Raw genomic sequence first — 144,179 nt, 5'->3', positions numbered from 1 at the left:
CTGAAGAAACACACAAAGATCAGCGTGTACAGAGCCGTTGTCATACCCACGCTCCTGTTCGGCTCTGAATCATGGGTCCTCTACCGGCATCACCTACGGCTCCTAGAATGCTTCCATCAGCGCTGTCTCCGCTCCATCCTCAACATTCATTGGAGTGACTTCATCACCAACATCAAAGTATTCGAGCTGGCATAATCCGCAAGCATCGAATCCACGCTGCTGAAGACCCAACTGCGCTGGGTGGGTCACGTCTCCAGAATGGAGGACCATCGCCTTCCCAAGATCGTGTTATATGGCGAGCTCTCCACTGGCCACCGTGACAGAGGTGCATCAAAGAAGAGGTACAAGGACTGCTTAAAGAAATCTCTTGGTGCCTGCCACATTGACCACTGTCAGTGGGCTGATATCACCTCCAACCATGCATCTTGGCGCCTCACAGTTCGGCGGGCAGCAACCTCCTTTGAAGAAGACCGCAGAGCCCACCTCACTGACAAAAGACAAAGGAGGAAAAACCCAACACCCAACCCCAACCAACCAATTTTCCCTTGCAACCACTGCAACTGTGCCTGCCTGTCCCGCATCGGACTTGTCAGTCACCAACGAGCCTGCAGCAGACGTGGACATACCCCTCCATAAATCTTCGTCCGCGCAGCCAAGCCAAAGAAGATCTTTGTGTGTGTCTGATTCTGGCTAACAGTGTACCACACCACCCTCCCCCTCCTCTTTTCCCAAATCTGTCCCCAGAGTGCAAACCTATTGCTACCAAGAGCAGGAGGTACAGTACAGCAGACCGAGATTTCATAAAGTCTGAGACACAATGTCTGTTCGACGAAGGTATCATCGAACCTAGCACCAGCCCGTGGAGAGCACAATGGTAGTGGTAAAAGGGGAAAACAAGTCCAGGCTAGTCATTGACTATAGTCAAACTATTAATCGATGCACACTCCTGGGCACATACCCCCTATCTTGTATTTCAGACATGGTGAACGATATTGCGCAGTATCCAGTCTATTCAACCATCGAACTGTAAGCGGCTTATCACCAGCTGCCAATCCATCCTGAGGACCATCCATATATGGCATTTGAGGCTAATGTCATCTCTATCAATTCAGGAAGGTCCCTTTTGGTATTACTAACAGGGTTTTTATCTTCCCGAGGCAGATGGACAGAATGGTGGATGAGTATGGGTTGAAGGCTACCTTCCCCTACATCGATAACATCACCATCTGTGACCATACCCTGGAGGACCATGACACTAACCTTCAGAGTTTTCTTCATGCTGCAAAAGCCCTGAATTTCTGACAAATGCATGTTCAGGACTAAACGGTTGGCTATCCTTGCTACGTGATGGAGAATGGTATCATTGTCCCCAAGCCAGGTAGGATGCGCCCCCTGTTAGAGCTCCCCATTCCCAGGACCACAAAGGCTTTGAGGAGATGCCTGGGGTTTTTCCCTCATATTACACCCAGTGGATCCCTCAATACACTGATAAGGTTCAACCTCTCTTAAAAGCTACTTCTTTACCCCTCTCAGCTGAAGCCCAAACGGCTTTTAACTACCTCTGAAACCTCATTGTGAAAGCCGCCATGCACGTGGTGGATGAAAATGTACCTTTCCAGGTGCAAAGAGACGCTTCAAACAGACAGGCCAGTTGCATTTTTTTCTTGGACATTGCAAGGCCACGAGTTCCGACACCCTAGAAATTTACGCTCCTCTCTGACCAGCACTCTGTTGCAATTATGTTTAATAACATCAAGAGGGGCACAATCAAGAATGACAAAATTGCTAGGTGGAGGATCGAGCTCCTATCGGCCAGGAGTACTTAATGACCCTCCAGATGCCTTAATCAGAGGAAGCTGAGCGTCTGTACACACCGATCAACTGTGGTCTCTACATAATGACACATTTTTTCAAGACGTGCTATTTTCCCTACTCCATGGAAGACGTCAGGGAAATGACTAGATCTTGCCAGGTTTGCGTGGAGTGCAAGCTGCACTTCTACCGCCCCGCAAAGGTGTACCTGATCAAGTCATCCAGGCCCTTTGAATGGCTCAGTGTCAATTTTAAGGGACCCCTCCCCATCATTAACGGGAACACTTACTTCCTCTCTATCATTGATGAGTACTCCGGCTTCCCGTTCACCATTCCATGTCCAGACACATCCACTTCATCAGTCATAAAGGCCCTAAACTCCATTTTCGCCCTGTTTGGGTACATAGTATCTGGGGCTTATCTTTTATGAGCAGAAAGCTACGTTAGTCCCTGCTGGCGAAGGGCATCGCATCCAGCAGGATTACTAGCTGCAACCCCGGGGGAACAGGCAGGTTGAAAATGAGAACACCACAGTCTGGAAGGCTGTCGAATTGGCCCTCAAGTCAAGAGGCCTTTCAGACTCACGCTGGCAGTATGTTCTTCCTATGGCACTCTATTCCATCCAGTCGCTACTATGCACTGTGACCAACGCTACTCCTCAAAGATTCCTATTCAATTTCAAAAGGTCAGCATCGGGAACTACGCTCCCAACCTGGCTCACCACTCCTGGTTCGGTCCTTCTCAGGAAGCACATAAGGAGAAGCAACACTAACTCCCTGGTGGAAAGGGTGAAACTGTTCCACGCCAATCCCACGTACACCTATGTGGAATATCCGGATGGCAGGGAGGACACCTTCTCCATCAGGGACCTAACACCCACTGGAACAGAGGGTCCATTGCCTCAAGTGCCCTACAAGCCACGAAGCTCATTCTCGCCACTCCCAGTCAGGGCCTCAGGGGATGTGGTTCAGGAGGAAAGTGCATCTGCCTCCAAAGACCAAAGGCCCTCCTGTACTTAGGCGCTCCACCAGATCTCCAGACCCCAGACCGCTTAAATTTGTAAATAACTATATTTTTCAAATTTTTTTCTGAATCAGTGTTCTCTTTCTTCATCCACAGACCCTAAATTCTGCAGGAAGAGGTGAATACAGTGAATTGAGATTCACTGGGGGCTGTGTTATGCTGATGACTGGCTCCGCCTCCTGGCTCTGCTCCCATCTACCCATATATAACCTTGGTTTCCATCCTAAACCCTGAACCCTTCTGAAGACCACTGTAAGACCCTACCCTCAGTTATAAGCTAATAAAAGCTTATGTTTTCCTTCCAGTCGTGAGAGCTTTTATTCACGCCACGTAGTTATAGTTTGAATCTCCTGACATATGTGCCTCACGTTGCCAGTGTCACACAGGTGTCTGTGGATTCTCAGTGAGTACCCAGGCTTTCCCCTCCTGATTGCACAGGAGAGTTCAGCACTTGGCTAACCTTATGTTCTCTTGTCAGCCGAACTGAAGGCATAATCAAGAGCTCTAAGCAATGCACAGCCATGTAACATTCTCAATGCACTTGCCTATGTAGCCAGTCACTGAGCTCACATATTCACCATTGATGATGTGTTCATACACGTAACTACTTAATTTTGTTCGAGAATATTCTCTCTAATCAAAGCAGGGCAACAGCTACTCTTTGGAAACAATGAGAAATTGGAGGATTCCAGTTGACCCAAAAAAATTGACTGGCTAGTTTTCTCCATGGATGCTGCCTGGCCTCCAGCAGTTCTTGTGTTTCAATCTGTCTCCTTAGGCTTTTATATGCTTGAATAAGATCATTCTTCTTCTAAACTACAAAGGAAAATGTACACCATAACTTCAGGCTGAATGCAGAGATGATCTCTTGCCCAATTCTGCTGCATAACTTGAGTTGATAAGAAATTGGACAAAAGAGTGTTCTAGTTTGCCCAAGACTGATGAAAATCTGCGTTGGGTGTAAACCATAAATAACTCGAATCAAGATGGAGTTTCTGTCCCTCTGTCTCCGTTCACCCAGCTCTGCACCCCTTCCCCTTCCTTCTCCTGTCAGAAAATTACTTTGCTTACTCCTCTGGCCTCCTACACTCTCCGCTTCTTTCTCTTCTACCCTCCCAACTGGTCCCACCTATTAACTCTTACCTGTTAGCATGAGCTCTTCCACCTTCCCCTTACACTCTCCTCTCCTTTCGGTCACCTCTCCCCGCCCCCCCCCCCCCCATCTCTTTATTCAGACAAGTCCGCCTGCTTTTCCACATGCCTGACAAAGAGCTCAGGCCCAATCATTTGACAGCCTTTCACTTCCAATGGATGCTGCTTGACCAGCTGACCTTCTGCATCATTGTGTATTACACTAATCTCCAGATTTTCTTTTTAACCTCCTACAAGATACACAACCAACTTTGTAAGATTTGTAGATTTAACAGGTATTAACGAAGTGTGACCTCTCCCATGCTTGTCGTGTTGAAAGTTAACAATGATTGCAGTGGCCATTTTGGCTCCTTACAACGGTGAAATCCCCAACCCACCACATTGTATCCACCATGGGGAAACTCAATGCCCCCCCCCCCTTCACTGCCTAAGTCCTGTTTTGATTATTCCTCCCAAAATGAAGCACTTCACACTTATTGGTATTAAACTCCATCTGCCATCTTTCAGCCCACTCTTCTAAGCAGTTCAAATCCTTCTGCCGTCCCTGAAAACCATCTTCACTATCCACAACTTCCCCTCTTTTTGTATCATCTGCATATTTACTAACCCAATTTACCACTCTATCATCCAAATCATTAATGTAAACGACAAACAACAAAGGACCCAACACCGATCCCTGAGGCACACCACTTGTCACTGGCCTCCATCCTGACAGACAGTTATCCACCATGACCCTCTGGCATCTACCTTCTAGCCACTGTTGAACCCATCTGAATATCTCAACATTAATACCTAGTGCCTGAACCTTCCTTACCAACCTTCTATATGGAACCTTATCGAAGGCCTTACTGAAATCCATAGAGACTGCATCTACTGCTCTACCCTCATCAACCTTCCTAGTCACCTCCTCAAAAATTTCAACAAGATTTGTCAAACCCATGTTGGGTGTCCCTGCTCAGTCCCTGGCCCTCTAGATACTTATCCATATTATCCCTAAGAATACTTTCCATTAGTTTACCAATGTGGAAATAGATAGAACTGTAGAAGTTCCCTGAGGTCGAGAAAGCTGGTTCTAACAAAGAGAAACTGAAAGCAACATGGAACAGCAACCAAAAGAAATTCCATGGAAAGGACAAGCCATATTTTTTCGAAGAGCTGTAGAAGTGGGAAATAATTAAGCACTAATACAGAAGCAGAGAAATCGGAAATAATAGCAGATCATGATAGAAATACGGCTACAGAGAGAAATTGTATTGATTTCTAATCTTTTTTCAATTATTACAAACTTCTTGACAGTATAATCCAGAAACCATAAAAAGATTTCCGCCTTCCAGTGACTTGGTGGACACCCGCCCCCAGTTGGGATTGGCAGATCAGCAAGCCTGGTACGTTTGAGGCTTTCTTGGAAAGGACCTCACTATTGGGATGGAATCAACCACGATTGACTACCCGTTATTCCAAACACTTCATATTGGTGGAGCGGGACTTTTCCAGCACTTGCCAAGCCAGCCTCTTTCGTGGCCGGCTAGTATAGTCCCAGTTCCAGTCACTCTCCACTAAACCGTTAGAGGCCACCTCTCCCCTTTCCCCCATCTCCACTAGGGTGGGTCTCTGGTATAAGGGAAAAAAAGGGTTGCTGCGAATTGTAGTTCCGAGGTTGTCATTTCCTGTAATAAGGGAGGAGGATTTTTTTTAAAGCCCTGTTGGACTACCAGTTTCCGAAATGCAATGGAAGACCTATGCCCACAATCCCTCCGACGCCACTAGCTTGTGGTTATGCAATTGTAGATGAAATGAACTAGAATTGTAGAGTGCAGAAAGTGGTGTGAGGAAAACCTATGCAAGGCGCATTAAGAGTGAGTTACCTGGCGTTCAGAAAGTAATTGGAACCGGTAAAAGTGAAAGGAATAACATTCTGGAGCTGAATTAACTTAGAATTAAATATTCTGCGGGCTTGTCACCTGGTTCTCTCGTAGTTGAGTTCAATTTCCCCTGCCAAAGTTACTCTGCTTTCCCAGCCTTTCTCAAATAATATGATCGTGAAATCAACTACAATTTTGCCTTATCATTTGTGAAATCAAACTTTTCTCTTCCAACAATCAAAAACTTAGGGATGTCTGTAATTATTAAGGATGCCTCGTGGCTCAATCCCCCTTACTTTGAAACCTGGCTACACCCCTGCCCACACAAGGCATAATGACAAGACAACATACCTGGTTGGTACTGAAGGATTGTGTAGACCAACTGATGGAGGTCTTCATGGACATCTTGAGCACCTCACTGCAGCAATCCATCGTTCCTGCAGGGTTCATAACAGCCACCATCATTTTGATACCCAAGAGAGCGACAATGACAGGCCTCAATTATGATCACCCTGTGGCTCTGACCTCCACCATTATGAAATGCTTCGAGCATCTGGTGATGGAACACATCAAAGCACACCTCCCAGAGACGCTGATCCATTTAAATTCATCTATAGAAGAAACCATTCCATAAATCATAGCCTTGTTGATTCATTCCATCCTGGCCACCTGGGGAATTATGCATCATATGCCAGGCTGCTGGTCATTGACTTCAGCTTGGTGTTTAATACAATCATTCCCCTGAGGCTGACCTTGCTGGGACTCAACACCCCTCTCTATAACTGGATCTTAGACTTCCTAATGGAAAAAACCACAGTCTGTCCAGGTTGGTAGTAGAATATTGAACACTGTCACGCTGATCACTGGAGCACTGTGCTAAGCCCGTTCCTGTTAAGATACTGGGTCCACCATTGCATCGCCAGATCCAGCTCCAACAGTGTCATCAAGTTTGCAGATGACACAACAGTGGATGGCCTCAACAGCAACAACGATGAATTGCACTCTGGAGATTAGATGGAAAACCTTATGAAATGGTGCAAGAGTAACGACCTGAGTCTCAACATGGAGAAGATGAAGGAGATGATTATGGACTTCAAGAGGACCAAGAATGACCACCCTCTACTACACATCAACATCTCTGTATTAGAGAGTGCGGAGGGTGCCATGTTCCTTGGAGTTCACTTAACTAGTGACTTATCATTGAGATTCAACATCACCTCTCTTGTCAGGAAGCTGCAACAGTGACTGCACTTTCTGAGAAGACTGAAGAGGGCAGGCTACCAGCCACCATTATGTCAACCTTTTATAGGAACTCTTTCGAGCACGTCCTGGCTAGTTGCAGCAGAGTGTGGTATGGTTGATGCAGAGAAATAAAACAGAGGTCAATCCACAGGACCATAAGAGTGGCAGAGAGGATCACTGGAGTCTCCCTCCCACCCATTGACATGATCTACCAGGATTGTTGTCTGAAGAGTGCACATAAAATCATGAAGGACCCATTCGACCCTGAACACAGCACCTTTCAGCTGCTCCAGTCAGGGAAGAGATGCATGAGAATAAGAGCCAGTATCACCAGGCTGAGAAACAGCTTCTTCCCATTGGCAGTGAAAATGCTGAACAACCAAAGGAAATGATCACACTCATTTGTACAAAACAATATGTCTTTATTTATTTTTTTATAGATATAATACTTGTCCTGCGTGTGTGTTCTGTCTAGTTGTGTGCCCGTTTGTTTTTGCTCCAAGGACTGGAGAACGCTGTTTTGTCGGATTGTACTTGTACAATCATATGACAATAAACAATAAACTTGACTTGACTTGAAACTTGATGGGTCAGCATTACTTCACCAGCAACATGTTAAATCATGGTTGTCCTTTGAAGACAATTCTTTGCTCAACTTTCTCCAGGCGACAATTGATCGCATATTAAAAGTCATGTAATGAAGATAATATGTTGAAGAAGAAACTTTTAGTGAAGGTGTTCAGAAGATGAGAGGAACACTATGTCAAGGTGAGGGGAAGTGTTTTTGCAATATGTACTGTTTGAAGGCTCATGGCAAAATAGAGGCCATCGCTAATGTGCTTAAGGCTGAAAATGTAGTATGACTAAAGTCTCTTCTAAAGATGATCCAGTATTATAAATGATTCATGGTGACAAACCTGGCCCACAAAGTCATGCCAACAATCGAGCATCCATTGCACTGTCTATACATCCTATTTTATTCTTCCCACACACTCATCAGCTCCCCTCAGTTTCTACCATTCGTTTGCACTCTAGATGCCAATTAACCAACTGACCCACATGCCTTGGAGGAAGGCTACACGTCACAGGGAGAATGTACAAGCGTCACACAGGCAGCATCCAAGTCAGCAATAAACCAAAGTTGGAGTTGTGAAGTGTTCCACTAGCTGTATTTCTGTATCTAAATGTGGCAGTGGTGCTCAGAAAAGGATGTGAAACAGTGGAGCAGAGAGCCACAAATGACATCTAATGAATGCAAGAATAGCTGAAACTTTCCATGTTCCTCCACATTATTTTGCGTGAATTAAAGTTGGCACATGATGCATCGAGTTTGAGCCACAGGATGCAGAACAAGCAAAAGAAAATTTATCACTTTCACTTCTCCCTCATTGACAATTCTGCATCAAGTTCTGATAAGCAGTCAGAGCAAATACCAGGGATTTTAGGAGTGCTGATACACACTGAGGTATCGGGGTGAAAATCCATAGCACCCTAAAAGTTGCAAAACAGGTAGTCAGGTTTGAGGAAAATACCTTTAATTTGCTTGCCTTCATAGGCCAAGGCATGAATATAAAAGTTGGGATGTCACTTTGCAGCTATACAAAACTTTGTTCTGACTGCACTTTGAGTAATGTGGGCAGTTCTGGTGGCCATGCTGCAGGAATGATGTGCTAGCAATAGAGAGAGTGCAAAAGAGACTCACCAGAACATTGCCTGGAATGGAGGCTTTTGTTATGGAGAGATTGAGTGGGCTGGGTTTATTTTCACTTGAATATTAAAGGCTGAGTGTGACCATACATACAGTAATTTATAAAATTATGAGAAATATAGATAGTCTGAATCTTTCTCCCAACATAAAAGAGTCTTGGACTACAGGGCTAAAGTGAGAGGAGATCTGAGGAATGGGTTTTTCACACAGAGGATGGTAAATATCAGGAAAGAGTTGCCATAAAAGTTTGTGGAGGAGATGCAGTTCCAATTTTAAGAAGTGCATGGGCAAGTGCTTGGATATGAAAGGCATAGAGCGACATGGACTGAATGCAGACAAATGGGATGGTGGAGATTCTGGTTTTATTAGGCTGCTCTTTTGTCCAAGAAGTATGTCATAATTCATAATGTGAGACATTGAGTTCCAAATCTGCAAAGCCTACTTCCATGCCATTAGAAATACAAAGATGGATAATACTCTGTCACAGTTTAGCTGTGTAAGAGAGAAAAGGATTCCAGAAAGAATACCCTTTGCAGACAGGAGACACACAGGAAATTGCAGATGCTGGAATCTGAAACTAAATACAATTTTCTGGAGGAACGTTAGCAAGTCCAACAGAACCAATGGGAGAAAAAGAATGTTGAAGTTTCAAGCTAAAATCCATTATTGAGAATGGAGAAATGTAGAGAAGAAGCGAATGTAAAGAGGACAAGGTGAGAGGGGTGGGATAGGTGCCCTGTGTGGGTTTGGTGAGCCAGATAGTGGTGAAAGACAACTGACAGAAGCAGTGGATTGGCTGATGCAAGACAAAGGGAGAGAGACCTTTACAACAGTCACTGTACTCTCAGGGTACAGACCTCCAAGACATTCAAGAAAAGCATGTAGAGGAAGATGGATCATGCAGGGTGGGGTGGGTGACGAGAAGATAAAGGCTGCCAGAGCTAGAATTTGATGTGAGAACAACGGAATAAAGAGAAACCAGATGGAACTGAAGAGGGAAAGAGTGGAAGAATTCAGTTGGGAGATGAAGTGGAGTGCAACAGAAGATTTCCTGTGGATATTCCTGTTTCCTCCCATGTTCCAAAGATTTACAAGGTAAGGAGGTTAATTGGCCACATGGGTGTATTTGGGTAGCATGGGCTCATGGGTGGAAGGACCAGTTACTGCTATCTTTAAATTAAATTTGAAATTAAATGGAATTGAATTTTGGGAGCCCATATATTACTACAATTGACATTTGCTCTATGTACTGTAAAGCAAAGTTCTATCCCATCACCAGACCCATCCTAAAAGCTTGATAATCATGGATACCTGGGTGGCTGCGGAGGCTGCAGAAGTGCTGGAAGCAAATCCACGGACACTCGGTAACTCTGGGGGGACTCTCTTTTGCTTCTCTTTCTCTGACTGTAACCAGAGGTGGAGTGCTCATTCTTTAGGTGCCAGAGCTTATCAAAAACGGTGACAAGGAGTTCTCGCGAGACCTGGCCTTGGTGTCGCCATCTTGCATTTGGCGTTGTATAATTGAGAGTGAATGGTAAGACGAGGAAGGAGAATCACCTGTCGGGGAAGAAACAGGTTCCTTGTGTGTCCAGAATAGCACTTAGTGGTTGGTGGGGGCACCCTCTCGGAGCAACCCTGGAGTGGTCCCATGAGGTGCCGAAGCTACGCTCCAGGGGGCTTCGGCACCACTGCACCCCTGACTGTAAGTCTGTCTGTAAGTATGACTGCAAGAAATGTACGCGACACTCCGACAGTTTCTGCTGGTGGCGAATCTATTTGCCTTGCAGAAAGTAAAAAAATTTCATGTAATAGGACACTGTTTTATTACTATGACAATAAATAGCATCTTGAATCTTGAATATCTTGATCCATCCTTCAAAAAAGAGAACACTCTCAGTTTCTTCAGCCTTACCTAATATCAAAGTCTGACAATTTGAGAATCACTGCCTTTGTACATTCTCATGAATATTGGTGAGCCCTTTCAATGTACCGCGATCAGTGGAGTTAGGTGTTGCCTCAGCCTTCTTGAACTGTGCTGAAGCTGTTTGTGAAGGTCAGCTGTAGTGAATCACGGGCAGTGGGCGGATCATGTCGTCACTGCATCAAGAGCTGTGTGAGAACAGGGCCAATCTGTAGGTGGGTGGGTGTCTGCTCAGTCCACACATGTCCAAAACACTGTTATCAAGGCATCGGGCTGAGATCATTTCAGCCTGTTTGCATAGATTTCAAATCTGATTCATTCGAAACCCATTCAGCCTATTCTGTGACTCACGCCTGCTGTGTGCTTGGCATACTCAGCAGATGGGCCTGACAGCTGACAGGGCCATTGAAAGTAGACACCTAATACACCAGTTTCACTCTTAGAAAATGAAAAAAGTTTGTGTAATCTATTTTTAGAGTTCAATAGAAAACACTGCAGAAGGGACTGAAAGGTGAGTCTATGGTTTGCTCAGAAACAGTCAGCTTAAGTGAGCTGGTGAAGTCTATTAAAATGTGCTTATAGTATGTTGCTTTCCAAATGCCAGGGTCAGGGAAATCTCAGATTAGGTCCACGGCATTCTCACATGGAGTGAGAGTTGACAGATTGATACTAATTACATAGATAGGAGAAGGAATGAGGTCCTGAAGAGGACATTATGGAGAGTGAGGAAGGATGCTAAAAAGCAGGACCTCAAGGGTGGTAATCTCTGGATTGAAGCCTATGGCACGGGCCAGTGACGGTAGGAATAAGAAGTTATGGCAGATGAATGGGTGGCTGAAGAGTGGGTTCAATTTTGTGGATCATTGAGATCTCTTCTGGGGAAGGTATAATGTGCACAAAAAGGACAGGTTGCATCTCAACCAGCGGAGGACTATATCCTGGAGACCAGGTTTGCTAGAGCTCTTGGGGAGGGGGTTTAAAATAGTTTGGCAGGGGGTGTAGGAACCAGAATGAGAGGGCATAGAATAGAGCAAAGGTGAAAAGGTTGATGCAATGTTTTGTGAGCGTCTGAGGAATGGCAGGCAATGGAGGGAGCATAAACGCAGTCAATTGGAGGGTTTGAAATGTGTTTATTTCACTTCACAAAGTATGAGCAATAAGGTAGATAAACTTGGAGCATGGATCAGTTCATGGAATTAGGATGTTTTGGCCGCTACAAAGACTAGCCTGGCACAAGGACAGGATTGGCTGATGCAGCTACCAGGGTTTTAGATGTTTTAAGATGTATAGGATAGGATAGGAAGTAACCCTTGGGACACTGAGGAGCAGATACGTGGGCAGAAATAGAACAGTTGTTGTTAAGGGAGACTTCAATTTCCCAAATATGGACTAGCACCTCATTACAGCAAGAGGGATACATGGGGCAGAATTTGCCAGGTGTGTCCAAGAAGAATTCCTGTCACTGTATGTGGACCAGCCAACTGGAGGAGAGGCCATACTGGATCTAGTGCTAGGTAATGAAGCTGGGCAGCTGACAGTGACCGCATCTCCCTGATTTTAGCATAGCTATGGGCAATGTTAAGATGAGACAAAATGGTAGTGTTTAAATGGGGAAAGGCTAATTACGATGGGATGAGGCTGATACTACGGAGAGTTAATTGGGAATAGAATACTGACCGCTTGCGATTGGGGATGACTGTAGAGATACTCCACCCTACTGGTATAACAGATGGAGATGCTTTCCCGCTAGCCAGTTAATGGTGGTCATAGTCTGTTAATAAAATTGATATACCATAGACATGGACCAGACAAGTTTTGTACTGGCTTTTATTAACAGACTATAGCCACCACTAAACTGGCCAGTGGAAAAGCATCTCCATCTGTTATACCAGTAGGGTGGAGCATCTCTACAGCCATAGCCAATAGAAAGTGGTCAGTATAATGTGTGCTCTCCAACCCCCTCCATCCCCCCCCCCCCCACCCATTACATCATCACACACAGGATCTGCCGATGCAAGGAATTCTCAACATTTCGGATTGAGAACCTGCATCAGGACTGAGAATAGAGAGAAATAAAGTCAGTATGTAGCAAAAAAGATAAGGGGCCAGGAGGTGATAGGTGGACTGAGAAGGAGTGAAGGATAATGGGCAGATAGAGACAGATTGGGATGGTGGAATTGGGAGACAAGAGGCAGGTGAGTGATGGGTGGAAGAGGACGAGGCAAAAGAAAGACAGACAATGTCGGGTAAGAGAGAAGGTGAAGGTGGAGATGCCATCTGGAGGAGATAAGTAGGGATATATAAGGTTCTGGACCTGGAATCTGATAATGAAAATCATTATAGGAGAGATGAGGGGAAGCTGGTACCAGAATGGGGAGGGGATTCAGTAGATGAAATAAGTGGCTGGTTGCTCGATGGTATCGATGGTACCAGGATGGGGAGAAAGTACTGGAGGAGGATATAAATTTAAATTTAGACAGGCCATTTCAGCCCACAAATCCATGTTGTCCAATTTACAACCTATTAACCTAAACCTCCAACATAATTTGAAGGGTGGAAGGAAACTGGAGCCCCTGGAGAAAACCCACGCAGACATGAGGAGAACATTCAAACTCCTTGCAGACAGTGTGACATTCAAATCCTGGTCCTGATCGCTGTCGTTGTAAATGTGTTGGAATAAACACGATGCTCACTGTACAGTGGAAAGGGAAACTAAAATAGGAGGACTGGAGATGGATGGGAAGGAGAGAGAGGGGAGCTACCTGAAATGATCACACCATTGGATTGTGGACTACCTAGATGGAATGTGAAATGTTAATCTTCCATTACACCTTGCTTGGCTCACTCACTACCTGCCATTTAGCAGCCCTTTACTTCCCTTTATTGACCACAACCCTAACTTTCAATCTATTTTCAATCAGGAACTGAATAGTAGTGTTCTAAAATTAGAATGTAGAACTTGGTGTTCCATTCCCACCTACTGTCTGCCTTGATCGTTCATTTTCTAAGTAAATAAGGCAATGAGACGATTTTCATGTATTCTCTCTCCATTGCCAAGATGCCTGCCAACACATAATCACAAACTTCTTGCTGCCAATATTGAATTGGATTCCATTATTGAAGTGTTTGGAACTCTCCCAAATGGCATGAGGTAAAGGTTCCATTCACCCATCACATACCTGATAGGCACCAGTTATCAATCCAAATTGTATTTTCCACTGCAACTGTATCCAGCTTCTTTTGTGATTTTACGTGTAAATCAGAGCACAGAGAAAGGGCAATTGATCACCACCAGTATGTATTCTTTAATTATCCAGCATGCCAGTCCATCTAAACCAATTAATTCTCAGAGAAAGGAACAAGCTGGTTCAGACCTGCGAGAGGTTGTTGGGATTGGGAAAGAAACCAGCCCTCCATCTACACTAATCCTATTGTTGCCTTCTGTTTTCCATTAAATTATATCCTATTCTGGGGACAATTCACAGCAGCCAATTAATTTGCCAACCTATCACCCCATCAACTGCAAGGCTTGTACCTAATCATCCATATCTATTCACTATGCTTGAATCTGAATTCATGTCCCTCGATTTCATGTCGTCAGCTTGTAGCCAGTGTGATCAATTACAAGTTTTCAGACCACACTCTACCACTATGTGCTTGATATATTTAGTAACTTAAAACTTGGAATATTTGCAAATTTTCCCCATCTCTTTCTCATTGTCAATATAATATGTCCCTTTGGGTTCTTGGTCTGTGGTGTAGAAATCTGCAGGGCAGATAGCAAAACCTATGAGCTGTTATTGTTTCTTAAGGTTCTTCAAAGACTACATACATGTCTTGTCTTTGGCTTGGCTTCGCGGATGAAGATTTATGGAGGGGGTAAATGTCCACGTCAGCTGCAGGCTCGTTTGTGGCTGACAAGTCCGATGCGGGACAGGCAGACACGGTTGCAGCGGTTGCAGGGGAAAATTGGTTGGTTGGGGTTGGGTGTTGGGTTTTTCCTCCTTTGCCTTTTGTCAGTGAGGTGGGCTCTGCGGTCTTCTTCAAAGGAGGTTGCTGCCCGCCGAACTGTGAGGCACAGTTTGAGGCGATATCAGCCCACTGGCGGTGGTCAATGCGGCAGGCACCAAGAGATTTCTTTAGGCAGTCCTTGTACCTTTTCTTTGGTGCACCTCTGTCATGGTGGCCAGTGGAGAGCTCGCCATATAACACGATCTTGGGAAGGCGATGGTCCTCCATTCTGGAGACGTGACCCACCCAACGCAGCTGGATCTTCAGCAGCGTGGACTCGATGCTGTCGACCTCTGCCATCTCGAGTACTTCGACGTTAAGGATGAAAGCGCTCCAATGAATGTTGAGGATGGAGCGGAGACAATGCTGGTGGAAGCATTCTAGGAGCCGTAGGTGATGCCGGTAGAGGACCCATGATTCGGAGCTGAACAGGAGTGTGGGTATGACAACGGCTCTGTATACGCTTATCTTTGTGAGGTTTTTCATTTGGTTGTTTTTCCAGACTCTTTTGTGTAGTCCTCCAAAGGAGCTATTTGCCTTGGCGAGTCTGTTGTCTATCTCGTTGTCGATCATTGCATCTGATGATATGGTGCAGCCGAGATAGGTAAACTGGTTGACCGTTTTGAGTTTTGTGTGCCCGATGGAGATGTGGGGGGGCTGGTAGTCATGGTGGGGAGCTGGCTGATGGAGGACCTCAGTTTTCTTCAGGCTGACTTCCAGGCCAAACATTTTGGCAGTTTCCGCAAAACAGGACGTCAAGCGCTGAAGAGCTGGCTCTGAATGGGCAACTAAAGCGGCATCGTCTGCAAAGAGTAGTTCACGGACAAGTTTCTCTTGTGTCTTGGTGTGAGCTTGCAGGCACCTCAGATTGAAGAGACTGCCATCCGTGCGGTACCGGATGTAAACAGCGTCTTCATTGTTGAGGTATTTCATGGCTTGGTTCAGCATCATGCTGAAGAAGATTGAAAAAAGGGTTGGTGCGAGAACACAGCCTTGCTTCACGCCATTGTTAATGGAGAAGGGTTCAGAGAGCTCATTGCTGTATCTGACCTGACCTTGTTGGTTTTCGTGCAGTTGGATAACCATGTTGAGGAACTTTGGGGGGCATCCGATGCGCTCTAGTATTTGCCAAAGCCCTTTCCTGCTCACGGTGTCGAAGGCTTTGGTGAGGTCAACAAAGGTGATGTAGAGTCCTTTGTTTTGTTCTCTGCATTTTTCTTGGAGCTGTCTGAGGGCAAAGACCATGTCAGTAATTCCTCTGTTTGCGCGAAAGCCGCACTGTGATTCTGGGAGAATATTCTCGGCGACACTAGGTATTATTCTATTTAGGAGAATCCTAGCAAAGATTTTGCCTGCAATGGAGAGCAGCGTGATTCCCCTGTAGTTTGAGCAGTCTGATTTCTCGCCTTTGTTTTTGTACAGGGTGATGATGGTGGCATCACGAAGGTCCTGAGGCAGTTTTCCTTGGTCCCAACAAAGCTTGAAAAACTCATGCAGTTTGACATGCAGAGTTTTGCCGCCAGCCTTCCAGACCTCTGGGGGGATTCCATCCATACCTGCTGCTTTGCCACTTTTCAGTTGTTCGATTGCCTTATATGTCTCATCCTGGGTGAGGACCTCATCCAGCTCTAGCCTTAGGGGCTGTTGAGGGTGCTGGAGCAGGTCGGAATCTTGGACTGAGCGGTTGGCACTGAAAGGAGATTGGAAGTGTTCTGACCATCGGTTGAGGATGGAGATCTTGTCGCTGAGGAGGACTTTGCCGTCTGAGCTCCGCAGCGGGCTTTGGACTTGGGGTGAGGGGCCGTACACAGCCTTTAGAGCCTTGTAGAAATCCCTGAAGTCGCCAATGTCCACGCTGAGCTGGGTTCGCTTGGCGAGGCTAGTCCACCACTCATTTTGGATCTCCCGGAGTTTGCGCTGAAGATGGCTGCATGCGCGATGGAAGGCTTGTTTCTTCTCTGCACATGATGGCTTTGTAAGGTGAGCCTGGTGGGCAGCTCGCTTCTTTGCCAGCAGCTCCTGGATTTCCTGGCTATTTTCGTCAAACCAGTCCTTGTTTTTCCTGGAGGAAACACACAATCAAATGCATCAGGAGTACATCACACATATCTTGCTTAGTTATATATTAGCCAGTTCTCTGAGAATTTTATTGCACAAGCTCTTAGATTAAGCAATTGACTTTTTTTTCTGGGGCGTGATTTCCACTTGAGTTCTGCCAGTGTTCATTGAAAGTGCCAAAATATCCTCTTTCATTTTTGAATTCACATAGCTACCAATAAAATAATTGGATGAGAAGTACTGGCCTTGTAATAGGTGGAGTTGAATTGCAAGTATTGATAATGAAAGACTACAAAAGTTAGGAGAAATCTCCTTAGCACACAAAGTAATTGAAATATTCAATTATTGTCTTCAAAATGCCAAGAATCTTTGAGATACGATTGGAACTAGTTGGTTCACTGGCAAATTTGTTGACCACGTAATCCACAGCCTGAGTGAGTGACCGATGTAGGGTTCATTAGCAACATTCAAACAGTAACCGAATATATATTTAAAGGGGAAGGGGAAGATAGTTGGTACCATTGCAATTGACCTTTCATTGAACTAGCACCAATATGAGCAGGCACATGTCTTGATTTTATATGATGTATATTGTAAATGATGAATATACTTCATATTTTTGCAGTATGGACCAAGATTACACAATTCCTTGGAGCGCAAGGAGCTAACAATCAGGAGGTGTTAACATGATGTGTTAAAGGTGTGCTCCTACTAAAATTGTTTCATGGCTGGAGAAAAGGAAAAAAAAATAGATTGGATTTTGTAAAAATTCAGGAGCTGAGTTCCAGGGAGTGTAAGACCACAAAACATAGGATCAAAAGGAGGCTATTCAGCCCATCAAGTCTAAATCACTATTAACTAGTGCCTCGCAGTGATGAAGTGTTTTGAAAGGCTGATGTTGAAGCATATCAGCTCCTGTCTGAGCAGCCACATGGATCCGTTCCAATTCACCTATTGTAGCAACAGGTCTATGTCAGATGCCATCTCATTGGCTCTACACAAAGCCCTGGAACAGGGCTACAGTTCGGCATTTAACACCAACATCTTTTCAGAATTGATCAGCAAACTCCAAGACCTGGGACTCAACACTCCACTGTGTATTTGGATCTGTAATGGCACTGATTTGCCACAGCGTACAAACAAATAAAGAATACATTCACTCATTTCTTTAGCTGTTACTCTCCCCAGCAGCAATTGAGAAACACTTAAATGAATGGGTTAAATTTAACCCAAAATTTATTAACAAAATAACAATAATAGAATTAACCCAATAAACTTTACGTCCGAACATCAGCCTTAATGGGAACTCTATATGAACAACAGAATATTATATGGCACATATGGAAAAAAAAAACTCAACCACTACAGTCCAAGTTCAAATGCCCCGAAAAATCAATAAAATTCCCAAAACAAAACCCTCACATCAGTCACCTCAAGTCTGTCAAGAAGAATCAGCTCTACCTTCTCCCTCACTGTTTGCTTTAACAATAGAACCATTGGCAGAAATGATAAGAACAGAAAATAAAATAAAAGGGATAAAAATAAAGGAGAAGGAGTATAAAATGAGGTTATTTGCAGATGACATCATAGTATACTTAACAGAACCAGAAATATCAATAAAAGAACTACATAAGAAATTGAAGGAATATGGAGAAATATCGGGGTACAAGATCAACGCAAACAAAAGTGAAGCGATGCCAATGAATAATGCGGATTATACAGAGTTTAAAAAAGAATCACCATTTTAATGGCAAACACAAGCAATCTGATACCTAGGTATTAGATTAGATAATAATTTAGGCCACCTATACAAATTAAATTATCAGCCATTAATGAAGAAATATCAGGATGACTTCGAACATTGGAAAGAATTGCCACTAACATTGATAGGGAGGGTAAATTACATTAAAATGAATGTCTTCCCAAGGATACAATACCTATTTCAATTGTTACCAATTCCCTTAACAGAGAAAATCTTCAATGAACTAAAGAGAATAATAAGGAAATTCTTATGGAAAGTGGGGGGGGGGGGGGGGGAACTGAGGATAGCGCTAGATAAATTAACAGAATGGTACAAACAAGGTGGTTTGCAGCTACCAAACTTTAAAAATTATTATACAGCAGCACACAATTAACGTATCTATCAGATTTTTAACAAACAAGGCTAAACCAGATTGGACCAAGATAGAGCTAGTTAAAATAGGGGAGAAGATACCAGAACATATACTTTATAAGTGGGATGAAAAACTGGTACAATATAAAAGTTCACCAGTACTGCACCATTTACTCACCATATGGAAGAAGATTCATGTAGAAAGGAAAAAAAACAAATTAACAACTACCAAAATTATTATTGATGCAAAATCAACTAATCTCTTTCACAATAGATAACCTTTCCTTTAAAGAATGGGAGAGAAAAGGAATTAAAAGAATAGAAAATTGTTTTTTGGGAAATAATTTATTGACATTTGAACAAATAAAGTACAAATATGGAATAACTCACGGTACAATGTTTGCATACCACCAACTGAAAGCCTACTTAAAGGACAAATTGGGAAGCAGACTGAAATTACCAGAAGGAAGCAGCTTTGAATATGTGATTACAGAAACAACGACAATAAAAAGATTTATAACAAACATGTATATCAAGCTGCAAGAGAAGGAAGATGATGAAATAAGCTATAAACCCAAACAAAAGTGGGAAAAAGATTTAAACATAAAGATAAAAAATGAAACATGGGAAAAGCTATGCTCCGGAACTATGAGAAATAGAATAAACACAAGGTTACACATGATACAGTATAATTGGTTACACAGGCTATATATCTCGCCACAAAAGTTAAATAAATGGGATCCAACATTATCAGATAGATGTTTTCACTGTAAGAAGGAAATTTGGGCATGTGAGAAAGTGAAAAGTTTTGGAAAGATCTAAATCAGGTATTAAATAAAATCACAAAAAATCCAGAGATCTTTCTCCTAAGTAATATAAGAAGTAAAGAATTAGGCCTCAAACTGGATGAAGCGCAAAAAAGATTGATTATGATAGCTTTAGCTGAAGCAAAAAAATGTACAATGTCAACTTGGAAATCAGAAGAGAGCCTGAGAGTACAGCAATGGTACATGGAAATGAATAAATGTATTCCATTGGAAAAAATAACATATAATTTAAAAAATAAAGTCACATTATTTGAACAAATTTGGGAACCGTATATGGAACACAACAGAGAGGGCCTACCGCAGACCTCCACCCCTTAAAATGATAGAATGAGAAGAAGACAAAATCACCTGATCTAGTGTGTAAAAGTAGATGACACAATTTTCTTGTTTATTTTCATTGTGTGATGATATTGTTTAATGGTTTTATTGTATTGTATATGTTGAACGTTTAATGGGTTTGGAGGGGGGTGGGAAGGAGGGAGGGAAGGTAGGTGGTAAAAAAGGGGAGAAAATGCCACTGTGCATATTTAAGAGGGAAATGTTTGTGTGTATCTTGATTGATATGGTTCATAGTGTGAAAAATAAATAAAAATTTTAAAAAAGAAGGATTAGGTCACAGATCTGGTGTCCAGGCTTGGGATTACTTGTTTCTTTGCCCACTGGTCTTTTACTTTGAGGCTGTATCCAGATGACTATGGTCCCTACATACTTTCAACCCTGTCAGGGGAATATGAGACTTCCTTGAGTTTCGAATGTGGCAACCACCACATTTACTTCCTTCACTTGGGAATTTTCACAGTGACCTCCTGGTCACCCCATGAGGTTCATGTCTCTGAAGCCCTCCTTTGGGTTACCAAGTGACATTCTGTCATACGATTCTTTCAAAACCCTCTTTAGGATTAACAAGTGACTTTCTGTCATGCACGTCCTCTCTTTTGGACACCCTGGCCTGGGTGGTCTCATGACTCCTGTCACACACAGTCCTCCTCTTGAAAGGTGACTGGAGAGGCACTGGTTAATCCCACACATTCTCTGGGTATCAGTGTTTCCCAAACTGCTATCAGAAAACAGTGCTGGAACCCATGGACAAAGTAGCTCAGTCTTCCTTTTTCCACTGAAACTACTGGGTGAGCACATTGACATAGAGCTCCAGATGGCAGTGCTAGCACCTGTGCAAAAGCAACTCAGCGTGTGGCTTGCTGAAGCTGTAAGATGAGAATGCAAACTCAGACCGACTCTCTGACTGCCTGCACTCCAATCCACCAACTAACCACTTCAAAACTAGTGCTCTGAGCTTTTTAAATTGCCCAGCGCGTGTCTCCAGCTCTCCGTATTGGTGGAGAAAGTTTAACAGCTGCAGGCTTACTCTCCTACAAGCCCACAGTCTTCCAGCCTGTGGTTCCAGGGCTTTGACAGCTGTCAAAGTTCCCTAGTGGTAGCCCAGAGCTATTACAGCTCCTAGCAGCTGTCCAATCCCCCGCAGTAGATTCAGTCCTGTCCTCAGTCAAAAATGAAATTGTCCATGGTCCATAACACAGCACACCATGCAGTCGACTTTGTTTTATTATTCACTAGACTCAACATTGCATTCTTCAACTCCCCAAACATCACCCAGCTAAACTCCTCTGACCTTCCCACTGGCTCACTGCCTCATGGGTGATCCTGACACTCTCACTCTCGCCCCAATATAGTAACATAGAAACATAGAAGATAGGAGCAGGAGTAGGTCATTCGACCCTTCAAGCCTGCTCCGCCATTCAACGAGATCATGGCTGATCTTAAAGTTCAGTACCCCTTCCCCGCCTTCTCTCTGTAACCTTTAATACCCTTATACTGAAGAAATAGATCTAATTCCCTCTTAAATATATTTAGTGAACCTGCCTCCACTGCCCTCTGTGGCAATGAATTCCACAGATTCACCACCCTCTGGGTATAGAAATTCCTCCTCATCTCAGTCCTAAATGGTTTGCCTATTATCCTCAAACCATGGCCCCGGGTTCTGGATTTTCCCATCATTGGAAACATCCCATCTGCATCCACTCTGTCCAGTCCTGCCAGAATTTTATATGTCTCTATGAGATCCCCTCTCAATCTTCTAAACTCCAGCAAGTACAATCCCAATTTGCGCAATCTTTCCTCATAAGTCATTCCTGCCATTCCAGGTATCAGCCTGGTGAATCGCCTCTGCACTCCCTCCATTGCAAGAACATCCTTCCTTAGATCAGGTGACCAAAACTGCACACAATACTCCAGGTGGAGTCTCACCAAGGCCCTGTACAGCTGCAGTAAGGTATCCTTGTTCCTATACTCAAACCCTCTTGATATGAAGGCCAACATACCATTTGCCTTTTTAACCACCTGCTGTACCTGCATGCTCGCCTTCAGAGACTGATGTACAAGTACCCCTAGGTCTCTCTGCACTTCCCCATCTCTTAATCTGTTGCCATTCAAATAGTAATCTGCCCTGTGGTTTGTATTACCAAAGTGGATAACCTCATATTTATTCACATTGTAGTGCATTTGCCATGGATCTGCCCAGTCCCTCAATTTATTCAAATCACATGAAGGTAAGTGCGCGACTGCAACAGATCCTTGATTTCCTCAGCTCCACATCACAATCAGTGAAGACTGGTAAGAACTCCTTCACAATCTCCATTAGTACCAGAGCACCACAGGGCTGCATTCTTAGCCCCCTGCTGTGATCACTTTACAGCTATGATTGTGTAACCAGGTGAGGCAACAACACCACCTATGAATTTGCTGACGATACCCACTGTAGTGGGTTATATAAAAATGGGTAATGAGTCAGCATACAGGATGGGGATTGAAAACTTGGCTGAATGCCGCATCTGCGACAACCTCACACTCAATGTAACCAAAACCAAGTAGCTGATTGTTGACTTCAGGAAGGGAAAGCCAGAGGTGGACAATCCAGTGATCATTGGGGGATCAGAGGTAGAGGGGGTGAGCAATTTAAGTTCCTGGGAGTCCTATTGGAGGATCTTTCCTGGATCCAACACACGAATAGCACCGTGAAGCAAGCACGTCAGCACCTCGACTTCCTCAGGAGTTTGCAAAGGTTTGCTATGACATCGAAAACCCTGGCAAATTTCTACAGATGTGTAGTGGAAAGTGTGCTGTCCTGTTATATTACAATCTGGTATTGGGACAACAAGACCCCTGAAAGAAAACCCCTGCAAAAAGTTGTGAACATAGCCAAGAACATCATAGGCAAAGCCCTCCCCACCATCAAGAACATGTGCAGAGAACACTGCCATCACCAAGCATCCACACCACCCAGCACATGCTCTGTTCTTCCTGCTACCATTAGGAAAAAGGTGTAGGCACCACAAGACTCACACCACCAGGTTCAGGAACAGCTGCTACCCCTCCACCATCAGACTCCTCAACAATAAACTCATGAGGAACTCATTTAAGGCTTCTTATTTTTGCACATTATTTATTTTTTACCCACTCTGCATTGCAGTCAGTTTGTTTACATTTCTTTATTTGTTTACATGTGCATATTGTGTACAGTTTTTTTGCACTATCAATAATTAGTCATTCGGCCTCGCCCACAGGAAAAGGTATCTCAGGTTTATATGTGATGTCATGTATGCACTCTGACAATAAATCTGAAATCTCGCTCTGCCCCGCCATTTAATCATGAGTTGATCCAATTTGCCACTCAGCTCCACTGCCTGGCCTTTTCCCCACAACCTTTGATGCCCTGGCTAATCAAGGATCTATTGGCCAGATGGGTAGTAGTGAGGAATTTACTTTGTGTAGGAAGTTGATGGCAAGAATTAGTAAAAAGAATCAATTCTATGTAAGGTAAAAGTTGATGTTCAAATAATTTATATGCATCCTGAGGGTTACCACGTTCCATTTATCACAGTTGCCAAAACTACACATTGAAACTTGATGGAGAGCATCACTGTAATTCTGGAAGTGTATTGAGGAAGGCACACCTTTTCCCAATGAACAACAATTCCAACACTCTTACTGATCTCCCACCACCTTATGCACTGGCTATAGTGGGTATCAACTACAAAATGCATTGCAGTTATTCACTCTCCTCAAGAAAGAGAAGGGTTTTGACTTTCTTCAGGTTGCACACCCTTCTGATCTAGAAATAGGTCATCACTCATTCACCTCTGTGGGACCCTGAAATTCCTTTCTAAAGAGCACAATGGAAATATCTTCAACATAGGACTGCAGCAAGTCAAGAAAGCTGCTCAATTCCACCTTCTCAATAGCAATAAGAATAGACAATAGATGCTGGTATTGGCAGTGTTGCCTAGATCTGACAAACTTAATAAATAAAAGAATTGCCAAGACATTGTGCAAGTCCTGGACACAGAAAGTTGTGGACTAGTGCAGGGAATGAAGATAAGATCAGTGCAAAACACGTGCATATTGATTGTGCAGGTTCCCGTGAGGTGAAGAAACATAAAAAACTGCAGATGCTGAAGCAATCAAGCAATTGCAGGAAGAATTTAGCAAGTTGGACAGCATCCATGGCTAAAAATGGTCAGTCATCATTTTGGATCAGTTAGGGTCCAAACCTGAAATGTTGACTGACCATTTGGATCCATGGATGCTGTCTGACCTTTTGAGTTCCTCCAGCAATCCTTAGTTTTCTCATGTCAGGTAAAAGCTGGGTTCCATTCCAGGGATCTTCAGATACTCTCAACTTTCATTGTCCTGTCTACATGTGTAACACTGAGTGAAGTGAAGGAACCAGAATGAGGTTAAATAAGATCCATGATCCACTCAGCAGCCTTTCATGAATGAACTGTGCATATTGTGGCTTTGGATACATGGCAAAACAAAGGGTTCACAGAAGTCTTTTCTATCCCACTTTGGGTTAAATAACATGCAGTGTTTTTTTGACCTTATCTTTCCCCACAGATCCTACTGCCCATACTGGGCATTAAGAAAGGAAACTGGATTTTTTGGTATGTTGCTTGAAGTAAAGAATTAGACCTTAAACTGGATGAAGCGCAAAAAAGATTTATGATTATACCCTTGCAGTAGCAAAAAAATGTATAATGTCAACTTGGAAATCAGAAGAGAGCCTGAGAGTACAGCAATGGTACATGGAAATGAATAAATGTATTCCATTGGAAAAAATAACATATAATTTAAAAAATAAAGTCACATTATTTGAACAAATTTGGGAACCGTACATGGAACACAACAGAGAGGGCTTGCCTCGGACCTCCACCCCCTAAAATGATAGAATGAGAAGAAGACAAAATGAACTGACCCAGTGTGTAAAAGTAGATGACACAATTTTCTTGTTTATTTTCATTGTGTGATGACATTGTTAAATGGGTTTATTGTATTGTATGTGTTGAACATTTAATGGGTTTGGAGGGGGTGGGAAGGAGGGAGGGAAGGGATGGGGAAAAAGGGGAGAAAATGACACTATGTATATTCAAGAGGGAAATGTTTGTGTGTATTTTGATTAATATGGTTCATAGTGTGAAAAATTTTTAAAAATTTAAAAAAAAGAAAGGAAACTGGTCTGCAATGATCACAGGCATACCTGTCAGGGCGAATGCTTTTTGAAGACACCACTTCCTATGTGGTATCTGTACATTGCATGATGTAATTCAGTTGCAAAAATGTCCAGAACAAAAGAACTTTGACGATCTGCCAAGCCCAGCTCCCAACTCTGCTGTCCGTCAATGTCATAAAATTTTATTCAGTTCCTGCCATTCACAAGATTTTAAAGACCATTGGAGATCAAATCAACATTTCTTTCAAATTAACATTTTTAGAAAAATCTGTGACATAATCAAAAGCACTGGAGCATGAGTGTCCAAACTTGCTTAAGGAAAGAGCTATATACAATAAATGTCATATGCTTGAGAGTCCCAAGGCCTGAAATAATATTACATAAATGTTTTTACTATTACATGAGCAATTTGATACAAAATTCTTATTAAGAAATACATGTGTGTAATAATATTTATTCATATATGTAGTTTTTAAACTGCTAATCTGTATTAGTTTCAATAATCAAAATGTACACATCATAGACTTGTGGAATAGACAAATTTTGTGGATCAATTTTAATGTAAAATTTAGTGGGTCGATTATTAAAGACATAGAAATTTTAACTGCAGTAAGTACCTGAGTTTTTCGAGGCTTCAGGAGCTCAGATAGGTGACTGGTCAGGACTGAGTTATGTCTGTGTTCAAGACGTCGGTAGCTCTGATGGATGGGCAGGAGGCAGGTGAGAGCTTGGGAGCTTGGATGGGCAGGCATATGGGTGGGCAGCCAGCGTGCTGTGAGCTAGGATGGGAGGGCAGATGGGGCATCGGGTGCTTGGATGGGAGTGCAGCCCGGACATCAGGAGTTCTGGAGTGCGGGCAGCTGGGGCATTCAGAGCTTGAACAGGAAGGCTACCTCGATCACACTTACACTTTGCTAATTCCACTGGATGCATCACAGCCATACATGCCATAATCATGTGATCACAACTCACATCCATTAACACTGCACAGCCAAAATACCTCTCCGAGCCTCACATTTATGTCTAAGAGCCGTATGTGGCTAGCGAGTTGCGGTTTGGCCACCCGTGCACTAGAGAAAACACAAATAAGTTTTAAAATGCAATTAATTCTTCCTTATGCAACTATAATCTCTCCTCTGAAAATGAATAGGTTCGTATATCCTGTATGGCCTCAATTTCCACAGGATCCAGAAGCAGATTGTCCTGTGTAAATCCTAGGGCTTGTCTCTATCTCCCATGCTGCAGTGTAGTAACAGATTTGCAAATGAGATTTGCCCATTCAAGTACATTGGTTCTGAATTTGACAGCTTTTTTGGAGATAAATGTCAACAGTTGGCTTGGAACTGTTGATGTTCACACCCAAACTGGAGGTCATTTATCAAATACACAGGAGAGCTTTGGCCTCAAGAAATCTTCTGAACAGTACAACACAAGTATCCCAATCTATTAACCATCACAAGGAGCATGGTGGAGGAAGAGTGGCTCTTACCTTGTTCTTCCACCATATGCGGAACTGTTAGCGTAGCAGTTACTGTAACATTGTTACTGCACCAGCAATCGGGACTGGGGTTCAAATCCCACATTGTAGGTAAGATGTTTGTACGTTCTCCCCGTGTCTGCGTGGGTTTCCTCTGGGTGCCCTGGTTTCTTTCCATCTTTCAAAAAAGATACTAGGGGATGTAGGTCAATTGGGTGTAATTGGTTGGCACATGCTCATGGGCTGAAATGGCCTGTTATCATGCTATATATCAAAGAAAAAATTTAAAAAAATTTTTTAAATTCCCTCACCTCCAACCATGATATGGCTCAAGTACGTTTATGTCCATTGTCTTGAAAATGTGGTGAAAAAAATCTATTTTGCAAGCAGACCAGTAACTATCTCATACAGAGTACAAGAGGTAAGCAAGAATACAAAAGTGCAGTTACAGAGAGATAAGTTGGGACAGAGAAAAGGCAGCATAATTTTGCTAGTTTGGGTTTCATTCAGGGGACTGATAATGGTGGAAAAGAAACTTCCTTGAATTTGGTGGCACATGATCTCACACTTATGAGTCTTTTTCCAGACAGGAGGGAAGTGAAAAGAGTGTGGCCAAGATGGAATGCCATAGGTATAGTCAGTGTATGGGAGGGGAATGTATAATGGAGTGAGCTATGTTAACGACCCTCTGCAGCTTCTTGTAGTCCTGGGATGAGCAGTTTCTACACCATGCATTGATGCACCCCGACAGAATGCTTCCAATGCTGCACCTGGTGAGGATATTAATGGGTGCTGGTGGCACGTCAAATTTCCTCGGGCATCTGAGGAATTAGAGGTGCTGAAGTAAAACACAGGATTCTGTTAACACCGTGGTTAAGTTTCGGACATCTCTCATGTTCCTCCACACCTTGATGAAGGGCTCAAGCCCAAAGCCTTGGTGATGTATCTTTACCTTTGCTTACATATAAATGTACTGTTTGACCTGCCGAGTTTCTCCAGCATTTGTGTGGTTTTTTTTCAATTAGAGATGCTGATGTGCCTTCTGATATGAGTGCACTGGAGAGCTTTACAGTTAATGATGGTTGAAGTCTTAAGCTCATTAGTAATTTAACATATGCAATGGCTGGAGCCCCTTGTCTTTGGAATCGTAGTGTTGAGAAATGAGGTCAGCAGAGAGGGTTCCTACCCTGAACCCAGTCATTTGAGAACCCAATGGATTATGGTTTGAGATTAATAAATAAATGTCAACAGGCAAAAGAGTTCAATTTTCCAGTATGATGGGTGTGAGATTTCCTCATTTTATTCCAAGAAACTAATTTGGGTGGTGTTTTTTTTTACATCGTTAGTCACAGCTGCACAAGTCAAAGTTGAAATAACTTGAGGACTAGATCGAAACTTTGCTTTGTATAGGAGTTTCCAGCACTGAATGAGAGGCCCACCCTCCAAAGCACAACAGTCATCATTTGTGTTCTTTGCTATTTTCCCCACTCACAATTAACCAAGCTGCTGTTTTGTTGTGTTCTTTACGCAGTCTGTGCTCACATTATCATGGCAGAATGGTTGTTGAATAGCTGCCACACCGAGGAAGCTAAAAGTAAAGGATAAGGTCCTCAGGAAGAAGTGAATCCTTTCACTGAAACTTAAATAGGGGAAGTTCAAATGAGTAGGCCATCTGAGAAGTGGTTGTTTTTTTCAACTCTTGTTGCACGTCAGTGATAATGTAACCTGATTCCTGCCAACTTATGTATAAAAATACTAAATTGTGTTTGGCTGATTCTGAAACCTCCTTTTCCACATCTTGGTCAAAATAACATTGAACAAGCCTAAAGCACTCCACATATCCCATCTGAATGAATGTTTCTCCAGATCCAAAATATTTAATTTGTCTATTCTTTATTATTACAGATGCTGAAATACAGCGTAAAGCTTTGTTTGAATTTTTGATATGTTTTTCTGCAAATAGTGTAATTTGATTTTGGAGGCTGTTTTTCATGTGCCCTTCTGACTTGCTAGTAGTGCTCTCTCACTCTCTCTCTCTCTCTTCCTCTCTCTCTCTCTCTCTCTTTCTCTTCCTCTTTCTCTCTCTCTCTCTCTCTCACTCTCTCTCTCTCTCTCCCTCTCTCTCTCTCTACCTGATAATAACCCTTTCTCACCAAATAAATTCCACAGGTACAGGGGATTTCCATGGGAAATCTGTTATTATAATGCGTGCCAAGACATAAGTGGCAATGGGCCAGTAGTTAGCATAAAAGAACCATCACTGCAAAGCAAGAATCTAAAGTTCCTCAAATGAGCGAAATCCTGAGATAAATCTCTTGAAAAACATTTTTGTCAACACCTCAGTCTTTGGGCCTCCAGGCAGAAGAAGCTTGCTGTTAAATATTTGAGAAAACAATCCCAAGGGTTGCCACAGAGGTCACAGAAAATGAATACACTTTGCAAAAAGATTTTAAAAAATGAGGAGCCAATAATGAAAAGCTTAATCAGGGAGGATGGTTTTCACATTTTCCTAGAGGAGGGAAAAAGAAGATTAGAGATTAAAGGAGAAATTTCGAGAAAGTCGACACCAAGTATTTGAAGGCATGGATAATGACCATGGGAGCAGAATTGGGAAGAGGGAATAAAGCTGGTAACTTGAAGGGTTGCAGTCAGTCTGGAAGGTGCTAAAGAGACAGGCCAAAGTGATTCCATGAAAGGACTAACCTTAATCGGGATGTGTTGGTGAAGCAGGATGTTGGACGATGAGGAGTGAATGATGTGGGTGTCATATTTGTTGTTGCCTATATTCTTTATACTGTATGTACTGATGTTTCAAGGGGTTTAAGAATGACAACATCAAAGCGTAATGGAGAAAAATGCAAGTGCAGGATTTTCAATAGCAGATGATTGGATAGGGATAGCGGTGGATACCAAACAAAATATTAGTAGGAATCGATGTCATGGAAATGAGAAGCTTTACAATTTTGCACATGTGAACTGCTAAACCAGCAATATCGAAATAACACCTTCTACAAATTACCTGGAGTATTTCAAGAAATAGCACCAGTTGCAAATGAACAAACAAGTGCAACAGCAGTAAACAATGCAACCTGAGATCAAAGAATCATAAAAATATTCAGCGGTGATGGAGACCATTTGGCCCATCATATTTATGCTGGTCAGCTCGACTTTAGGTTACAGTAATCCCATTTCTTAGCTCTTTAGGCACTCATTCAGATACATTTGGAATGTGAATTCCTGAACTCAGCCAGTCAGCAAGAGAAATAATCTTTTTCTCACATGAACTCTAATCCTTCTGCCAGTTGACTTAAACCTATGCTTCCGCATTACTGACCTCTCGGTGAAAGGAAATATATCTTTTTGTCCACTGTCTCTCAACTCCTTATAATTTTATACATCTCATTAGAAAATAAAATAAATAGAGGCAGAAGCAGGCTACTTGGCCCATCGAGCATGCTCCATCATCCAACATGATCAGGGCTGATTTGACTCAGCTTCACTTCCTCACCTTTTTCCCATCACTCTTAATTCCCCAATTATTCAAAATCTATCTGTGTCTTAAATATATTTAATGTGGCCGTCTCTACTCTGGGCAGAGAATTCAACAGATTCACCACTCTCTGGGAAAAGCAGTTCCTTCTCATCTCCATCTTAAATTTACTTCCCCGAATCTTGAGACTATTTCCCCTAGTTCTACTTTTATTCCTTTTATAATTTTAATTTTCCATAGGATATTTCCCCATCTAAACTCCAATAGTTAGAAGTAATTTCCGGAATCAATCAAGTGAACCTTCTCTCCATCGCTTCTAATATCTTTTCTCCAATAAGGAGGCCAACTTGCACACAGTGCTCCAGGTGCGACCTCACCATTTGCAATGGAACCTCCCTGCTCTTAAATTCAATCACTCTGGCAATGAAGCCCTTCATTCCATTCACTTTCTTGATTAACTGTTACACCTCCAAACTAACCTTCTGAGTCTTATGCACAAGCACTCCCAAGTTATTTATGATATCCATCTCTGCACACAGGATGTGCAATTTTTCACTGATAACTGCTTTATGATTTTCCTTCCAAAGTGAATTACTTCACATTAACTATGTTGTATTCCATATACCACATCCTCGCCCACTTACTTAACCTAAGATCTTGACAAGACCCCATTTGTGGGGCAGCACGGTTGGCATAGCGGTTAGCACAATGCCTTTACAGTGGCAGCGATTGGGACCAGGGTTTAAGTCCCATGCTGTCTGTAAGGAGTTTGTACCTTCTCTCCATGTCTGTCTGGGTTTTCCCCAGGGGCTCCAGTTTCCTCTCATCATTCAAAACTTATCAGGTTAAATGAGTGTAAAATGGCCTGTTACTGTGCTGTATGTCTAAATTTAAATTTAACATTTAAATATTGTGTTCATTTTTGGACACCGTGTTGCAGGAAAGATGTCAGGGTGGAGAGGGTGCAGGGAAGATTTACAAGGATGTGGCCAGGCCCAGGAGGCCTGATCTATAGTGAGAAATTGAGCAGGCTAGGGTTTTATTTCTTGTAGAGCAGAACAATGAGGGATGATCTCATAGAAGTGTACAAAGTCATGGGAGGAATAGATCAGGTGAACAGGGAGAGATTTAACAGGGACTTGAGGGGTAACTTTTTTTACATACAGTGTGGTGGGAAGGGCTGCCATAGGAGGTGATTGAAGCAGGTACTATTTGGGTTCAGAGGGATATGGACCAAATGCAGGCATATGGGTGGGACATTTTGTTTGGCGTGGACAAGTTCAAATGATAGACCAGTTTCCACAGTGTATGACTCTATGATAATATCCATAGCTCTCTGCAGCCTGTCCGTTCCCTGTCCATTTGTCATCAGAAAACATCGAAATGCCACCTTGGTCTCATCCTCCAAAGCATTGATGTTTGTTTTTCATGGTTGCAGGCCCAGCACTAATCCTTGCATCTCTCCTCTAGCCACTGATTGTTGATCATCACATTTTATCCCAATCCCCTGCCTTCTATTATTTAACCAATCCTCTATCCATGCTAATACATCACTCCCAATTCCATGCATCCTTCTGCAGAAATCCTTTGAGCGGAACCTTATTCAATGTTCCCTTCTATTTCCTACATTTTTTATATCCTCAAAGAACCTCAGTAAGTTAGTTAAACATGATCTCCCTTCCTGAATCCATGCTGCACCTGTCTGATGGAATCATTTCTGCCTAGATATTTTGCTATTTTTTTCTTAATGATAAGTTCAAGCATTTTCCTGACTACAGACATTAAGCTAACTGGCCTATCATTGCCTGCCTATTATAAGAAGTGGTATCACATTTGCTGGTTTCCAATCCACCCAGAATCCAGAGAATTTGGATAAATTACCAAAATGCGCCTGTCTTCACTTGTACCATTTCTTTCAGTGGCCTGGGATTCTTTACGACCAGGGTAGTATCTACCTTTGGGTCCAATATTTTCCTCAGCGCAACCTCTTTAGTGATAACCATTGGATTGAGGTCCTCATCTCCTATCACTTCCTTAGCATCACTCTTTGACATGGTGTTTGCATCTTCCACTGTGAAGACTTGACAGTTGATCAAGGCAATGGCCATTTGTGTATTACCCATTATTTATTGACCCACAGGATCTCTAACAATGACAAGGCAGAGTACAGAAGAGAAATCAGGAAACTTGTGACTTGGTGCCAAGACAGCCATTCCTTCAATGTCAGCAATAACAAAGAGATGGTTATACATTTTTGAAAGAGGAAAACTTACAACAAGGTCCACATCAATGGCGCTGAGGTGGAAATAGCAATTAGCATCAAGTACTTTCGGGATAAACATCTCCAGTGGCTTGTCTTGGTTCACCCATGATGGCCAAAAAGCACCCCAATGCCACGACTTCCTCCGAAGCTCGAGGAAATTTCACCTGCATCCCTCAATTACTTCTACAGGTGCATCTGGTGTGGATCTGGTCCATTCAAGACTGCAAGAAATTGAAGAGCGTTGTGAATATGGCCCAGGACATTTCATGTACACCATCCCCCCCCCACCCCCCAACCCCTCCCTCCTTTGACTCTCTTTGCAACTCCTGCTGGCTTGGGAAAACAGACAACATATTAAAAGTCAATCCTAGTTCCGCCATACTTACTTCACCCTCCTTCTTTCAGGAAGAAGATTGAGAATTATGAGATAAAATATCACCAGATTTAAGGACAAGTTCTTTGCAAATGTGAAGTGTTATGACAACTGGTTAACATTGGAATGAAATGACTTATTCATCCTCTGCAACATGAAGAGTGTGATGGGTGAACAGTTCTGGTTTATCACAGACTTGGGTTTCCTTATGGAAACTCTTTGCATGCCATGAACAAAAAATTCTGGGAGAAAACAACTGTTTTCTATTAAGTTATCATTAGGACAGTGATTCTGCTCTACAGGTTTCTCTGCACTAAAAAGGATGTGGTTGTGGCAGAAATATATGTCACTAGAAACAACCTGTAGGTGCTGAAACAGTTGTGGCCAAACAAGATAGGACAGTGGCCACATTCACTCTTTGGAGAAACTCATTATTTGGGAGCTTTGCTCCTTCTTCGCTGCTAATTCAGCTGGGATTTATCATCTGATAAAATTAATAAAGTCTAGCAATATGAATTGGCTCATCATGAATAATTTTCAGATCTGGTATTTGACCTTTAGACGACTCAGTCCATCCACTGACACCTTTATCTTAATTTCTCAGTTCACTTTAGCTAGCTCTGGTACCAAACCTTTGGATAATCAGAATCCAATGATAAAGGAGATTCATGTAATGCAGTGGTTCCCAATATTTTTCTTTCCACTCATATAGCTCTTCAAGTATCCCCTTTGCTATAGGTGCTCTGTGATTAGTAAGGGATTGCTTAAGGTGGTATGTGGGTGGAAAGAAAAAGTGTGAAAACCACTGTTTTAATCGTACCTAATTGCAAGATTTCATAACTCCAAAGGAAATGGACCAATGACAATTTTTCTCAAGCAAAATATTTCAGTTGCAATTGGGTCTAGAGCAGTGATTCTCAACCTTCCCTTCCCACTCACATACCACCTTAAGCAATCCCTTACTAATCACAGAGGACCGATGGTATAAGGACTACTTAAAGTGGTATGTGATGGGAAGAAAAATGTTGAGAATCACTGATGTAAAGAGTTAGATCTTCCCTGACAGGGACTTGCGAGTTAAGGCATATGCCTTTCATTTAAAGGCATGTTAACATTTCTCATGGGGATCCAAACATCAGTGGCCATCTGCATGAGGTGAATCGGTCATTTAGATCATTGCATTATATAGTCTGGTAAAGCTTAATACCTACACATATATGAAGGCTTGTTATACGTGAAAGTAATGTAGAACTAGTTAAGGTGAGTCTTGATCCCTGTAGCACTAAGAAATAAAAATTTAGCTAAAAATATTGAAATTCAGCATTTGCACCTTGCATATTGACAGTAAAATGCAGGTCTCTTATCAGAAAAGATCCCTTGTCATGACTTGTTTCTTTCACTGAAATCTGATTGTCTGATATCAACTGCTAGAATTTCTTATCTACATGATTTTTGGATTGCTCGTTTACCGAAATTGTAAGTTAGATGCTTGCCCATCACAGAGTATGTGAAGGTTGTCATTTCAGGAAACAAATGGATGAATTCTTCTCACCAGCAGAAACCACTTCCTCTGTTATTTTGTAGTTCAAGTCTTCCAAGAGATAAGGGGATTGAGTGTTTTCCACCTATGCAAGCAAATTGGGTGTAGCTTCCTGAATTCCTCCATTGTGCTTTCTAGAAAATTTTATAGATCACCTTTCAGGTGGTTAACACAGAACAGCTAACAGTTTCTGTTTTAGTATGTGAATCACAACTTGCAAATTTACACACTACAAGCTTCCATTTACAGCATTTTAAAAATAACCAGACATCCCATCTTAAGGGTGTTAAGTGAAGCATAATTGGCCTGGACACTGGTATGACTTATTTTCTCAATAGGTTTTTATATTCCTCAAAACTAGACTGAAATAGCACTCTAAATCTTTGTGGCATGGATTGAGAGCCAAAGTTCAGGGTCAATGATCCAGAGGCAGGAGTTCAAATCCCATCATGGCAGGCAGGCTTTTTTTAAAATTTAAGTACCGGTAATTAAATAAATCTAGAAAGCAATTAAAAAAAAAATAGTCTCTGTTACGTTAATCATTAAAGTTCATCTGGTTAAGCAAAACCTTTCAGGGACCATCCAAAATTTGCCATCCTTTCCTGATAGGCCTTTAAGTGATCCTAAATCCATCAATGCATCTGAGACTGAACATAATCTCTACTTCAGGGGCATTTAGAGATGTATAATAAATTGCTGGAATTTCCAGTGATGTCAATGTTTGAGAGCAAATAAATATAATGATGCTTACAACATGGAACGGTAGCCAATTTTCATGCAATAATGCTTCACAAATATAACATTTTGACGCAGGCACAAATCAGAAAGCTCATCGTGAGCTCCATGCACACTCAATGACTCTGAAGGGATTCTGTTTTGCTTCTCCCTCCTATTGATAGCAATGCTCATGGCGACTCTTTGTTTGTTTTGTGGCAGCCAAAAGTTACAGTACATCACGTATATTACATTTTTTAGGTATTATTATGTGAACCTTGAACCTTCTGAGTGCATGCTCTGCTTTTCAATAAAATCATAACTGCAGCAATTCCAACTTAAGGCCCCACAGCCTTAGATTACCTTAGCATCTAAAATTGTCTTGATTATATCAACAATTGAGCCTCTGCAGTCCTTTGGGGTGGTGAATTCCAAAGATTCCCTGCCCTCTGGTTGCAGATATTTCTTCTCGTCACTGTCTTTAATGTCCAATGCTTTATTATGAGACTGTGGCCCCTGGTTTGAGACACCCCAGCCAAGGTAAGTGTCCTCCTTGCATCTATCCTTTAATTATTTAATATGTCTCATAGGATAAGCTTTACTTCTTCCCATCTCAAAAGAGTACAGGCCCAGTCTTCTGTCCATCTGAGGAATGATAAAACAATGAACACAGAAGTATACAACACAGAAGCAGGCCCTTCAACCCATGATCCCTCCACTAAACATGATGACCAAATTAAGTTGAAACTTTGCTCCTTGCACAAGATACATATCCTTCTGTTCCATGTATATTCATGTGTCTGTCAGGAACCATAGTAACCCCATTATTGTATCTGCTTCTGCCAGTACTCCTGGTAGCCTGTTGCAGGCATTAATGATCTCGGTGTAAAAAAACTTGCCACACAACACATCCTTTAAAGTTTCACGCCTCGCCTTAAACATGGGTTCTCTAATATGTGACATTTTGTTCTCTGGGAAAATTAATCTACTCTACTAATGGCTCCCATAGTTTTATGTCTCCCCTTAACCTCCAACACTCAAGAAAAAAAGAACTCAAGTTTGTCAAAGTTTGTAGGATTGTCTGCCCAAGGAAGCAGTAGAAAGAAACTGCCTTCTTAAATATATTGAAGACTTTTACATTGGAAGGAAATAAAAGTTATGGGGCTTGGTGCACTCTTGTTCCTGCTTCTTAAGTTCTTATGTTCAGTAAGCTCCCATAGTGCTAAATATCACCCAGCTTTGAATCAACAAACTTGGATATGTTAGATTAGGTACTAGATTTTTCTCATCAAAATCATTGATCCCATATAGTGAACTGTTGCTGCTTCAGCAACTATCCCTGTGGCACTGCACTAGTACTGGCCTCTCTGCTAGATAAAGACCCATTTACTTTTCAGTTTTCTCTTAATTAACCAGCTCCCAAATCCATGCCAACATAAAGTGTCAAGTATGGTGCCCCTTAAATTGGTTTACTGATCTTTTATGTGACCCCTTATTCATGGCCTTCAGAAATTCCAAGTAGACTACACCAATTAGTTAGCTATTCTGTTAAATCAGACCACAGGCCAGGCACAAAACATACGGCCTATATCTGAGACCTGTGGCAGGCACCTCAAGGCATGGACATAGTCTCTGCCAAATCCTCCAAATGCCTGGGTGCACTTAGTGCCGCTGGCTCACAGCTCCTGTGATTCAGGTTCAAACCTGAGCTCCGGGGCTGTTGTGCAGTGTGGGTTTTCCCTGTGTTTCACCTCTAAGTTACTCCTGGGATACGTGAGTGGCAAAATAAACCAAAATGGTGAAGCAATGAATATGCAAGAGATGGTGGGTCTGTTGCAAGGTTACAAGAAAATAGGGGAAATAACATTGATGAGAATGCTTAGCTAGGAGTTGGCATGGATCTGATAGGCTAAATGGCCTCCTTTCATACCATAGAAATTATAGAATCATATAATTGTACAACATGGAAACAGGTCATTGAGCCTAACTCATCCATGCTGACTTTCCAAATGAATCCCATCCCACCCAGCACTTTGTCTGTATGCCTAGAGGATTGCCATGCTCACTTGGATATTTCTTAAATGCTGCCGATGACCCAGCTTCAACCACTTTCTCAACCACTCTGTCATTATATCATTATATAGTGGGCTGTATGGTCATCATAGTGGGTAACACAATGCTCTTACAGTGCCAGCAACCTGGATTCTGGAAGGAGTCCGTACATTCTCCCCATATCCATGCGAGTTACCTCTAAGTGGTCCGATTTCCTCCAACATCCCAAAGTCATACAATCACATGAACGTATTTGAGCAGCATGGGCTTGTGGGCTGGAGGGACTGTTATAGTGCTGTATTTCTAAATTAAAATTACAAATCTTCATTTTCCATACTTCTGATTTCAGATTAATGGGGATATAATTCTCTGGTTTCATTCTGATTTATTTCTCAAATGAAAATGATCATACACAGGTTTAGTCAACAAAAGATCACATAATCTGTGTTTTTAAATAAAAGCAAATAGTAATTGAAAGATAAGTACTGCCCAAAGGTGAGATCCTTCTGGGAGGGATCTGGGAGACCTGAAAAAAATTACAAAAGTGGATTTTCCACAGGATCTGGAATTGTACCTTCTGAGAAACATGATGGATATGAGTTTTAAACTGTCCAGATACCAAATTCAGTTTGTGAAGGTCGCCTTGTCAGTAGTCAGGAAATATATAGCGGTCACGTGGAAGTCCGACCCCTACTAAATATTACACAATGGAATATGGAAATACAGAGTGTATTCCCCTGCAGAAAATTACGTACAATTTAAGGAGGAAATATGACACATTTGTTAGGGTGTGGCAACCCTATCTGCAGCACATTGGTGCGCAAATGTAATTATACCCCTTTTAGATAAAGTGAACGCAACAACCATGCCAGGAATGTTTGCGATCAGTGAAGTGGGTCACAGTGCAGGTGACGTGCTCTTGTATTTTGTTCCTTTGTTATGGGCCGAGCGGGGGCAGCTCGCTGAGCAGATGTGTAGAGCCGTGGGCCAGGTTGTTGCTCACTCACCGAGGCAAGTAACCAAGTACATGGGGCGCTGTGCGCTGAGTAGCATTTGCTGGACCGTAATGCCTCTTTCTAAAGGGTGCAGGGCTCCCATTGTGTTTACTTTAAACATGCCAGCCCCACAAATTAGTAGCAAGCACATGGTGATGTAACTCCTGGTCTCATGGAGCCTGAAGCGGGAGAGATACAAAAGAAGGAAGCAAACTCTAATGAACAGTCTTCATTTAGTATTCCTTTAGTAGCTCTACCGGAGTAGTTGCTGCTACACCTTACCTTTTATTTTACGTTTCTTTGGGTTCTTCTTAAGTTCCCTTAAAGGTTTTTGACTTTAACAATATTTTGTTCTTTGTATTTGTTTAATTTATATAGTGTTTTGCTTTTTTGTATTAGAGTATGTGAGGGAGGAGAGAGGGGTAAGGGATAAAATAGACTCTATATGATATGCATTTCTTTCTTTCTTCTTTCTTTGGCTTGGCTGGCTAGTTGGTGACTGACAAGTCCGATGCGGGACAGGCAGACACGGTTGCAGCGGTTGCAAGGGAAAATTGGTGGGTTGGGGTTGGGTGTTGGGTTTTTCCTCCTTTGTCTTTTGTCAGTGAGGTGGGCTCTGTGGTCTTCTTCAAAGGAGGTTGCTGCGCGCCGAACTGTGAGGCGCCAAGATGCACGGTTGGAGGCAATATCAGCCACTGGCGGTGGTCTGCATTATTGCATTATTGTTGGAAAAAATGTATTGTTTATTTGGATTCATATGAGTCCTTGAAAATTGAAAAAAAAAATGTTTTTGAAAGATCGATGTTGCCCTGAAAATGAGGCAGTATTGTGCAATATTTTATTCACCATTTGATAGAACAGATGAAGTTTCATTAAACACTTAAACTGGTACTGATATTTTAACCATCTCTCTCTTTCTCTCTCTCAGTTGCAGTGAAGTTCCATCTTGGCGTTGAATTTGCCATCTCTGAAGTGGGTCTGAATCCACAGTCTTCTCCCTTACTGGCAATAATGCCTAGATGGACAGCAATTTAGAATGCTCTTGATAATTTTATTTTCGATATCCTGCCATAGTCACAAAACAAACAGTGGTTATGGATAGGTGTAAGAGAGAGGTGTTTATTGCATGAGCTGACAGTTCCTATGAAGCAGTACTTTCCAAGTGGTTTACTGATCTAGTTACAGTTCAGGCTACCACAACTTCCTTTCATTGAGCTGGGGAGCTGGATGCCACTTCCGTCTACATTGTCTGATTTGTGAGAATGGGACATGTTCATCAGTTTTGTTTTCGCAACAGCCCGAAACAAAGAAAGAAAAGCCATACCAATGTGAAATTTTGCGGAAAGTGAAAATCGTGAAGTTTCACAGTTCAATAGAGATGAAGTAGGCACATGCTTAAATGTACGAGCTATAGTTCCAAATGTCGTAGTTGTCCACAAAATGTAACAGAAATACTAAAGTATTGACAAGAGTCCATATAGAAAACAGCTGATCCAAAAATAACATGAACAACAGCCTCTTCATTCCCATAATCTGATCTCATTGTTTGTGCTTTGGACTTTTTGTTCCCTGCTTTCCAGCTTCACTTCACCAGTCTCTGCTCTGAGGGAGCTGTCAATGCACCAGTGACTCAGGGAACCATTGGCCGCCAAGTGTTGCATGCAAGATGGGTAAAAAGCAGTAGTAAATGAGATGGAGTGGTATCTCAGCCTTCCAAATCATGTCCCAACCTTGTTCGCTGTAATATCCAGTTTAGCCCTCTTCAGCAGGAACATGGCTCTTTAAATATACCAAATGGTACATTTCGCCTGCTAAGCACACGAAATCAATTGACATTTTCAGGGGCAAATAGGTGTAAAGTTCATTGCACAGCTCTGCTCATTTCTACAAGCTGGTTCCCAGCAAAACAAGTTCCCTGTTCACTGCAATAAAGAGGACCTTGCTAACCATTTAATTGCATGTACCATTTGCACGACGACATGTGTATCCATGGCCTCATGCACTGCCAAACTGAGACTGCCTGCAAATTGGAGAAACAACGCCTAATATTCTGTTTTACATTAAGTTATGTTATGAATTACTGCTGCCGGCGACAGAGCTGATTACACTGGACAATAAATTTTCAAAAGGTTTGCTTCCTGAACAAAAAGAAAATTGGGGATAGTGTCAGATTTGCTGTATCACATTGGAAGTTGGACAAAAATTAAATGAACTTTTATTGAATTTAGCATGTTTAATCACATAATGATGCTGACACGTTGCATTAGTTGCATATGGATCATTTGTACTCAACACCTGATGCCTCTCATGTTTGTGTCTAACAATAGTTGGCCAGCATTGAAGGATTGTTTAATAAGGAAGCAACATCATGAATAATGAAAGTGAGAGAGCAAGTTTCACACCGAAAAAAATTATGAACTCTTTTTTAAATGTTAAGTCCTACACAAGCTTCATGTGATGCCAAAAGTCACAGCACACAGCATTGGGTAGAAAAGCAGGTCACTGTCCAATATCAACAATTTTCACATGCAAGAGGGTTCAATTTTACTTTTAAATTCAGACATACTGCACAGTAACATGCTATTTCTGCCCAGGAGTCCATACCACCCAATTTACACCCCATTAACCAAACCCCCAGTACATTTTGAACGGTGGGAGGAAACTGGAGCCTCTGGGGAAAACCCAAACAGACACAGGAAGAACATACAAACTTTTTACAGGCAGCACAGGATTCAACCCCATGTCCGGTCCTGATTGCTGGCACTGTAAAGGCGTTGTGCTAACCGAGAGATATACATCACCGTTAGCATCCAGAATGTCCAATGACCTGACCTGGGACAAGGACATTGACACAACAGTCAAGAAAGCACAACAGCACCTCTTGGAAGACTCAGGATTTGGCATGTCCATCCTGTCCCTCAACAAATTTAACAGGTGCACCATCAAAAGTATACTTGTTGGATACATCATAGTGTTGTAAGGGAGCTGCTTTGCCCAAGATTAGAAGAAACTACAGAAGATAGTGACTGCAGCTCATAACGTACTATATATTTTGGTGTGTATGTCAACCAGTGTACAAGTCTACCCCTCTTTTTCAGCCTAATTTTAAGGGTTTTATGGTATATCCAGCATATGTCAGCCCTCATTTTCCTTCTGCCTGAGGTGCCCCATTGACCAGAATATAAGTCGACCCCCAAAGCTCGCAATGCTTGAGATGGGCTGTTGACACCCCCCCCCCCCCATCTCCACAATTGAGGTGTTGGCTGGAGGTGATTGCTATAATGGAGGGTCCATCAACACAACACAGCATGCAACAAAAATATGAAGCAAACTTTAAGTTGAAAGTGATAGAAATGGCCAAGAAAACCAACAATTTCTGCTGCAAGAAAATTAGACATTCATGAGAAGTTAGTAAGAGATTGGAGGAAGAAAGAAGAGACTTTAAGAAAAAGATCTGAAGGTAGTTTTCTTTGAGAAATCACCCATTGGCTGGAGTTGGAAAATCACGTTGCAGAATGGGTACATGAACAGAGGCAAGATTGCAACATAATCACCCAAAATAAAATAAGAACATTTGCACTGAAGTGGGCCAAGTCGCACCCAGACATCAGTGATGATTTTGAGGCTAGAGTCGGCTGGTGCAATCATTTCTTGAACAGGAAAAAGCTGATATTATGCCAAGAAGCAAAAATTGCACAGAAATTACCAAAAGATCTTGATCTTGTACATTTTCAACAGCAGAAACACCAGTTGCACTGGCAAATATCGGAAATATGGATGAAACTCCCATGAATTTTGACATGATAGGCAATAGAACAGTGGATGGAAAGGTGTTAAAACTGTGCAAAACAGAAGTACAGGCCACGAAAGGACCATGGTATTATCGTGCATGGCTAATGGGACAAAGTTAAGACCCATGGTAATCATCAAATGCAAAATTAAGCAAAAATGAAATTCCTTGCAGGTATTTTTGTAGATTTTTATGAAAAAGGATGGATGGATGAAAATGGTGTAAAACTATGGATAGACAAGGTGTGGAATAGGTGGCCAGGTGATTTAAACAAAGAAATGTTTCGTAGCCACTTAACTAAAAATAGATTAACACTACATAATATTTACAGGATTATAAGTCGACCCCCAAAGCTTGTAAGGCTTGAGATGGGCCGTTGACCATGTCGATTACCCCCCCCCCCCCACCATAGATCGTGCAGATTAAGGTGGTTATCCCAGGTAGTTTGACGCCTGTATTGCAACCTCTCAATGTCTGCTTGAACAAGCCATTCAAAGACCATTTGTGCGAGGAATGGAATTAATGGATGTTGGGTGCAGAAAAGTTGTTTACAAAAGGCGGGGCAATGTGTGCTGCATCATTTGATGTGCAGGGCTCAAGGCATGGGACAAAGTTAAAGTAGAGACTGTGATAAGAACATTTAATAAGTGTGGTTTCTCTTGTGAAATTGATGGTTTGGAAGATGATTTATTGTGGGACACTGACGATGAAGCTGAAACCACTTCATCAGATACAGACTGGGACCTGTATGATGACTGTTTAAATAGTGAGAATATGGATGTGCTTGCCGCCATCTTTGCCTCAGACTATGAAGCGAGGGTGATATTGAAGAGTTCTTAATGTGTTGTTGTTTTCAGACAATGATAGCAATTTTGAAGGGTGCTGATTGTGTTGTATTCAATAAAAATCTGTCACAGTCTGGATTTTGTTTGGTTTTTCAAGGGTCGAATTTAAGGTCTCAAAAGTATATCTGGCGTCTTAAGTCGACCCCCATTATTTTGAGAAATACTTTTGGGTTCACAACTCGACTTATACACCAAAATATGCAGTAACACAAACTTTCCTCCAGGACTCCATCTCCCTCTCCCGCTGGCTGCAAAAGGCAGCTAACATCCTGAAGGACTTATTGTATGCCTATCATACCTTCTTCTCCTCCCTCTCATTGGAGAAAAGGTTTAAGAGTACAAAAAGGTACACCAACAGGCTTAAAGACAGATTCTTCTCCGCAGACATCAGGCTCCTAAATTAAGCCCATAACAGTGCTATTATACACACTTGCTTGGGGCTAATTAATCTTTATTTTCATTGTAACCTTTAACACTATAATTGAGGTCTTCACACAGCTGTATGAATGCTAGAAATAACCTGTTAGTCTGCAAGCAGAAGATTCTTTCTCACTGTTCTACATACTTTGTGACAAATGCACTTAAATCTCAGCAAGTTATATCTCAGCATTTCTTGAATCTCAGGTTCCACACATGGAATTATCAATCTGAATGCCAATTACATTTACTGAACTACTTTGCAGAACCATTTCAAGATGAGTTTAATAACTGCCAGCATGCTCTTGAAAATTAAAAAATAGATACAGGTATTGAAAATCTGAAATAAAATGAGAAAAAGCTGGAGGTGCTCTATGAGTTAGGCAGCATTTGGAGAAAAAGAAATAGGGTTAACATTGCTGGCCTGAGGCACTTTGCCAAAAATGGGAAATAAATATTTTCCAGAGACAGAGATGGTGGAGAGAGGATGGAATATCTCTGTTAGGGTGAGACCAAATGTGTCAATTAGCAGGCAAGGCTATACTAATGGTGAGAGAAAAACTGACCCAAAATCACCAATGAATGACGGACAGAAGTGGTCAAGTTCTTATGAAATATAAAAGGAAGTGTGTTGAAACAATTGATATTGAGTCCAGAAAACCATGGATGATGTGATTGCTTTGCAGAGAACCTGCAAACTATCTTTTGGGGCAATCCTGATCTTCTCTTTGCCATGGACTATCTGAGAAGAAAATAATGTGTGTGACTGTATCAAGATGTGTAGAAATCCTGGGAATGTAAATTTTTAGTGTTGATTTATGCTGAGGTGCTGTCCATTCTGGAGATTTGGAGGATAGGCCTTTTATTATTGCCGTGAATATTTCATTCATTTGCACTATTCCATGTCACTTGTGACTTGTAGAAATGTTAGTGCTGAAGAAGATCTTTGACCAGCAGTTAGTCAGGCAATGCTCTGCATAGAATTTCCCTGAGATTCTGAATTAATTGTCAGTCAGCTTAGCATATTGCTCGCTCACTTCAAGCATGAATTCTTTGCTTAGCTGGTGGTGAGAGGGTGAGAGGGGCCACCCCATCAGATTCATCATCAGATTCATAGCACATAGTTCATCTCAGTGCACTCCTGCTGAGTTGTTGGGACTGTGTCCATCTAATTCTGAAGTGTGCAATGCAAAGAAGACCCGAAAGGTGTCGTAGTGATAAATAATATAGTTCAGTTATCGACTATAATGCCTTGCAGGATAATTATAGATTGGTTATCGATTGTAATGACTGGCAGGTTGCACAGGACCATGAAGGAGTAAAAAACGGTATTGATGGAATAAAAATGAGCATATTTGAATTCAGCCTAAGAGTGTTGACTTTATTTGACCTCAGAATTCGACAGAAGGTGATACACTGATCATTGTCAAAGTTGCTTCCAACCAACTACATGATGCAAAACTCAGTCTTCTACATTTTGGGGTCCACGCTGGGATAAACATCAGATACTGCACAAAGATATTAACTTGGTGAAAGATTTACTTTACTGTGGCTGAAATTTTCTGGTTTACCAGTGTAGAGCACGTCGAAAGAACCAAAGACTTGTTGATCCAAACCAAGGCTTTTATTAACTAAAAGATTGGAGCATATCACAAGTAGGTCGACCAGTCCAGAATGACCTGGTCTGGCTAGGAGCAATCCTTTAAGACCTGCCAGTAGGTGTGGCTACGCTCTCAACCAATCACAGTCATCCTACACTACCATCTGTACATATACTCATTGGTGATTGAATCTGTACTATTACAATCAGTTCAAGGAGCTGTCTACGACGATGTTGCAGCTGGCTATTACAGGGTCCAGGACTATACACTGTGAGATGCACTGGGGCTTCTATGGGGAAAGTTGAAGGTTTTTCCACCTCTGCACATTGAGGGCTGATGCATTTAGAAACCTATTATAGTCTTACTCATAATAAAAATGAATGTCATGGTGTTATAAAGTAAACCTTGTAGTCAAATGGATTGGCATGTCTTGTACTGAAAATGGCAACATTCAAATCTATTCTATTACTTGTTTGCAAAGTTTAGCAATAAAGTCTATTTTTGGGACCTGGCACATCTCTTCGACCTCACACACATTACTCTTCCTTAATCTTTCTGGGTCTAAACTAAATGTTGGTCATCCCATATGTGGATATGTAGAGGACATGTCCTGTATTTAATGATTTTTGTCCTGTGTCCTGTATTAACGCTATCAAGATGCCTTAAATGTCCTGCATTAAGATTTTATTAAAATAAATTGCCATGTTCAGCAGTTTAGAGCTGTACGATTTGGAATTTTCAATATTTTTATTTCTACTACTTGAATTTAACTTCATAAAACTAAAACATTAAATAATTCCACTATTACATTGAAGGAAGTCACCCGAAGACAGCGAGTATTTGCGACAAGTAATGAATTTCTTTGAAACTGCAGTCAACGAATGCAAGCAAGACACGCTTCATTGAAACATGTCACGTGTGCATTGATTGGCTGGGTCAGATATAAACCAGCACATACAAACAACGAAGCACGAGAGATATATGCTTTCCTCAGCTACAAAAGAAATTTCTTGATGAAGAGAAATATAGAAGAACAAGATAAAATAATAGCTGCAGAAGTTGTAATGTCCTTCAACACTGTTCATCATCATCAGTTATTCACCTCAAATAATTTTATTGCTTAAAGGAACTCATTCACAGCATAAAAGAAAGAATTGATGAATAGTTTATCCCATTAAGTGTCATGGTTTGCCTTAAAAGTGAAACAGAAATTGAACAGAAACAGAAATTCCATCTTGAAGTGGATAATTATTATAGCACTTGCCCTGACTATGTAGTGAAATGGATTTAATCCCTTGAGGAATTCAATACTTTTACATGGATATTACTAAATACTCTTTTAGAATAGGAACAAATGGAATCATCATGTGTAGTGTTAAAAAAGAAGGGAATAAAAATTGATGACTATGTTCTTTTTTGTCAGGGGACAATATTTAAAAAACTTATTGATCAAGAGATGCAACATAATCCCAAAGAATGGAAAAGCAAGTTAGGCCTTGAAAGATGTTAATTCTGGGCTTCAACAAATTAAATTTGAAGATCATTTCTCAGAGTTGTTCAATTATGCCAGTACATGTTCAACATACTGGCTCATAATGCTAATGTTGAGCATGCTTTCATGTTAACGAATGTTCAAATGACAAAAGAACTGTGATGTTTCTTTTATTAAAATAAAGAAACGTGGGTTCTTTTTAAACAACTAGATTTATTAACAAACCAAACAGCACTAAGAACAGAACACACAGAAGCAGGTCCTCATGTGGAGGCATCTATCTTGAATCTACCCAAGATGCAACATTCCTCAGATGCCACACACTCCATCTCTGACTCCTCCTGGTGGTAGCATTCTACCACTGCATCCCCTTTCCTTGAGGTGTTTAATCAAATATGACACATTAATACAGTATTCTTTCAATTTAAAGTTCAACACAAACATAACATGAACATCAGCAGCACCAACTTTTAAGTGTGCAGTTATTTTTCTTTAATAGATTCAGATACTTTGACAACTCTTGTGGATCTTCTTAACACATGTACAGGTGCTTGTATCACCTTGGTCCACTACTGTCTAACACGGGTGGTGTTTCCTCTGTTTCTGTGCAGGCTGAATCCTTTGTATTTATCTGTTCCTGCATTATCACTGGCTTTTTCAGCAGGCTCCTTCGATTCATTTTCCTCTGTTCTTAGATGTACTTCTCCCAGAGCAGTAACCTTTTTGTCCCAATTGTTGGAATCTCTGAGTCTCACTGTGTCGTGTTGTGCCAGTGGCCCTAAGCTTTCCGCTGTCACAGTTTGCCTTTTGTTTCCCTTGCAGACTCTTTTGTTTCTGTTCAACATCTCAGTTCTAGTTTGGGTCTACAGAGGAGGGAAGTGTGGTGTGTAGTCTATGTCCCATCAGAGGTTCAGCAGGTGACATGCATGTTCACGTGGTGAAGGTCTGTAACACAATAGAGCTAGGTGTGGATCTGAGCCACTGTCTAGTGCTTTCTTGAGCAACTGTTTAACGATGTAAACTCCTTTCTCTGCTTTGCCAATTTACTGTGTAAGTAAAGGACTTGAAGTCACATGTCAGAAATCATACTCTTCTGCAATGTTCTAGAATTCTCTACAACTGTAAAATGGTCCATTGTGACTGTAGACAATTTGAGGAATTCCGTGCCTTGCAAAGATCGATTTCATATATTTAATCACACACACAGCAGACATTTTAGGATGAAGCACAATCTCTGGATAGTTCGATAGATTATCAATAACCAGCAAGTAATTCTTTGCATCCATGTGGAACAGATTAGACCCAACGTTCTGCCATGGTTATGCTGGTACGTCAGTTATCATCATGGGTTCCTTTGTCTGCTTTGTGTAATGTTTCAAACAGGTCTCACAGCTTGAATCAATCCTGTCAATGTCAGCATTTATCTCTGGCCAATAAACAGCAGCTCTGGCCCTGCTCTTGCATTTTTCAATTCCAAGGTGCCCCTCATGCACCCTTTTCAGCATCTCTTGAAGCAGTGATTGAGGAATAACAATTCTGCTCTGTCTGAGTAAAAGCCCATTGACAAAACTAAGCTCAGCACAGCTCTGATGTTGTATGGCTAGATTATCCTTTATTCAGATTCTTGATGACCTTCTGTAGAACTGTATCCCTTTCTGTTTCAGCTACGATCTGCTTGGATTTCATGAAAGACACGGGAAAAGATTCCGTGATCAGATTCAAGTGAAGATTCACATCTGTCTTGGTGGAAATCTCATCGTGTGGTTCACTCTGTGTCATTGCCCTGGATAATGCATCAGTTAACACAATATGTTTCCCTGGTGCGTTCACCAGTTCAAAGTCATAATGTTGTAGCTCTATCACCAGTTTTTGGTTTCTTGGTGACATTTCACAGAGTTTTCCTGATTATCGCTATTAATGGTTTGTGGTTTGTCTCTGCCACAGATGTTGGTAGACCTACACATAACTGTGGAATGTCTTGAGTGCAGAGACACTCTTTCTCAATCTGTTCATCTTGACATTCAGATGTTGACATTGTCCTTGATGCATATGCTACTGGCCTTCAATCTTCTCCCATAGGCGGAAGTAGTACGGCACCTATTCCATCTTTTAAAGCATCCATAGATATTTTCGTCCATCTGGATGCGTCAAAGAACATCAAAAGTACTGGTCTGTAGTTAGAATGGTCTTCAGTCATCACCATTTTTCTGTCTGGTTGTCTGTCCACATAATTCACATTTTTCCTGTAACAACTTCCTTCGGTACATTGTTTTGGAAGACATATTTGATATGAATTTACCAAGATTGATCATTCCCAGCACTCTCAATATGCCTTTTTTGTCAATGGGTCTGAGCATCTCTAATATTGCTTTCACCTTGATCTTGTCAGACTCCACACCTGCCTCTGATAGCTTATCTCCCAGAAAGATGATTTCCTTCAAACCAAACTGATATTTTTCTCTGATTAACTTTAATCCATACTTATGGATTGTTGTTCTTGTGTGGACCTCCATAGGATCATGTCATCAGGGTACACATGCCTTCTATGTTGTGCTCCATTGTCCTATGGATCGCTTCCAGAGCTGAGGAAATTGCAAAAGGCATCCTAGACAAGAGTATTGGCCAAATGATGTATTAAATGTACAGTATTTTGCGCGATCATTGTGAAGTTTTATATGCCAGAATTCCTGGGATGCATCCAATTTAGTGAAAAACTTAGCACCAGCCATCTCACTTGTAATTTCATTCCTGGTTAGAATCTGATAATGTTCCCTCTTCATATTGGCATTCGGGTCTTTTGGGTCCATGCACATGCATAGGTCAACGCTCTTCTTTTTGACACACACTACTGAATCACCCATTCTGTGAGGTCCTCCACCTTCTTTATGATGCCAGTGGTATTATTTGGTCGAGTTCCTGCTTGAGTTTTTCTTTTAGTGGTGCTGGAATCTGGTGTGAATAATGTCCATTTGGGACTACTGTGAACCTGAGGTGGTGCTCTTTATCTTTAACTTTCACCTTGAATTTACATTTACTTTTGTGTCGATGCTCTGTCCATTGTAAGCTTTGAGCAGTACAGGAATTGCATGGATGTATGGCTTTATCTTCATTGCCTTAATGTCTTGCTCACAGATCAAATTGACCTTTCCCCCTGTGATCAGCTTAAAAGGAATATTCGTTTCATTTAATAGCAATGACACAGTCCATTTATCCTGTTTGACACTGATCACATCATGCACTACAATGCCCACACAAAGTGTATAATTGAGAGAAATTTCTTCTCTATTGTGTACAGTTTATTCTATCATGTGTGCACTTTTACTTCTGTCCTGTTTCCCTTCGGAAAAACATTGCTTTGCCTTTCACATTATTTATTTTCCCATAAGATGGGCATTGCTTTGGCACATCTTTAGTGCCACATCTATTCCAATTGAATGTCTCTTCATCTTTTTGTTGTTTCCTGTATCTCATTTTTTTGTTTAGATGTCGCTATGACTATGCCTTCATTTTCATTGGTTTTTGCACTATCAGTGAATTTTTTTGCATGCTGCAGGGTTAATTCACTGGCATGGCTTATTTTCACAGCCCCAGATAAGGTAAGCTCTGTCTCTCACAGAAACCTCTCTCTCACTTTCTTATCTTTAATTCCGAACACTATTTGATCATGGATCATTGAATCTTGCAGCGATCCAAAATTGCATGTTCTTGCTTTTAATTTTAAGTCTGTTAAAAGTATCAAAGCTCTTTCCCTGCAACTGCATGTGTGAATGAAACATGTATCTCTCAAAGGTTTCATTTTCCTTTGGTGAACAGTGTTCATCAAACATCTTGATAACTTTGTTGAATTTGATCTGTTCTTCTGCCTCAGCAAAAATAAATGTGTTAAAAATGTCTAGAGCTTTAGGTCCAGCCATGGTAAGTAGCATTGTAATCTTCCTTGTATCCAGTTTGCTATTGATTCCAATGGCTTGCAGGTACAGAATGAATCTTTGTTTAAACAGCCGCCACTCGTGGTCAAAATTTCCAGTCCATTTAACAGTGTTAGCACCTTTTAAACTCTCCATATTTTCTCTACTGTTATCAACTGTCACTCACTATGCACACTATGTTGTTTCTTTCACTCCTGTGCACAGCAGCACATTCCTGGTGTTTCTTCCACTCTTGGCTGTTTACCTCACTCTTGGTACCATGTGCTGTTTCTTTTATTACAATAAAGAAACTTGGGTTCTTTTTAAACAAATAAGTTGATTAACTAACCAAACAACACTAAGAACAGAACACACAGGTAGGTTCTCATGAGGAGGCATCCATCTTGAATCTGCCCAAGATGCAACATTCTCCAGATGCCACACACTCCATAGCACTCTATCACTACAAGATCAAGTTGGATGTGACCACAGCAGAAGCTATGTTACAATGTAAATGGAACATAGACTGTCAGTGCAAGGAATTTTATAAGCAAGTTCTGCAAAACAAAGACCTATTAAGGAGAGCCAGGTCATCAGTGAAATATAATTAAAGGTATGTAATTTAAATCCAATTAACCGTGTTACCAATAATTTTTAGCATTTAAGTTTTTCCCTTCTAGTAATATTATTTAATCTCAATGTACGTATGTATATACAAATTAGAAATCATTGGAATTTTAATTTAAACAGGCTGTCCCGTATTTCTATTTAGCAAATCTGGAAACCCTACTTGGAACAGAAGATCCAATGTTGGCAATGCAACTGATGAAACTTACACAAATTCAATATGAGCAACCTTAACCAGACTGGAAATCCCCAGAAGAAAGCCAACTCTTGCTGGTCAGCATGTACAACAGACCAGCAAGAGTCAGCTGTGCTACTGCACACCTTCATTCAGGAAATGGTGACCACAAGTGTAAATCCAGAAACCTGAACACAGAAAGTTCGGCAACAACTCAATTGCAATAGAACGTTGAACCTAGAGCAGTAACACACAGGAACAGGCTCTCAGCCCACCATGTCTGCACCAGCCATGATGTCAATCCAACAAATCCAGCTGCCTGCATATGGTTTGAAGTTTAGATCTGTCAAAGGTTCCTAATTATGTCGCAGGTTGGGATCTGGAGCTCAGGTTTGGACTGGAGTCTGTGGCTGTGGAGGCTGCGGGAGTACTGGAGCCAAATCTACGGACACTCGGTGACTCTGGGGGAGCTCTCTTTTGCTTCTCTTTGTCTGACTGTAAAAGACACCCATACATTTCTGTTTATGGTGAATCTGTCTGTCTTATGCATAATATTACACTTTTTTATTACATGACCATAAAAGAATTTTGAATCTTGAATCGATTCTCTGCCTGTTTCTCTGTCTAAAACGTTGCTATATGGAATGAGCTTTTGGATGAGCTGTTAACAGATGATGGCAACAGAACCATTTAGAAAAAGAGCAGATCCCTCATTGTTCATTACTGAATTACTGGATTTGTTTCATTTTCAAACTACGAGATATCTGTTTCCACTGAGGCTTTTGTGTAGCGTACATGACAACAACACTTCAGAAGTATTTCATTGGTTGTAGTTTCGCATGAAAGGAACTTTATAAATGTAAAAATGCTGGAGAAACTCAGCAGATCACGTAGCATCTATAGGAAGTAAAGGATAACCAATATTTTGTCCTGAGCACTTCATCAAGGTATGATCAAGAACAGACAAGCACCTGAATAAAATCTCCACTGAACTTTGAACAGAATGAGTTGCTTCAAAATAAATAAGTCAATTTAAATAATTGTTTATTTGACAGTTATTTTCTGTACAGTGTTACAAAGTTAATCAGATGGCCATGGAATCATACTTGAGAAAGCAGTCAAAACCTTCAGAAGAAATTTGGAAAGGACAACACTCAGGAAGAGAAAGTACATGAAGTTCAAATGAGTTCTAAAATTGTTTCCATAACCTCATCTCCAAAAGATTATAAACTGGAAATAGCCATCAATCAGTACTTCGAAGCACTGAATGAACTATGGTGAATTTTTTTTAGAGGTGTGCCAATGTTCTCCATCAGTATAGAGGATAGAGTGACACAAGTGTCATAAATACAGCATAGGGGTGGCATAGTTTGTTTAGAGGTTAACACAGTACTATCATGCCATCAGTGACCCGAATTCTGAATCTGCTTCTATCTGTAAGGAGTTGATATGATCTCCCTGTCATCGCGTGGGCTTCCTCTGGGTGCTCCAGTTTCCTCCCATGTTCCAAAGATATACGGGGTTTGTAGGTTAATTGGACACGGGTCTATTGGACCAGCACGATTTTGTGGGCTGGAAGGGTCTATTACTCTGTTGTATTTCTAAATTAAATTAAAATATTAAATAAACAAATGATGGATACTAAGAGTTATTCGATGAACTATTAGTTCGCATTTGACAACTATTATTGATACCTTACAGCAAGAGATATTGATCTGACACGCTTCATACAGCCAAGAGTTGCCATTAATGGTGTGTTGCAGCAGTGGTTGGGTAGCAGCTGGTATCCTTCCTCAGGTGTCAGCCACCATCCTGTTGCAAGCAAAGGGAGTAGGTAGGATAATGCTCAGCCCTAAGGGCACAGAATTGAAGAGAAGGAGGGTGATAGGTTTGCCCTTCCTCTTACGCCTTGGCTGTGGAAAATGTGACTCCACACTTACACCAACTCAATGCCAACAAAACATCCCAGATCCTGCCCACTGATCCTGTGCTGCGGCCCCCAAACCTCAATGGATATATTGTCCTTTCTCCTTTGCTCTGATGGCGACTGACCCCTGACTAGATTCTGCACTTCACATGGTGCACAGCGTTAATGCACCATCTCTAATTTTTTTTTTCTTTTCCGGACCATAAAGCTTAAACAGAGTGAGTCAGTGTGTGAGGGGGAGAAGGTCAGTGAGTGAAGGGAGAGTGGGTCAATGTGTGAGGTTGAGAGAGGGTTAGTGTGTGAGGGTGGGAGAACAGTGTATGAGGGTGGGAGAGTCAGTAGGTGAGAGAGAGTGGGTCACTGTGTGAGGGTGGGAAATGGTCAGTTTGTGAGGGGGAGATGATCAGTAGGTGAAGATGGGAGGGTCAGTGTGTGAGGGTGGGAAAAGGTCAGTGTGTGAGGGGGAGAGGGTTAATGAGTGAGGGGGAGAGGGTCACTGTGTGAAGAGGGCATTGCACTTGGTTCAGTTGACCGGCTCCAAATAGTTATTGTAGAGAATCTTCAATTTCTGCAATATCATAATTTATGTTGACCTTGGAAATAAAACCAGATGATCGAGCTGGCAGACAGAATAATTTGAATGGTCCAAAGTTTATTTCTAAGATGAAAGAATAGTCTATATCTAGTTCTGACTCTTTGATGAGTTAGTGAGTTCTGAGTTGGTGTTGCAGCAAATGTGCAGCCAGATGGGACACAGCTGTGATGCAATTTGGCCAGGGGTATACTACTTCCTATGTTTATGCAGCTCTCTTCTTGCGGCTTCCTGTGCACAGATGATGGACCCATTGCCTTCCTGAATGCTCCTTCTCACTTAGAGCAAGGATTTCCAGAACCAATTTTTCCAAGCAGGATTTGAGATTGTCCTCAATTTAATGGGAATGCAGTTTATACCCCTCTTGTTGCCAAGCCTCTTCAATAATATTCTTTTGGTCTGTTCCCAACCATTCAGGTATGCCATGAGGTATGTAACGAGGACTGTGCCCAGGATGGCAGTGCCCATGGCCGGCAGTGGCCATGAGAGATTACAGACTCTGAGGGAGCAGTGGCCCTGCACAGGGCACCAGAAATGGGAGTAACACTCATTGTTGAGGAGAAACAGAGGAGACGACCCTACAGGATGGTGACCATGGCGGCAGACTAGTAAGGGACAGCGGCTGAGGGACCTATACAGGCTGCAGGCTGTTGGTGACTTGCAGTCAGGGGACCCAAATGGGCTGCAGGCTGCTGGACACTGGATCATGGGAACCAGATATCAGAGCCCAGATCTGAGAGGGTGCTGAGGGCAAGAGGGGCTGAAGGCTTTCTAATCGTGTTGGAGGTTTGTGATCTGGAGCTTGGATGGCCAATGAATCAACCAGGTGTCTGTGCAGCTGCAGAGGCTGCGGGAGCGCTGGGGGTGTCACTGAAGGGACATTTTGGCTTCTCGTCCTCTCAGACTGTAAGGAGCGCAGGACAATACTAATGGCAATTCTTTGACTGCTTTATGGCAGGGAAATGTTAATCATCTGTGTTACATTTTTAATGTAATATTGCATCACAATAAAAGGAATCTTGAACCTTGAAGAAGAAACAGGTTGGAGTGAATCTTCTTTGATCTACCCTCCCTCTTCAGGCCAGGCATATTTGTCTCTGTCCATGGGTTATTGATATTGACTCATCGGGGGAAGTCCATTGTATAGCAAAGTGGTGCACTCCATTGGCATTGCATAAGAAAGCAGATGATTTCTCAAACACCCATTACTGGACGTTGTACCATTGGTATAAAATCTCAAATATGCGAGAGCTTGAAATGATAAAAGTATTCATTGTGATAGTAATTTTGAGAATATTCACAACTTTGACAACAAACTTTCAATATCAAATGAAATTCTGGACTGGAGTCTTAAGTTATTTTTTATTTGACTGTTAAACAGAGATACAAGGATTAAGAACAAGAAAATTGAAACACAAGTTTCAAACACAAGTTTCATTAGAGAAATACATTATGGGCACCAGTTTCAGTGAGGCGCAGTGAACTTAATCAGACCTAGGTCAACAATTCTGATGTAAAAAGAATATGATATATGTCTATAAAAGTTCTATACCTTGAAATTATTCTCAGTGTACTGGACTTTCTACTGAGGCAAACATTGATTGCCCAAAAATGTGATGGGGGGGGTCTTTTTTTAAAAACTATTAGATCAGAGCAATTCGTTCAGCACATATGTCATTTCAATAAAACTTGAATCATCTATGGGATCAACTGAGTCTGGATAACAGGCTAAGAAATTGGATCCATTAATGCACATTTATTTTTGTGCAGGAGTGATTTTACTCAAATTTCACCAAAGTCTTTAAGTGCTCGGAGTAGATGTTGGCTCTGCGTGCGTAGTACATAGAAAGAAGGTGAAATCTGATCTCGATGCATTTGTTCTCTAAAGAACTGGCTGGTTTTTGCAGCAGTCTTACAACTTGCACGTTCATTCATTACCATCGGCTCCTTACCGCCCTTTTAATAATATTTGATCTTGTATGATCTTTGGTTAATGTATAACTGGGCAAAAATCATAAACAGGAAAATATGATAGTTATCCTTTATATTTGATAATTTAATTTCTACTATTGGAGTTGCTTTTTTTCCCCCACAAAGTACCTGTTTGGCTCCAGTAAGAACTTCAGTGCATATGTACCTTGTGTTTATGTTTATGACAATGAACTCATTAACATTATCTGTACACACACTGGTTTTAATATTTCAGACATCAGTACAGTACATAATGTTGACTTAGTTCAGCTGCACAAATTCTCTGAGCTTTCCTCTGCATTAAATTAATATGCCATTAAGCTGCACACATCATAAAAGTAAACAAATAATAACATAGTAGAAATAACACAAGAATACACTGCTTTTGTTTCAGAGAGAACGGTCAAACTGTTTCACTTATTTTCATTTCCAGCAGCTGATGAAGTAATAGGACTATAAAACATAGGATGTTAACACATGGTTGCTTGCACTATTCCTTAATGAATTGCAGAACAAAGCAGAGGCTGACCCTTCCCATAGGGTATACTACAACTATCAGCTCACAACATTTACAGAGCTACTGGGTTACTGGGAACCCACAGCACACTTTGTGTGCAATTCAGTTGGCTGCATAGCATTCATTATATACATGCGCTTGTTTCCATAGGAACATTGCATTTTGACAAGTCTAACTCATCACGTTGAGCAATCTTTCATTAGAGAAATACATTAATCAGCGATCATCACCGAAAACAAAGAGAGTGAGCGGAAAGTTTGATTCATCATTCAAGCTTCTAGCTGCAACAGAGGAAAACAAAGCTGTTGCAGAAAACTTTGCAAAATTTGTCTTCCTTGCTGCGGTCTCCAATACTATTCACAGTAAGAACTCAGTACCATGGATGTTAACTGGATAATACACGTGATCATTTTTTTAAAAACTAAGTTTTATTTTCTTAATAATGCTTTCACAATGATGAAAAATAAATCTGAGCCTCTACACATCATCCCAACTTTCCCTCCCACCCTGTCCATTCTCCAAATGAATCCTCTGAATCTACACAACTATAGCTGCTTGCCAATTCCTCTTGTTGTTTACCGTGTTTTTCTTTTAAGGCCTGACAGACCAAGGGGAATCTTGGAGCTTTAGAACAGAAGTCAGCCATATTCTAATCCTGGGGGACCCCTAATGATGTTAAAATATCCAGCCAAGGCACCAAAGTCAATATAAAGAGAGCGGTTTCGTTTCCCCACCATTGATTCTTCAGTGCTGCACATGGAGTTATCTAGAATGAAAGTGAAAATAAGTTAGGATAATCAAGTTTTACCGATCTCTTTTAAACTTCAAAAGAGTAAAATCCAATGTTATGGACTTTGAAAGAAAATAAGAATATATATATCTCCCATTTCAGCCTGGCAGTTTTTGCACTTTCTCTGGCTCGTAAGTCATGGTTGCAGTTTAATGGATTAATAGCCAGGAATTACATATTCACACCATTTCTCTATCTAACCTCAGAAGGGCAAAAATGAGCTGGACAAAGTGACTCTGAAATCCCGGAGTCTGTGTTCTGTCAGGAGAAGTTTGGGGAAATAGGAATGAGTCAATGAACAGGCTAAGCTCAGGCCATTGTATCTGCAGTAAGGACCCAGTTCTGCATTGTCATCAGAGAGTTAACTGGCCAAATGCAGTAGTGACCTTCAGCAGGATGGCAGAGCAGCATGTCCAAAGCAGAAGCAAGCCCAAACACAACCTGTGGTAGCCCTACAGGTATGAATTATATGGATAAAATTAGTAGAATATGTCAGATAAACAGGGAAAACCCCAAGAACTCACCCTGGAATAATGTACTCAGGAATCTACTCTTTTGTATGGAGTAGAAACCATAGTTGCCCCAATTGAGCCTCCCATGTACCAGAATCAAGTTAGTGCTGGGCTCAACAAACACAACGTTGATGGATGACATTCACTGTGGCTGTGAGCAGACTGCCAATGTAAAACAGTTTGGATAACATTGCTTCTTAGTGCTGCCACAAGGATCATGGAGAGATTATATTTCAAATATAACAGTGGATAGGATTGTTTATCTAATCTCCTTTCCCAGAAGATGCTGTACAGCACACAGCAGAATGCTAAAAGAGCCTCATCACATATTAAATACTATACTAGCAATTTTAAATAATGTAACCTGCACATTGCAAAATAATGGCAAGTCTTACTCCCCCTTTCTTATGAGAGTTACTTTAATTTCACTTCTACCATCTTTGGAGGACATTCCTTCTGCTTGGTGTGTATGAGATCTAAACTTCCTCATGAAATAGACAACCTTCCATCTGTGTATTTGAAAATTTTTTTTTTTTTTTAAATCATAGCTGGTTCAATGGTTCATGTAAAATGCCTTGAATGAGTTCATGCTGAGAACCAGTGATTTATATAGCAATTCATGTTTACTGTACAGTGAACCTAACCTGTCTGTGTTGATAGTATCCTCCACATGAACAAAATTCTTAATCCAAAATGCCTGCCAGTGTCTAAATGCCTTTATTTGACTTTCTGCAGAAACCCATTTAGACATCTGCAAAGGATGATATTGTCTCTAGTCGGTGAGTTCAGCCTTACAATCCACTCGTTCAAGCTAATTCCCCTTACATCCTTAATGCCTTGCGATTCATTTTATGTAGATCTCACCACACTCATCTGACATATTCCACTGGGATTTTAAAGCTCTCTGTCAAAGCAATCTAAAATCTTCTGTTCTAATGAAAATTGCACTTTGCATTGAATTAGGTCTTGTCAGTCAGAATCCTAATCAATTCATATTTTGACCTCAAAATTGTCTGCCTCTTCTTAAAATGTAAAGCTCCTGAATTGTACTCCAACCTCTGAAAATCATCTTACTTGCTTCAAAAATGCACATTTATACTTTGACTTTTGCCACCCAATAGGAAGGAGCTGGTTATACTGGAGAGGGCACAAAGGAGATTATCCAGGATATTGCCTGAAGTAGGATGTTTCCATTGTAAGCAGACCAACTAGAGTGGAGAAGACAAAGGAAATCCCATTAGAGATTTACAAGGTTATGAGGGGGCATAGATCGTTTGGATATTGAGAAAGGCCTCCTCATAATGGAAACATCTAAAATGAAAGGACACAGGTTTAAGGTAAGGAGCAAAAGGGTCAGGAGGGATCTGAGAAATAATATTTTCACACAGGAGTTTTCAAACTTTAGCACACTATTTGAGAAGGTGGTGGAGGCAGGTACTGTCACAATATTTTAAAAGTATGTTAATAAGCATTTGAGTGGCCAAGGCAGAGAAGGCTATGGACAAAGTGCTGCTAAATGAGTGTAAGTGGTCAGCATGAACAGGCTGATGGGCCTGTTTCTGTTGTATGACTTTTACATTTTATATCACTGACAGCAAAACCTGATATTCCAATCCATCTCCTTAAGGGGAAGCACAGTTGTGTGCAGATAATGCAATTATGTCACAGTTTCTGCAACCCAAATTCAATCCTGATCTCTAGTACTGCTTGTGTGAAGTTTGCATGCTCTCCTTGTGATGCATGGGTTCCCTCTAGGTGCTTTGGGTTCTTTCATCTATGCTGGTTGTTGGTAACTAAATGGCTCCTCAATTATCTGGCCGGTGTGAGAATCAGGGTAGGTATTGAAAAGATGCTTCAGGGAATAGAACACAGAGAAATAAGTTGGGAAATGGACTAGTGGAATTGCTTGTTACATTGCCATAGACTCATTAATTGTATTTTCTGTGAAAATATGGAAACAACTTTATAAATTTCTTTTCTCCCTACAAATTGACAGTTAATTGTGTTGTCATTGTTTTAGATAGGATAGAGTGCAAAGATGATAAGTCAAATAATTTCACTCCAAACACACAGCATAAAGAAAACACCATGGAGTTAATAGTCTGATCTATTGCTCTCAGGATGCAGAATAGTTTGAACAATAAGGACAGGAAAACAGAATATCTGGAAATGGAGTTGTAATTGGGGTAACTGCAAAAATGGGCATTCAGTATAAAAAGGTCTTGTGATTGATAAGTAACTTCAGAAAGGACTGCAAATTGCATTCATCCAGGTCTTGTATGGGATGATAAAGTGATTCACAATTTAAGTACCTGTATAAATTCTTTCGGAAAATTATGTTGAACAAATCAGTTAATGCCTTCAGTTGATATGCCTTTGTTTGTTATTTAAACAAAGTATTTAATGCCTTGTTAAACCAGTCTGCTCTCTCTCAGATGGTGTTAAAATCAAGTTAAGGACACTTAGGTCAGTAGAACAATTAATCTCAGTCTTGCCTCACAATCAAGGTTATCTGGACTTTGTGATTGCTGTTGTGGGAGATCTCAGTAGAATTGGCTATAATCTTTCTAACATTACCACAAAGCAATTCCTCTACTATAAACCACTATGGAGATTCACACAAGAAATTCTGCTCATTTATATTGATTTGTGGTTTTTATAAAGCCGCTGCAAAACAGGAAATTTTCAAAATTTCCCGCATGCATACTGCGTAAAAAGTTTGGAACGGGAATGAGCGACTCATACCTATTCTGAGATTTTTCCTGCAGCAGCCCTAGATATTTTTGTGGACTGCCTGCAGTCAAAACTGAACTGCAGGCCATCTGTAAAAATGGGCTATGAATACGTCGTACATGATGGATGTCGTTGCAGTGACGCTGTACGTTGCACACAGGGTCTATGTCTTACTCGAAATCACCGCGACTCAGATATTTTGTGTAAACATCCTTCCTGTTTAAACAGCCACTAAGGAGGGTAAGTGTGAAAATTATCGACGGGAAATTATTGCAATGGCTGTGTGAAAACCATAATCGATTCACACAATCTGAGATACAGATAGTGAGGTTGTGAGAATTCCTGCTCAAATATTTTTCTATTTGTTGGTTCTCACAAACTTAGATAGTGAAGGGACAGGTTATTTGCAGGGATTGGAGAGAGTCAAAAGTAACTGCATTCTGTTTTAGGTTGATGTTCAAATATATAGTTTATAGTAGGATCAGAATAGAAGTTCCAGATCACTTTCTACCCTCACTAACATGAAAGTGGTGAGATTAATAACTGCAACCAGACCCAGTCTGCAGGATTCAACAGCTTTATCTTTAGTTGGTTAAGTACCCTTAAAGCTGTTAAAGCAGTGAGTTTGGGATATAATTTTAGCCAAATTTGCACAGAGCAGATTGATGAGATGGAGAGCAATGTCATTTTCACTTTCCACAATGATAATGGACAGGACAGACGTACATCATCAATGCACCCTATCCCATTGCTTTCATAACCTGTGTGGAGTTAAAATGACCCATCCCACTTGTTTCCAAAACATCTTTATTTCCCCCGGGCTAAAGCAAATGAAAGGACCAACCGCAAATTTGCTCGGGCAACTCCAGTTCCCTTCTCCCGAAAGTACGATTGATCTCAAAGAGAGCTGAGTCAAGGCTCTGGCAGCGGGGTTGATCTTCAGGTGGCGGGTTCAGAGCTTCGTGCTTCAGCAGCTCCCCTGCAGACCACCGTTCCTTTGGATTTCTCTCCAACATGGCTTTAATGAGCTGCCTCAAGGCAGAGCTACAGTCCTCTGCAATGTCTTCCAGTGGTGGAGCCTGTTTGTGGATCTTCAGGAAAGAGAAAAGAATTTACCAACAGCAACTTGCCAGTTGTACAAACTAGGAGGAGGAGAAAGGAATGTTGCTGATATTTTTTATATTTGCAGCATACGTTCTTATCCATTGTCTCCCATTAATGCTTTGGACTCTCATGTTCTGGTTTTACAGGACTACCAATATGTGCTTATGCTCTGTATTCCAGGTTTCCTGGTTTCATTCCCATCCACCAGCTGGTTCGTACAGGTTTACCCATGGACCCAGTCTGGGGTATATATTATGAAAGGTTAAAAATGGCTGGAGTTCAAAGGGTTAAAGGTGGTACAGTTAGTTTAGTGGTTAGCACAATGCCACAACAATGTCAACAACCCTGGTTTGAAACCAGTGCTGGCAGTAGTAAGGAGTTTGTACGTTCTCCCTGTGACCAGCTTAAGTTCCCTCCGGGTGCTCCAGTTTCCTCCCACCCTCCAAAAAACACATGTACTGTGTTTGTAGGCTAATTGGTGTCTTGGGCTGGAAGAGCCTGTTTCCATGCCGCGACTCTTAAGATATAAATAAATAAATAGATAGACAAATCGCTTTCAGTACCCGAGCTGTTCTGCAGGCGACCAAAAACAAATGGAAGCAGGAAATCCTGGAAACATTCAGAAGGTTAGGCAGTCTCCATGGAAAGAGAGATAGATTAAATGCCCTTCATCAGAATTTTGTCACAGAAGGACCATTGACCTGTTGGGTTACCTCTGTTCCCTGCTCTGTAGATGCTGGTCTGAGCTGCTGAGTGCTTCCAATATTTTGTCAAAAATATTTTAATTTCTATGATGCTATCGGTCCCCCATCTTGACTCAGCAACAAACGGAACTCAGTGAGGATTTTGCTGCTGTTTTCATTCAGGTTATCAGTGAGTTTTAGCTGAGAGTCACACAACCATCTATTTCTTTATTATTTCCATTTGTATTTCTCTTCTTTCTGTCCAACTCCTCCAAAGCTACCTATTAATGTTTTGCTAAGAAGGCAGGCAGAGGAATTGCACTTTGCCCGATGTCCTTTCCTGAATCAAGTTTCTAATCTACTGTTTGCAGAACCGTAAGTTGTTGTGGCCTGATGCACAGTTGCTCAGATACAGAGTCCAGAATTTCTTCAAACCTAACCACAAGAGACTGCCTAACTGGCCGCTATGGAGCTGTGTAACTGCAGCACTGCCACTGGTGCAAGCCCCAGAGAGCAGAGACACAGTGCTGCTCTGAAGGATTCAATTAATGCTGACAGCTTCATACAGGCTTTAAATAGTGTGTTAAAGGAGCCGACGGTGTTTTTAAACTAAAATCCAGTATCCACAGAGGTCCCTGCCCAAGATGGCAGTGCCAATACTTGGCAGTGGCTATGAGGGGTTGGAGACTCTGGGAAGCAGCAGTCATGAGCTGGACACCAGAAATGAGGAGAATACCCCCCCCCCACCCCCCGCCATTGAGAAGGAGAAGCAGAGGAGATGATCCTGCAGGACCGTGACTACAGTGGCGGAGCAGCTAGGGGCCCATAGGGGCTGTGAATTGCTGGAGACTGGCTCATGGGAACTTGGTGTTGGAGCCAGGATTCGAGAGGGTGCTAAGGGCAAGGAGGGTTCTTGAAGGGCCTCCTGATCTTTTTGGAGGTTTGGATCTGGAGCTCGGGTTGCTGATGGATCGAACAGGACTCTGTGTAGCTGCAGAGGCTGTGGGATTGCTAGATGCAAATCCACAAACACTCAGTCACTTTTAAAGGGACTATCTTTTGCTTCTCTTTTTCTCATACTGTAAGGGGTGGCAGGTGATACAAATGGCAACTCTTTGTTTGCCTAATGGCAGGCATAGGCAATCTTGTGTAATATTACATCTTCTGTACATGACAGTAAAGCAATCTTGATGCCCTTCTCTTTTCCCTATAACTGCTTGTCTTTGGATCATCTTCAGATGCAAGCCTCAGGTAGGAATCTCGCGATTCCCAATAAAATTCTTTGTAATTTGGCACAAAAGCCTGTAAAGGAGTAGGATTTTTCTGACCTTTATCACTCCATCACCCACCAGGGACCACCTTGGAGCCTCTTCCAGTCAAATCCGAGCCTGTCATAGTGTACATAGTTTGACGTTGTTTGCTTTTTAATTAGAGGAAAAGATAATGTGGGGCTCATTAAGAAGGATTATAATGCAAATCAATAAATAGGACAGTTTACTGAAACTTTGTACTTATGATGGCAAAAGTAGAAGTTTAAAATGCCATTTTAATGGTGTAGGAGAAGGAATTCTGTTGATTTACCAATCCCTGAGTGAAGCAATTTCTCCTCATTTCTGACCTTAATTGTGTATCCCTCATCTTGAGTCTGAGACTTCTAGTTCTGGACTCCATCATATTAGACATTCTTTCTGTACCCAACTTCTAGAGCCCTCTGAGACTTTTGCGTATTTCAATGAAGTCACTTCTCATTCTTCCAACTTCTGGAGAATTGAGATATGGTCTACTCAATTTCCCTGATGAAAGAACTTCCCATCCCTTTTGTTGTGACTCCATCTGAAGCAAGTAATTAAGGAGACCAAAACTCTACTCAATACTTCAGATGTGGGCTCACTAAGGCCCTGTATAATTATATTAAGCCATCTCTGCTCTTGTATTCAAAAAAAGGCCAACACACAATGTTAACATTTCCTAATCCCACAAGCAGTACAATTTATTTCACCTGGTTTCCTGTAATGTGTGCCTTGGCTGAACATGCAGCTTTCTCATTTTAAAATAGGTATCTACAGTTTGCATCAATTTCAGCGTGCAATTTTAACAACACAATCAAACAATTTATGTTTTTGTCCCATATAGAATGATCTTAATAAACACTGCACTTACTCAATTAAAAATGTGCTTGATTTTGAAACAGTGCCTATAGTTTTTATTCAGATCCGTTGTATTGGAAACTTACGATGTACAGATAAGATGGGTAGGCTGACCTCGGATATCTCTTCACCCAGGGTGGATTCCCAGTCTGCATGTGGATGATGGTAGATCCAAGACTGTAGATGTCTGATTTTGTCGTATGTCCTCTGCAGGTAATAACTTCTGGGCTCATATAAAACTAAAATTAAAAACAAATTAATCTATGGTTAAATCGTAGCTTACAATCAGTCTCAAAATATCTTTCCAATTGGCAATGGTAGAACCACTGACATAAATGCTTTTACCTCCCATCCATAAATTCCATGAATGTGTAGTGAATACAAAATCAGACGCTATAAGTATGAAATTACTGCTACTCATTCTTACTTCTGGGTTATCTTTGAAAAATGATGGTTGAAGGCATGGAATTCCAAAAATTTTCATTTTTATTTTGCAGAATGTAAAATCCTTCTGCGCAGATCAGATCATACTTTGACAAGTTTTCAGCATTTAGCATGAGAGTTGCACTCCATTTTTAAATACACACGGATCTGTTCTTCGATATCATGAACAGTTCAGAGAGATAACCCCATCACAAATGTCCCTTTTAACTGAGAATTTAATTCTGACAAGTGTGAGATGTTGCACTTTGGTAAGTCAAATGAGAGCAGAACTTGCACAGTAAATGGTAAGAGTCCTTGAAAGTGTTGTAGAACAGTGATAGGTTGGTTGGTTAGATTGGATAGATTGGTTTACTGATAGAATTAACAGGTGGATAGGATAGTGAAAAATATATGTATCATGATACAGCGAGCTAAGACCATATTGTAACATCTTGATTAATCAGAGTGTTCATTTATTTATTCACAGAACGTTGGTATAGGAAGGATGTCATTGTTGGTAAAGGTGCAGAAGAGATCCACTAAGATGTTACTGAGACTAGAGGGCTTGAATAATTGAGAGGCTGTATAGGATGTCTTTATTCATAGAAACATAGAAACATAGAAGATAGGAGCAGGAGTAGGTCATTCGACCCTTCGAGCCTGCTCCGCCATTCAACGAGATCATGGCTGATCTTAAAGTTCAGTACCCCGTCCCCCGCCTTCTCTCCGTAACCTTTAATACCCTTATACTGAAGAAATAGATCTAATTCCCTCTTAAATATATTTAATGAACCTGCCTCTACTGCCCTCTGTGGCAATGAATTCCACAGATTCACCACCCTCTGGGTCAAGAAATTCCTCCTCATCTCGGTCCTAAATGGTTTGCCTATTATCCTCAGACCATGGCCCCGGGTTCTGGATTTTCCCATCATTGGAAACATCCCATCTGCATCCATTCTGTCCAGTCCTGCCAGAATTTTATATGTCTCTATGAGATCCCCTCTCAATCTTCTAAACTCCAGCGAGTACAATCCCAATTTGCGCAATCTTTCCTCATAAGTCATTCCTGCCATTCCAGGTATCAGCCTGGTGAATCGCCTCTGCACTCCCTCCATTGCAAGAACATCCTTCCTTAGATCAGGTGACCAAAACTGCACACAATACTCCAGGTGTGGTCTCACCAAGGCCCTGTGCAGCTGCAGTAAGGTATCCTTGTTCCTATACTCAAACCCTCTTTATATGAAGGCCAACATACCATTTGCCTTTTTAACCGCTTGCTGTACCTGCATGCTCGCCTTCAGAGACTGATGTACAAGTACCCCTAGGTCTCTCTGCACTTCCCCATCTCCCAATCTATTGCCATTCAAATAGTAATCTGCCCTCCGGTTTATATTACCAAAGTGGATAACCTCACATTTATTCACATTGTAGTGCATTTGCCATGTATCTGCCCAGTCCCTCAATTTATCCAAATCACACTGGAGCTTCCTGACCCCCTCTTCCGTGCACACAACGCCTCCTAGCTTAGTGTCATCTGCAAATTTGGAGATATTACATCCAATCCCCTCATCCAGATCATTAATGTAAATTGTTTACAGCTGGGGTCCCAGTACAGATCCCTGTGGCACCCCACTGGTCACCGCCTGCCACTCAGAGAACCAGCCATTTATCCCAACTCTCTGTCTTCAACCTGCCAGCCAGTTCTTAATCCACATCAATACTTTGCCCCCAATCCCATGGAGTTTAGGAGGCTGAGGGGTGACCTTATAGAGGTTTATAATATCATGAAGAGTATGGATAAAGTCAATGCTTAGTCTTTTTCACCAAGTTAAGTGATTCTAAAACTAAAAGGCATAGGCTTAAGTTGAGAGGAGAGAGACTTGAGGAACAACTTTTTCACTCAGAGAATAGTCCTTGCCTGGAATGAGCTTCCAGAGGAGGATATAGAAGCAGGTACAATTATAATGTTACAATGAACAACATGACTCTATGAGAAATAAAACCAGAATGAGCTTTTATTCATCTTTACTATCTAGAGCATCTCTGACTACTGCAGTACAAAGCAGAAAAGTTGAGTTTTTCACATACGCTGCATAGATTTAACACTATATTAATTTGTTTAAAAGGAACAGATAACGTATCTCATTTAAGGTATTGTTTTCCCACTGAATGCACTGTACATCCACAACAATTATAACACTTAATCAATATATCACAGAAATGTCTGAAGATTCATTAAACAAACATGTTCACTGCAGAACATGAGGTCAAATTGCTACCTATGTTCTGTGAACAAATAAATGAATACTGTGAATAATCATCTGGGCAAGCATGGCGTCGGCAAGTGCAACGACAATGGGCGCCTCCTGTTGGAGCTCTGCGCAGAACAGCGACTTGTCATTACAAACACCCTTTTTCAGCAGAGGGACAGCCTTAAGACCACCTGGATGCATCCCCGATCCAAACACTGGCACCTCCTGGACTACATCCTGGTGCGAGAAAGTGACAAACGAGATGTGCTCCACACCAGGGTCATGCCTAGCGCGGAATGCCACACTGACCACCGGCTGGTTCGCTGCAAGCTCAACCTTCACTTCAAGCCAAAGCCCAGGAACAATAAAGCCCCCAGAAAGAGGTTCAATGTTGGAAACCTGCAGTCAGACGAAGCGAGAGGAAACTTCCAGGCAAACCTCAAAGCAAAGCTCGACGATGCAACCCGCCTCACGGACCCGTCCCCTGAAACCCTCTGGGATCAGTTGAAGACTACCATACTGCAATCCACTGAAGAGGTACTGGGCTTCTCCTCCAGGAAAAACAAGGACTGGTTTGACGCAAACAGCCAGGAAATCCAGGAGCTGCTGGCAAAGAAGCGAGCTGCCCACCAGGCTCACCTTACAAAGCCGTCCTGTCCAGAGAAGAAACAAGCCTTCCGTCGCGCATGCAGCCATCTTCAGCGCAAACTCCGGGAGATCCAAAATGAGTGGTGGACTAGCCTCGCCAAACGAACCCAGCTCAGCGCGGATATTGGCGACTTCAGGGATTTCTACGAGGCTCTAAAGGCTGTGTACGGCCCCTCACCCCAAGTCCAAAGCCCGCTGCGCAGCTCAGACGGCAAAGTCCTCCTCAGCGACAAGATCTCCATCCTCAACCGATGGTCAGAACACTTCCAATCTCTTTTCAGTGCCAACCGCTCAGTCCAAGATTCCGCCCTGCTCCAGCTCCCTCAACAGCCCCTAAGGCTAGAGCTGGATGAGGTTCCCACCCTGGATGAGACATATAAGGCAATCGAACAACTGAAAAGTGGCAAAGCAGCAGGTATGGATGGAATCCCCCCAGAAGTCTGGAAGGCTGGCGGCAAAACACTGCATGCCAAACTGCATGAGTTTTTCAAGCTTTGTTGGGACCAAGGTAAACTGCCTCAGGATCTTCGTGATGCCACCATCATCACCTTGTACAAAAACAAAGGCGAGAAATCAGACTGCTCAAACTACAGGGGAATCACGTTGCTCTCCATTGCAGGCAAAATCTTCGCAAGGATTCTACTAAATAGAATAATACCTAGTGTCGCCGAGAATATTCTCCCAGAATCATAGTGCGGCTTTCGCGCAAACAGAGGACAGGTCTTTGCCCTCAGACAGCTCCAAGAAAAGTGCAGAGAACAAAACAAAGGACTCTACATCACCTTTGTTGACCTCACCAAAGCCTTCGACACCGTGAGCAGGAAAGGGCTTTGGCAAATACTAGAGCACATCGGATGTCCCCCAAAGTTGCTCAACATGATTATCCAACTGCACGAAAACCAACAAGGTCGGGTCAGATACAGAAATGAGCTCTCTGAACCCTTCTCCATTAACAATGGCGTGAAGCAAGGCTGTGTTCTCGCACCAACCCTCTTTTCAATCTTCTTCAGCATGATGCTGAACCAAGCCATGAAAGACCCCAACAATGAAGACGCTGTTTACATCCGGTACCGCACGGATGGCAGTCTCTTCAATCTGAGGCGCCTGCAAGCTCACACCAAGACACAAGAGAAACTTGTCCGTGAACTACTCTTTGCAGTCGATGCCGCTTTAGTTGCCCATTCAGAGCCAGCTCTTCAGCGCTTGACGTCCTGCTTTGCGGAAACTGCCAAAATGTTTGGCCTGGAAGTCAGCCTGAAGAAAACTGAGGTCCTCCATCAGCCAGCTCCCCACCATGACTACCAGCCCCCCCACATCTCCATCGGGCACACAAAACTCAAAACGGTCAACCAGTTTACCTATCTCGGCTGCACCATTTCATCAGATGCAAGGATCGACAATGAGATAGACAACAGACTCGCCAAGGCAAATAGCGCCTTTGGAAGACTACACAAAAGAGTCTGGAAAAACAACCAACTGAAAAACCTCACAAAGATAAGCGTATACAGAGCCGTTGTCATACCCACACTCCTGTTCGGCTCCGAATCATGGGTCCTCTACCGGCACCACCTACGGCTCCTAGAACACTTCCACCAGCGTTGTCTCCGCTCCATCCTCAACATCCATTGGAGCGCTTACATCCCTAACGTCGAAGTACTCGAGATGGCAGAGGTCGACAGCATCGAGTCCACGCTGCTGAAGATCCAGCTGCGCTGGATGGGTCACGTCTCCAGAATGGAGGACCATCGCCTTCCCAAGATCGTGTTATATGGCGAGCTCTCCACTGGCCACCGTGACAGAGGTGCACCAAAGAAAAGGTACAAGGACTGCCTAAAGAAATCTCTTGGTGCCTGCCACATTGACCACCGCCAGTGGGCTGATAACGCCTCAAACCGTGCATCTTGGCGCCTCACAGTTTGGTGGGCAGCAACCTCCTTTGAAGAAGACCGCAGAGCCCACCTCACTGACAAAAGGCAAAGGAGGAAAAACCCAACACCCAACCCCAACCAACCAATTTTCCCCTGCAACCGCTGCAATCGTGTCTGCCTGTCCCGCATCGGACTTGTCAGCCACAAACGAGCCTGCAGCTGACGTGGACTTTTTACCCCCTCCATAAATCTTCGTCCGCGAAGCCAAGCCAAAGAAAAAAACAGGTTTAGGAATACTAAAACCTGAAGATTCAACTGGATCAATGTAAACGTTTCCATTTTTAAAAAGACAGGTAAAAGTTGTTAAAATGACCAAATGTAATACAGGTAGTCCCCGACTTATGACCATAATTGGGTCCGAAGGTTCAATCTTATCTCAAAATGGATGTAAGTCGGAATTTTGCCCACGTGTGAAGTCAGAAAGCAAACTCTTTAATCAAATCTTTTTCACCTCGTAGATTTGACAAATAACAACTTAAAGCTTCCTAAGTTTATCGATCAACCTTGGTGAATCTTTCCACATTCTGGTCCATGATGACCTTGTTAATCAGCATACCATGGTCCCGGGGTCCATAGGCTGGGTGCGGCCCTCTAGATTCTGCATGCGCACAGGAATCAAGAGGGCCGCGCCCAGCCTATGGACCCTGGGATGCTGACGAACAAGGTGAGTATGCACATTTTGACTCTTACGTGCCATGTATCCCTGTTATAGTTTGTCAAATGCAATATAAACCATATAAATTTAATATTTTTTCTTTAAAAAAAAAATTCAGTTATGTTTGTGGATGGACGCAAGTCGCATAGGTCGCAAGTCAGAGAGTACCTGTATTTACACCTTACATATATCTTATTCCATGTGTTCTTCTGTTCATTATGCTCATGTCTTTTGCAATCCCAGCTGAAGGTTTCAAGCTTGTACATCGATTGACTGTCCAGACCAATTTATTGGAGATACTGGATGGATTTCTTTAGGATCTAATTAAAATGTGTGCAAACCCTGCACCATAAATAGGTCACACCCAAATTAATTAAAGATTTGGATAGTCTAACATGGAAACAGCCCCCTTGGCCAACCAAGATGCTTACCACAGGCTAATAGCCCTGCATTTTGTCTTTACCTCTCTCTCAATCTTTTCTACCTGTCCAAATGTCTTTTTGAATGTCAGTGTATCACTTCTCCCTCTGACAGTTTTTTTTTCCATATACCCACCACATTCTGTGCGTAAATTGTCCATCTGATGCCTTTTAAACTTTTCCCCTTCAGTTGAAACCTGCACGTCTCGTTTGTCTGTATGTGTGTTATGACTGGTTATGTGTCTGTATGTTTTGCACTGAGGACTGCAGAATGCTATTTCATCGGGTTCTACTTGTGCAATTGGATGATAATAAACTTGAACTTGAACTGGAAGTACTTGAATCCTAACTGAATTGAGGGATGTGGAGCTAATGCGGGCAAATGCCATTCATGTAGATTGGCATCATGGTTGGCATGGAGGAAGTGGAAAGACTTATTTCTGAGCCGTACACTTTTATGATTCTATGAATCCTTTTAGAAAACCATTGCATGAAGGTCATATTAATTTTAAAAACATGCACTGTACTTGCTGCTGGACTTTCTGGCCAGGGTCTCCAACATCACAGATCCTTCACACCCTTGAGTCAAGGGGCAAAGTTTGAATGACAACCAGGCTGTAAGTGAAGATTTCCCACCCCTGTTGCATGTCTGACAGAGTTTTGCAGACCGGAAAACTAGGAGTCAAACTTAGACGTCCATCAAAACTGTCAATTAATGTAATTGGTTTGGGCAATCATAGAAATTTGAAACATATCAAAGTAAATAATTCAATTAAAATAGAAGCACATCAACTAATCACCAATATTAAAACAATTAAAAAAAAAACCCTCCTTTGCCCCCTGTGCAATATCTTCAGTGAAATCAGTGAGGTTTCAGATAATTCAGCATTTTTGATTGTACTGTTGCTGGGAGGCATTTCCCAAAGGTCAAGCAAAAACCCATTAAGGCTAGCCTGTGCCCTGAGCTTCATGGGAAATCCAGCAACACTGTTTTTTCTGCTACCAATACATTGAAATCATTGTGCTTCTTTCTGAGAGACTTTAGAATCAACATTTTGAGGGGAAAACCTGCTTTGCTGTCCCTGTGTTTATCTTATTTGCAAGGCACACAATGACACGGTACTCATTAATTTCACAGAAGTGCATAAACTAAAGCCAGCCAACTTTTATTGCAACTGACAAATGAAAAAAAAATTGGACAATTGAATCCAATATCATTTACTTGGAATTAATTCTTTGCACATGCAAAACATAATTTACCAACAGGAAAACCTATTGAAATGAATCCATCTGGAATCCAAGAAATGACTTCCTTGTGTATTAAGCTCAGAAACAAGCATCATTAAATGGAAAGAGAAACAGAGTTCATTGTTCGGGTCAAAGACTCTGCCAAAAATGGGAAAGAGAAAAAATAAGTTATTTTTAAGTTGCAGACAGAGATGCATCCTTTTCTCCATTCTGTCTCTAAATTTAATTATTTTCCCACTCAGTCTGACAGGGCATTTGAGCTGAAAAGTTAACTCTTTATTCCTTATGAAGGGTTTTGGCCTGAAATGTTGACGATATTTTGTCTTCCATGGACGTTGTCTAATGCACTGAGTTCCACCAACATTTTGTGCGTCTCGTTTTTCATAGATGCTTCCAAATTCAGCATTTTCTATTCTATTTTCTGATTGTTGATTTTCATCATTAACAGGAGATAACTATTTTTATATTATAACATTTCCCGCAGCAAAATGCAGCTTCAAATAAACTACAAACATTTACTAGCACTACTTAAACTTATTTGTGCAGATCATTTTCAATCAAAATTTTTATCTTGAATATATTCCCCTCCTTGTGCATGGATTTTGGCAGTTTTGGCAAATTCTTGCGCAATGTTCATATCACTCCCCAGCTGTGACTATACAGTGATGACGAGCAAAGAACCTGACAGATGCTGTGGCCTCTATTCCAGAAGAAGTGCTTCCTACTCTAAAGTCAGTTAATTCAACCGACTATATGCATCAATCTTACAATCTGGTCTGTGGCAGAAATAATGGGACCAAAGAGATTGCATTAACTCATCCCGGGTCTGAATTTAGTGATCACTCGGGATAGCATGAACTTGTCTCTGAAGCTTTACAGTGAGTAAGTATCTTGTGATCCCCTGCTGAAGTCCCAACATTCTTTTGTGCCTCTTCCCACGTCACTTTCTGCTGGGCAGTCTAGAAAAAATTCAGACTCCCACATCCTTCCACTCCTTCATGCATTGGGCTCTCAATGCTTTTTTTAAAAAATATTCTACTTCTAAGTTTTAATCACCAAATAAAATTTACAATCCAAATCATTGAAATTGCATAACCATTATACATGTGGTACAAACACACACACACACACACACACACACACACACACACACACACACACACACACACACTCCCCCACCCACCTCCCCCAAGAAAGAAGGAAGAAAGAATGAAAAAAAACCAAGATGTTCCTTGTAAAGTTCCTCAAAACATTTTCAAAGATTTGAATTCTATTGTTAGGAAGTTTTTGTGGAAAGATAAAATGGCTAGGGTATCTTTACAAAAGTTAACTTGCAATTACTGAATTTTCAAAATTATTATAAAGTGGCACAAATGAAATATATTAATAGAATGATTTGTAAAATTCATTAGGATGGGCCAATATTGAGTTAACTAAAATTGGTGAGAAGAAGATGGAGCAATTTATTTATAAATGGAATTCTAAATTACTATTTATTTATAATTCACCTATTTTGAGACATTTAATTGAATTATGGAGTATGATAAATGAGGAAATAGGTACACGGGGGATTTCAGGTAAGACGCCCCTTGTATCAGTAAAAACGTTTTTCCTTTTACTCTTAATAATCAACTTTTGAAAATATGGCATCAGAAAGGAGTTAAAACTGTACGAGATTGTTATGAAGCTGGTCATTTTATTTCCTTTCAAAGAATGAAAGAAAAATATGAAATACCACAAAATACCCTTTATTATTGTTTAATTTTGGACATGCTTTAAAGTTACCAAGGCAGTTAAAATTCGAAATTCTACTTATGGAAGGTGGGAAGAAAAAAATTGTATCAAAAATGTATTCGTTATTACAGAATAAAATGCCAAAGATAGATTTGCATAAGTCTAGATTAAAGTGAGAAAAAGATTTGGGAATAGCAATTGTTCAGGACGATTAGAGAAATTTATGTAAAGATAGTATGACTAAGATTGTCAATGTGAGATATAGATTAGTTCATTATAATTTTATGTATCAGTTTTATTTAAACTCCTGAAAAATTAAAAAGATATAATTTAGTTTCTTCAGATTTATGTTTTAGGTGTCATAAAGGAGCAAGTTTTTTTTACATTCTACTTGGTCATATGATACTATTAAACCTTTTTGGACACAAATTAAGGAGGTTTTAGAGAAATATTTAAATTGTTGATGGAACCAACATTATTTTTATTAGGTAATGTTAAAATGTTGGGTTTGAAATTGAGATTGAATAGGTATCAAATTGCAATTTTGAGATTAGCCTTGGCTGTAGCAAGAAAATGTATAGCAATTACATGGAAAAATGAGATTGATTTAAGTTTGCAATGGTGGCATGTGGAATTGAGATCATGCATTCCATTGAAAAAAGATAACATATAATTTACGTGATAATTATCTTTTTTTAAAATCAGAAAATGTAGAGCCCCTATTTGGATTATATGGGTTTAAAGTTTTGAACTTTCTTCAGCATGTCACCCTATTCCGTGGATTCTAACTATGTTATTGATGAGTGTACCTCCTTTCTTTCTTTCTTCTATGTTTGGGATTGGGGGTAGTAGGGAGAGCGAGGGATTGGAGGGAAGGGTATTGGGGTGAATGGAGGGAGTGGGGGGAGGAGGGATTTGGTATGTACCACATTGTTTTTTGTAGATGAATTAATATATTTGAATGAAATGTGGCTCAAATTTTTACATAAATTATTCAAAAAAAAAACAAGATTTAAGAAGAAAGACCAGAGATTGTCTCAAGAATCCTTTTCCAGAAATCACATTTACCATCAAATAAAGGAGGTCGCCAAGGATTGAGGTTATCAGAGAAATGATTAAACATTCATTCCAACACTCTACAAATATGCATTCTACTAGGCTCTTAACACCTTATCCCCACTGGCACATCTTAAATTAGGAAATCACAATACAACTCATAAGAAACTTAGAAACACAACAGTCATAAGCCTCACCAAACCTGATGAAGGAACTGCCGAAAGATTTGTTTTAAAAAAATGCTAACAATTACATGAAATGATTAATTGATATAAATACCTGCTGAATAAAGAAGCCTTAAAATCACAGACATAAAAATAATAGGCCACTTTGTCCAGCTTATCCATGCCAATGAAGTTGTCTGCCTGAGCGTGTCCCATTTTGCATGCAATTGGACCATATCACTCTAACCTAGTGGTTCTCAACCTTTTCCTTTCCACTCACATATCACTTTAAGTAATCCCTATGCCATAGGTGCTCTGTGATTAGTAAGGGATTGCTTAAGGTAGTATGTGAGTGTAAAGAAAAAGTTTGAAAACCAGTGTTTTAATCATACCTAATTGACTCGTTATGTGCACAGTTTCATAACTCCAAAGGAAATAGGCCAATGACAATTTTTCTCAAGCAAAATATTTCAGTATCAATTGGTTCTAGAGCAGTGATTCTCAACCTTCCCTTCCCACTCACATACCACCTTAAGCAATCCCTTACTAATCACAAAACACTGATGGCATAGAGATTACTTAAAGTGATATTTGAGTGGAAAAAAAATGGTTCAGAACCGCTGCTCTAACCTTTACTCTCTAAATCTTTATCTGTCTAAATCCTTTTCAAACATTGTAACTTTACCCACCTCCACTGATTCCTCTGGCATCTCATTCCATAGAAAGTGCTTGAATTCAAAATTCCATTGTTCTACTCACCTTCTCTATTCTCCTAAACTAGACCCATTCTGAATACTTCCTGCTCTCTGTTATCGTAAACCATAAAATGGGAATGTTCCCAAACATGGAACAGACCATCCAAAAACAATGCAGTCACCAAAGTTGGAGAGGGTCTGTCAAAAATATATCCAACCATTACAATATGCGCATTATCAGAGACACAGGCAATTTAAAGCAACTCGTCACCAAATTAGTTTATTTTTAAATCAGAAAATCTCTAAAAGGAATTGAAACTTCAATTCTGAGGTCAAGTGAATTTATAGATCTGTTGATTCTGCTACAGATTCTGTACTGTTAGTGTAATATGTGAGAAACATGACTGCTATTTGGGGTTGAAGTCCGCACAGAATGAGAGAATATAACACCTGGTAAGTCAACTGAACACGAGGCAAAATAGTGTAAAATAGATAAGTTCCAGAAATACACAGAGATGAAAAGCATCCAATCTGAAAGAATTTGAGATGTAACATGATAGATAAAATAAATGTGCGCTTACACAACTCCATTGTAACATCAGAATGCTCATTCTCACCTCTGTCCCTCGAATATCTCTGGGTATGTAGATGTCTTCAGTCATCTGGACAGTGAGACCAAAATCTACCAGCACTGCCTTGGTTGACATGAGAACTATGTTGCTGGCTGTGAGGAAATAGCCAAATTAAATATCATTCCAACATTCATCTTACACACCCATGACTTTAAAAGATAATCATTAAAAAAACTTACGTTTAATATCATGATGTATGACTTTTTTGGAATGCAAAAAGTCAAGTGCTTTCAGGACATGTTTTGTCAACCACACAATTTCAAATTCCTTCATTGGCCCACAGCTTTCCAGTTTTTCCAAGACAGAGCCTCCCTCTCCTGCTTCCATGAAGAGGTGTATGGTCTCATTCCAGAGAAGAGCCCCATATAATTCTGCAATGTTCTCATGGCGGAATCGTGCTTGGATTTTAATGTCAGCATGTTTAAAGTATTCCACAGGTATCTTAAAATTGAATAGAAAATGCACTGTGTAATTCATGAATAAAAAGAAGTCTATTTCCCCATTTTTCCCACTTCCTTTGCTGGAGATTGACATCAGCTGGAATACAGTATTTCATGTAAATAGCTATTTATTGATGCGAGAAGAGTGCCGGTCAAAGTCAATAGATTATTTCAACATTTGGGGGAGTGCCGCACATTCCACATCTGCTGACCTGCAAGCTTTCAGCCAACATTATTAGATGCTAAATAAAAGAATGAATCTTAGCTTGTCTATCACATTCTTAGCCCAGAGGTTACTAAGATCAAGTAAACAGTGTTTAAAATCAAGTTTATTGTCCATGTACAGAGGTAAAGTAAGAAGTCCATCTAGTCAACCGATACATAGTACACCAGTGAAAACACAGCACAGAGTGCAAGTTCCAGAATTAGAATAGTTAGCAAAGGGCTAAGGCAACTTTATTTTACTGGTGCAAGATTCATTTTGGACTCTGATAATGGCAGGACTCACACGTGAATTTTCTTCCTAATGGGACGAGGGTGTGTCGCTGGGGTGGGAGGACAATCCTTTTAATGTCTTTTTCAAGGCAGTAGAAAGCTTAGATAGAGTTCTGGTCGCCTAATTATAGGAAGGATATAAACAGAGTGGAGAGAGTGCAGAGAAGGTTTACCAGAATGTTGCCTGGGTTTAAGCATCTGGAGTATGGGGAGAGATTGGACAGATTGGGTCTTTATTCTTTGGAGCGTAGAAGGTTGAGAGGGGATTTGATAGAAGTATTTAAGATTATGAAAGGGATAGACAGAGTGGATGTGGATAGACTATTTCCGTTAAGAGGAGGAAAGATTAAAACAAGAGGACATGAGTTAAGAATTAAGGGGCAGAGGTTTAGAGGTAACATGAGGGGGAACTTCTTTACTCAGAGAGTGGTAGCCGTGTGGAATGAGCTTCCGGGAGAAATAGTGGCGGCGGAGTCAATTGTATTATTTAAGAAAAGGTTGGACAGGTCTATGGATGAGAAGAAGATGGAGGGTTATGGGCATTGTGCAGGGAGGTGGGTCTAGAGAGGGGTGTTTGGTTCGGTGCGGACTAGAAGGGCCTAATGGCCTGTTTCCGTGCTGTAATTGTTATGTTAATGGAGGAGAAGGGTATTTATGTGATGGTCTGAGATGGTGTTCACAACTCTTTACAATTGTTTTTGCAAACAATGAGATGCTGGAGGAACACAGCACATCGAGCAGCATCAATGGATAGAAATGGACAGTCAACATTATGGGTCAGGACCCTTTATCAAATCTCAGTAAAGGGTCTTGAGCCAAAAACAGTGACTGACCATTTCTACCTCTGGATGCTGCATGGCCCGTAAAGTTCCACTAGCATCTCATTGTTTGCTTAAGATTCCAGCATCTGCAGCTTTTTCATTTCTTTGCAGTTCCTTGTGATCTTGAGCAGAGCATTTTACATACCACAGTCTCTGTCAATGGCATTAGCTAACACCTCCTAAGCATGCCAGAATGGAGTTCCTTTCTAGCCTATTGAGCTTACTAAAGTAGCTTGCAATTCACTTAGTTTGCAAGCCTTCCAGGAATCCCTTACAAAAAAATTAAGGGTATTTTTATACTTAGGATAGGATTTTCATTAAATTATGGGTTGTAATTTGAAACCTTTCCTCCTATTTTGTTCTTTTTTTCATTCTTGGTATTTTTTAAATTTTTTCTTAGTTTTCACTTGGTAACAAACTGTACAACTTTAACAAAAAAATAGCATCAAATTCTCCCCAGCACTACAACTATGTCTTTTGCCCAATTTTACATTTTTGGAATTAAAGAAAGTGCTTGGCCTTTGCTTTGAAACCTTAAACCAACAAAATTGCCCCAGTATTAAATAATAATTACAGTGAAAGCTATGTGCATTGCACCTTGATTGTAGTTAATTCATGTTTCACAGACCATTCAAATAGTTCAGCAGGAAATTTTGGTTTTCAAGGTGGAGTAGGCCATCTAGCCCTAACAGCCCGTTGGTTTTCTGGCCTTTTCACCATATTTCTTGATTCCTAGAAATATATAAATCTCTATTTTGAAAGAATTCTGAGCCTTCAGGATGGAAAATTCCAAAGATGCACTATCCTCCGCATGTAAACATTTCTCCTGAGAACACATCCTCTGGTGCTAGACTTCTGATCAGGGCAGACAGTCTGGAGCCCTGTAGAAATTTTGTTGTCCTCAAGGACACCTCCTCTCATTTGTTTACTCTATAGAAAAACCAGACCAGGCCTTCTTTTTAAGGAATATTTCTGCATTTCTTCATCAAAATCAAACATGAGGACTCTCCTGAGTTTGTCCCCTGATGTGGTTGGGTGTACAAATATCAGTCAACTAGGTAGGACAGACATCTACCCCATTTTAGTTACCTCCCCTTACGCCAAATACTTTGTGAACTTTTACAGATTATGAAAAGAATGAGCAAAAACTGGCTCAGGCTAATTATTAACCAAGTTCAAAAGTAAAAGCAGGCTGCAGGAAGTTAAGAGGGAAGTTATTATTTCTACAGAGCTATGCTGCAAGTTCCAGGAACAGGGCACTAAAAATCTAAAATGAAAAAAAAACATATAACTTAATCAACAAATTGTTTTGTTTTGGAACTGAGAAGAGAGATTGCGGAAGATTAGTTCAGCCGATGATGCTGAGTGTTAGCAAACTGTTCTAGAATTATAATGCCAACAGACTTCCACAATCAAACGTATGTGCTTTTCTGTTGCCTGTTAAAAAGTTAGATTCTATGAAGATGAAAATGTAAAAGAGGGTTTTTGATTTAGAAAAAAAAACCTATCTTACCAATTTGCAAGCCATGCGCTTTTTTGTCTTCACGTCCTGCGCAAGGTGGCACTTTCCAAAAGTACCTCGAGGAATGTAGCCAGGCCCGATATGTCTATGAGCAAATTTCCATGGGAACAAGGAGACGTCCACATTGACCCGATAACGTCCATTATTGATGGCTATAGCTGTCTGAAAGAAATTCTCATGTGATTAGCTTTGCCGTTTGTGAGAGCTTGTTGGAAACTGCTGAGTGATTTGGGGTTAGATTGAAATGGACGCAAAAAGTGCAAATACACCCTTGTTTCTTTTAATATCACTATGGAATTCAGCCTCAGGTCAATGGCCCATTGTTTTAAATAGATAAAATATCAAATGAAATTAGCTTAAGAAATTGCCACTGAAATGTGAGAGACACTGGTGGAAGTGCCATCTTCCGGGTGAAACAAATCATCTCACAATATTTCATGAATATTCTCGACTAGCATTTGAATTGTCAAGGTATAGAAGCTTCCGGCTCAAATGCTCAAAGTCGTGGTCGGCACGAACAGAGCGGGCCGAATGGCCTATTTCTGCGCTGTCCCTCCCTCTCACGTGGAAGGGAAGGTTCCCATCCGTGCTATCTGCATTGGTGCAAGGAATCGTCCCCGTTTAGGGGAGCATATGCATTCCCTTGCCCAAGTTAGAAGACAAATTACCCGTGTGGCTGGGAGCTTGGTGCGATTATTCTTCGAAAATACCCTTCAAAAAGCTTAAACCCAGAAACGTAATTTCCCTTTCCAAAGCTCAACACATCAAGTCATTTAGGTCCAGAAGGATCACGTAGTTCTTACTTGTCTATCATATTGAACAACGATTTTGTTGGAGTTGTAAATTCCTCACCTTATTCAACATGACTCCTGCCTCGGAGTTTCTGTCCTGTCTGAGAGTGTGGGAAGTGCTTGACACCTGATTTGCAAAGTTGAGTAAATCCTCCACCGTTCCATATCTGACAGTGGCAAGCCTGCAGTCCCCGCCGCTCTCCTCTGGAACCCGCCGCTCCAGTCCATCAGAGCCGCGGGTCAGATCCATCCGATTCTGCGGGTAGAGCGCCGTACCTTCCAGCGGGTACAGCACCTCCAGGGCATCCATCATGTCGTCCATTCGTTCCAGCAGCAATTCCAAGCTCGCGTCCTCGATACTCTCGGTCAACATGGAATCCATCGCCTTCGTTCGCTCTCGGCTGTCTGTGCTGAACACGAAGAGCTGGCAGTAACCATCAGTAGCACTGGCTGCCCGCTAACACACACGTCACCCCGCGACTGCTCCTCCCGGAGTCTGAAGCCATCGTCTTCTGTTCACTTGCGAGCGAGATTGAGTGACGTGCTGGGATCCCCAGGCAAACGGGGCGTTGCCAGATTTCAGTCCGTGGAACTCAGCGGGGGCGGAGAACAGAGCGAGGCAGGGATTGCCCCAGATCTGATAGGCAATGAAATATCAAAACAAGATCTGAGTTATTAAACCCATGAATGGATGGTTTATGTACGAACACACCAGATAATTATTTTAAAGCAAGCGTTTACATGAAGAATGACAACTCATTCGATCGATTTGGAGGCAGCATCCTGCGTCTGGACGGGGTGAGGGGAGTGGAGGCAACAGAAGGAACGATGTGAGACGACAGCCCATCAAAGCAAATAATGGGAAGCTATTGGCAGCCATGGAGAGAAATGGGCAGTCGACGTATCTTGACTTAATAAAGAAAAAAATAAGAAAGCGACGTAGGTTTTGCAATTTTTCAATTGGTTCTCAGCCATAGATTCTGGAAAGAGTTAAGAGAAAATGATAGAAGAAAACGCAGCAAAGTGCCCGCTGATTAAGAACCTCCCTCCCTCCTGGTTTCCCCTGCCGTTCGACAGGACAGTTTTTATCATGTCAATGTTAACGAGTGCACACGACCGTGGCCGAAACAGGGACCTGCATATGGCCCGAAACAACACGAAAAAAACCACAAAGAGTCGGCCTCGCTGGCCTGTGAGTGCGGAAATTCCAGGCTCTGCTCATTCTCTCGTCCACCCCCGGCTCGGTCAGGGAAGGGATTCGGTCAGGGAAGGGATTCGGTCAGCTCGGTGCTATCGCAGCGCTACAACCCGCCCCGAGCTGCTCCGATTGTGGAGCGGGGACTGGGCACCCAGTGCAGACAAACCAGCTGTGAATTTGTCTTAAACAAACATCAACATTAAACTATTCAATCATTACTGATATAATCGTTGGAGATAGATTAATACACACTTTGCGGCCATTGTCCGTGGCAGCTAGAAAGAGTAAAATAAGAGCTTTCAATTCTTTGGATTCCAGTGTAAAAATGCTCCGGGGTGAGAACGTCTGCACAGCAGGTAGCATTGGAACCGCCCTCGCCCAATGTACAGAGGTTATTGTCCCCGTGAGAATGGGCACCTTGAAACTTTTCTCATGGCTTTCCGGCTTTCTTTATGCCCAGCGTACGTCAATATCACGTCGAGGGTTAGTCTCCCTCCTTTTGCCTCATCAAGCTGGGTCTGTTCGCATGGCACCATCACTTCGTGGAAATGTGAACAGTTTAGACAGATAACCACGTTTTGATGACCCAGTGTCGGCATTGAAGCAGGCACCTTCCATTTAAGCGGTTACACTCACTTTGCATCAATACTCACGTTTGACCCTTGTTCAGACTGCGGGCGTGTTGGAAAGAGAGTGGTTAGAAAGGCGTGCTTGTCGCAATAGAGTACCTCTCAGTCTCATCAATGGTTGAAAGCACGTCATGGAATGAATTCATGAACTCACAAAATAACTAATACTATGACGGAAAGACGTAAGATTTAGGAACAGAAATAAGCTATTCGGCCCTTCATGAGCATATCCATTCTCCCACTCAGCCTCACCCCCCCCCCCCCCCCCCCACCAAATGCCTTCTCCTCATAACCTTTGATATCTTGGCTGTTCAGATACCTTACAATCTCTGTCTTAAATACACCCAATGACTTAGCCTCCACAACAGCCCATGGTATCAAATTCCAAGGTTCACACACTTCCTGGCTCAAAAAAATTCCTCTGCCCCTGTTTTAAAATCCAGAAGTGTGCTCTCTGTCCTGACTCCCCTATCATGGGAAACATCTACTCAGTCCCTGCCTTTTAACATTTGAAATGCTTCTATGCCCCCTCCCCCCATTCTTCTGAATACCAAACATTCTTCATATGCTAATACCTTCTTTCCAGGAATCATTCTTGTGTACCTTTGAACCTTCTCCAATGTCAGCATACCCCTTTTAAAAATAAGGAGCCCAAAACAATACCCTGTATTCCAAGTGAGGTCCCACCAGTGCCTTATAAAAGTGCCACATCACAGACCTGCATTTATATCCTGAATGCCAACACTGCATTCACCCTCTTCACCATCGATCCAACCTGGAGATTAATTTTCAGAGACTCCCAAGTTCCTTTGGACCCCTGAATTTTGAATTTTCTCGCTGTCCAAATAATAGTCTGCCCTTTTGTTTCTTCTGCCAAAGTGCATGACCGTACATTTTACAACATTGCATTTCATTTGTCACTTATTTGCCTATTCTCCCAATCTAACCACATCTATCTGCAGCCTCTCAGTTTCCTCCTGACTACCTGCCTCAACCTATCTTCGTATCATTTGCAAACTTAGCCACAAAGACATTTATTCTGCAATCATTAACAAACAATGCAAAAAAAAAGGTGGCCCCCAACACCAGCCCTGCGGAACACCAATGCTCAACCCATGCTATTGTCTTTCCTGTAATTCAATGGGTTCTCATCTTGTTAAACAGCCTCTTGTGTGACACCTTGTCAAAGACCTTTTTAAAATCCAAATATACAACATCCAATGCATGTCCTTTGTGCTTTGCCAGGCAAGATTTTCCCTTAAGCTGACTTTGGCCTATCTTGGCATGCACCTTCAGGTACTTTGTAACTTCATCCATGACAATGTACTCCAATAACTTCCCAACCACCTTTCTGCTGCCTCCCTCCCCTTTTAAATAGTGGAGTAACTTTTGTAATTTTCCAGTCCTCTGGATCTATGCCAGAATCCATTGATTCATGGAAGATCATTACTAATGTCTCCACTATTGCTACTTCTTTCAGAAGCTGAGGGTGCATTTCATCTGGCCAGGAAACATCTACTCAAAGCACCATACATACCAATTCCATTTAACGGCATGTGTAACCTTCATGCCTTGGTAATTCAAGTGCTTATCCTGATGTTTCGTAAAAGTTGCGAGAGGATCTGCCTCCACCACCCACTTAGGCAGTGTGTTCATGATTGCCATATGCTTCTGGGTGGAAACAGTTTTCCTCAAATCCCCTCTAAGCCGTCTGTTCTCTGGTTTAGGCAGCTCTGCTTTCAGGCAATGCTTCTTACTGTCCATGCTTCCCTACTTCATCCTCCGCTGGATGCACATGTTCAACCGACTCTCATTCACCTGGTGTCCATTGAGGATCAATCTGGATCCCCTCCTTCTTCGTGTTCATTGTATCTGTGCCCTTCATAATTTTGTGCACCAATGTCAAATATTCTGCCAGCTTCCTCCACTTCAAAGAAAACAAACCCAGCCAATCCAGTCTCTCTTAATTTCTGAAAAACTTCATCCAAGGCAGCATTCATGTCAATTTCCTCTGCAAACTCTTCAGTACAATCCTATAGAGTGGTGATCAGAACTGCACACAAACCTCAGGTGTGACCTCACTTATTTTATAAAGTTGTACCAGAGAACCATAGAACACAACAGCACAGAAACAGGCCCTTCGATCCATCTAATCCATGCCAAACTATTATTCTGCTTAGTCCCATTGACCAGCCCCCTGAACCATAGCCTTTCATAACCTCTCCATTCCAATTTTACCTGTCCAAATATTTCTTAAATGTCAAGAACTGAGCCCGCATTCATCATTTCAGCTGGCAGCTCATTCTACATTCTCACCACTCTCTGAATGAAGAAGTTTCCCCTAATATTCCCTTTTGAGTTTTCACCTTTCATCCTTAATCATGTCCTCATTATTTTTCAATTCTAGGCACGGACTAATGAAGGCCAGCATTAAAATTGGCCTCATGTCCTGTGCTGCCACCTTTATGGATCTATGAACTTGTTGTCAATATTCCCTAACATCCTACCATTCATAGTTCATGTCTTACTCTTATTAGACCTCCAAAAATGCATTCACTTATATTTATTAAAATCAAATTACATATCCTATTGCTTCGCTAAATCGCTTCTTGCTGTCAACAACCCCCAATGTAATAATACATCCTTTAACGTATATAAGACACAGCTGAAGTATTGATCCCTGTTGTACACTATTAGGCACAAAAGCATCTTTCCACCATTGCCCTCTATGACCAAGCCAGCTTCAGATCCATAAATGAAGAAATATTTGGAAAAATGAAGCCTTTGATTTTAATCTCTATCACCAACTCTATTCACCAGCCATTTACCCCTCTCCCTATCAACTTTCTGAAACTAATCCTTTCTGCCATATTAGACCTTGAGTTAAGTTTTGGACTTCAAATTCAAGTCAACTATTAAAGTGTATATTTCTACCTCTGCACAGCACAACCAGATCCTGGCCGTTTATGCATTTGCTGAATTTTTCATCTCTTCACCTTCACCACAACACTTCATCATCATGTTATCTTTGCTGCCTTCTCCATTATTCTGAAGTCACCTGAAACTCTGCTTCCTGTCTTCTTCTCCCACGCTTGCTGTCCAAGTTTTTGTATGACTTCACTCCTCTCTATTTTTGATGAAAGCTCTAGGTCTGTAACGCTCCATAATATCTGTTTTTCTTCAATTGTCTGATATTGACATCCACGTCTTCAGCTGCTAAGATCCTGAGCACTGGAAATCCACCCAAAACTTCCTGCTTCTTTATTTCTATTTCCTACTTTAAAGCACTCCTCAAAATCAACCCATTATATCCCATGCTTATAATCGTATGACCCAGTATATTCCAACATGATTCATTGTCAATTTTCTTTGTTTGATAATACTCGTACAATTTTTGTTACAATAAAGGTGCTACATAATTGGAAGTTGTCATTGTGCATCTACATCTGTATAATGAGAACTACAGAAATAGAAGTAGAATTAGGTCATTCAGCCCTTTATGTCTATCACCTAATTCAATAAAATCACACGATTTTTTTTTCTTCCACTGCATGTCAGCCTTCAGGTGCACAACATCTCCCTTCAACAATAAAGGTTCATGACAAGATCTTGGAATGTGGTGACTGTATTGTATATCTTGGGAAGTCATCTCCCAGAAGAGGCAGACATCAATGACTGCCTGTAGTATATTGGCAGAGACTTTTACATCTTTCTTTTTAATTTAGACATACAGCACAGTAACAGGCCTTTCTGGCCCATGAGCCCAGGCCATCCAAATACAACCCCTGTAGGTTTTGCAAGGTAGGAAGAAACTGGTGCCTTGAGGAATCCCACACAGACACAAGGAGAAAGTACAAACTCCTTACAGAGAGCACTGGATTTGTACCCGGATCACTGGCACTATGATCGTGTTGCACCTACTGTTATGCTAACTGTGCCGTCTGTATTTATTATAGAGGAAGTGGATGTTTGAGGGTCAAAACCTCAAACCCAGAACATGATTCATAGAGCTGTAGTGATCCATGGCTCCTATAGGACTCTGAGGTATTGACTACCTTACCACGTATCACGACACACAGTTGATGCATGCACTCAACAAATAGCTCCAAATCTATTGGAATAATAAGCAAAATAATGATTACCGTATATCCTTTCCCAGGCACTCCATGTCATATTAACAGACCTGATGGAAAGACTAAGGGGGGGGTGTGTGTGTGTGTGTGTGTGTGTTTGTGCGTGCGCACACGCATGCAAGCTCTGAGCAGGGTAATTGAATATTGAACTGTAAGAGGGGGAATGGATGGGTAGTGTGGAAGATAATGCAAATACTGGAAATCTAATAAATAAACAGGAATTACTAGAACAGTCTGACTTGCTGTGCATGTCCAACAGTCCTGCAATTAACATCTAGCTCTCATATGAAAAGATAATAGAAGATAATCCTGCAATGGAATTTGACATTCATTGACTGTTGAGATAGAGCTGAGGCCTTTGCTTGAGGGATAATTCTTCAGGTTTTGGAACAGAACTGAACACAGACGAGAGTGAAAATGTGGCAAATGATGGAATTTGTGAAAGGTTTATCTCAGACATGAATGGCCCACTCTCTAAACATCCATGACCATATGGGGTCAAGAACAACAGATTTCTGCTTAAATATTGTAAATGTTCAGCAGACCATCCAGCACCAGTGGAAAGAGACACCAAGTTAATATTTTGGATCAATTACTCTTGGTAAAAACTGAAAGAAAGAAAACAAGTTAGTTTTAGGTTACAGAGAAGGTGGGGAAAGAAAGGATTGGACAAATAGAAGATCTTTGATAGGATGAGGTCAAATCTGCAGTGCAGATTGAGGTATGAAAATGAGAACAGCAAGAGCATAGAGAAAAGAACTTGAAAAGGTCCAAAAGTATGGTCAAGGGAGGTGGAGGACTGCTTTGAATCGGTGGAATGGACTCTATTCAAGAACTCATCCAAAAACTTGAATGAATATGTAACGTGTCATCGACTTCATTAAGAAGTATGTGCTCCCCAACCAGAAATCTTGGATGAATCAGAGGATTCACGACCTGCTGAGGGCGAGATCAAGGGTATTTAAGGCTAAGGTGCGGACACTCAGGCCAAGAAAAAAAATTCCCAGAGGGTTGTTAACTCAGTCTGTGATATCCAGCCTCTATCCTCAATGGCCCCCACCTCAATGCCCTCTTCATTCAGCTATCATCAGAAAAAGGTACAGGAGTCTGAAAAGAGCACTCGGCGGCATAAGGACAGCTTCTTCCCCGCTGCCATCAGATTCCTGAATAATCAATGAACCAAAGACACTGCCTGACTTTGAGTTGCGTGCACTATTTTTTATTTATTTTTGTAAGGTGGTTAATATGAATGTTTCCACTGTGACGCTGCCACAAAACAACGAATTTCCTAACTTGTTCATGACTGAAATGCAAGGCTGCAGGATATACCCAACAGGTCCGCAATGCACATATTTTCTGAAGGGAATTCAGACTTTCTGCAATTTTCCACACATTTCTGTTCCTTTTATGTGCAAGTATTCCAACCCCCCCCCCCCCCCCCTTCCAGATTTCTCTCCTTGGTGGCCTGGAGAGTCCGATATTACTTCTCAAATTTCCCCCATTGGGAAACCAGTGCTTCCGCGTCTTCACTATCGAATCTTGATCAGATAGTACCTTGAATTGTAATGACTGTCACGCTGACACGGAGCACTCAAAATACGAACGCCCATGTTATTTGGGAATTCCTGACCTATTTCCAACCCCCTCCATGTGTTACACCCAGATACTGGAAAGTTTGGACACTGGGAGAGCGGAGTGGCTGCTTCAAACAGACGGGATTCACAGTTTTTGCTTTTATGTCATTCCTGCTATTCGGTGCGAGTTACGTGGTCACCCCCAACGTTTCAGTCGGATGTTCAGCGGAATACCGGACGTCTGTTTGCACCACGGCCATACACCGATGTGATTTAATTTGCGTCATGACGAGATCTACTGAGGTTCCTGGAAGCCGAGAAAGGCTGCCTGTCTCGCTAGGTCACCCGATGTTCATTCCCAAAGGTAAATTGCTCATCCCGATGGAAGAGATCACGGGGAATTCGCTCTCAACACTGGCGTCAGTGCCTGGTTCACTCTGCACGCAAAGCGTTGATGTCTAGACGCTTTTCATCTCATCGCTGTTCACAAGTGAATCGAACGAAACTCGTCAACATTTTGTTTTTGGACTGTTGGTTTCTCCAGGCAAAGCGGGTTAGCCAACGTTTTTACGCGTGTGTTCACTCTACTTGACAAAATGCTATTGTTCAAAAAGCAGGGAATATAGATATATTCTATAACCAGTTGTTCCACTTCAAATGAACAGAAAGGTCATGTACTTCCCCCGTATCGCATTATAAATGGGAAGTCCCGGTTTCAATTCAGCTGAATTTAACTCCTCGGAGCTTTCAATATATATAAAGAAATCACCTTGGTTCTGAAGGATCAATGAAGATTGTGTCTGTGATGTCGCAGAGGACTGAAAAGATTCCCATCCTCTTGCGCGCTCTCTCTCTCTCTTCCTCCCTCCATCGCCAGCGAAAAGAGTGGGATCACGATACAGTCGTGAGAGAAGGGTGGTTGAGGAATTGTGGATAGGGTTAGATTGTGTGTCTTTTCCCTGCAGACTTAAGAGTCGTTCATGTAACTTGCCGTTTGGGCGTGGGCGATCGTGACTCTCCATCCATCTATGTGGATGTGTCCAGATAGGTGCAAAAACTGCCATGGACCTCGCCCTTCCTCAAGTCCAACTGATTGCAGTTGTACAACAGCCATCCAATTTAGTCACAGGCAACATTTACTCCTCAGATCTGCAGTGGACACAATGGTGAATTTGAAGGATTTTGCAGAGATAACATTTTTGGCATCTTTCTAATGCCTGGAGGTGTCTGCAGTTTATCTTCTTTTTGTTTAGGGGATTTTGCTGCACAAATTAATTATCCTATGAAATTAACAGTGATAAGAATTTGAATGTTTAACCACAACCAAGTTAATGTAGCTATGCAGAAAGTGGTTAAAAACCAGTGGTTCTCAACCTCTTTCTTTCCACTCATATATCACTTTCAGTAATCCTTATGCCATTGGTGTCCTGTGATGAGTAAGGGATTGCTTAAGGTGGTATGTGAGTGGGAAGGGAAGGTTGAGAATCACTGCTCTAGACCCAATTGTTACTGAAATATTTTGCTTGAGAAAAATTGTCATTGGCCCGTTTCCTTTGGAGTTATGAAACCATGCACATAACGAGTCCATTCGGTTCAATTAAAACGGTGTTTTTCAAATTTTTTGCTTTCTACCCACATACCATCTTTAGTAATCACAGAGCACCTATGCCATAGGGAATACTCAAAGTGGTATGTGAGAGGAAAGAAAAAAAAGTTGAGGACAACTGCATTTAGAAAAGCAGAAAGCCCTATTGTTACTTGATAACCAAATATAGTTTCAAGAATAAATTTGATGAGCTGAATGGTTTCCTGCCATAACTAATCTACACAAGGTAACTAATAACTAATCTATGCAAGGTAATTAAATAATAACCGCTAAAGATATTTCATTTGGACAGGTACATAGATAAACCAAGGGTTAAAGCAATATGGGTCAAGTGTGAGATAATTTAGGTGAGCAATTTGATTGGCATGGACGAGTTGGGCCAAAGGGCCTGTTTCTATGCTGTCAAGCTCCATGCTGCCTGGAATGGAGTTCATCAGGAGAGGCTGAACAAAATTGGATTGCTTTCTCTGAAACATGAGAGACCATTTAACAGAAGTTTATAAAATTATTAGAAGCACAGTAGATAGTCAGAGAATTTTTTTCAGGTGGAAATGTCAAATATTGGAGGGCATAGGATTAAGGTGAGAAGGACATAAGCAATGCAAGTGTTGTACATTGAGTGGTAGGTAGACATGATAGTAATTTTTGAGGCATTTAGATAAATACTTGAACAGGCAGGGAATACAGGGATACCAACCATGTGCAGGCAGGTGGGATTAGTTTAATTTGGTATCAGATCAGATCAGAGATAGTGGGCTGAAGGGCATGCTCCTGTGCTGTTCTTTTCTGTTTGGCAACCAACAAAAAGTTCAGAGAAGACCATGGGCCAGAAATAAATGTCTCCAATGCCTCTACAAGCAAAGTTGAAATCAGAACCAGTTCAAATTGAAGTGGTGATTCCCATAACATAGAAAGGCAGGCTGTCCACATAGCCGAATCCAATGTTAACCATTCAGGTTGATGACGCCAGAACCTCCAGTATAATCATAGTACAGTTAGAACCCTCTTTTGGGTTCTGCTTTAGGAATGGACTAAACGGTGTTTCTAGTGGACAGGAATCCACCACAAAAAACCCGTTTCAGTTTCAGCAAAATGTACTGCCTCAGTAATACCTAATAATTATTATATTCAACAGAATGGCTGATGTCAGAATTGTTACTGCTTTGCACGTAAGGAGATGTAATGGACAGATGAGGGGATAGCTCAATCTGCATTTAGCCTTGTTACTTCTGATTCAGAGTGGCTGATTCCACAACTCAGGTTTTCCACTACTGAGGTTTCATTTTGTCTTTTGTGCTCCAGGGTAGTATAAACGATTGTGAAGCCATTGCCTGCCTTATATCAGTTCCCTTTTATTTTACCATTGCATATATATTTTACCACATTCTACAGACCAGGAAGATCCCAGTTTGAAATCTTCACTTTTTTCTTATGAGATAGGACATCGTTTAGTTCACTGAGTTTTATTGAAAAATATGAGATCAACACATTCACACTTTTCCTGAGAGGGGGAAGGATATACCAATAACAATAGCTTGCCTTTACTATATAGACTGACACAATAAAGAATGCTACCCCATGAGTTAAGTGCTGATAGAATTGCATCATTAGCTGAGCAGTAAGAGCAACACTATTTACAGCACTATATTTTCCCCATGTCTCTGTGGGTTTCCTGCTGGTGCTCCAGTTACCTCCCACCCTTCAAAGCATAGAGGGGTTGTAGTTCAATTGGGGTATTTGGGTGTCACAGATTCGGGGGCTGGAAGGGCCTGTTACTGTGCTGTATTTCTAAATTTTGAAACAGAATCATTCATAATGGCCCTAATTTTACTGAGATTACAGGGCTGAACTCTCCTGGGCAATCTGGAAGGCAAAGTCTGAGTCTGCACAGAAGATCGCTTTGCAGTTGTGCGATACCGGTGACATGAACCTCATTTGGTAAGGGATAAAGATCATAACAGATCACAAGACAACTGGGTAAGTTAAGGAGAATGATGCCTCCCTTCCACACAGACTGAACATATTCGAAACACAGTTTGATGAGGCCAAAGAAAGCTCAATGTCCCTCTGATGAATAGGCCAAGGTGGGAACCCAATCCAAGTCCCCAATCAGGTCCCCTCACAATGGGACCTGATGACATACCTGATTGGGTACTGAAGGACTGGACAGATCAACTGACGGAGGTCCTTAAGGACATCTTCAATGCGTCACTGGAGCAGTCCATAGTCTCCATGGGTTTTAAGACAGCCACTACCATCCCCAGTATCCAAGAGGGTGACAGTAACAGACATCAATGACTAGTATCTCCACCATTATGAAATCCTTTGAGCGTCTGGTGATCAAAATGGACCTCCTCGAGATATTTGACCCATTTCAATTAACCTATAGACGGATCCATTCCACTGAAGATGCTATAGTCTCGTCCCTCCACTTTGTCCTGACCTACCTGGAGAACAAAGCATCATAACGCAAGGTTGCTGTTCATCGACTTCAGCTGGTGGTGAAGCTGTCCTCACTGGGACTTGACAATTCTATCTGTAACTGGATTCTGAACTTCCTAACGGAAAGATCACAGTCATTCTGGGTCAGCAGCAGATGGTGCAGCACCGTCACGCTGGGCACCGGAGAACCTCAGGACTGTATGCTCAGCCCACTCCTGTTTTTGCCACTGACCCATGTCTGCCAGGTCCAGCTCCAACAAAGTCATCATGTTCGCAGATAACCCAACTACGGTTGGCCTCTTCAGCAACAACGATGAGTCACACTACAGAGAAGAAGTGGAAAACTTTATGATCTGGTACGAATAACAACCCGAGTCTCAATGTGGTCAAGACAAGGGAGATGATCGTGGACTTCAGGAGGACCTGGAATGACCGCACTCAAGCACACATTAATAGCTCGGAGGTGGAGAAAGTAGAGAGTACCAAATTCCTCAGTCTACTTATCAGCCTCTATCCTCAAGGACCCTCACCACCTAGGCCATGCCTACTTCACTCTGCTACTATCAGGAAAAAGGTACATGAGCTTAAAGCTGAGCACTCAGGAGTGCAAGGATAGTTTCTTCTCCACTGCCATCAGATTCCTGAATGATCAATGAACCAAAGACACTGCCTTACTTTTTGTGGATTTTTATTTATTTTTGGAAGGTGGTTTACAGCACTGGTCATGCAGCAAAACAATGAATTTCCTGACTTGTTCATGACAATCTGATTCTGATCTTTGCCAGAATCACCCATACTCAGCCCCACGTGTTGGCACAACAAATCTCTAAATTTTCTGCATTTTCAGTTGTTTCTTATTAATTTAGGCTTAGGTTCTTAAAATTCATGGTTATTCCTAGCAAATTTAGTCAAATGTCAAAGCTGTGGGGGGATTTTGGGGCTTGACTATCCCACTGCATCACATGTGGACCCGCTACTACTGACATCTTCTTGCTGGAGTACAGATTGCTTTGGGTCTAGATTTGTTACCGTGGCCACCAATAGTAGCTGGTGTGCTTTTGGCCGCAAGGACAATCCTACTTGGTAATTTTTTGCCTGCAAATATTTGTTCACTGGGAACTAAATTTCAAACAGCATAAATACTTTCAGAATTTAAGTCTTGAGGTGTGGTCATCACTGGAGAAGTTAAAATTTATTGACTATTCCTAAATGCCTTTAGAAAATTTGTTTTTTTACAAACAAGAATTCAAAATTCTTTTATTGTCATGTAATAAAACACAAAATTTCCTTAACTCTACCATAAGCCAGACAAAGATTCGACATCAGCAGAAACTGTACTGCACCCCTTACAGTCAGAGAAAGAGAAACAAAAGAGAGTCCCCTCAGTCATTGAGTGTCCATGGATTTGCCTCCAGCTACACAACCTTCAGTCCAAGATTCCAAACCATCAGCAATCTGAGCTCCAGATCCAAACCTCTAAAATCATCAGGAAGCTCTCAGTGCCCTCAGCACCATTTTGCATCTTAATTCTGATACCTGGTACCCCGTCAGCCAGTCTTGAGCCAGTCTCCACCAGGTCGCAGTTTGGTGCATGTCCTTGACCGCAATTGACAGCAACCTGCATCCTGCATGGGTTCCTCACCTTGGGACACTAACAGCCCTCTGCCTGTGTGTTATTCTGGTTCGTGGGTCTAATTCTCCTTCTCAAACAGTGGGTGGTCTCCCTGTTTTCTGGTGCCTTCCGTCAGTCCATGTTTCCCAAGAGTCGGCAACCCCTCAAGGGCTCAGACCCCCATGGTCACAGGATTTTAAAATAAACCACCGTCAGCTCCTTTAACAGACCATTTAAAGCCTGTAAGGAGCTGCCAGAAGATGGACTGGGCAGCTGGACCCCACGAGGGAGTCTTTGCTTCCACTCCCCTTGCAACTCCAGCAATGCTGCCATTTTCTTTTACATAGCCAAAGAGATGATGGTGTTTTCACATAAATACTATTCTAGTCTTTATGCGTGGGAAATGACTGTTAGTTTGAGAGGCGATAATGTGTAAATTTTGGCAATGGCATCATTTAAACCAAAGCCCCTCTATTCCTGACATTCTGAATTGTGCAGTTTTATCAATAAAATTAAGGCTTTAAAATTATGTACAACTCCGATTATCTGAAATTGGATTCTCTGAAATCCTAATTTATCCAATTTTTAAAAAAAACTTCAGATAAATGAGGATATTCAAAACAAATCAGAAATCCTTACTTATCCAAAATTTTTATAGAGCCAAACTGACCTCACAGGTTGAAAAAAAATTCACCTAATAAGAAATTAGAACGACGATTGTCCTCATTTCAGGTAACTCGCTCCCTCTCTCTTTTAATTTCTTCTTTACCTTCCCCTATTGACTTTTCTCTCCAACTCTCCCTCTCAAACTGTGTGCCACTGTCTCCCAGCTGCAAGCGATCGGAAGAATCCCTTGTCCTGGCATCATCAAGGAGAGCGACCTCCCGAGCAGGAGCAGGACCTCAGGCTCAGTGGCATTACCTTCCCTCTTATCCCCTTCCCTCCCTCCCTCCTTGGCACATTGGAGCTCCCAATGCCGATTACGAACCCTCCCCTCGGCCTACTACTGCTCACGCACTCTGGAGGTAGGGCGAGGGGAGGATTGGGTATCGGAAGCTCTGGATTCCTGTTCTGAAGGCTACATTTAATCTCTGAGCTATACACAGACCTCTGCATGATTCCTTGGTTGTGCAGCATTTCATCACTGTAGAATCCTCAATCCACTTGTTAATGTACTCATTGATTTTTACGTAGTCATGTGGGTGCCTACTGCCCTGAGGTAGTTCCAGTCTGTTGTCTCAAAGTGGTCCGGTAGCGCTGTGTGCCCTCTACCCATCCATCCCCTCCCCACTCCCGGCCACACTCTGAACTCCCTATGCACTAGCTTCATTCGTTTTTACCAGCAGTCTGTAAGTGAGGGTTAGCAGAAAGGATATATGGTCTGAGAATCTAACGTGAAGGGTGAGGGGCAGCCTTGTACACAACAGGTATACACTTGATGTTGCGTGTTCTCTCCTCAGGTGGTGATGTTGACATGGTGTTGAAACTGTGGTAGAACACTTATCGGGTTGGTGTGATTGAAGACACCAGCTACAATCATGCAATCATCTGGACTTCACATATACACTAGAAAGCTTTTTCATGCTTCAAAGGCTGAACGTAAACTGCGGCAATCAACTATTTCTGATAAGCCCCTCCCCCAAATGTCTCTCTTTTCCTATTCTCCATCTCCCCACCCTTCCCTTCCTATCAGAGTGCTACCCTCTCCCCATCCCTTCTCAGCTTTCTTCTTCTTCTGACCTCCTACCTATATCTACCTAATATTTCTTGCCTGTTAGCCTGTGGTCCTCCCCCTGCCCCTTCCTCTCTCCTCCTCTCCACTCCCCACATTTTTACTCATGCGCCTGCCCGATTTTTGTTCCTACCTTGATGAAGGACTCAGGCCCAAAACAGTGGTTACACTTCACTTCCTATTGATGCTACATGACCTGTTGAATTTCTCCAGCACATTTTGCATTGCAGTCACATAGATACCTGCAGATGTAGCAGCTCTTGACATCCTGAAGCCTTTTCACCATCTGCAAAGGAAGTAAGAAGTATAATGTAATACTCCCCACTTGTCTGGATAAGTGCCATCAACAATTCTCAAGAAGCTTGCCTTCATCTAGAACATAGCAGTTCACATAGTTGGCACCCATTAATCTTCCTCTTGACATATCAGATATATTCACATTTATTATACTCTGATTATCTGTAGTTTTGTTTGCTCATCCAACAGAAGTGCTTGCATAGTCAGTGTTGGTCTTGTCAATTATGGTGTGCTCTTATTCCAAATTATGTAATTTTATAGAACCATTTTTGCACGCCCAAAGTAAAGTTCCCCCTAAACTTTTAAAGTTCCCCCTAAACTTTTAAAGTTCCCCCTAAACTTTTCTTCTTTCACTCTAAAGCCATGTCCTCACATATTTATCTCTCCTAATCCTAATCTAAATTGTGTAATTATAATTGATGAAATTGCATTAATCACCTGCCGTGAGTTTTGTACATAGTGTGTATAAAATCGATGTACTTTAAATTCAAAAATTCTACCACAAGGTTTTCCATCAGGACATTCTCTACCTATCTGTTTAACCTTGGAACACCACGGGTCAGAAAACAGGCCATTTGGCCCTTCTGGTCTGTGATGTCCATTGTTCAGCTAGTCCCAATAACCTGCTCCCATTCCATAACCCTCTCCCATCCATGTATCTATCCAATTTATTTTTAAAACTCAAGATCAAGTCTGCACCCACCACATCAGATGGAAGCTCATTCCACACTCTCATAACTCTCTGAGTGAAGAAGTTCCCCCTAAAGTTTTCCCCTTTCACTCTAAAGCCATGTCCTCACGTATTTATCTCTCCTAATCTAAGTGGAAAGAGCCTACTTGCATTTACTCTGTCTATACGCCTCATAATTTTGTAAACTTCTATCAAATCTCCTCTTATTCTTCTTAATTTCAAGGAATAAAGTCCTAACCTGTTTAATCTTTCCCTGTAAGTCAACTATTGAAGACCCAGCAACATCTTAGTAAATCCTCTCTGCACTCTTTCAATCTTATTGATAACCTTCCTGTAGCTAGGCAACCAGAACTGCACACAATACTCCAGATTTGGCCTCACCAATTTCTTAAATAACTTCAACATAACATCCCAACTTCTATACTCAATACTCTGATTTATAAAGGCTAAGATGCCAAAAGTTTCTTTACAACCCTGTCCACCTGTGATGCCACCTTCAGTGAACTATGTACCTGTATCCCAACATCTCTTTGCTCCTCTGCACTCTTCAGTGCCCTACCATTTACAGTGTACACCCTTCCTTGATTTGCTCTTCCAAAATGCAATACCTCACACTTTTCTGCATTAAACTCCATCATCCATTTATTTACTGGTCCATTCTCCCAGTTGGTCCAAATCCCTCTGCAAGCTTTGAAAATCTTCCTCGCTGTCTACTACGCATCCTATCTTTGTGTCATCAGCAGACTTGCTGATCCAATTTACCACGTTATCATCCAGATCATTGATATAGACAAAAAAAAACAATGGTCCCAACACAAATCCCTGAGGCACACCACTCTTCACAGGCCTCCAGTCTGAGAAGCAACTATCCACTACCACTCTCTGTTTTCTCCAACTCAGCCAATGTCAAATCCAGTTTACAACCCCTCTTTGTACACTTAATGTCTTAACCTTCTGAACTAACCTCCCATGTGGGACCTTGTCGAAGGCCTCTCTAAAGTCTATGTAGTCAACATCCACAGCCTTTCCTTCATCTACCTTCTAGGTAACTTCCTCGAAAAATTCTACAAGATTTGTTAAACATGACCTACCATGCACAAAGCCATGCTGACTGTCCTTAATTAAGCCTTGGCTGTCCAAACATCTATATATCCTATCTCTCAGAACTCCTTCCAATTATTTACCAACTACTGATGTCAGGCTCACCGACCTATAGTTACTTGGTTTACTTTTGGAACCTTTCTTAAATACCGGGACTACATGAGCTACTCTCCAATCTTCCGGCACCTCTCCCATGGCTAAGGACATTTTGAATAATTCCATCAGGGCCCCTGAAATTTCAACACTTGTCTCCCTCAAGGTCCATGGAATATCATATCCAGCCCAGGGGATTTGTCTACCTTTATTTGCTGTAAGGCAGCAATCACCTCCTCCTCCTTAATCTCCATATGTTTCATGACATTTGTTTCCCTTCCATCTGTATGGCACTGTGCCAGTTTCCTAAGTAAATAATGATGCAAAAAAAACTGTTTAAGATCTCTCCCATTCCGCGAGGTTCCAAACATAGTTGACTACTCTGATTCTCTAGGGGACCAATTTTGTCCCTTGTTACCTTCTTACTCTTAATATACATAGAAACCCTTTGGATTTACCTTCAAATTATCTACCAAAGCACCCTCATTCCTTCTTTTTGCCTTCCTTATTTCCTTCTTTATTATTCTCTTACATTTTCTATACTCTCCAAGTATCTCATTTGCTCCTTGTTGCCAATATTGGTTATACACCTCTCTCTTCTTAATCATATCAGAAATATCCTTTGAAAACCAAGGTTCCCTATGCCTGTTAGTTTTGCCTTTAATCCTGGTAGGAACATGCAAACTCTGCACCCTCAAAATCTCGCCTTTGAATGCCTTCCTCTTGCTGGATACATCCTTGCCAGAAAACAGCTTATTCCAATCGACTCTTCCGAGATCCTTTCTCATTTCCACAAAATTGGCCTTTCTTCAATTTAGAACATCAACTTGAGGACCAGACCTATCCTTATCCATAAGTACCTTGAAAACAATGACATTATGGTCATTGGACCCAAAATCAACAACTTTAGTTAATGCATTAAAAGTCACAGCATTCAACAACACCTTTTCTTGGACCATTCAGAACAGGCAATAGAACATGTTACTTAAGACAAAGGTGGGAATCAGATTTGGGTATAGAAATTGATCCATTTTGCTGGTCCGACTTATGTCAGGCCAGCGTGATCAACATGATTAATGTAAGGTATTGGCTGGTGCAATGTAACTTCTTACATCAGCTATACTTTACAAAAGTTACATCAATTGAAATCAGAAATATCAGACCAATGTTTTCGATGTGGTCAAGAAATAGGTACTTTCTTGCATTCAACCTAGTTATACCCTAAGGTGAGGCCTTTCTGGGAAGATTTGGGTAATTACTGGAATTTGGTATACCCTCAGGCATCTGAATTATTTTTATTGGAGAATTAGAAGACACAAGACCTAAAATGAGGTTGTTAAAATATCAATTAAAATTTGTTCAGCTCGCTTTAGCAATGGCCAGGAAATGCATAGCAGTTACTTGCAAATATGATTCCCAACTAGGTTTAGCCTACTGGAAGATAATTGTGTTCCCCTAGAGAAGAACACCTATAACCTGTTATATTTTTAAGAATATGGAATTCATACCTAAGGTATATCGGGGGTAAATCTTTAACGATTCCTTCCTCCTGTCTCACCCCCCTGTGCTCGCAGCGCCGAGGACCCTAGATAAATCAGATTATTTGTCCCTTGTTGGGAGTGCGGGGTTTATCCTAGCCTCTTACTTTTTCTTCTTTCTTCTTGTTTCTTGGGGGGTGCGGGGGGAGAGTTCCTCTTATTTTTTCTCCCTTTGGTTCAACATGGACATTGAATTTGTATTTTTGTAGTATTATTGGAATTTTTCTTTACAATAATTGAATCACATGTTGACTTCTTTTTTCTCACTTTCTTTAATATTGACATGTGGATCGATAATTGTATTATTTTGTTAATATTATGGATATTGATGTTTTACTTTTTGATTATTCTTCATTTTGATTGCATGTTCATTGAAAATTCTCAAAATAAAATATAAAAAAAAATGTCACTTCCATACTTAATGTCACTTCCATACTTAATTTGTCTGTTGACTGTCTTTGACTATGTTCTGTTTCCCTAATATTACTTTCTATTTATCTACAAATCTACAATATTCACCCTTTCCATGGGATCTTGCAATTTAAATTTAGGATGCTTCAGCAAGATCCCTCCTCTGGTGTTAAATTTCTTTATCACCTCTGAAATCTCCCAAAGACTTGCACTTCTTCTCTTTCTCCTTTGAGTAACAGCTGACACTCATTTCTAAGGAACGGCAAGTGTGAACTTTGTCGATCTGCCCCTGCGACGATATCCATTTTCTTTTATAAACTCTATTCCTAGAATTCCACTTTGCTCCTTGGCCATCTTCTCATGCTGCCACTCACTGCCAGTTGTTGTTCGTTTGGTAGCACAATTGCCTCTGATTTGGAAGGTCTTATGCCAATACTGGAGACTAAAGCACGGTAATTACAGTGATGTCCATTATCCAAAGTGCTTGTTTTTGGAATGATGACAGGATGGCAAGAAGCTTCTAGAAGAACACTTAGATAACCTCAATGTAGAAGGCCACAGGTCTGGTCCTGGAATATAGGGTTAATCTGGATGGGTGCCTGTTGGTTGGTGCATATTTCACAGCAGAATGTCTTGGATCCATTCAATATGCCTCTATGATATTAGTCATAAGTTATACAACATAGAAACAGATTCTTCGGTCCAATTTGTCTATGCCAACCAAGTTGCTCATCTGAGCTTGTCCCCTTTGCCTGAATTTGGCCCACATCCCTTAGTCTTTTCTATCCATGAATGTGTCTAAATGTCTTTTAAATGTCATAATTCTACCTGTTTCTACCACTGACTAGACTTGTATGGCATGGAACAGATCCTTTGGCCCAACTTGGCCAAGCCAACCAAATTGGCATTCTGGACTAGTCTCATTTGCTTGCATAAACTCCATATCCTTCCAGACCCCTCCTATCCCTAAACATGTCCAAATGTCTTTTGAACATCAAAATTGAACCCACTTCTATAGTATCCTCTGGCAGCTTGCCTAAGATACGAACCATCCTCTGAGTGAAAAAGTTGCCCCCTTGGCTCCCTTTTAAATTTTTTCCAACTCATCTTAAACCAAGAACTGGAATTATCTATCCTCGGACAAAGAAAGTGAATATTCACTTTATCCAGGCCCTCATGATTTTATAAACCTCCTCAAGACCCAGCTTAAGCAAGCTCTCCCAATAACTCAAGCCTTCCAGTCTCAGCAACATCCATGGCATCATTCACAAGAATGAACATAGCTAAAAAGTTATTTTATAAACATTACAGTACAGGCCCTTCAGACCACAGTGTAATGCCAACCTATATAAATCTACTCACAATCGAAACCTTCCCATTACTCCCTATTTTTCTTGCATCCATATGCCTGTCTAAAAGTAATTTAAATGTCCCTATTGAACCACCCTCCACCCCCTGCCAATGCATTCCAGGGACCCACTACTCCCTGTGTAAAACAACTTACCCCTGCTAGAGGATTTAACCTTGGTTCTAGCCAAAATTTATCAACCAATCTGAATATGAAACAGATTATCTGGCTACTATTACTATGGATTATGTTACTTGTTAACTGATTACAAATTCCTGCATTAGAACAGTGGGCAAATTGTTTACTAAACTCCTTAGGATATTCTAAAATTATGAATGAATTAAATAAATGTTTTTCTGTTCTTATACGTTGTTTTTCCATTCAATTAAATTGGGCACTTTCATTCCAAAAGGCTTGAATTCACTACTGTATCCAGACCCATCTTTCATTTCCTGCAATGTGATGAGCAGCAATGCAGTGGGCAAAGCACGCATCCATGAGGTGTGCCTGTATTTATTGTCAGTGAAGAAGAGATGTTGTTTCCGATTCGTATTGAATGTGGTCTTCTGACGAGGAATTCAAGGATCCCGTTTCAGAGGGAGCTGCAGAGGGCCAGGTTTTGAAGCTTGCTAACCTGTTCTGAGGTGTTGAAAACTGAGATGTCGATGAAAGGCAGCCTGATGTATGTGTTGTTGTTGTCTAGGTGACGCAGGACTGAGTTGAGAGCCAGTGAGATTGCACCTGCTGTGAAGTGATTGTGGCAGTAGGTGAATTGCAGTGGGTCCAGTTCTTTACCTCTCAAAGAATTTCATCACAGTTGATGTGAATGCTACTGGCATTAGACTGTAAGATGCCATTGGCAAGAATTGCAGCAGGCAAAAAGAAATTTCATGTAATATGACACTGCTTTATTACTTTGACCACCAGCGTTGTCTCCGCTCCATCTTCAACATTCATTGGAGCGACTTCATCCCTAACATCGAAGTACTCAAGATGGCAGAGGCTGACAGCATCGAGTCCACGCTGCTGAAGATCCAGCTGCGCTGGGTGGGTCACTTCTCCAGAATGGAGGACCATCGCCTTCCCAAGATCGTGTTATATGGCAGCTGCGCTGGGTGGGTCACTTCTCCAGAATGGAGGACCATCGCCTCCCCAAGATCGTGTTATATGGCGAGCTCTCCACTGGCCACCTTGTCAGAGGTGCACCAAAGAAGAGGTACAAGGACTGCCTAAAGAAATCTCTTGGTGCCTGCCACATTGACCACCGCCAGTGGGCCGATATCGCCTCAAACCGTGCATCTTGGCGCCTCACAGTTTGGCGGGCAGCAACCTCCTTTGAAGAAGACCGCAGAGCCCACCTCACTGACAAAAGGCAAAGGAGGAAAAACCCAACACCCAATCACAACCCACCAATTTCCCCCTGCAACCGTGTCTGCCTGTCCCGCATCGGACTTGTCAGCCACCAACGAGCCTGCAGCTGACGTGGACATTTACCCCCTCCATAAATCTTCGTCCGCGAAGCCAAGCCAAAGAAAGATTACTTTGATAATAAATAGAACCTGGAGTCATTGAGGCAGCTCACTCCACTCATCTTAGGAGCCAGTAAGATTGACGCCCTTTTGAAATAGGTGGGACAACCTATGACTGCAGCAATGAGAGATTGAAAATGCCCCTGAACACTCCAGCCAGTTGGTTGCACAGATTGTCAGCACCCTGTCAGGGACACAATCACGGCCCGTCACCTTGCAAGGGTTCACCCTCTTGAAGTCATTCCAATGCCATGAACGAGTAGAGAGTGGAGTTTGATTGACGCCCTCTCTCCCAAACAGTCTCAACTTACTTTTTCATTGAGCTGTCCCGCTCGACGTTCCCTTTTCATCCTGCGCCATAATTTCTTGATTAAGTTAGGTTGAACTTTATCAGGGTCAGGGAGTAGGAGGATGAAAAGGTCAGGCAAAGGGGGGCTCGAGAGGCCCAGTGCTTCAACAAAATAAATGTTCTTCCCTTTCAGGGTGAGTTCTGACGAACTTGGGACCCCCAACTGCTCGGAGGACCTCCGGCCGGGCCGACCGAATCCGCGCAGGCGTACTGGGACCAGTGAAGATGGCGGCCTCCGTGTGGCTGCGGGGATTCAAGGCGGCGGGGCGGCAGCTGCGACCGCGCAGCTCGCACAGGAGAGGCCGCGGCAGTTCGGTCGAGGTCGCATCACTGGTGGATGGCAGCCAGGAGCCAGGTGACTGTGAAGCGCGGAGCAGATCATGGACGCGGTTCGCCCTGGGCCTGGAGCGAGCAAGCGCACGCCGTGTCCGGGAGGGAGGGAGGGAGGGAGAAGGCCAAGAAAATGCCGGCCAGTCCCCTGGACGGTTAAGGACACGGCGGTCATCAATTTTGTGACGGATCTCCGTGGAATTTGGATGAAAACAATCCCTTGGGTCTGGGAATAAGTAAGAGGAGGTGTAGGCCGCACGGGAGCTCGAGCCCGGCCCATCACTCGTTCTCTGGGCTGCCTCCTTACCCTCCCACGAAATTCGTGGAGTCCCTAAATGCCCCCACATCCATAGTCGTCACATCTTAACAAATGGGCGACTGGGATAGAGGATTCCTGAGAGTGAACAAATCAATCCTCCCAGTGTACACTAGAATCAGCTTACTCGCTCTTGATAGCTTCATTCATTTCCAAATTTGCCTGAGCCAGTCCCCGTCCCCCGACCTTGTGCATGAGTATTGTGGGTGTCAGAAATCTATGCACACACACACACACGAAAAAAATGCTCAGCAGACCGGGTAGCAATAGCAGAAGAAACCAAGGACACATCAGGTTGGCAGAATGGAGAAAAGTTAGAGGGGATTTTAAAAAAAAAGCTTTCAAGATGGAGATGGAAAAGAAGAGAAAGTTTTCAGTGGGATGGTATGCAGGGGAGGTGGAATGGCATTACATCTCCTGCCCCTTCCTCCAACTTTTTATCCAGACACCTGTCTATTTTTTTGCTCAAGGAGTGAAAGACGGAAGTCTGCAAATTCTGAGATTGTAGTAAATGCTGGAGGAACTCAGGAGGCCTCGCAGCATCCATAGGAGGTAATGATACACTGTACGTTTTGATAAGTTGAATCACTTGATCCAGCCTCAACTTGTTTGCTGCTGACACCTTTATCAAAGTTTTTGCCTCCTATATTTTGCCCCAGTTGACCCTTGGACATATGAAATTCTCTTGTTTATGCAAAACTCTGTGTTCACTAAGCCACATGTTCTAACATTTTTCACTAAATTCTCATCTTCATAAAAAGTTATGACTTTCCCCTAACTTATATTAAAATATCCTTTAGCTCCACAAATTTACAAGCTCATTGCACTCTTTGAAATCATGCCTCTTGAGAATCTCCAATTGTTAATTTATCAGCATTGATTCCTGATCAGTGTAGTCTTCCTCAATAAATGTATCAACTTCCTCAAATACATTCATGATTTGGCCTTGTAATTTTCTGTGATAGAGATTGGAAAACACCACATTGACAAAGGACCCTTCTATTAAGTCCTGGTATTTGGTCATTTGCTCTCCTTTGTGGTTTGGTGAAAGAGTTGTCTTGTAGCCCGTGTTCTGGCAGGGCGTTAAAACAAGATACTTACACGAGGTGAGTACAGTTGATACTGATTTATTAATGGTTTGCCCTGCCTGGGTTTGCTGGGCCTGGTTGTCACGCTGCTTCCGGCAGAAATGGCGCTACCAGCTTGCTGGCCATGGATAGGCTGGCATTCCCGCCGATGCTCACTGTTTCCTGCCGTATGGCCTGCAGCTCGTGAAGAAGGCCCTTTCAGCCAGCATGTTCCTTGCATGACGCCATATTCAGATGTCATCTTGTGTGCTGGGACAGCTGCCGGATAGTGGGTCATCACACGACAACATCCATCCCCCTCCCCGCCAAAAACTGGCGATCCGGGCACTGTCCTTAGTTTTGTGCGGCCTGCCTCGACGTCGTGGAAGTGATGGTTGATTGATTGGCTGGCTGGTGTCCATATGTGCTGGTTTGAGGCAGTCAATAGTAAATGTTTCCTCCTCACCACCGATGTTATGCCTGACCACCCAGTAGGGCCATTTGTATGGCCTATGTAGTGACCCCCAGTGTGCCCCTCATTGCACAAAGATGTATGTGCAGCTTCTCAGGTCATTAGGGATGAATGTCTTGGCCTGGCCGGACGATGAGGGTTGTGTTGGGGCCAGCATGCCCAGTCGTTCCCTCAGTGTCTCTTGCTTCTTCTGGTGGTTCGTCCATTTCCCTGGTGGCAGCCGGGAATTCCCCAGGGATGACTGGGGTGCTCCATACACTATCTCCACTGCTGAAGCATTGAAGTCTTCCTTTGATGCAGAGTGAATGCCAAGGATGACCTAAGGCAATTCATTGACCCAGTTTGGACCTCTGAGTCAGGCCATTAGGGCCTTTTTAAGGTGCCTGTGGAACCTCTCCACCAACTCGTTGGCCTGGGGATGGTATGCTGTAGTGTGGTCGAGTTGTGCACCCCTGTCTGATGTCATGTGCTCTGAAACTCTGAACCGAGCCACCCATGTGTTTATTAGGGCTCTGGAGAAGGCCTCTGTTGAGGTTTCCGCCAGTGGGATTGCCTCCAGCCACCGTGTGAGTCAGTCCACCATCATCAACAGGTACCCTGTGTCACTGACAGGGTCCCACAATGTCTATGTGCACATGACTGAATTGTCGTTGTCCCAAGTCGAGTGGCTGGGGGGAGGGGGGTAGATGCCTTGATGTGCGTCTGTATCTTTGATGACTGGCAATGATTGTAAATTCTGGCCCATTGGCTGACCTGCTGGCAGAGGCAATGCCAAACAAATCTGCTTGCTAGCATCTTGGCAGTGGTCCTGATGGCCAGGTTTGCCAGATTGTGCATGGCGTTGAACTTTGGTCATCTTCATGCTGCCTGAACCATGGTAGCGAGGCTTGCTAGTCAAATTGTCATATGTGGCTTGGTGAAATGCCCGATGGCCTCTACCTTTTTGGGCAGAGGTGTCGCCCCGTGTCTATTGATTCTGTGGCACAGGAAGTCTATTGTCTCTCGCCTCAACTGGCATTTGGCTGGGTTGATGGTCAAACCAAACATGCTGAGCTAGGTGCATAGCTATCTTATGAGGGCCATGTATTCTTGGTGGTTGCGGATGTCTACCAGAATGTGGTCCAAGTAAATGAACGTAAACTTGAGATCCTGGCCCACTGTGTCTATCAGCCTTTGGCATGTCTGAGCCACGTTTTTAAGCACAAAAAGCATCCTAAGGAATCAACAAACCAAAGGGTGTGATAATGGCGGTTTTAGCAATGTCCTCTGGGTGGACCAGGAATTGGTGATAGCCCCTGATGAGTTTATCCTTGGGGAATATCCGTGTCCCCTGTAGGTTCGCCGTAAAGTCCTGAATGTGGGGCACTGGATACCTGTCTAGTGTGGTGGCCTCATTGAGGTGGCCTCCATCCTCCTGCCGCCTTCTGTACCATGTGCAGGGGGATGCCCAGGGACTGTCGGACAGCAACACTATTCCCAGCTCTTCCATCTTCCTGAACTCATTTGTGGGGGGGAGGGGGTGTGCCCTGGCTTGTAAAGGGGGGGGGGGTGACCTTAGTGAGGATGTGGTGCCATATCCTGTGTTTTGTGTTCTTTTGAGGTAAACAGTGGTACCAGAATGAAAGGGAATTCTGCCAGGATGTGTGCGTTATGGTTAGCAGTGACAGATTGTGGGGGGGGGGGGGGGGGAAGAGGGGTGGCTGGGTGGCAGGTATCTTGGCTTCCCCTAGGGGGAAGATCGGGAAAGTTTTGGCATGCACTAACTTCTGCCCTTTGAGGTCCACCAATAAACAATGAGCCCTGAGAAAATCTGCCCTCAGGAGTGGTTGTTGCACTGCTGCCCAGGTGAACCAGTTGTTCCCAAAGTAAAGTGGAGTGGTGCAGGTGCCGAATGTTTGAATGTTGGAATTGTTTGCAGCCCTCAGGGCTAGGCCCAGTTTCCCATTGTGGGTGCTGTGAGCTGAGGTTGGCAGGATGCTGATTTAGGCCCCGGTGTCGACGAGGAACCATCGCCCTGATAGGAATTCCACATGTGGAGAAGGCTGTCTCGTTGGCCAGCTGCCTCAGCCACTCGCGATGGTCAGCCATGGCGTTTCCATGAAACGCGCAGGGAGTGTGGCATCGACAAGCCTCCAAACCCCACCGTTGGTGATAGAAACGGTACTGGTCACTGTGGGGGAGGGGGGGTCCATTGGCCTGCTGGTCACCTGTGGCTATCTAGTTGCCCACTGCACATGAGGCATGCGACTTGGTCTACCACGTTGTTGGAATCTCTCTTCGCTCCCCAGAGGATATCCGCTTTCTGGGGTCACTGAAGTCCTCATTGAGCAGCAGACAGATATCCTCTGGTAGTCGCTCCAGGAGGATCTGGTCAAAGAGCAGGCAAGACTCATGGTTAACACTAACATTCATGAAAACAGAAGGGGCCTTGTCCCCCAAAACGTCCATGTGTAACAGTCGGGCTGTGCACTGGCATTTTGAGAGCTTGAAAGTTCAGGTTAATAGGTTATTTGCCCTGCTCTGGAGGTTGCCAGAGGAAATCAATAACCTTGGTGGCTGTGTCCTGGTCAAGCGAGCTAACCATGTAATAATACCTCTTGGCATCGGCTGTGATCTGTCAAATCTGGAACTGTGCCACGGCCTGTTCGAACCCTACCAGTGGCTGCAAAGTCCAGAATGCCAGCAGTTTCAGTGAAATTGTTTGGTCCAAGGCGCCACTTGGACCAGTCAGGGTCACCAATGTAGCTCAAGCTACGGCAGGGTTGTGAATGCAAGAAGTGAGTACAGTTGATACTGATTTATTGACGGTTAGCCCTGCCTTTACATAGGCCTGCTTGGCCTGGTTGTCATGCCGCTTCCGGCGGAAATTAAGTCACTGGCTTGCCGGCCGCAGATAGGCTGGTGTTTCCGCCAGTGCTCGCTGTTTCCCACCGTGCAGCCTGTAGCTTGTGAAGAAAACCCATTTAGCCGGCATGGCTCTGGCAGGATTGCCACATTCGCATACCATCTTTTGTGTTGGAATTCCTGCCAGGTAGAGGGCCTTCACAGTTTAAGAATGCCTTTAAGTTTTAGTTGTGTTAATTAAATATTCATAAATTTTAAGAATGATTGAATGTTTTAATGACTCAAACACACAAACCAATTAACAACAGCCATTCATTTTGTTTGTGTTTTAACCTTTTAGCTGGTTGATGCCGATACTCTTGTTCGTATGTTGTTTTGCTGTGAGCAGTTTATCCCATGTTCACCAAAATTGTTTGCTCTATTTCATTTTGAGCACTTCTCAACTTTTTATTTCCAGATTTACATGAGAACACTATTGCAAAGTCTTTCTCAGCGGTGCAAGCAGCAAGGCATGAACAAGCAGAACATACTATTTTGATTAGTTGTCCTCCTAACGTCACTCAGAAGAAATTCTACACATACTTAGCAAGCTATGGACTGATCAAAAAGTATTTCTTCTATGAAACTTTTGTAAGTACTGTATATTAAACTTAAATACTGTAAGCTACACATTAAGTAAAATTGCCTTTTGACCTTGTGGTTAGTACTGGAAAGTAGTTCTCAGATAAAAGGCATGTGTAAATTTATTGGATGGGAAAATGACACAAGCAGCTTAATGGGTTATTGCTGCATTTCTTCTTATGCTGTTAAGATATTAATAGGTGTTTTACAGATTGAAAAATAATGTATAATAACATTGTATAATATTCATATATATCCTAGTTTTATAAAGAAACATTTCAAGTATTTTGCCCATTTCGAGGTTCATTTGGTTACAGCATGCAGCATTTTTAAGCTTTTTATATTTTCAGTGATTTAGATGCTAAAATCAGATTTTTAGTGAATGTAACAAAGCCAACCCTAGATTTGTGAACATCTTCAATTTAAATACAATTACGGAAACCTTGAATATTAAAACTTCCTGGAAACAAATTATGGAGCATATCTACTAGTGTTTGAAAAGCAAGCTAATATTTGCAGAAACTAACTCTGAAAAGTACTGTTTTTTCTGCCCAATAATTGTATGTTGGTAAATCAAGGTGTATTTAGCAGACAGATCATTTCACTTGATGGATGTAACCATAAAATAAAGCAGGTTCTCAATGTATTTGTTTAAGTTAACCTGATGGCAATTCATTAATTTGGATTGTCCAGTTCTTTTATGGTTAATGAAACACTATTACAGTGCCCCAGTGACCCAGGTTTCAACCCGCTGCTCTCTGAATGAGTTTGAAAGTTGTTCTGTTTTTCTCCCATGTTCAAAAGACGCATGGAGTTAAGTAGATAATTGGTCACATGGATGTATTGGGGTCGGCATGGGTTCAAAGGCAAAAGGGCCTGTAACTGTACTGTCTCTCTAAATATGTCTGTTAAATTCATCTGTAAACTTTAATATTTTGAAGGTGAATCTGTCTGAATTGCAAAATTACATTTATAATTGCCATGATGTGTAGGTTGGCATTGAATTTTGATTGGTTTCTCAATCTAGAAAAGGAGAAGAAAATGAACTGTTGATTAAGAAAGAACCATTGAATTTCCAGTCTCAGGAGTACTAGGCTTGACTTTCAGATTAGCCAATAAAGCAAAGTCATTGATCCCAGATGGTGGTGAAAAAGGTCTCACGTGTCTATTTCTTAAAAAATTTAAAACAAAGTTTCAATCTGCATGAAGTTACAAAACAAACAAAATTAAAGAAACATTACAGATATATACAATAAAATACCAAAACCGAACTACATGATGATTATACAAAGAAGGAAGAATCAACACATTATCACAATTATTAAATGCTGCCCTATTACTTATAAATGCAAATTTACGCACCAAGGCGGTCCTTAAAAGAAAAGTAGGAAACAAAAATGAAGAGAAAGACCCCCTCTTCCAAAGGAAAAGCAAAAAAGGAAAAGAAGAGGTAATTCTTCCATATAATGTGACAAAATCATCTGTTTTCAAAACCATTAATTACATTTTTTTTCTTTGGCTTGGCTTCGTGGACGAAGATTTATGGAGGGGTAAATGTCCACGTCAGCTGCAGGCTCGTTAGTGGCTGACAAGTCTGATGCGGGACAGGCAGACAGAGTTGCAGCAGTTGCAGGGGAAATTTGGTTGGTTGGGGTTGGGTGTTAGGTTTTTCCTCCTTTGTCTTTTGTCAGTGAGGTGGGCTCTGCGGTCTTCTTCAAAGAAGGTTGCTGCCCGCCGAACTGTGAGGCGCCAAGATGCACGGTTTGAGGCGATATCAGCCCACTGGCGGTGGTCAATGTGGCAGGCACCAAGAGATTTCTTTAGGCAGTCCTTGTACCTCTTCTTTGGTGCACCTCTGTCACGGTGGCCAGTGGAGAGCTCGCCATATAACACGATCTTGGGAAGGCGATGGTCCTCCATTCTGGAGACGTGACCTACCCAGCGCAGTTGGATCTTCAACAGCGTGGATTCGATGCTGTCGGCCTCTGCCATCTCGAGTACTTCGATATTAGGGATGAAGTCGCTCCAATGAATGTTGAGGATGGAGCGGAGACAACGCTGGTGGAAGCATTCTAGGAGCCGTAGGTGATGCCGGTAGAGGACCCATGATTCGGAGCCGAACAGGAGTGTGGGTATGACAACGGCTCTGTATACGCTAATCTTTATGAGGTTTTTCAGTTGGTTGTTTTTCCAGACTCTTTTGTGTAGTCTTCCAAAGGCGCTATTTGCCTTGGCGAGTCTTTTGTCTATCTCGTTGTCGATCCTTGCATCCAATGAAATGGTGCAGCCGAGATAGGTAAACTGGTTGACCGTTTTGAGTTTTGTGTGCACGTTGGAGATGTGGGGGGCTGGTAGTCATGGTGGGGAGCTGGCTGATGGAGGACCTCAGTTTTCTTCAGGCTGACTTCCAGGCCAAACATTTTGGCAGTTTCCGCAAAACAGGACATCAAGCGCTGAAAAGAGCTGGCTCTGAATGGGCAACTAAAGCGGCATCATCTGCAAAGAGTACATCACGGACAAGTTGCTCTTTTGTCTTGGTGTGAGCTTGCAGGTGCCTCAGATTGAAGAGACTGCCATCCGTGTGGTACTGGATGTAAACAGCATCTTCATTGTTGAGGTCTTTCATGGCTTGGTTCAGCATCATGCTGAAGAAGATTGAAAAGAGGGTTGGTGCGAGAACGCAGCCTTGCTTCACGCCATTGTTAATGGAGAAGGGTTCAGAGAGCTCATTGCTGTATCTGACCCGACCTTGTTGGTTTTCGTGCAGTTGGATAACCATGTTGAGGAACTTGGGGGGGCATCCGAGGCCAAAGCCCTTTCCTGCTCATGGTGTCGAAGGCTTTGGTGAGGTCAACAAAGGTGATGTAGAGTCCTTTGTTTTGTTCTCTGCACTTTTCTTGGAGCTGTCTGAGGGCAAAGACCATGTCAGTAGTTCCTCTGTTTGCGCGAAAGCCGCACTGTGATTCTGGGAGAACATTCTCGGCGACACTAGGTATTATTCTATTTAGGAGAATCCTAGCAAAGATTTTGCCTGCAATGGAGAGCAGCGTGATTTCCCTGTAGTTTGAGCAGTCTGATTTCTCGCCTTTATTTTTAATTAATTGCATACAGATGAAGTATAATCATATAACCATATACAGCACAGAACAGGCCAGTTTGGCCCTACTAGTCCATGCCGGAACAAATCCCCACTCTCCTAGACCCACTGACCAGCACCTGGTCCATACCCCTCCAATCCTTTCCCCTCCATGTAATTATCCAATCTTTCCTTCAATGTAAATAACGTCCTTGTTTCAACCACCTTTGCCGGAAGCTTATTCCACATCCCAACCACCCTTTGCGTGAAGAAATTTCCCCTTATAATTTTCCCCCTGCAATCTCAAACCATGGCCTCTGGTTTGAATATCTCCCACTCAATTGAAAAAGCCTATCCACGTTGACTCTCTCTGTCCCTTTTAAAATCTTGAACACCTCCATCAAATCCCCCCTCAATCTTCGATGCTCCAGAGAAAAAAGCCCCAGGCTGCTCAACCTTTCTCTGTAACTAACATGATTCATTCCTTAAGGGATAAATGGCTTGACCTAGACATCACTGGGGCTACTGGAGATAGTGGTTGGAGATCGGAGGGGGAAATTCATCAAAGGTTAACCCCTGTGTATCTTAAATACAGGTTTCACATTATTAAAAACATGTTACAATTTCTGAGTTTGTAAGTAATCTCCAGGGGAGCACAACTAGGCATTTCTGACTTCCAGTGGATCAGACGCCGTGGGAATCAGATTTCCGTAATGGCGATGCATTTCCTGGTCACTGCTAAAGGAAGTTTAACAAATTTCAATTGATATTTTGGCAGCCTCATTTTAGGTCTCGTATCTGTTAATTTCCCCAATAAAAACAATATTGTCACCTGAGGGTATCGAATTCCAGTAATTTGTTCCAGGAAATTCCCTAAATTTTCCCAGAAGGATCTCACCTCGGGACATGACTAGGTCGAATGCAAAAAGGTCTCTCTTATCTTAACCACATTGAAAACAAATTGGAAAATTCAGATTTCAATGCATTTAATTTTTGTGGCGTAAGGTACAGCTGATGCAAAAAATTATATTGCACCAGCCTATACCTTACAATAATTGTATGTTCATGCAGTCCTGACACAGGTCAGACCAGCAAAATGGATCAATTTTTCTACCCAAATCTGATTCCTATCTCTTGATTTATCTAGCCCTTGTTTAGGGGCTTCAGGCTGAAGTAAGAAATAAATTTTTGAGATAAATTTTGTTGTGATCCCCTTTCGAACCAGAGTCTCTATTTCAGTACATTGCGGTAAGATCAGTGGTGGACCTAATTTATCCGTTAAATATGATCTTAAATGAAAATAGCAGAAAAAGGATGTAGTTAAAACTCCAAATTTATTCCTGATTTGTTCAAATGTCAAAAATTGTCCCTGCTCGAAACAGTCTTTGATATATTTGATCCCGCTCTCAGACCAAGTTTCTAGAATTTTTCATCAATTGCTAATGGAATTAATTTATTTTGCACTAGGGTTGTTTTGGGTGAGACACCTCCCCTAACACCAATTTGAGCATTGAGTTCATTCCAAGTTGTAATAATATGTTTTAGAAAGGGGGCTTCTTCAGGACCAAATAGTAATTTAGAATTTCATTTATATATAAATTTTTCTGCTGGCTTCTCACCAACATTGTGCAGTTCCAATTTTACCCAAGATGACTTGTCTCCTCCATCAAAGAGTGAGGCGGTGAACTTCATTTGGGTTACCCAATAATATTTTTTAAAGTCTGGGAGCTTTAATCCTCCCAGTTCATAATTCCAGGTTAATTTATCGATAGAAACTCTGGGAAACTTACTCTTCCACGTAAACTTGCTAATATATTTATTTAAATTCTGAATCGTTGTGGTACTAAAACAAGTAGGATTTGGAAAATATGTTGTAATTTAGGCAATATATTATGTGCCTATTTCTGCTTCACAGGGTATTTATGCTCTGGTGGAATTCTCTGATAAAGAAAGTATTGAAGCAATCCAATGCTCTTCCACTATTCCAAGCCTTCGTCATGAATGTGCCGTTCCATTCAAATCCAGGTTTTTCAATTTGAAGAATAATCATCTTGGATCACTCACTGCTACACATTCTTCAGTGCCACGGCTTAAACAATCTGTCATTCCTCTTAATGAACTCTTGCAGAAACTTTCTGAAGCTGAGAGTGTAAGTTTGTTTTATTTATATTGCATATATCCAGATTAGTAATGGTGAAAGTGTAAAGTTGATTTGGTCGTATGATCTTTGTATGTAAATAACCAAACAGAACTTAGATTTTACCTTCCCAAATGTGGGTTTAAGGTTTTTTTTTGAGCATGCTCTTCAGTTACATGAAAAGATAAAGGTTATATTATGAGCCATCTAGGTACAAGGTATTTTAATTGGGCAATAAATAGGGATCAGCCTGAGGAATGTGGATTGACAATTGCTAACTTTTCTTCCTCAGATCGATGAACAATTATACACAGTCCTCAAAGAGAGCCAACTTACTGAAGAGAATACACGTCTTCGTTTCCTTGTGTGTTCCCTATTGAAGGAAATTGCAGGTGCTTATTTTCCAGAGTGCTCAATTAAACCATTTGGATCATCTGTAAATAATTTTGGCAAGATGGGCTGTGACCTCGACATGTTTCTGGATTTGGACAGCATCGGTGGAAGAAATAGCACAAAGGTACAAAGTGCTGTAATTCAACGGAGGAAATTGAATTTTCATTCTTGTCAATTATGTAAATCAAATATCTTGTAAAGACAAGTCAAAAAGCTACAGGTTGGTGAGCCTAATATCAGTGACTGAAGAGGTGACCCAAGAAAATTCATGGGGTTTTGTGTGTGGGTGGGGACTTCGGCGACATACTTGACAAGATCCCACATGGTAGGCTAGTCCAAAAGGTTAGATTGCATGGAATCCAGTGTGAGCTCCACAAATTGATGGAAAGCATCACAGCTTGGTACAGGATCTGCCCTGCCCAAAACCACAAGAGAATACAGCTAAGGTTATCACACAAACCAACCTCCCTTCCATGGACTCCATATTCACTTCACCTCCCGCTGCCTTGGGAAAGCAGCCAACATATTAAAGGACTCATCCCTGATCACATCTTCCTTCCCCCCCCCCCACCTCAAACCACACCAATGAACTAGTACAAAGACAGAAGACTTAGTTCTTTAGGAATACTTAGTCTTCATAAAAGAGGGAGATCAAATAGGAATTTACATTAAGGATGTGATGTATCTGCCAGAAAATGCTTGAAGCACTCAGCAGATCATAGGGCATCTGTGGAGAAAGAATGGAAACAGGAGTAGTGGGTCAGTTGTCGGAAGAGTTCTGATGACTGCGTAAGTCAACATTTTAGTTAGTCAAGGATAGTCTGCGTGCCTTAGATGAAAGAACATTTTGAACTAATAATAAGATGCCAATGGATATTGCTGAAGGTTGGGTATTGGATATATGTATATAGACTTTCTAAAACTAGTTCAAACATGGCAGGTTGAACCTGCATGGCTATGGACTGAGATTGGGAAATTAAAATAAATTGGTCCATTTTTGGCTGTCATGGGATTATTGGGCAGGTAGCCTCCTGTGCCATAAATTTCCATAATTCCATGACTATTGGCTTATTTATTGAACAATGGATAGAGAGGTAGAACCCTAAGAAGTATAGTCCACAGAATAAGATTTGGGCAATTAAAATATCTGCCAAAAATGAATGACGAAAAGAGCATGTGCCCTACTGCAGAGTGTGGAAAGAATGACATGCACCCAAGAAGTTGAAGTCAGAAGACTGATTTTTTTGCACTGGTAGCTCTGCTTATATTCTCTTCCCACTGCTGACGACAGGAGTGATGTCACGGCAGTGCCGGTCTCAGATTGCTCATTGTTTCCCGCCATGTAGGTGATCACCTTGGACGAAAGTCATTGGCCCTCGTGGGGTCTTCGTGGTTGCCGCGTTCGTCGGCCATTGTGTGTGCCAGGTTGCATCCCGGTTAGCAGGCTGCTACACAGCCCCCTCCTCCAGAACCAGCGATTGGAGTGCTGTTCACCGCTTTTGGTGGCCTACCTCTGCGTTGCAGATGTGCTGGTTTGAGGAGGTCAATAGTGAGGTCTCTTCTTTACCGCTGATATCCAGCATGTCGACCTGTTTTGTCCGATTACTTTATATGCCCCCTCATATGGCCATTGCAGAGGTGTTCAGTGTGGCCCACTCTGAATGAAACTGTACTCACAGGTCTTTGGGGACATAGACTTTGGGCTGGCCATGCGGCGTAGACTGTGGAGGTGCTAGAGTGCCTATTCTTTCCCTCATCTTAGTCAATGAGGCTGTCAGGTCTTCTGAGTCCTTGGCAGCAGCCAAGAGCTCTTCCTAGTATCACCAACAGTGTGCTGTACACCATCTCAGCTGCTGAGGCATTGAAGTCGTCTTTCGGCGCAGATCCCCAAGAGGACTCAAGGTAGTTCGTTTACCTAGTTTGGCTCCTTGAGCTGAGCCATGAAGGCTACCTTTAGGTTCCTGTGGAACCGCTCCACCAACCTGTTGATCTGAGGGTGGTAAGCCGTGCAGTGGTGGAGCTGATTGGCCAGAGCCGCCCAGAATCCTGGAGTGAACTGTGTGCCTCTACTGAAGGTCATGTGCTCTGCGACTCCCAGTCTCGATACCCAGGTGTAAATCAGTGCCCTGGCGCAGATGTTGGTGATCATGTCGACCAGCGGGACCACCTCCGGCCACCTCGTGAAGTGGTCAGTCTTGGTGAGGAGATATCTCGCCCCCACGGGAGTCTGGTAGTGTCCCTACAATGTCAGTATGAACGTAACTGAACCTATGTTGCACTGGGTCGAAAGTCTTGACGTGTGTTTACACTTTGGACATCTGGCTGATCGTTCAAGTCTTGACCCACTGACCTGTTAACGGAGGCTGTGCCAGGTGACCCTTCTGGCCACCATTTTGACAGAAGTTCTGATGGCTGGGTGTGCCTGGTTGTGCATTGCATCGAAAACCTGTGTCTCCATGCTGCTGGCACAATGGGGCATGGTTTGCCAGTGGAGATGTCGCAGAGGAGCATCTGGTTACTAGGACCAATGGTGACATTCTCCAGCCTGAGCCCAGAAACTGCTGTTGTGTATGCCAGGATCTTGGATGCCCTGGCTATGGCAAAATAGTCTAATCATTGGGACAGGGCTTGGATGGACTTGATCGCAGGGTGGGACAGTGGATCAGCCACCACGTTGGTCTTAGCCACGTTGTGTTGGATGTCTGTGGTGAACTCAGACACTGAATTGTCTACCTTCTAAAAAACACTTGAAGTGCCTGACTAGCAGGTACAGTGCCAATAGCTCCTGGTCAAAGGCACTATATTGGAGTTTGGGTGGCTGGAGATGCCTACTAAAGAAGGCCAAGGGCTGCCATTGTCCTTCCATGAATTGCTCCAGTACGTCCCCTTCCCCTGTGCTGGAGACATCTACTGTTAGAGTGGTTGGCACCTCTGGGTTTACCAGAAAGGTAGCATTGGCCAGTGCATCCTTGGCCCTCTGGAACACCTCGGAGGCCTGATTAACCCAGGTAATGTCTTTACCTTTCACCATCATGAGTACGAAAAGGGGGTACATGATGTGGCCACTGCTGGTATGAATCGGTGATAACAGTTAATCATACCATTGAATTCTTGCAAACCCCTTCAGTGTGTGGGGCTTGGCGAAGTGCCAAGTGGCCTTTATCTTTTTGGGTGGGGTTTCGCTCTGTGCCTGTTGATTCAATACCCCAGAAAGTTGATCGTTTCCAACCCAATCTGGCACTTAGCAGGGTTTATAGTTCAAATTCCTACAGCCAGTTACACAGTCATCTTAGATAGGCCACTTGCATATTATCCAAATAGATAAACATGAATGGGAGATCCTGACCCACTGTATCCACTAGCCTCTGGAACAGTGGTTTTCAACCTTTTTCTTTCCACTCATGTACCACTTTAAATATTCCCTATGCCATAAGTGCTCTGTGATTAGTAAGGGATTGCATAAGGTGGTATGTGGGTGGTAGTAAAATCTTGGATATGGGGCACGGGGTATCTGTCAGGTGTGGTGGCCTCATTGAGGCAGCAATAGTCACCACATGGCCTCCACCCTCTTCCTGCCTTCGGTACCATGTACAGGGGGGAGGCCCAGGGGCTGTCAGAATGCCACACTATCCTCAGCTCTTTAATTGTTTTTAAACTCCTCCATGGTGAGGGTGAGCATCTCAGGGGAAGGCGGCATGCCCTGGGATAGAGTGGGGGGGACCCTTAGTGAGAATGTGGCTCCTTACCCCGTGCTTCAGTTCAGCGGAGGAAAACTGGAGCCATGATTGAAGGGAACTCCACTAGGATCTGCTTAAATGCGTTGTCGAACAGAGTAATGGAGTTGACGTGGGGAGCAGGTAACTTGGCTTCCCAAGGGGTGTTGTTCGAAAAGACCTGGTGTGCACCAAATGCCACCCTTTAAGGTCCACCAGCGGGCAGTGGGCTTGCAGGAAGTCTGCTCCCAGCAGCGGTTGCACCACAGCTGCAATCGTGAATGTCCACGTGAACTGGTTGCTGCCGAAGTGGAGGGGGATGACGCGGGTGCCAAAAGTTCGTATAGTGTTGCCGTTCATTGCCCCCAGTGCTGGTCCTGGCTTGTTGTTCCAGGTGTCATAGGCCGAGGGCCACCAGTGTCAATGAGGAAACGCCTTCCTGATAGAGATTCCCACACATGGAGGAGGCTGTCACATTGGGCAACTGCCGCAGCCATTAACGGCGGTTGGCCATGGTGTTTCCCTGAAATGCGCAGGGTGGGCAGCATTGTTGAGCCCCGCACCCAATCATTGGTGATAATAGCAATACTGTTGGGTTAGGGGGGTCCACTTACCTCTCTGATTCCTGTGGCCTTGATGCCGGCTATGTGCTCCACCAAGGCATCATTTTCTTTCTTACTCTCCAGAGAACATCCGGCCAGGCTGTAACTTTCCTGGAGTTGCTGAAGTCCTCATCGGCTAACGAGAGTAGGTTCTTCTTAGGCAGCTGCTCCAGAAAAATCTGCTCACAAAGAGCAGGCAAGGCCTGTGTCCCTCAGCAAGGGTGAGCATTTCGCTCATGAGAGCAGATGGGCCCTGTCCTTCCAAACAATCCATATCCAACAATCCGATGGCATGCTCATGCTGTGAGAGTCTGAAGGTGTGGGTTAATAGCTCTCTGAGGGCATCGTATTTGCCTTGTTATGGAGGCTGCTGCAGGAAGTTGATTACACTTACTGCTGTGTCCTGGTTAAGCGAGCTCACCACAAAGTAGTAACGTCTGTCGGTAGAACTGGGCCTCAGCTTATTCGAACCACACGTGTGGCTGCGATGCCCAGAATGTTGGCAGCTTCAACGTAACCGAGTGAAATTTGTAGGCTGATTTATTTGAGTAATTTTTAAGCAGCCTTTAAGGATCAGGACCAATTGTTTGGTAGAGTAATGGTAAAAAAAGGATCATGTGTCCTCTAGTGTAGAAGCTTTTTGTGTGGTGAGATTGTAAACAACTTATTAAGCAATCTTGAATGTTAAACTTGAGGAATAATTATATTCTTAGGAGAGTGAAATAAGTGAGATTCTTCAAAAGTAGGAAATTAACTTGCTATATTAGTTCTGCAAGATGACAAAGAAGATGCATTTTAATGATGGAAGATATCTTTTTTATAATTTTGTAAGTGGTCATTATTTCAGACAAACTGGTGGGTAATGTTATGAGTGAGGTTTCTAATCTGTTCATTTTGCCTTCAAATAATTCAAAGATTTTCCAAGAAAATTCGGTCACTGACTTATTTATTTGTTTCCAACTATTGAAATCAGCCATTGTTCACTAATCAGTCCAGAGGTGGTGAAACGAAACACAGCAGTTCGCAAAAAGTTAGGTCACCAATGATCAGACAACAAGTTGTCCCTGATGGTTCATAAGAACGTGCTTTGTTTTTAGGAATTCCCCTTGTCACACTGTGTCTGTGCTTAGGTTATACAGATTAATTTTTGTAGCAAAAAATGAATTATTCTTTGGAAATGGTTTGTGATAAAATTATAATTCAATTTCCCATTCTTAATATATTCTGAACAAAGCATTACTGAAGATAAATATATCAGAATTGGTGGCTAGCTGTTTACAAGAATACTAGAGTTGGGGAGGGCATGGCCATGCTGAGTGGACGTGTTTTTCTGAGCTCTCAGGAAAAAGTGCTAAAAGACAACCAAAAAGTGTTTTCTAATAGAATTTTTGCTTGAAAAAGTGGGTATACAACATTGAATAAGAAGTGTTGAAGATGACTGGAAGATCGCACGCAGAAAAAGCCAAGACCAACGACAAAAGAAGCTCTGGCTTCATCAGCTACCTCAACAGACAGTACTGGGGTGGGGGGAGCTGCCTCTACTTCTTAACAAATGTGAGAGATGGAAAAGCTTTTGCAAGAATTTGAAGGACTGGGACAATGTTTCACAGGTGTGGAAAATGCTATGAAGGAGCTCACCAATTCAGTGAATGATAAGGACGAAGCAATAAATGATATATCTGAAAGAATGGGTGGCACTGAGAGAGATCTCAGTAGATATGATAAACAGATTGAAGTCCTGAAAAAAACATGCTGAACAATGGGCAATAGACCAGCAACTTCTTTTAGATAAAATTGATCACACGGAAAACTTCAGTTGGAGAAACAATGTTAGAATAGTTGGCCTGAGAGAAGTTGTAGAAGGCAGAGATACTGTGAAATTTTTCGAGTCTTGGAGTTCTCAAGTCCTTCACACTGATGAACTTGGTGATCGTGTCCACATTGAACGTGCTCACTGAATGCTTGGACCTAGGAGAATGGGTGAAACTAGCCCTCAACCTGCTCTGGTAAGGGTACTAAGCTTCAAAGACAGAGAAACAATCTTGAGAGTTGCATTGGAACATTCACAAAATACCTGCTCTCCAATAAAGTGGGACAATACAGAGATTAGGTTTTTTCAGGACTTCAGACATGGAGTAATCCAAAAGAGGAGAGAGTTCGGTGTGGTCAAGAGGCAACCTCGTGAAAAGAACTTCCAGTATGCGATATTATACCCAGCAGTTTTGAGAGTGGAAATCTCAGAAGGCAATAGAAGATTCTTTAAAACAAAAGAAGAGGTGGAAGACTTCATTCGACAATTATGAAGAAGATAAAGAGAAAGGAAAGCAGACACAAGAAAAGTTGACTGTGGAAAAACTAATGTAAATAAGAGATTTTATGGACCTAGAAAAGTTTTTTTTTGTGAAGGTTGCCTTAATTATATTAAGAAATGTCAAAGTTTCATCCTATCTACAGCTCTCGGGGAACTCGGAAAGTGGAAAGAAGGTATTGAAGGTACAGCACGGTTCAAACTCTTGCTTAAGGTGTGGGGGGGTAATAGTGTTAGCAGGGGATTTAGTTTTACCCCTGGAGGTTTCATCAGGCTTTTTTTAATGGGTCTCAGGGACATACTGTCTACGTCACCATTGGAGCGGAGGTTGCACAGTTTTTAATTTAGGGTGCAGATCATGAAATTGTTTACATATTTATTTATTTGCACAGAATTTACAAAATGCTGCTATGGATAAGACATTGAAATTTATAAGTTTTAATGTTAATGGTTTGAATGTGACGGTCAAGAGGAAAAGAATACTTACCTATTTAAAAAAGCTGAAAGCTGATGTGGTATTTCTGAAGATCAAACTGCGCTGGGTAGGTCACGACTCCAGAATGGAGGACCATCGCCTTCCCAAGATCGTGTTATATGGCGAGCTCTCCACTGGCCACCGAGACAGAGGTGCACCAAAGAAGAGGTATAAGGACTGCCTAAAGAAATCTCTTGGTGTCTGCCACATTGACCACCGCCAGTGGGCTGATATCGCCTCAAACCGTGCATCTTGGCGCCTCACAGTTCGGCGGGCAGCAGCCTCCTTTGAAGAAGACCGCAGAGCCCACCTCACTGACAAAAGACAAAGGAGGAAAAACCCAACACCCAACCCCAACCAACCAATTTTCCCTTGCAACCACTGCAACCGTGTCTGCCTGTCCCGCATCGGACTTGTCAGCCACAAATGAGCCTGCAGCTGACATGGACATTACCCCTCCATAAATCTTCGTCCGCGAAGCCAAGCCAAAGAAGAAGAAGACATCTCATGAAAGTAGAACATGATAAAACTAAAACAATTATGGGTGGGACAGGCCTTTTCTTCATTATTTAATTCAAAAGCAGGGAGAGTAGCAATTTTAATCAATAAAATGTTTCAATTGTTATAGAAAATATTTCAAAAGCTCAAGTGGGCAGATATATAATTATGAACAGCAAAATCTATCATGGATGTTGATGAATATTTACATTCCAAATTATGACAATGAGGCTTTTATGAAGGATGTGCTTTTAAAAATAGCAGAGGGAAGGCAAAATATACTGATTGGAGGGGACTTTAATTTTTGTCTAGACCCAATACTTGATGAGTTAGCAAGAACAATAACAAGAGCTAAGTTAACTCTTTTATACATGAAAGATTTAAATTTGATGGACGTATAGAAGCAATCCAATCCCACGGAAAGAGACTACTCGCTTTATTCAAAAATGCATAGAAGATAGGAGCAGGAGTAGGTCATTCGACCCTTCAACGAGATCATGGCTGATCTTAAAGTTCAGTACCCCGTCCCCGGCTTCTCTCCGTAACCTTTAATACCCTTATACTGAAGAAATATATCTAATTCCCTCTTAAATATATTTAATGAACCTGCCTCTACTTCCCTCTGTGGCAATGAATTCCACAGATTCACCACCCTCTGGGTATGATTCACATACAAGAACAGACTTTTTTTTGCTATCATCGAGTCTGAAGGATAGAGTAGAAAAAACTGAATCCCTACCCAGATTACACTCGGATCATTCACCACTAACCTTAAAAATACAAATACCAGAGAAACAATAAACTATGTATCGGTGGCGATTGAATACACTGTTGTTAAAAAGGGAGGATTTTAAACAATTTATAAGACAGCAGATTGAAATTTTTGGTGAAACAAATTTAGGATCAACTGACAATAGCTTTTTGATGTGGGATACTTTAAAGGCATACCTATCAGGACAAATCATTTCAACACAAAAAAGATTAAAAGAGAGTTTAATGCTGAAGTGAATAAATTGGAGGAAGAAATAGGAGAATTAGAAAAAGAATATCAAAGAACGGGTGAACAAGACAAATGCAGAACAATGGAAAATATGAAAATTCAATATAACACTTTACAAACATACAAAGCAGAAAAACAATATTAAACACAAAGCAGAAATATTACAAAATGGGAGAAAGGGCACATAAAATATTGGCATGGCTGCAGAATCAGCAAGAGCTATAAATGTTATACAGAAGGAAAACAATACAGAAAGAAATAAATGAAACATTCAAACAATATAAAAATTTATATAAATCCGACTCACCGATGAGACTGAAATAGAGGAATTTCTAGATTTTGTGGAACTCCCGAAACTGAATGATAATGATAGACAAGAATTGGATTTAAATTTTACCAGGGAGGGAATTGAGAAAGTATTAGGAACTCTTCAAGCTAATAAAGCCCTGGACAAAGATGGATTTCCACTCAAGTTTTACAAAAAATTTAAAGATTTGTTAATGCCATTATTCATGGACATAATGGAACAAGTAGTAATAACACAGATATTTCTCAATGGCAATAATTACTATGTTACCAAAAAAAGAATAGAGATCCACTTAAAACTTCTTCCTATTGACCAACATCTCTGTTAAACGCAGATTATAAAAAAGCACTGGTGAACAGGTTAGTATAGTATTTACCTGTGTTAATTCATACAGATCAAGTGGGATTTGTTAAAGGCAGACATGCGTCAAATAATCTGGCAAGATTGTTTAACATAATACATATTATATGCAAGCAGTATACTCAAATGGAAAAATGAAGGGATCAAATATCTGGAAATTATGCTTGATAACAATTTGAATAATTTGTACAAATTGAACTACTCTCCCCTGCTGGTGAAAATGAAACAAAAATGGAAGGACCTGCCCCTAATAGGTAGAGTTAATTATGTCAAAATGAAGATAAGGCCAAAAATTCAATATTTGTTCCAGTCGATATCAATACATTTACCAAAAAAGTTTTTTTGGACAAATAATTTAGTAAGACAATTCCGATGGAATAATAAAGTACCAAGAATAGCATTAGAAAAATTGACATGGGATCATAAACTAGGGAGACTGCGACTCCCAGATTTAAAAAAAATTATTTGGCTGCACAATTAAGATTTTTGGCATCTTTTTTCAATACAAACCTACCAAAATGGGTGCATGTGGGATTACAAGGAATGGATGAAACAGTGATTAAATTTTTTTTTATAATGAAATTTAAAATTAATTAGGAAAAAGACTTCAAATCCTATATTGATATGTTTAAAAAAAAAAATTGGCAGGATATTAACAACAATATAGGAAGGAAAACTAGAATTTTGTTACGATCATCATTATGTAATAACCCGATTCTACCTATGATAATGGGAAATAGGATTCTAAATATATGGCTACAAAAGGGGATCGCTCATATCGCGGACTGCTACAAAGACAGTATTTCAATGTCATTTGAACAAATGAAGCAAATCTATGGAATTCCAAAAGGTATTTTCCTTTGTTATCTGCAATTAAGGGTTTTTCTAAGAGAAATTTGGGGAAATGACGACTCCTCTGGAAGTAAGTGAATTGGAATAAACATTATGGATGGGTAATGTACCCAAATTTATTACCTGAATATATTATGCCCTACAAATGAAAGTGAAAAAGCCTGGATTACATAGATCAAAAGAAAGCTGGGAAGCAGATCTGGCAGCAAATACAGTAAAACAAAGAAAGGGTAACCTCGATTATTAATGCGCAGCATGGCTTTTTTGCATCAATTATATTTTACCCCACAAAGACTACACAAATCAAACCCAGACATATCAGATCGATGCTTTTGACGTGAAATAGAAGAAGGAACATTTCTCAATTCTGTATGGTTATGCACAAAAGTTCATTCTTTCTGGCAAGAAATACCAGAAGTCTTCGAAAGGATTACCAGAGTTAACTTTCCAGGTAACCCCAAACTATATTTACTGGGAAATTTTATAGAGATTAACAATATCCTCAGAGAGTTTCAAATATCTTTTTAATTAAGATTGCATTGGTGGTAGCCAAGAAATGTGTAGCAGTTACATGGAAGTCAGATGCACTGATTGCTCTGGCACAATGGATATCAGAAATGGACAGTTTAGGACCTATGGAAAAGATCACATATAATATCAGAAACTAATATAATACATTCCTCAAGATCTGGCAACCATACTTGAATTATGTTGTTGCACAAGTACAATAATGCTGCTGTAAATTCATGGTCTTCCTTCGATTTTAGATCTTTTTTAATAGAATGTAGATTGTAAGCTCCAACAGTGGATGGAAGGACCCAATATTCGTCTATTTTTTGTGTTAAAGGGTATGGGGGGGTGGAAATAGAGTGTTTATTGTTTGAAAATTTTGTTTTATTTGACTTAAGTTTGGTTAAGATAATATATTTAAATAACATTTATGATATTAATATACAGATATTTATGAAAAAATTTGTATTTTTAAGAAAAACATATTCTATGTGTAAGCTGTAAGCAGACTATTTTATTTATGTAAAATATGTATATTTGAAAACCAAAAATAAAATATAAAAAAAGAATACTACAGTTGTACATGATAGAAATGGGTCCTTCAGTCATTGTTGGCCATCAAATACCTCATTTTCCAGAACAGAGTGCTTCAAGCGTTCATCCAACTACACAAGTGCTGTGGGAATATCTGCTTTCACCACCACCACCTCAGACAAAAATGCTTTACAGAATTCAACCATCATCTAAATGAAAAAATTCTTCCTCATATCCCTTGTAACTCTTCTACCCCATCTGAAAGTAATGCACTCTGCATAAACAACCATGCCAAGGGGAAAACATTGTCACTATCTACCCTCTGCATTTCATTCTTGATTGCTGACTATCCTAGGCAACACTATGGAGAGCAAACAATGAGCTGTTGGGGGATCTGTAGGTCAGGCAGTATCCATGGGCAGAAATGGTCAGTCATTGTTTCAGGTTGTGACCCTTAATTGAGAATCTCCTCTGGCAACCAGAACTGCATACTTTTTGGTTAGCATAGAGGCAGAATTACTGAGTCACTGCCACCCAGTACCCAAGACCTGTGTTCAATCCTGTGGGCAAGTTAATTGGCTACTATAAATTTATCTAGTGTTAGGAGGTAATTGATTGGAATAGGAAAGAGAGAGCAGGCTTCTGCAAGTTGGGGGGAGATAAATAAAAGAATAGCTCTGAGCAATGGCAACGCCTATATAGTTTGAATGGCATCCTATTATATCATGAGAAATATGTTTTACAGTTGTAAACTAACCCTCTATTATCAACAACAACAATTTTCACAACATATGATAACATACTGATCATCTTTCTTACATTCACATTCAAATGGTTGATTTTTGAAACGCACATCATAGGTCCAAGCATTAATTTCTGCTTGGTGTACTGCTTACAGACAGTACACCAGAGGTCATAGACTTCCTGTCACAAAAGGCGAGGTCATAGACTTCCTGTCACAAAAGGCAGCCCTTGACCATCATCCTTTGCTTCTATCACCAAACTATTTTCTTTTGCAACCTTGTAAAAGTCTACACAGACCACATCAAGTGGCAATCCTTCTACTTCCTGAGGGAATGTACGTCGCTCCACGCACAGACGTTAAGCTGTCACTGAAGAATTTATACCCAGTAATCAACAAACAACTTCAAAGTTCATTCAAATTTTGGGATTCACCCCTTCCTAGTATATTTTTTAGCCAATATGCAATCTCTGGAGAATAAATTGAAATAAAATTTCTGTACCAGAGAGACATGGGGATTTGTTCCATACTCTGCTTCACAGAGAGATGGCTCACCACCAACTCCCTGGACTCGATCTTTCAGCCAAAGGTTTTTTGCATGGGCCTCAGATAAAGGAAAAAGCAGCAGTGTAATCTTTATGATTAAATCTTTGTGATGCTCAGACATGGCAATCTGTCCCAGGCTGCTCCCTCATCTGGAACATCTGGTACTCAAGTGCCACTCCTATCTCCTGAGGGAATGTATCTCCGTTGTACTGATTGCAGTCTACATCCCTACACATGCAGACGTTCAGCTGGCACTGGAGGATTTGCACGCCGTGATCAACAAACATGCAGCGTATTCTGATGCCTTCTCAGTTATTGGTGGGGACTTCAATCAGGCCAGTCTAATGGAGATACTTTCAAATTACCACCAGCGTGTCTCCTGCAACTCCAAGGGATTGAACACTCTCAACCACTGCTACACTTATCTAGGATGCCTGTTGTTCCATTCCATGCCCACACTTTGGAAAGATGGACCACCTGTTTTTGCTCCTCTTTCCTGTATACAGACAGAAGTTGACAAGTACTCAACCTGCAGTGAAGGCTACAGAGATGGTCTTTGATTTTGTCAGAGACAAGAATGGCAAAAAACAGTTGCAAGGCTCATCCTGCCAGCAAGCATTCATCACGCAAAAAAGCCCTATCAATATCAGAGATGAAGCTTTATAAAAATATTTGTAAAGATAACTTGATCAGGCTTTTTCCCTTGAGGGTAGGTGAGATTGGAATGAGGGTTCATGTTATGGGTTAGGGGGCAGAACTTTAGAAGTAACATAAGAGGAAGCTTCTTCACTCAGAGTGGTGGCTGAGTGGAATGACCTTCCAGAAGAGGTGGTTGCTGCAGGGTCAATTTTGTCACTTAAGAGAGGGTTGGATGAGTACATGGATGTGAGGGGACTGGTGGGTTATGGAGAGGGAGCAGCTAGGTGGGACTAGTGGAGTTCACTTAAATCGGGGTGGACTAGAGGGGCTGTAATGGCTTGTTTCCATACTGTAATTGTTATATGGTTATATTGAGAACTCCCTAAATAGATTCTGTAAATCATAAATGTATTTGAAAACCCATTACCTTGGGCTTTCCTTTAGATCTATCTGTTTATGATTTTTGAAGAGGTAGATGCCAAGAATGAGTGTACAGTTACATCATCCATTGTGTGAAATTTTAGTTATTTAGCCTACTGGACATCTGCTTGAAATATTGCAGAGCATTGCTCCATTGAAAGAAATTGGTCACATAAAGGAAAATAAAATATGATATTGTGGAATTCCATTACTTTGCTAAAGAAGCTCTCTTGGTTGATCGATATTCATGAATATCTCTGTGGCAAAATTAGCATGTATAAATAATTCAATTTGAAATTGCTTCCAATTATTGAAATGCTTAACATTATTGTAAAGGTAGAAATATTATATAACAATGCACAATGTTTTATCCCCTTGTTAAGTTGTTATATTACTTGAAGCTACTGAGAATGAATCAGAATTTGTGGCCTTCTATACATCGGAGAGACTGGTCGTAGATTAGGAGATTGCTTTGCACAGAACTTCCTCTCCGTCCGCCACAAAAGTGACCTCCCCATAGCCAACCCATTTCAATTCTGAGTCGTACTCTCAGGCTTATGTCTGTCCATGGCCTTTCACACTACCCCACCACTGTCCAGCTGCAGATTGGAGGAATAACACGTCATTTTTCTCTGGACACTCCCAACTCCAGTATTCCATGAATTACCTTGCCTTTTCCCCCATCTCCCCTTTTAACCAGTCATTCCAGTTCCTACTTCCTTTCTCACTCCACCTAGCCTAGATACCTCCCCTACTTCCTGCAGTCTTCCCCCCCCCCCGCCCTCTCCCCCTGACCTATCATCTCCGACCCTCACCATCTACCCCCCCCCCTTTTGTTCGGACATCTCTCATGTTCCCCCACACCTTGATGAAGGGCTCAAGCCCGAAACGTTGGTGATCTATCTTTACCGTTGCTACATAAAGGCTGACTTTCTCCACCATTTTGTGTGTTTTTTTCAGAATTTGTTTTCAGGTAGGAAAGTCAATTCCTGCCTTTGTGGCTCTTTATAGTAAGTATGGGCTGCACTTACAATAGAATGAGATCTGGTGTGTGTGATCAAAGGAATCAAAAGTTCATGCACATTGTTAGAAGTTTCAAGCCTGACCAAAGCATTGCCATTTGCCAACTAGTTTTCTTCTTGTTTAGCCAGAAGGTACCTTCTCCATGGAGTACCAAACAAAAAGGGTGGCATCAGAACGGGTGGCCACACAAAGCATCCTTTCAGTGATAGGAGAGTGCATTGATCAATTTGTCCCAGGATGTACAGGAATGCAAAAAATACTCAATGCTCGGTGCCCATTGGTGCGGTTTTCTCATCAGCCTTCAGGATTTCAGTGTGATCTCACTGCCAATAATAGGTGAGCAATGCCAAAGACAAGGTATATGCAGGTTTTATTTTATTTCTGTTATCTGTATTACCACTTGACTCTGTTCATTTTCCTCAGTAACTTTTCTCATGGCAGATGTTTGGAGCTGGTAAGCAGTTGTTGCTCCACAGTGATTATTGTAAACCATTGCAAGTGAATCAGTGTCAGTGTCCTTTCTGAAGGCTATATATGAAACTCAAAAGTGACTTTGAATTATCAACAATAAGTATGCCATTTTGAATACTGTTGGTGGGGATGACCTACCAGGGACAAGTTGTAGTGGTCAAGTCTCTTGACACTGAGCCTGGATCCCCAGCTCAGAAAGGAAGGAGAGAGAAGAGGAGCGCAGTAGTGATGGGGGAATTCAATAGTTAGGGGGACAGAGAAGAGGTTCTGTGGGAGAGATTGAGAATCCCAGATGGTCTGTTATCTTATTGTTACCAGGGTCCATGAGATCTCGGATCAAGTTCTTGGTATTCTCAGGAGGGAGGGTGAACAGCCAGATGTCGTGGGTCAAGTAGGGAGCAATGATGTGGGTAGAAGGAGTGAGGAGATCCTGTAAAGAGAGCTTAGGGAGTTAGGTGCAAAATTGAAGGACAGGACCTCCAGGGTTGTGATCTCCCATGCTACCCATGCCACGTGCTACTGAGGCTAGAAATAAGAAGTTAATTCAGCTAAAGAGATGGTGCAGGAGGGAGGGCTTCATGTTTCTGGACAATTGGGCTCTGTTCCAGGGAATGTGGGACCTGTTCCGATGGGATAGTTTGCACCTGAACTGGAGGGGGACTAACATCCTTGTGGTAGATTTGTCAATGCTGCTCCAGGGGGTTTAAACTAGATTGGAAGGGGGATGGGAACTAGAGTGACAGAGCAGATAATGATTTGGAGATGGATGTTGATTATTAGTTCTTAATGTCTCACTGAACCTTTATATTTTTGTACAGAATTGCTATGAAAAGCACAGAACTCCTTTATATTTATTCTAATATGGACCCTCGGGTACGGGCCCTGGTGTTTGGCATTCGATGTTGGGCTCGTGTTCAGGGTATCACCAGTAGAATTCCTGGTGCTTGGATCACTAATTTCTCCTTGACCATGATGGTTCTTTTCCTGCTGCAGAAGAGAAGTCCACCAATCATCCCAACACTAGACCAACTAAAGGACCAAGCAGGTAATGTAAACAATATAATGCTCTTTATCAAGCGTTTCAGTAGGTTGATTGTTGCTTTTCTAAAAGAGCTATGCATTCTTGCGACAGTGGCCCTATTCTTTATCAACAATCCTCAAAATGTTCTTTAATATTTAGAGTTTAGTTTATCGTTATGTAGTCAGTTAGAACAACTCAAAGAAGCTTATCCAGTCATTGCAAAAATGTTCCCGCACTCCATTGCCACTTTGGATTGAAAAGTTCACAGAAAACAGTAAAAGCAAAGTAAGAAGATTAAACATTGATAATGTCAAACTCAGTTTTTAGCATTAACAAGCAAATCAGATTGCTTCACAGAGGCTTCCTAGTGTGGGTTCATTTTGGATATGATTCTCCTCACTTCAGCTTCAGCTATAAAAGGAGCCTGTTCTTCTCTGGTAGACAGAGCTTTCTTTGGCCTAAGCCTACTCTTCTCGTAGAACTATGTGTAGAAGATGTTCTGTCTATCAGGAAGGGAGATGTTGTTATCATTGACTCCCAAGGTTGTCTTGTCACCTGCTATTGTTTTCATCCCTTGCCTTGTGGGCCTCATGTTGCCACTGTGGCACAGTTGATTGTGGATCTTCTGTGACTATCCACACTTTGCCTTCCTGATTGCATGGGAGATTTCAGCCTTGGCTGATCTTAGTGCCATCTTTTCTCCTGTTCTGAAGGCTGCATCCCTAGCTCTGAATGTGGAAAAACTTCTGTGTCCATCTATGATTTCTGATTAGTGCTGGTTGTGTGGCACAATTCAGTTTGAGGCAAGACACTTGGGAGTGGGTTAATGCCTTTTTCACAAGAAATGCTGCCTCATTGAAGTGTTAGTTAGCCAGTAGTATCACACATCATTTATGGCCTGCTTCTATGGTTCAGGTTTTGCAAGGATGATATCTGGATATAAACATCTTAAATTCCTTCATACTAAAAATGGGATGCATAGTCCAGCAAAGCTGTCCCACTTTCATCAACCCTGTAGATAACTGGATTGTTAGGTGTAGAATAATGCAGGACATAAACAGGCCCTTCTTGTCCATGCCAAACTATTATTCTCCCTAGTCCCACTGACCTGCACTCCAACCATAGCCCTCCATACCCTTCAATCAACGTATCTGTCCAACTTCTTTTTATAAATTAAAATTGAGCCTGTATTCACCATTTCAGCTGGTACTTCATTCCACCTACCATTCTCTGTGGTAAGAAGTTCTCCCTAATGTTCCTGCTAAACTTTTCCTTTTTCACCCTTAACCCATGTCCTCTGGTTTGTATCTCACCTACCCTCAGTGGAAAAAGCTGATTTACTCTGTCCAGACCCCTCATAATTTCAGATACCTGGTACCTCAACCCCCTCATTCTTCTACACGCCAAGGAATAAAGTCCCTCCCTGTTGAAGCTTTACCTGTAACTCAGTTCCTGAAGCCCCAGCAACATCCTAGTAAATCTTCTCTTTTTATCTTATTGATACTTTCCTGCAGTTTGGTGACCAAAACTGTGCACAATACTCCAAATTTGGCCTCACCAATGTCTTGTACAATTTTACCATAATATCCCAACTTCTATGTTCAATACTTGGATTTACGGAGGCCAATATGCCAAAAGCTATCTTTACAAATCTATCTACCTGAGACACCACTCTCAGGGAATTACGTATCTATTCCCGAAGCCCTCTATTCTACCGCACTCCTCAGTGCCCTAACATATACCTTTCAAAATGTAACACCTCGCATTTTTCTGCATTAAATTCCATCAGCTATTTTTCAGCCCATTTTTGCAGCTGGTCTAGATCCCTCTGAAAGCCTTCCTCGCTGTCCACAATGCATTCTATCTTCATATTTGCTTTTTGTGACCAGTGCATAAGTACACCAATATTACCATTTAATTAATTTTCTGCATTTCAGTGTTTTCATGCTGAAAGTGGATAACTTTGCAATTATTCATATTTTATTGCTTCTACAATATATTTGCCCACTTGTCTAAATCGCATTCAACTCCTTACAACCCAGTTTAGTATTGTTGGCAAACATAGAAAATAGGAATGGATTATTGCACTCCACTCTCTTACTTTCCACTCTCCCTAGTTTATCATGCCTATTAATTTGTGGATTAATTTTAAAAGGACTAATGCTTTACTAATTCATTGCAATTGTTTTTTGATGTGTAAGGGCCTTGAAAAAATGGTTGAATTTTTCGTACAGGAAAATTTCGTTTGGCTCATTGGACTTTTTAAAGGATTAACTGGAACCTGGATTGTCATTAGTCTTCCCTGCACTTTTCCTATATTCTGTAATAATTGTACCACTGATAATGACACTGATTTGTTCTTTTTTAGAAGAAAAAGATAAGCATATCATTGATAATCACGACTGCACATTTGTTTCCGATATTAAAATGAAGCCTTCTCAAAACACAGAGACTCTGGGTAAGATGATGTGGAATTGGTCAGATGAAGTACTGTGTAGTTATGGTTTGCAAATCAAATAATTTTCAAATAAAATTTCTTTGCAGAGGAACTCCTACAAGAATTCTTTGAATTTTATGGCTCCTTTGCTTTTAATAGAATGTCTATCGACATCAGAAAGGTTAGTAGCTTGGCAGCTTTGTTTTGATGATCCCTGTGATCTGTTTGCTTGATATTGCAACATTGTTATAATGGAACTTTTAGTAAGATTGTGGAACATCAAAATAATTGGTTTTGGGAGTTTATATGAATCACAAGGACAGCATTGAGCTAGACAAGTCATAGCTAGATTAATCCCGAGTATCCAAAGCCATACAATTGAACACTTGCTCTCATCTTCACTTGCAGGCAACCATAATTTGAAAACAAACTTGATTTTTCTTGTATCATTTTTAAACTTTTATTAGATACCTTATGTTCAGATCTAAATCATTGGGCATAACCTATAACCATAAGGAATTGATTGCTGAGGCTCTTGGAATCCACTCATACCAACCTTCCACAAACCATTACGTATTGCTCCCTGTAGATCCAATGTACCACTTTCCCATGGCATCCTTTTGTCTTAAATGAGGAAGTTTGTAAGAATCCTTGCTGAAACCCATGTAAGATGCATTAAACACAATGTCCTCATAATCCTTCCTTATTACTGCCTTTAAACATTCACTGAAGTTCAAATACCAATCTTCCCATAACAAATTCACACTGGTTCTCCATGACAATCAGTGAACTTTTTAAGTAAAGATTTAATCTGTCTTGAATTGATTCTAATGAATTTCCCCCCCCCCCCCCAACCCCAACCCAGAACTGAATTTTAACTAATTATCTGCTAATTTCCTTCCATCCTTTTTAAATTATGGTATAATGCTATCAATGCTCTAGTCCTCTGACACTGCTCCTGCAGCTGGGCAGGAGCCCAGCATTATTTAAAAAATAAAGTAGAAAAGAATGAACCTAACAAAATGTTAGAAAAAACGAGCAACTCTAATTTTTAAATATTTGAAACATGTAACTAACTGCAGATGATTCTGCAATAAAATTGAGGGTGCGATGGAGCCTTTGTTTAGTGCTTGATTTTAGGTGCATCCAGAAGCTGTATGTGGGTTTGCACAAAGAATGCTGTGACAAGCTGTGATAATAGTTGGGAGTGAACTGTGGGTCCATTAGATAATGTCTAGTGTTTGAATGTCCTAAAAGCCTACACCTTAATATTTAAACAAGCTTCAAATTCCACAGAGCAGCCAGTTCATTTTGGGCAATAGTTCAATTTATTTATACAATGCTACTTCAGGATTTTGCTTTAAGTTGAGCATTTTCTCTTTTGAAATATGTAAATAAACATGGATTACAAGATGTCTTGTTATTGCTTTTGATCAAGAGTGTAAAAAGAGAATCTAATTATTAATTATGTTAAGTCAAATTTAATATTTATGAATTAATTTAGACTGGAAGTTCTGCAGTTTTGGAAGTTCATGATGCAGTTGGGTCTTTGCTCTCATCTTCACATCTACAGGGCAGGATGGTTGGCTTTGCAGTTAGCACAACAACTTTACAGCATCAGCTATCGGAACCAGACCTAGGTTCAAATCCTGTGCTGTCTGTAAGGAGTTTGTATGCTCTCCCCATGTCTGCGTGGGTTTTCTCCGGAGATTCCGGTTTCCTCCCACCCTTCTAAAACATATCAGGGTGTAAGTTAATGGGGTGCAAATTGGGTGGAATGGACTCATTGGGCCAAATTGGCCTGTTACAGTGCTGTATTTCTAAATTTTAACCATATAACCGTTTACAGCACGGAAACAGGCCATGTCGGCCCTTCAAGTCCGTGCCGGTTCACTTGAACAACTCCACTAGCTCCTCCGCAAAGTCCTGAGGAAGTAGAGGCTTAATTCATGATGCCATTGGCTGTTCCCTTACACAAGGCAGAAATAAATCTACAGACTGAAGTACTGGATAATATTTTAAGATCCATATGTCAATAATGTTTTTTTTTGTGTTTTGGATAATATTAAATATTATAGATGTTGTAAGTTTTTTCTTTTTTCCCCTGCAATGATTCTAGGGAAAAGAACAAAATAAACCTGAAGCATCGCCACTACACATCCAGAATCCATTTGAACAGGCACTCAACGTTAGCAAGAATGTCAATCAAACCCAGCTGGATAGATTTGTGACAGCAGCTAGAGAGAGTGCCTGGATCTTACAGCAGGAAGGTCTAAAACACCCGAAGGCAAACCCTTGGGGATTGACGGCCCTGCTTCTTCCTAACTCCAAGTTATCTCCGGCAAGGAGCAAAAAGAGGAGACGGCAGCCAGCTAGTGAAAGGATTAAATTTTTGTTGGATTCACTAAAGCCAAACAAGCAATCCACTGACTGTTTGAACAGGCCAAATGGCATCCAAAAGTTTATTTCCACAGTTGCACAGTAGGAACCCTGTATATAAATAAACAATGATTGTGTCTGGAGAAATATTATTCACCTAAGATGTCAAATATCTCAAGACTCTTAAGTTCATGGATTGTACAGTGTTTCAGAAATTGATCAAAGCAATCAACTGCAAATAAGTTTTTAAGTTTCTAAACTTTTGGATCGTGTTTTAAGAAGAATAGTACATGATCTGAATTTCACTGTAGCTAATAATTTGAAGACAAACTTTTGAACAGTATTAGCCGGGATTCCAAAAAACTATCTAGAGAGTCATGAGAGTTATATAGCATGGACAAAGGCTCTTTAGCTCAAGCACGTTGCCTATCTGAGCTAATCTCATTTGGCCCACATTCTTCTCAACCACTCCCAGGCACACATCTGTTCAAAATTCTTAAATGCTATGATTGTAGCTACCTGTATCACCTCCAATGGTAGCTGTTCCACATATCAACCATCCTCTATGGAAAGAGTTGCTCCTCAAGTCCCCTTAAAACCTTCTTCTCTCATCTTAATCCATGTCCATAGTTTTATGTTCCCTACCATGGTATAATGACTGTGACCATTCTATGTTTTGCATGAGATTGTATGTCTAAGGTAATTCCTCACTCATGGAAAAACCCCAGCATATCAAGGGCTCTCCCTGTAACTCAAGCTATCTGCCTTGTTAATATCCTTGTAAATATTTTCTACATCCTCTTCAAACTGGTGACATCCTTCCTGACACTAGGCAACCAGACTGCAAGTAGTACTCCATATGGTCTCACCAACATCTTGTGCAGTTGAAACATGATGTCCCAGTTCTTGCACTTACTCTCCTGACCTGCAGAAGGCAGATGCAGCAAAAGCCTTTTTTACCACCCTATCTCCATGGCCTTTTATATTTTTGACCAGCCTAGAGTGAGAAATTCTTGCTGAAATCCATTTAGGCTGCATCAAACGCACTTCCCTCATCATCCTTTCTTTAAAGTGCTTACCCATAGCATAAACCCACACTGGCTTAATTGGTTCCTTTTCTAAATGCAGGTTTTTACTGTCCTTCTCAATTAATTCCAGTAATTATCTCAGTACTGAAGTTAATTTAATTGATTGCATTATCGTATAAAATTATCGAAGGAATTAACAATGTGGCGAGTGCTGCAGTCTTCTGGCACTGCTCCTCCAACTGGGGAGATATGAAAATAAGATTTCAAGTATGATCTGCATAAATGTTGCTAAATTTTGCATAAATTCACTGTTACATGGTGGTATCTGTAAAGCTGAAGTCAAGATTGCAAACTTATTTCAAATTTATATAATTTTCAATGATCATTAATTTGCTTTAATGTTTAACCAATAGATACTTTGAAATTAAGTAATTGCTATGGGGAAAATAGATTTACTCCATGAGGAATCTAAATGACAGATGAGTAAGTAGCCTTGCAATTCTTCCAGGTTAGTTGGGGGCTTGATTTAAGACATTAGGTGTGAGTCTTATTATTTATTAAAAATGATCACAAAAGTCCATTTGAACGATTAGGGAAGATGCGTGAAATTTAGATTAAATTTAATTTGTATTAAATTCAGATCAGCCATAATTTTATTTCATTGGAGAGCAAACTCAACAAGTCAGATGGTCTCCTCCAGCTTTTATTATATTTTTATGATGAATGTTTCAACTTAAAGGGAGAATAACTAATAATTTTGTCAAACTGCCAATAACGTGATCAAACTTAAGGGCAAGGTAAGTAATCTCTCCAAATATGCACAATTCCTGCATGTTAGGGTGGCGTGGTTAGTGTAGCAGTTAGCACAATGATGTAATAGCGAACCTGGCGCTGTCAGTAAGGAGTTTGTACATTCTCCCCGGGTTTCACCCTGGATTCTCTGGTTTCCTCCCTCCCTTCAAAAATGTGCTGGGATTATAGGTTAACTGAGTGTAATTGGGCTTCACGGGCTCGAGGGCTGAAAGGGCCTGTTACTGTGCTGTATGTCAAAATAAATATTTCTGCTCATCCAGCCCAGGTATTTTTTTTTTTAGAAAGTTGATGAATCTACAAATGTTTCGATTTGTAATTTTAAATTGCCAGTAATATATTTTTTAACTGAACAACTGGATGGTGACCATTAATAGTTTACAAACTTTTTAAACATTTGTGTCCTTTGCATTGTTCATTTTTGTTAGCACCTAGGTTCATAAAAATGTGATTACTATTAAGCATTTTTTAAATTGCCACTCAATTGGATTTGGTAATCTTATCAAAATTTTCTTTAGCCTGTTGCTCTTGGTGGGAACCCATATCAATCCTTTATCTCAAATAGGTTGTTGAAGAACGAAAACCATTTCTCCCAGCTTTGTACAAATCAACTCAATTCTTGGAGCCCAAGACAAACATTCCACTGTAAAACAAGTCATATCAGGCTGTTTCCTTCTTCTTTCTTTGGCTTGGCTTCGCGGACGAAGATTTATGGAGGGGGTAAATGCCCACTTCAGCTGCAGGCTTGTTTGTGGCTGACAAGTCCGATGCGGGACAGGCAGACACAGTTGCAGGGGAAAATTGGTTGGTTGGGGTTGGGTGTTGGGTTTTTCCTCCTTTGTCTTTTGTCAGTGAGGTGGGCTCTGTGGTCTTCTTCAAAGGAGGTTGCTGCCCGCCGAACTGTGAGGCGCCAAGATGTACGGTTTGAGGTGATATCAGCCCACTGGCGGTGGTCAATGTGGCAGGCACCAAGAGATTTCTTTAGGCAGTCCTTGTACCTCTTCTTTGGTGCACCTCTGTCACGGTGGCCAGTGGAGAGCTTGCCATATAACACGATCTTGGGAAGGCGATGGTCCTCCATTCTGGAGACGTGACCCACCTAGCGCAGATGGATCTTCAGCAGCGTGGACTCGATGCTGTCGGCCTCTGCCATCTCGAGTACTCGATGTTAGTGATGAAGTCGCTCCAATGAATGTTGAGGATGGAGCGGAGACAACGCTGGTGGAAGCATTCTAGGAGCCGTAGGTGATGCCGGTAGAGGACCCATGATTCGGAGCCGAACAGGAGTGTGGGTATGACAACGGCTCTGTATACGCTTATCTTTGTGAGGTTTTTCAGTTGGTTGTTTTTCCAGACTCTTTTGTGTAGTCTTCCAAAGGCGCTATTTGCCTTGGCGAGTCTGTTGTCTATCTCGTTGTCGATCCTTGCATCCGATGAAATGGTGCAGCCGAGATAGGTAAACTGGTTGACCATTTTGAGTTTTGTGTGCCCGATGGAGATGTGGGGGGGCTGGTAGTCATGGTGGGGAGCTGGCTAATGGAGGACCTCAGTTTTCTTCAGGCTGACTTCCAGGCCAAACTTTTTGGCAGTTTCCGCAAAACAGGACGTCAAGCGCTGAAGAGCTGGCTCTGAATGGGCAACTAAAGCGGCATCGTCTGCAAAGAGTAGTTCACAGACAAGTTTCTCTTGTGTCTTGGTGTGAGCTTGCAGGCGCCTCAGATTGAAGAGACTGCCATCCGTGTGGTATCGGATGTAAACAGCGTCTTCATTGTTGAGGTCTTTCATGGCTTGGTTCAGCATCATGCTGAAGAAGATTGAAAAGAGGGTTGGTGCGAGAACGCAGCCTTGCTTCACGCCATTGTTAATGGAGAAGGGTTCAGAGAGCTCATTGCTGTATCTGACCCGACCTTGTTGGTTTTCGTGCAGTTGGATAACCATGTTGAGGAACTTTGGGGGGCATCCGATGTGCTCTAGTATTTGCCAAAGCCCTTTCCTGCTCACGGTGTCGAAGGCTTTGGTGTGGTCAACAAAGGTGGTTGTTTTGTTCTCTGCACTTTTCTTGGAGCTGTCTGAGGGCAAAGACCATGTCAGTAGTTCCTCTGTTTGCGCGAAATCCGCACTGTGATTCTGGGAGAATATTCTCGGCGACACTAGGTATTATTCTATTTAGGAGAATATCCACTGATAACTGTCTTGAATATTTTCCTGATCTTGAGATTTCAAAAGGTAATGCTTAGCTTGAAGCTCTGAAGTGGAAATGTAGGATGTTAGGATTGGACCTTGCCTGAAGAGTAGAACAGTATATTATTCATAGCTTTTAAATAAGTTCTCAGGTGTTTTGCAGGAGGATTATTAGCTAAGATTTGGCAAAGTCCTTTGAAAGAAGATATTTTTACAGAAAATCAAATGATTTACAGATGGGGATTGGAAAGGGAACCAAAATACTGGTGCAAAAGAATCAGCTGGTCAGGCAGCATCTGTCATTCCTTGCTGATATCCTGTTGATGACGACTGAAGGGGGAATGTACATCAACTTGCATTCTGACAGATATTGCATGAGCTGATGTTTTCTAAACATTCTGGGTTTTTTTTTGGTTATTCTAAGGAGTTTTTATGATGTCACATTCCGAAGTGCTTTACAGCCATTGAAGTATTTTGTGTTGCACAGTGGTACTGTGGAAGGCTAGGCAATTTGTGAACAAAAATCAAACATCAAGATGTATGGCGCTGTGGGATATTCCAATGATGTTAAAATGGACACAAGATTACTTAACAAACAATAATACAACTGCAAAAAATTTTTAATTCACTTTGCAAAGCGTGAGAACTCTGTTCAGCAAGAAGCATTGCCACAAGCAGCTAGACTCAGCACAAGGGAATCTGCCTCATGGCTCACATTTATACAGGCAAATCTCCAATTTTCCAGAACATTCAAATAAACTTTTACAAGTGCATGTTTCTTAGAATTCCTTTGGGATTTGTTAACCAGGCTCGTGTCCCTTACCCAAAGGTAAATAATCTTTTACTGTCTTTGCTAAATAATGAATTCATAATCAGCCTTAGCCTTGTTGAAGATCAGGAATGGGATTAGTCTCCCTTTCTCCCAGTCAACATTTTAAAACTCACATTCTCAAGGAAAGAAGTGATCTGGTCGAATGTCTCATTTGAAAGATGACACCTCCAATGGTCCAATGCCCCTGTGGTACCTATTTGAATTATCAGTCCAGATTTTTGTGTCAAACCTCTTGGAGCTTCAATCCACATTCCTGTGCCCCGATCACCCCCTGAGCCATAACTCTCATATAGGTAACACCTATAATCCTCAGATTATCACCCTTCAGTCATCATCAACAGGATATCAGCAAAGAATGACAGATTAAAAGCATCACTTAGATACTGGAAGATTTCAATCTAAAAGAAAATGTTCAACTTGTTGAAAGAAAATTGAATATGATGAATTTGCATGTTTTCATGGTAATGACTTTCTGATTAGTCTCCAAGGACATTTCTAATACACCTGAAATGTAACTCCAAGCATAAATAAGATAGAAACGCAAGGTAAAAAAGGGAGTTGGTTTAAAGGCATCTGAGGACTAAATTTTTCGCACCAAGAGGAGTTGGTTGGTATCTGGAATAAGCTGACAGTTGAAGTTGGAAAAGTTTAAACGCTTGAGAAGGATCAACAAGTACTTGAATGAACAAAGCAGAGGGACATGTAATTAACATAGGCAAATGGATTGATATGGATAGGCAAGATGCACCTGAACCTGTTCCTATGTTGTACAACTCCAACTATTTTAATGCTAATTAATACCAGTTATCCCGGTAGGCACAATTGCAAATTAATTATTGATGTGTTGACAAAGTTGAGTTTGTAGCTGATCCATCATGTGCTGGGTGTATTCTAAGATGTTCACTGTCATCTGGAATTTTTCTAACCTCACAGGGGATTTAACCTTGTTAGGAAAAGTCTGAACTATAATGATGAAAATTACCATGTTGAAAGTGTGAAAATGCAGAGGGCGATCTATTACCCCCAATTCACTGCCACAAATAGATGCAATGATGCAGCTACTTTCTCATTAGAATTTCACACAAGGCAAGAGGTATTTAAAACCAGTGTTCAATTGAGGCAATGAGGCCCTCAATATATTTGTTTCAATTAAATTTGCTGCCAATTGTTTTTGTCTGTTACCTAAAGTGGATTTTGCCATTGTCTTTCAGAAGGGAAGTTTAGCAGAAAAAAGTATTCAATTAGACAACTATGACTTGATTTAGGGTTTCATTCACTTTGAACTAGTAGGAGCCTAAAGATGAGCACTCAACAGCAAAAGGACAGCTCCTTCCTTCCCTGCTGCCATCGGATTTCTAAATAATCAATGAACCAAAGACACTGCTTTACTTTTCCTGCACAACTATTCTCATGATATAATGTAAGATGGTTGTAATATGAATGCATTATTTTTTTTTTCCCTTTTGTCTTTTTATTATTCGAAGAGCATGGCAAAAATAACTTTAGATTCTCGGAGTCCTGAAGGCCATTCCCACTGAAGGCTGTGTGACCTGAAGATTTGACAAGCTGCCAAAGTCCAGCAACTTCAACATCTCTTTGGTGTCTGGGTCCACCTCAATCATCTCCTGATCCAGAGCAGAGACCTCTGGGACATAGTTATCCCTCCTCTCTCGCTCTTCTTCCTGTAGTTTGATGGAGATGCCTCTGACAGGTCCACGCTGGATCCGCTTCATTAAATGTGTCACGTACCCTGCAATCTTATTGCGGAGTTTCTTGCTTGGGATGATAGCAATCTCCTCACAAACCCTTTTGTTTGTGTGGAAGTCATTGCCAAGACGGGTGTAATATTTCTCAATGATCACTCGAGCGGCTTTCTTGACTGTCTTAGTCCTGACTCGACCCATCTTGGATCCAGCGGCTGAAGAGAGCGCATATGAATGCATTATTGATGCTGCCACAAAACACCAAATTTCATGATTTGTTCCTGGCAATGAATTCTGATTCTGATCATGGATGGTGAAAATAGCTTTTGCTACTGTTAGCTGTAGCAATTCATAGCCCCAGATCCAGCTCTAGCAAAGGTTCTGGAAGACTACATCAGGATATAGATCAACTGCGGAGTTGGGCAGAGCAATGGCAGATGGAATTTAAACCTGACAAGTGTAAATAGAGGTTGGATATACAAAGTAAGTAGTCGGGCTCTAAGAAATATTGATGAGCAGAGAGACTTTAGGGTACATACAGGTATTCAAAGTTTCCTGAAAGTTGCACATTGGTTAACAGGGTGGTGAAGAAGGTATATGCCATGCTTACCTTCACTGGATGGGGCATAGAATATAAGAGTCCTGATATTATTTGCAATGATACCAAATGCTGGTTAGGCCAGATGTGTGCAGTTTTGGTTGCTATAGGATGTGATTGCATAAGAGAGACAGTTCAGAAGAGATTCACCAGAATATTACCTGGATTGAAGGGCTTTAGTTATGAGAGATTGGATAGGCTCGACTTATTTTTCCTGGAGCAAAGGATGCTGGGCAATGACCAGATCGAGGTATATAAAATTGAGAAGGAGACTTTAGGTAAAACCATAAGTCATTCTGTAGGAGTGGAATGAGGCTGTTCAATCCATCATATTTGTCCTGCCATTTAATCATGAGCTGATCTGTTTTTTCACTCAGCCCCACTGCCCAGCCTCCCCTTAATTTTTGATGCCCTGGCTAATCAAGGACCTATCAATCTCTGATGGTGGATAGTATTTTTTTTCCCCATGCTGAGGTCTAAAACAAGAGGACATGAGTTTAAGGTGAGAAGGTAGTGGGTTAAATGGGACCAGAGGGGAAGTTTATCACACAGTGGTTGATTTCTGAAACATTTTGATGTTAGAGGCCATTGAGACATTTCATAGTATCCAGAGAGGCACTTAAATAGCTGAAGTCTTCCTGAAGGCTACAGAGCTGCTGCTAACAACTGGGATTTCCAAAGATAAGAACAATGGTGGAATATGATAAGCGAAGATGGCAGGATGACCAAGAATTCAGGAAGAGAGTGGTTTGGCGAATAGGTTTTATCCCCTAGGAGCATGAATGCATTTTCCAAGCTGGTTTTCCACGGTTGTTTGTTTATCTGGTTTTCATCTCCCCAGATGATCACATGGTTTTGTTAGTTACAGAAAGGTTTGGATGAATAGATCAGAGAGGCTTGGCCTCGTCACTGTTCGTGAAAAATGACATTGAATAACTTTATGGAAATGTGCAAGAAGGCGTGGAGTGTGGATAATTAGATCTATTACAGTAAAATATCTGGCATTCAGATATGTACTGCCACCAGCTGTTGAATAGACACATAGCAACCGTACCAGGAAGTCATGCACTGTATGTGAAAAGGGAAGTGACAAGTAGAAAGATTGCCCACAATAAATTTTGTTACATCAAAATATTTTCAAAGGCCCATGAAAAAGTGAATTGTGATTTTGTATTATACGGGGCAGAGGGGTTTGGCCTGTGTTGTATTGGACGGGCAGAGGGGTTTGGCCTGTGTTGCATTGGATGGGGGAGATGGGTTTGGCCTGCGTTGTATTGGACGGGGCAGAGGGGTTTGGCCTGTGTTGTATTGGATGGGCAGAGGGGTTTGGCCTGTGTTGCATTGGATGGGGCAGATGGGTTTGGCCTGCGTTGTATTGGACGGGGCAGAGGGGTTTGGCTGTGTTGCATAGGATGACAATAATGGATTTGTACTGTTTTTAGCATGGGATGAGATAGATTTTCTGGATTTTTTTCTGTTGTGTGGGCTGGATGGGCAAACTGTGCAACTCCTCCACAGAAAAATAATGCAATGATGAGTTTCAATGACAACCACCCAGAGGCTTTGACATTCAGAATCATGAGGTGCTTTGAGAGGCTGCTCATGGATCACAGAGCTAGTTATAGACTTTAGGGAGAGGAGTAGCATTCTCTGTCCACTTCACTGGTGCTCAGGTGGAGGTAATAGAATAGCATTTGGTTACCAGGAGTCAATACTTCCAACGACCTGTCCTGGACTAACCATATTGATGCAACACCCAAGAAAGCACACCAGTGCCTTTACTTCCTCATAAGCCTGAGTAGATTTGGCATGTCCTCAGCATCCCTCAACAACTCTACAGATGAATCATCGAGAGTATCCTATGTCTAAATGCATCTCGAACTGGGTTGGGAACTGCACCATCCAAGTCTTCAAGATACGGCAGAGAATTGTGAACACAGCTCAGAACGTAACAGCAAACCCCTCCCCTCCATTTTCATCTCCTTATGATTCAGATAAGCAAACAGCCTTTGCTTCACTCTCTTCTCCCTCCTCACATCAGAAAGAATATTCAAGAGTAGGAAATCATACCAGATTCAAAGACAGTTTGTTTCCCATTTTTTCAGAGTCCTGACAAACCTCACACAAGTGAAATAATGTTCCCCTTTCTCCATTCAAACAGATCTCTCAGTAACTACTCCCTGTTGTGCAGTGGTTCTCAACCTTTTTCTTTCCACTCACATACCACTTTAAGTAATCCCTATGCCATAGGTGCTCTGTGATTAGTAAGGGGTTGCTTAAGGTGGTATGTGGGTAGAAGTAAAAAGGTTGAGAACCACTGCTGTAGTGTGTTTTATTCTGCTGTACTAATGAACTTCTCTGTGGATTGTCACCTTGTCGTGGTGGAGAACCTTGTGTGGTCCTGAGATCCTGAGAGCGATGCCGTCTGGAGCTTTTTTCCTGGTTGGGCCACCCATGCGGTAAGGTCAAGGGTGGGGTCCCTGACAAAGAACATTCCAACCAAGACCTCAACAGTGGAACAAGCAGATAAAGTTACTTCTAACTCAACAGCCGTGAAGGCAGATGAAGGCGAATAAATTCCAAAAACTTACCTTGATCCCATTCATCATGGGGCACACGACCCCTATTGAAATGTGTAATGAAAAAAGAAATAACGGTGGAATTGCCATTCATTCACATTATTCAACATTCTCACTAATTTAAATATCTTATTCCTGTCCTTTTACATCTATTTAGA

The 144,179-nt window shown here is 41.7% G+C and overlaps 3 protein-coding genes across 9 annotated transcripts; 1 reads left to right on the top strand and 2 right to left on the bottom strand.

The window, feature by feature from the left end:
• Nucleotides 1–54,883: 54,883 nt before the first annotated feature.
• map3k8 (mitogen-activated protein kinase kinase kinase 8) lies at nt 54,884–102,631 on the bottom strand. Of its 7 annotated transcripts, none has more exons than XM_069914501.1 (10): nt 102,160–102,630; nt 94,974–95,126; nt 91,502–91,819; nt 79,976–80,551; nt 79,115–79,285; nt 76,025–76,286; nt 75,831–75,937; nt 64,078–64,230; nt 60,902–61,148; nt 54,884–56,788 (listed from the first exon to the last, which is right to left on the bottom strand). In XM_069914501.1, exons 4-10 carry the CDS (start codon nt 80,294–80,296, stop codon nt 56,661–56,663), a joined length of 1,389 nt encoding a protein of 462 aa, XP_069770602.1. In that variant the 5' UTR covers nt 80,297–80,551; nt 91,502–91,819; nt 94,974–95,126; nt 102,160–102,630; the 3' UTR covers nt 54,884–56,660. The 7 variants fall into 7 exon arrangements, with proteins under 7 accessions (XP_069770602.1, XP_069770605.1, XP_069770604.1 ...); XM_069914504.1 differs by having other exon boundaries at nt 95,083–95,126; XM_069914503.1 differs by lacking the exon at nt 102,160–102,630 and adding an exon at nt 98,531–98,939.
• On the top strand, nt 102,264–136,390 carry mtpap (mitochondrial poly(A) polymerase). Its single transcript, XM_069914500.1, has 9 exons — nt 102,264–102,552; nt 107,684–107,856; nt 112,839–113,072; nt 113,353–113,577; nt 128,107–128,318; nt 129,272–129,498; nt 131,843–131,932; nt 132,019–132,092; nt 134,031–136,390. The coding sequence occupies exons 1-9, from the start codon at nt 102,423–102,425 to the stop codon at nt 134,394–134,396; spliced, it is 1,731 nt and encodes a 576-aa protein (XP_069770601.1). The 5' UTR covers nt 102,264–102,422; the 3' UTR covers nt 134,397–136,390.
• A 4,196-nt stretch (nt 136,391–140,586) lies between these two features.
• LOC138753589 (small ribosomal subunit protein eS17) lies at nt 140,587–141,066 on the bottom strand. Its single transcript, XM_069916766.1, has one exon. The coding sequence runs from the start codon at nt 141,043–141,045 to the stop codon at nt 140,644–140,646; it is 402 nt and encodes a 133-aa protein (XP_069772867.1). The 5' UTR covers nt 141,046–141,066; the 3' UTR covers nt 140,587–140,643.
• Nucleotides 141,067–144,179: the final 3,113 nt, after the last annotated feature.

Source organism: Narcine bancroftii, chromosome 1 (assembly GCF_036971445.1).
Source record: "Narcine bancroftii isolate sNarBan1 chromosome 1, sNarBan1.hap1, whole genome shotgun sequence".
Classification (NCBI taxonomy): Eukaryota; Metazoa; Chordata; class Chondrichthyes; order Torpediniformes; family Narcinidae; genus Narcine; species Narcine bancroftii.
Note: the sequence above shows the minus strand (reverse complement) of the source record. Positions and strands in the feature narration are given on the sequence as shown.

Excerpts from the sequence above, each read along its gene's own strand:
- map3k8 (XM_069914501.1), bottom strand. The coding sequence starts at position 80,296 with ATGGATTCCATGTTGACCGAGAGTATCGAGGACGCGAGCTTGGAATTG. Across the intron at positions 64,231-75,830 it reads GAGATATTCGAGGGACAGAG|TTTTATATGAGCCCAGAAGT; the intron begins GTGAGAATGAGC and ends TTTTAATTTTAG. Across the intron at positions 61,149-64,077 it reads ACCCATCTTATCTGTACATC|ATCCACAAACAGGCTCCACC; the intron begins GTAAGTTTCCAA and ends TCTTTCCTGAAG.
- mtpap (XM_069914500.1), top strand. The coding sequence starts at position 102,423 with ATGGCGGCCTCCGTGTGGCTGCGGGGATTCAAGGCGGCGGGGCGGCAG. Across the intron at positions 113,073-113,352 it reads AACTTTCTGAAGCTGAGAGT|ATCGATGAACAATTATACAC; the intron begins GTAAGTTTGTTT and ends TTTCTTCCTCAG. Across the intron at positions 132,093-134,030 it reads TGTCTATCGACATCAGAAAG|GGAAAAGAACAAAATAAACC; the intron begins GTTAGTAGCTTG and ends CAATGATTCTAG.
- LOC138753589 (XM_069916766.1), bottom strand. The coding sequence starts at position 141,045 with ATGGGTCGAGTCAGGACTAAGACAGTCAAGAAAGCCGCTCGAGTGATC.